Source organism: Solanum verrucosum, unplaced genomic scaffold, assembly GCF_900185275.1.
Source record: "Solanum verrucosum unplaced genomic scaffold, falcon-dt-bn FXZP01000060.1, whole genome shotgun sequence".
Classification (NCBI taxonomy): domain Eukaryota; kingdom Viridiplantae; phylum Streptophyta; class Magnoliopsida; order Solanales; family Solanaceae; genus Solanum; species Solanum verrucosum.
This window is the reverse complement of record NW_026020129.1, coordinates 2872362-3016540: the sequence shown is the minus strand read 5'-3', so window position 1 is coordinate 3016540 and position 144179 is coordinate 2872362. Positions and strand designations below refer to the sequence as shown.

Here is a 144179-nt window from a genome sequence, read left to right as displayed (position 1 = left end):
TGATTGCTTAGGTATGAAATTGAAAATGTTGCAAGAAGTGGTTGAGAAGATGAAAGGAATGCAAAATAAATGGAGAAGAACATGGCAGAATGCGCTCTTTTTTGTTGTAGCTTGTTGTTGTGTTGTGGTTATAGCTATAAGCTATTTGTTCTGGGTGATATATATGAAGAAAGGTTCAATGAAGTTATCTTAAGCTCTTGATGTAGTGAGATCAATGTTGGTGTAGTGTAGCACTGTTTATGTTAGGTGCAAGACTCTTTTGTAATGAACTTTGTGTTCTTCTTAGTCTCTTAATGTAATTTGCTTGTTTGTGTTTTATTTACAACTGCATTCACTAAATTGCAATCACAACTGCATAATTGTACACGTAAAAGAAATGCAAAATTGGCTGCATAATTGTTTAAAAAAGAGACAACTAAAATATCAAACGAATGCAGTCATAGTTGTATAATTGTTAGAAAAACAAACATAGATCAAATTAATGCAGTCACAGCTGCATAATTGTTTCAAAAACAAACATAGATCAAACTAATGCAGTCACAACGGCAACATAATTGTTTAAAAAATAAACAGATCAAACTAATGCAGTCACAACTGCATAATTGTTCCAAAAACAGCTAAAATATCAAACTAAAGCAGTCAAACTGCATAATTGTTCCAAAAACAGATAAAATATCAAACTAAAGCAGTCTCCATATCAATTCAGCAACATTGGACCTTGTTCTCATTCTTTTGTTTTCTCTCATCTCTTGAAGACCTTGTTGAGTTACAACAACCTTTTCTGTCCATTTTAAGCCTGATCTTGGTTTATGATTCCCAAGATTTCTAGTCACTATTGAAGAGTTCACACTATAAGAAAATGGTGAATTACATGGGGATTTTCCTGGGGATTAGTATGAAAATTTGCAGGAAAATAAGTTTCCTACGGATTTTCATACTAATCCCTAGGAAAATCCCTATGTAATTCACACTTTTGATGTAGTGTCATAGGCATTCCAAGCTAGATTCACAAAAACATGTTGTCTTAGATGCTTGATAAGTTAAATTTGAAAAATGTGTAAATAATTAAGAGAACTTACATTGTGGATTATAAAACCACTCTGTGTATGTAGTATCTTTATTCCAACCATTCTTGGCCTCTTCGCTCCTCCAGTAGCACCAGGAACATTAGTAGCAGTAGCAACTAAACCAGTTCCTTTTCCCCTTCCAGCTAAACCAGTTCCAGTTCCTCTTCCGCTTCTAGTGGCACCAAAACCAATAGCAGCAACACCAATCCCTGTTCCATTACCAGTTGCAGTTTCTCTTCCCCTTCCAGTAGCACTAGCCTATAACATAAGTTGATTAACAAAAATATTAGACTGATTAAGATGTAAAATAGCAACTAAATGAATTACTATAAACATTACCTGTTTTGTAGAACCTTTTGGTCGACCTCTTCTTCTCTTTGTGCTTGATTATGATTCAGTTGGTGTTGTAGAAGAACCAACACTTGACCTTGTTGAACTAGTTTCTCTTCCTCTCCCCCTTCCTCTTCCTCTGCCTGCATTAGCTTGATTATTCAAATGACAGCCCCTCTTATTATGACCCTTTGCATGACAAAAACTGTAGGTCATCTCAACACCTCTCTTGGACAATTTTTCTGTTTTGTTTTCATTCTGCTTCTTTCTCCTACACTTTCTGGGCCTTCCTAGTAGTGTTCTTATAACAGGTGGCATAACAAAAGGGTTGGTTGCCCGTGGCCACATTTCCATGTTAGTAACTAGTTGAATGTAGTGACTATAGATCTTGAGATAAGTCTCCTTGCTATACCAATGTGCAACATATATAGTTAATGGGCTCCAATTTTCTAAAATGAAGTGCAACTATAGCATGGCAACAAGGTATACCTTTTAGCATCGAAGATTTATAAGTACATGTTTGATTGCTTAGATTTACAACAAATGTGTTACCTCAACTGTCTTTAACTTCAAAACCATATTCACCATTCCATTCAAGGTTACACTTCATTGACTTTGTTGTGTTTTCTGTCAATACCTTTAGAACCATTGGAGATATGTTTGTTATCCAAGTATCACAGAACTCCCTCAATTGTCGTATTCTTCTCATCACTTTGATTTTTATTTCTTAAAGCATTGTGATGATAGTTTTGTGTCTTGGCCTCAAAATCCATGAATTAAAGCTTTCAGCCATGTTGTTATCAACATTATCAGAACAACTAAAAAACTTTAAGTATAATTTAGACCACCTCTCTATATTGTACCACAGTAAGTCATCACATATTTTATCACCTAACTTCTTCATATGATTCAAATTTCTTCTCAATTCTTGTTCATATGTAGATTTGGCACATCTCCAAAAATAATTTCTTTTTTCAATGCCTTTTCAATTCTTAGACCAGTTGGCTAGAACATGTCTTGCACACATTCTTTGTTCTCCATTTGGAAGAAGTGTAGCTATAGCTTTGTCAAGACCCTTTAACAAAATTTAGAATAACATGAGATATAACTTAATGAATAAATGAAAAAGAAAATAAATGAATTAATGAAAAAGAAAATAAAAATACCTTCTGCATATCAGTAATGGTTGTCAATTCTGTTCCATCTCCTAGCTCAAGATCATCTCTTACAAGCTTGACAAATCATTTCCAAGTGAATGTGTTTTCAACATCAACAACTGCCCATGCTAGTGGTAGCATTTGGTTGTTCTCATCCTTACAAACAGCCAAAAGTAATTGACCTCTAGAAACACCTTTCAAGAAGCAACCATCAAATCTTATACATCATCTAGCTCTAACTTTGAATGTCTTCTTTAAAGCATCAAAGCATATGTAAAATGATTGAAACATTTTTCTCCCACCTTCAAAAGTTTCTTCACTAAGTCTCACCACACATGTGCTGCCTGAAATAGTCCTTAAGAGCTCATCTTTATAATCTAAAATTCTTTTAAACTCCTCCACATGATCACCCATAATTTGTTGCAACACAATGTTTCTAGCTTTCCCTGCTACAGTCCTCCCACATACACCCCCAACTCTTTCTTTACTAAAATTTGAAACTGAAATACTCTAATACCAAGCTCAGAAATAATTATATCCTTGTACCTTACTGATAAGTACTTTGAATTCACCAATTTATTTTTGGTTGTGCCATTACATTTATGTACTGAATTATAATTCTTCACCACAAAATCTCATGTTCTTGAATCAATACTTCCAAACAACAACCATGGACAACCAGTTGTACACCTTATCCTCACCCTAGTTGCTTCATTAACATATTTATCTAATTCAACATGTTCTTGAATTGCATATCTAGTAATAGCTTCTCTAAACTGCTTAACACTTTCAAAAGCAAGATCAGTCTCCCAAACTATTAACTGACTGGTAGGATCAAAGACAACTTTCTTGGCATTTCTTTTTGCTCTTCTTGCTTTTCTTTGTCTCTTATAGGTTGTTCAACCTCATCTTCCTTATTAATATATTCATCAATATCTATTTCAAAACTAACAGCTTTATCTGAATCAAAATATGGCTCATCTCCAGCTATCTTACCCTCTAAAGTAGTTTGTTTCTTGAATAAATATTCATCATATCCCAAATCAACTCCTTTTTTCCTAAATCAACTCCTTCAGATCTAGGCCCCCTTTTTTTTAGCAACCCTTTTCTCTTTCCTAAGATTTATAACCTCCTCATGAACATCACTACCATACTCATCTTCTCCTTCATCAGACAAATCTGCATTGTCTGAATCATCACTTGCTTCTGTTTCACTTTTACAATCAGACTCAATTTCTGGAATATCAGATGCAACAACAGCAGAAGAAGTACCACCCAAGTCTTCTCCAACACTAACAGAAGCCCTACCTAAGTCCTCACTTCACCCAAATCTTCACCCACAATAGGTTCTTGAGGTTGTGCAGCCTCTTCACAAACCCTAAACCTTCACTACCCTCGAAAGTAGCATTAGATTTCTCACCCACATCATTTAGATATCCAATTTTGGGAGGGGGGGGGGGGGGGGACAATAGCTTCTTCAACTAAATGAGTCACATAAAGTTCAACAATATCTTCATTTTTTAACTAAGGTACAATACCCATAATATCCCTATCACTTTTAACTTCAACAACATGTCGACATTTAAGTGGTTTAATATAAACAACACAAGCAGAACAGTTATAGCCGATTTCTTTAACTATATCAACAAATTCAAAGTATGAGAATTTATCAACATCTACATCAAAACAATCAGTGACAATACCTCCTTCATACTTAGGTTTTTGTTTTAGTTTTCCACCATGGTAAAACCTTAAGGTGACATACACATCCATCGACAAATTGAAAAGATAAAAAAAAATTAAGCTTTACGAAAGCCCTAAACTAAGTCAAATGCTACAATCATCTAAACGAAGATTACTAACCTGGTAACTTTCTTTCTTCACGCAAATCCTTTATTTCTTCACGAAAATCCTAAACTTAGCAAATCCTTCATGCTAACGAAAGAAAAACCTTCAGATTAGGTCTTGTAGATTTGAGAGAATGAAAATAGGGCTTAGAGATTTAGGGATATTTGTTTAGAAATGGGTCGGGTTCTATTTTGGGAATGGGTGGGGTTATATAAAACGGGTAAGATATTTTTTAAACACTTAGTTACGTAGACGGATGAAAATGTGTGTGTGTAACAATGCCCAACCTTCAACTGGGCTGGTGTTCGGAGGGTTGAAAATAATTCACATCAAATATGTTAAGGGGGGTATATAAACACCCGTATAGTTGAAGTACTAAAGTAAGTTCTCGTGTCAAGTTCAGATTTTTTTTTTATGTATTATCCCTTTAAACTAAGGGAAAATGGTCAAAAATATCCTTAAACTATGTGAAAGGAACAAAAATGCCCTCAGTTTGTAGTTTGGTTCAAAAATTCCCTTACCGTCAAAATTTGGTCCAAAAATACCCTTATTGTTATTTAATGGGTCAAAAATACTCATTTTTCAAATAAATATATTGTTTATTTTCTTTTTAACACATTTTTTTCTAATAATATTTTTTTAAAATTAGCAAATGTTTATCTTAATTCAATTCAGAAAATAAAATCAAATATAAAAATATTTCTTATTTTATTATAATTATTTTTTTTATCGTTAGATAAATATAAATCAATGATGGATATACTATGATCTTATATATGACATATTATCTATCAAAAGGGTACATGAAGTTATTATATTTTAATTTATAAAATGAGATTAAGAAGAAAAAAAATTCTTACATTTTTATTTGTTAAAGTGATTTTAAAAGAAAGAAAACAAGAACATGGTTCTTTAATATTATTTTGATTAGGAAGAAGATGTGTTTAAAAAGAAAATTAATAATATATGTATTCGAAAAATGACATTTATGACCCATTTAGTAACTATAGGGACATTTCTAGACGAAGATATTGACTGCAGAGGCATTTTTGAACCGAAGTATTGACTGCAAGGGCATTTTTGAACCAAAGTATTGATGGCAAGGCCAATTTTGAGCCAAACTATAAATTGAGGACCTTTTTGTTCCTTTCACGCCGTTTAAAGACATTTTTTTTACCCTTTTCCCTTAAATTAATGTTGTTTCACTATTTTGGATCATTATTTTGAATGAGATTTCATCATAAAATTACTATTATTTCACTCAAAAATATTTAGTGACTATTTTCATATATAAATTTTGATTCAATCGCTAAGAAAAAGAAAAATAATAACAAATGTTTTCATACGAAAATGTTTGGAAGTTCTCCATTATTTCAGTGAGAATTTAATTCCCTCATGTATTTTCCTAGTGAACTGATTTTGTGACACCTCAATTTAAAATAAGAAATTTTATACCTGCAAAATACAGGAGAGATGTTGGGTCTATAAGTAAGCAGGCCTTATCAATTAGTGACAAATTTTAAAGTTGACTAGTAGACTGAATCTGTTTCAGATTCAATAGAAAATGAATGAAAAATCATGTTTTACAACATAATTTTTTACCGATTCACGCGGTGGAAAAAAACCTTCTATTTCTATTAGTGAATCTCAATTAGATCTAACAAGATAATTCTTATTAACATTATATAACTACTACTTTCATCATAGATTAGTAGGTTACTAGAAATTGGGTGAAATATATAATGTCGGTTAGCAAAATTTAAAGTTTGCATAGCTTGTTTTTATTATCACACAATTAAAGCTAAAGTTAAAGGGTAGGGCAACTATTATATTGGCTGTTTGATGAACAAGTGTTAGGTCTCCATGTGGTTGAAAGTGCCAATTCTATAGGAGAAAAAAAAACTCAACTATATATCCTCAATTATAAGTGGTACACTAATTCATATATAGTCTATTTTACCTAATTTATAATGTCTACAATTTAGAGACTCTGTGTGAAAAGAGGTAATCTAGAAGTGTTTATAAAATATAGGATGAGTTCGTTATGAAGAATATTTCTAATTTTTTTTTTAGAAAAATACGTTCTTTAAAAAGGAATATTCCTTCTACTGATATTTGTGTTTAATAAATACAAGAATTTATCTTTTATACAATAACAATGTCACATTTTTAATAAGATAAAAAGACTTTTTATACTATCAAGTCAATTTTTTTTCTTTTTCTAAAGTGGTTTTATTTCAAATAGTTCAAAGGCAAAATTGATCTATTTCCCCTTATTTTTGAACAATTGTTTGTAAGAAGGATATTTTTGAGCTATTTTGATAATATTGGAGGGCATTTCTGAGTCAAAACATATTGATAAAACGTATTTTTTTAGCAAAAATATAGCGGAAAGTAAAACCGACCCTTTTTGAATAATTTGAAGATATATTTTGCTCCTTTCTCTAAGTTAAATCAATAATGCACACAAAATATATCTTTTAGGTCCATAAAAAAAAGGCATAATACATGTATTGAACCCTAAACTTGGCTTCAAATTTTAACTTTGACCTTCAACTTTCATAGTGAACAAATAGGCACTTTAACTATCCAACTTTTAAATAAATAACACGCGAGTCCTAGATGGCAAAACGTGTGATGTGCACTTATTTTGCGCACGTTAGGAGTAATTTTCGAGGCCCACAACAGTAAAAAAAATGTTGAAATGACAACTCTACCCTTAATGAATCCCTTTTATATATATCTTTATATTTCCATATCAAAATCTCATTTTTTTTTTCCTCCTCTTTCAAACCTAGATTTTTTCCTCTCTTTAGAACTATTTTTGCTCATATTTAGTGCAAATGGCTTCTATTTTTTTTTTTTGTCATTGTGGAAAAAGAGCTATAATAAAGATTTCTTGGTCTGCAAACAATTCAAATCGTTGGTTTCTTAAGACATCTTTTTTTTGTTTAAATTTTAGTTCTCAAGATTCAATTTTGATAGTGAATTTGTTCTTCTTAAACAGATTGGATGCAAATTTTTAGGTGGTGTGAACTTGATTATACTGAACACGGTAGAATTGCTATTTCGAGATTACAAAAGAGGATAAAAAAACATGATGAAGAGAAGGAAAAGATTAGGAGGAATTAATTTTGATTCTTGTATATAAATTAAAATTAATTTTGATTTTTTTAAGTTCTAAAATCGACGTGTAAAATATTTAATTAGTTGACAACCATTGAGTGGCTCACTAATATACGTTGGATCGTTTGCATTTCACGTTCTTTGGCTGCAAAAATCGTGTGTTTATTTATTTAAAAGTTGGATAGTTAAAGTGTCTATTTGTGCACTATGAAAATTGAAAATTGGAGATCAAAGTTAAAATTTGAAGCCAAGTTTAGGGTCTAATATATGTATTATGCCAAAAAAAAAAAAGAGTAAAAAAGTAAGAGTACCTAATATCTCTGTCTCCTCAATGCATGGACCTCGGACTTGTCCCTTTCTTTGATGTTGAAGGGATAGATTGTGGACACACATAATAATAATAACAATATATAGAAGCACTAGTCCCTATGTAGGGACTATAAGATAAAAAATGCAGTGACGCAAAATCAAAATTTTCTCTAAAAACAAATAAATGAAAAGTCAAAGATTGTTCAGTATCTACTATATGTATCTATCATGTATAAACAGTATAATTTTTTGTTAAAAAATGTTTGATAAACCCCTTGACCTAACTAGCTCCCATGTCGTCATATATTCATTTCTAGAAATTAATGATATATATTTACTAAAAGAAAATCCATTTTGTCCAATGGGTGAACTTAAAATCAAGCCTAGTTTAGTAAACTAGCATGCTAGGTAGTAGGTAGTTAGGTAAAGATTGTATCAAATGCAAAAAGAAATCAAATCTCTCAAAATTAGATTTGTCAAATATTATTGATTGTGATATATAGCGATTTTCAAGAAACGTGTAATCCTTTCAATGCGTGCCCCTCCTTTCTTCTTTGTTTTGGCATTTCGGACTGTGATTTCACATGATCATACATCATAAAATTGCTTTAGACAAAGTTAACTTTGCATTTTTCTTTTTCGTCGTTAGAAAATTCAACTACTATACACTATATATATAATAACTTTTAACGGAAAAAAATATCACATTAGCAGTAAAGTCTTTATTGACATTATTTTATCACCATTAGATTCAATGTCACACATTTACAAAGAGTGTTAATTACCTCTAGAAAACATATTTAGCAGTAATTAAACTATTGCCGTTAAAGATCATTTTTGGTGTAGCGTGTGTTTTTGCAAGGGAACTTTATACAAGAAATTAAATCACTTTAGAGAGAGTGTCTTGGTTATTTTTATCTTATAAGGCAAATCAAGCAATTAAGGGGTCGTTTATTAGAAGCTAAATTATGCTAGTATTAAATTATGTATAAGTAGTATGATGTTTGGTAGTTTTTTTTTGTTATGTATAAAATTTAGCACACCTAATAGGCTATTACGATATTTGGTTTGTAATTTAAAAATTCACATAACTAATAGTTATGAAAACATTTGTATGCACAATCTATATAGTAATATAAAGCTGAATGATATGGCTGCTGTAATAATATAAAACTGTCACGATCCCGACTGTCGTGATTGGTATCCACACTAACTCTCCGGTGGGACAATCACTACTACAACCCAAACCAAGCAACTAACTCAAAACTAAGGCATTTAAGTTACGGAAGCAAGTTAAATACTAAGGAAATAAATAGGGAGTTTCCATAAAATCCAACAAAAGTCTAACAACGAACTAAACAATGCGGAAGAAATAACCTAGAACCTGAAAGTCAATGTACCAAAACATCTAACAATGAACAAAGTCTAAACAAGAAGGGATACAACCCCAACAAATGTATTAATAACTAATAGAACAGTCTAAGTCCGAAATATGGACACACTACTAAAAAACTGTCAAAAAGAGACGGAAAAAAGCGACGGACTGCGTCGCTTTTGTTTTTTTTTTAGTTTTTTTTTTTTGAAGAATGCGACACCGTCCATCGCTTTAATTAATTTTTAATTTTTTTAGAATCTTGAAAAGTGACGGACAATGAGACGCCGTCCGTCGCTTTTTAGGAAATAAAAATTTGAAAAATCCAGAAAAGCGACGAACTAAAGGACCCTGTCCGTCGCTTTTCTGGGTTTTTAAAAAAATAAAATCCAGAAAAGCGACGGACAAAACCACCCTGTCCGTCGCTTTTTCTGCAATTTTTTTGACCAGTTTCTGCTGCCCACCTGCAAAAGCAATTCAATTAAATTCAATTCAGTTCAGCCCCAATCAAACACAAAACATTATAAAGAAGCTACACAAAATATAAAACAACAAACTTAAATTAACATTCAAAAATTGTGATTTAAAGACTTATAAAGTCTTTCAAAATTCGTTTCAAAATTACAAATAGTTCATAAAGACTATATTTTATCAAGATTTCTAAAGTTCAACCTAATAATTAGTTCATAAATTCTATAAATCTAGATTTCTAAAGTTCACAACGTAAAGTTTAAAATCCTACAATAATTCAAGGTTTCTAAAGTTCACAACTTAAGGTTCAAAAATCCCACAATAATTCAAGATTTCTAAAGTTCACAACCTAAAGTTCTAAAATCTTAAAATAATTCAAGATTTCTAAAGTTCACAACCTAAAGTTTGAAATCCCACAATAATTCAAGTTCTCTAAAGTTGACAACTTAAAGTTCTAAAATGCCACACAAATTCAAGTTTTCTGAAATTCATAACTTAAAGTTCTAAAATCCTACAATAATTCAAGATTTCTAACATTTCACAACCTAAAGTTCTAAAATCCTACAAAAATTCAAGTTCTCTAAAGTTCACAATTTAAAGTTCTAAAATCCTACAATAATTCAAGATTTCTAGCGTTCACAATCTTATAAAGTTCTAAAATCCTACAATAATTGAAGATTTCTAACGTTCACAATCTTATAAAGTTCTAAAATCCTACAAAAATTCAAGTTCTCTAAAGTTCGCAACTTTAAGTTCTAAAATCCTACAATAATTCAAGACTTCTAAAGTTCACAACCTAAAGTTCTAAAATCCTACAATAATTCAAGGTTGTTATCGTTTACAATCTTATAAAGTTCTAAATACAATAATTCAAGATTTCTTAAAGTTCACAACCTAAAATATAAAATCCTACAATAATTCAAGATTTCTAAAGTTCACAACTTAAAGTTCTAAAATCCCAAAATAATTCAAGATTTCTAAAGTTCACAAACTAAATTTCTAAAATTCTACAATAATTCAAGATTTCTAAAGTTCACAACCTAAAGTTTAAAATCCTACAATAATTCAAGACTTCTAAAGTTCACAACTTAAAGTTTAGAATCCCACAATAATTCAAAATTTCTAAAGTTCACAACCTAAAGTTCTAAAATGCTACAATAATTCAAGATTTCTAAAGTTCACAACGTAATTAAAGTTCAAAAATCCTACAAAAATTCAAGTTCAAGAATTTGCAAGTTCAAAAATTTCTAAGTTCAAGAATATAATTCAAGTAATCCAATTTTCAACAACAATATAATACATATAATCACAAATACAATGACAAATTGAAAAATTCAACTAATCTCTAACTTCTAGGTAGCTTCTAATTATTTGTTAGTTCTAACTTCTAATACTTATTTTACAATCATATTTAAAAATCCTCAATTTTTCCAACTTCAACTTTCAAACTTACTAAATTCAAGAACTTCTAAGCTGGAAAATTCAACTAATCTAATTTCAACTTTAATAGACTATCCAATATTTTTCTAACTTCAAAGTAATCTAACTTTCATATACAATTGAATGTTTTTCTAACTTCAACCGTCAAACATACTAAATTCAAGAATTTCAAAGTTGAAAAATGCAACTAATCTAGCTTCTAACTTCTAATTATTTGTTAGTTCTATCTTCTAATACTCAATTTCACAATCATATTAAAATAAACCCCAATTTAGAAGAAAACCCTAAAATAAAAAATTCCTAATTCTCTACCTAACTAACAATAATCAAATATAAAAATTAACAATTGAATAACACAATTCATCAAACTAAAACAATATACTAATTTATAACAAATCAAATATTACTAGAATTGAAAAAAACTAAAATTAAACCCTAACCTTAACAAGCTAAAGAAAAGAGGCAGTGGAGACAACGGGTGGCGGCGCCGACGAGGCAAGGTAGCGACGGGACTAATGCTCAACGAGAGAAGGGAGAGAAGAGAGAAAAGAGAGAAAGAGAGATGGAAAAATGGGGGGAAAACCCGCTTTTTGGTTCAATATAATTTTAAAAAAGCGACGGACAACGTCTCTTTGTCCGTCGCTTTATTAAAATATTTGACCAAAATTTTGACTAAAAAGCGATGGGCTAAGAGACACTATCCGTCGCTTTTTAAAAATGTTTGACTAGATATTTTGACCAAAAAACAACGGACTAAGAGATGTCATCCGTCACTTTTTAAAAAAACCTAATTAATAAAATAAAATAAATTAAAAACGATGGACAACGTGGTTAGTTTTTAATTTATAAATAATTATTTTTATTAAAAAGCGACGGATGGTCTCTCTCTCTCTCTCTCTCTCTCTCTCTCTCTCTCTCTATATATATATATATATATATATATATACTAAATAAATAAATATTAATTATATATATTTAGCGTAAAAATTCGCAAAAAAAAACGATGGACAAAGAGATGTCGTCCGTCGCTTTTTGTAAACTAATTATTTATATTAAAAAGCGACGAACAATGTGGCAAATGGCGTCGCTTTTTGGAGCGACGCAATCCGTCGCTTTTCTGTCTGTCGTTTTTGGCATTTTTTTAGTAGTGACATAGACGAAAGGACAACTCCTGGCAGCCCGGAAGAATTGGCTCACCCTTGAATTCGAACGATGATCACTGATCTCCTAAACGAGGTCTGTCAGTAGCCGCTTGAAGAAGCCCTGCACTCAACAAAATAAGAGTAAGTGCAGTATCAGTACACAACCACAATGTACTAGTAGGATCACGTGGCTATCCCACGAAGTGCAACATACATAAGTCATCACAACAATATAATCACATGCATATATCGAACATATACAATATTATCAACATTTACTAACAACGAACAACTTCACATTTCTCAAGATACACAATTATATCAAATCATTGGTCATATCATGGAACCCAAACACAAACAGTTAGCATACCGGAACGTGGTACATGATCCAATAATTCTGTCGAAACGTGGCAACCGATCATATAGTTATGCCGGAACGTGGAAACAGATCCAAGTTAGTTATGTCAGAACGTGGCAACCGATCTACTCAACACACCACAATCACAATCACAAGTATATCCTCAGGATCATACAATTAAGTCATGATTTCATGGTAACCATCATTCATCAATCTCATTTACAACAAATGTGATCAATAATGCAATATTCATATACATACATGTATCATAATTAAGCAAGAACAAACATACATCACACAATCATAAAATCACAACCATCACCTACCTCGAAACAAGCTTGAAACCCTAAGAAACTTTATCATTCACTTTCCGGATTCGTTCCGCTTGTTCTTGGTCTACAAACAATCAATATAATACGGAAATCAATAAACAATCATTAATTACCCGAATTACTAACAATTCTATAAACCATAGATCAAACGCATGATACCAATTATCCAAATTAGGATTGTTTCCATCATAGAATCTATAAGAACCCCCCCCCCCCCAATCAATATTCACCCATTCTATTACGTTCTACGGATCGAAAAACGGATTCGGGGAGTGAAAAACTTACCTTTAGCCTCAAGAATGGTGAAAAATGAGTAGGAGTCACTTGGGGTTCTTTTTTAGCTCTAGAAATTGAAAAGTGCCAAAAAGGTCGTTTAGGGGTTTATTTACGACATTAAATCGCGTCTGACCCGCCACAGCGGCCACCACCCCGCTATAGCAGCCCCGCCAAAGTGACCAAAATCCCCGCCAAGGCGGATTGCATAAATTAACAAAGAGCTTTTTAAAGAATTCCAAAATCCCCATTTCACAACACACCTCTACCAACGATGCTTAGAAAAATACCATTTACACTAAGATCGATTCCAGGAGTTATATTCGCCCGAATTCAATTATGTAAAGTCGTACGGATTTCTTAACGAGTTATCTAACTACTCTTGTAATCAAAATATTAATTAACTCACCCGATTATTACCAGATTTCCCTGCACCTTAAAGACTCCGATTTCGTCCAAATCTGGACTAGGTCGGGAAAATTCAAATACTACAAAAAAGTTTTCCGGCCCAAATTTTCTCCCGTTGGTATTTCTATAATGACGAGAATGGGTCGTTACAATAGATACCAATTTACTCATCACTCGTCCCCGAGTGACAAAACTTAGGAAAATAGGCTAAGTAAGGAATGAAGTAGTATCTGAATCGACGAACAGTTGGGGATATTTGTCTTGCATGTCCCTCTCGGTTTCCCAAGTAGCTTCCTCAACTGGATGATGCTTCCATTGAATTTTCACAGACTTAATCTCCTTGGTCCTCAACTTACGCACATTACGATCAAGAATTGCAACCGGTTTCTCCTCATATTGGAGGCCTTTGTCTAACACAATTGAGTCTCACTTAATGATATAATCCATGTCACCATGATACCTCTTCAATATGGACACATGAAATTCCAGATGAACACCCGATAGATAAGGAGGTAACACTAATCTATACGCTACCGGCCCTACACATTCAAGAACCTCAAATGGACTAATGTATCGCAAACTTAGCTTGCACTTCATGTCGATTCTCTTCACCCCTTTCATGGGTGATTTCTTAAGAAGAACATTTTCGCCGGTTTGAAACGTTATGTCTCTTACCTTATGATCCGCATACTTCTTCTGTCTACTTTGAGCTGCTAAAAGTTTAGCTTGAATACTCCTCACCATATTTTGAGCATCCTTCACTAAATCAACCCCTAAAGGTTTCACATCTCCAACCTCAAACCATCCTATGGGTGATCTGCATCCCCTCCCATATAATGCCTAAAATGGTGCCATATTTATGCTGGAGTGATAACTATTATTATAGGAGAACTCACACAAAGGTATGGATTTATCCCAATGCCCTCCAAAATCAAGCACACATGCCCTCAACATGTCTTATAACACTTGAATAGTCCTCTCTGACTGCCCGTCTGTCTGTGGGTGGAAAGTTGTACTAAAAGTGAGTTATGTGCCCAATTCATGATATAATTTCCTCCAAAACTTGGATGTTAATTGGCTACCACGATCTGTGATGATAGAGAGAGGAACCCCATGCAACCTCACTATCTCTTTCATATACACCTTAGCCTATTGTTTAGCATTATAATCTATTCTTATAGGAATAAAATGGGCTAACTTGGTCAATCTATCAACCACTACCCAAATAGAATCAAACTTTCCCAAAGTCTTGGGAAAGAACAACCACAAAATTTATGGCTATCATTTCCCACTTCCATTGAGAATTGGTATTCTTTGACGGAAACATGCAGGCCTTTGATGTTCATATTTCACTTGTTGACAATTTGGACACTTCACTACAAACTTCGCTATATCATTCTTCATCCCCGACAACCAATAAATTCGCTTCAAATTTCGATACATCTTGGTCACACCCGGATGACTAGAATATCGCAAACCATGAGACTCTGCCAACAATTTCTCAATCAAGTCATCTACTCTAGGAACACAGATTCTCCCTTTAAAATTGAGCACACCATCCGCATCAAGAGTGGTCTATTATGCCTTACCATTCGCAGTCTTCTTCCTAAGCTCCTCCAAATTCTCATCCTCAAATTGTTTGGCCTTGATCTCCTCAATAAAGGTGGCCCTTACTTCAATACTAGCTAACACCTCACCTCTTTCTGAGATGCCCAATTGCATGAATTTAGACTCCAAGGTCTGAATTTCCTTAGCCAAAGGTCGTTTAGTCACACTTAAGCAAGTTAAACTACCCATATTTACCGCATTTCGACTCAAAGCGTCTGCCACTACATTAGCCTTACCCGGATGGTATTGAATGGTGACATCATAATCTTTAAGTAACTCCATCCACTTTCGTTGTCTCAAATTCAGATCTTTTTAAGTGAACACATGCTGCAAAGAATGATGATCAGTAAATACCTCACATTTAACACCACAGAGGTAATGTCGCCAGATTTTAAGAGCAAATACTACCGCTGCCAACTGTAAATCATACGTTTGATAATTTCTCCCATGCATTAACACCACGCCCAACCCAGAATGAGAAGCATCACAATAAACTATAAAACCCTTACCTTCCACCGGTAACACTAGAATATGTGTGGTGGTCAAGAGAGTCTTGAGCTTTTAGAAGCTCTCCTCACATTTTTCAGTCCATTCAAATGGTATCTCCTTTTTGGTCAAATTAGTCAAGTGAGTGGCAATAGAAGGAAAATCTTTCATAAATCGACGATAATTGCTAGTGAGCCCCACAAAACTCCTAACTTCCGTCACACAGCTAGGCCGAACCCAATTCTTAACCGCCTCAATCTTTTGAGGATCTACAATTACCCCTTATTTTGAAACTACATGTCCCAAAAATGCCACAGAAGTCAACAAACATTCACACTTAGAAAATTTCGCATATAACTTTTGCTTCCCAAGAACATCCAAAACAATACGAAGATAGTCGACATAATCTTCCTCACTTTTCAAATAGACCAAAATATCATCAATAAAGACTATGACTAAAGAATCAAGAAATGGCTTGAACACCCAATTCATTAAACTCATAAAAGTTGCAGGCGCATTAATCAAACCAAAGGACATAACTAGGAATTCATAGTGCCCATAGCGAGTCCTAAACGCTGTCTTGGGCACATCCTCAGGCCTAATTTTTAATTGATAGTAGCTAGACCTTAGATCAATCTTAGAGAAAATCGATGCACCTTGCAATTGGTCAAAAAGATAATCTATTCGAGGCAAATGGTACTTGTTTCGAATAGTGACCCTATTCAATTGCCGGTAATATATACACATTCTCATACTACCATTTTTTTTTAACAAACAAAACTGGGCACCCTATGGGGAAGCACTAGGTCGAATAAATTATTTATCAAGAAGTTCTTGGATTTGAGCCTTAAGCTCTCTTAATTCTGTTAGAGCCATATGATATGGAGGGATAAAAATGGGGTGTGTATCATGCTCTAAATCAATGCAGAAATCTATATCTCTATCAAGAGGCATACCAGGAAAGTCATTAGAAAACACTTCGCTAAATTATGATACCACATGAATAGACTCAATGGATGGAGCTTCAATCTCAACATCCCTAATATGAGCCAAATAAGCCAAACAACCCTGCCCTATCAATTTCTTAGCCCGAATGAAGGATATGATCTTAGTTCGCTTAGGCTTGTACACCCCTTTCCACACTAATTTTTCTCTTCCTGGAATTTCTACAATTACGAACTTAGTATTACAATTAAACACATCATAATAGGGGGACAACCAAGTAATGCCTAAGATTATGTCAAAGTCAGTCATATCTAAAATCACCAAATCAGCCTAAGTCTGAAAACCAATAAACAAAATAGGACAACCATGATAGACATGAGTAACTATGACTGACTTTCCAACTAGGAAGAAACATGGATATGGGCATCAAGTATATCACAAATTATATCAAAATCTGAGGCAAATAGCACAGATACATAAGAATAAGTAGAGCCCAGATCAAATAACACATTAGCCATCCGGTAATAGACAAGAATAGTACCTGTGATCACCGTGTTAGACGTCTCTGCCTCATTCTTGCCCGGAAAGGCATAACACTTAGCTTTATCATCTTGATGAACCACTTCCCTACTTGGTTGCACATTACCTCTACCTGCATTACTATTTCTTCTACCTTCACGGCCTCGTTGATTACCTCATCGCCCATCTTGTGGACGTCCTCTACCATTATTACCATTCCCCGCGGATACCACTGCTTTAGAATACTATTGCGTGGAATCTAACACATGTGGGTAGGGACAATCTCTCCTCATATGCCCAGGTTCACCACAGTTGTAACAAGTAGGATCAAAAGATGGTCTGCCGCTCGTCGAAGGCGCGAGTTCCTGACTATCCTGAAAATTTGAGATGGAGTTTCTGAATAACTACCTGCAGATGCGGGCATAGCGGACTGAATTGGCTTGGCTGCAAGCGTTGGCCTTCCGGACCCCTTGGATTAAGAACCTTCAAAGCTACCCGAATTCTTGGCCCTTTTTGCCCATGCCTTAGTTTGACCTTCTCGCCTCACCCCTTCCACTTTCTTAACATAGTATGTCACTTCATTAAAGCTCCTCCCTACATAAGTCATATGAACAGATAATACTTGTAACTCAGAATTTAATCCCCTAATAAATAACCGGATTCTCTCTTCCTCAGTAGTCACCAATTGAGTAGCATATCTGGACAAAGTATGGAACTTGGCCTCATAAGCAACCACAGTCATATCACCTTGCTCCAAAGCCATGAACTCATCCTTGTTTCAATCCCTCAAAGTCCTAGGTACATACTTTTCTAGAAATAAAGCATAAAATTGGGTCTAAGTAAGTGGAGGTAAAGTAGAAGATTTGCATTCCATATAAGCTCTCCACCACTGCTTAGTCTCACCTTGAAGTTGAAAGGACACAAACTCAACCCTATGCTGATGGAAAATTCCCAAGTTATGATGCCTCTCATAGCAATCTAAGATGAACTCATAATCATTCTTATTCTCAGAACCAAGAAACACAAGAGGCTTTACCTTCAAAAACTTAGTCAACATTTTATGTTCATTACCAGTCATAACAGAACCCAACAAAGGACGCAAGAAAGCATCGTTACCTCTCATTCCACCCATTTTGGGCGTAGTTTAAGCAACATGGGGATTAGCGGAAGCTTGAGTTGCTTGAACAAAAGGAAGCACTCCAGGACCAACCAACCTTTTCAAGAATGACATGATCTGTCGAGCTAACATTGGGTCTATGAGAGGAACATCAGTAGTCTTAGCCTGCACTTGTTCCACTTGTCCCACATCCTCAACATTCTCAAAATCTCTTCATGATGCGCAAGAGGGTTCACATTCATAGGAGCATTTTTAACATGAGCATCATTCCCAGCAGGCGCAACTCTTCGACGCCCCTGCCCTTAGCTTTTCCTATACCCCTGCATCAACTGTGACCTCTCGCTATAAATTCCTCAGCTGGAGAATTGACGGGAGCTACTGGCATGACACCGTTAAATTTAGTGTTAATTATCTGCGGATAGATGAGTGAAGGAGGTTAGATACAAATTTGAATTGATAGATACCAATTGGAATCAAGTTATAGCACGAAATGAGACAAGAGAAAAATAGTGAGATTTCCTAAATTCCTATAGCCTCTCGAAGAAAAGTAAAAGCGTTCCCGTACCGTTTCGCGAGACTCTACTAGACTCATTTTGGTACATCGAGATCAACGAACCTAGGCTCTGATACCAACTTTGTCACGACCATGACCGTTGTGATTGACACCCACACTAATTCTCCATGAGAGAACCACTACTACAACCCAAACCAAGCAACTAACCCAAAACTAAGATATTTAAGTTACAGAAGCAAGTTAAATACTAAGAAAATAAATAGGGAGTTCCCATAAACTCCAACAAAAGTCTAACAAAGAACTAAATAATGTAGAAAAAATAACCTAGAACCTTAAAGTCAATGTAACAAAATATCTAACAATGAACCAAGTCTAAATAAGAAGGGATACTACCCCAACTAATGTACTAATAACTAGTAGAATTGTCTAAGTCCGAAATGTGGACATAGACGAAAGGAGAACTTATTGCAGCCCGGAAGAATTGGCTCACCCTTGAATTCGAACAACGATCACTGATCTCCTAAGCAAGGTCTGTCAGTAGCCACTAGAAGATGCCCTGCACTCAACAAAATAAGAGCAAGTGCAGTATCAATACACAACCACAGTGTACTAGCAGGATCACGCGGCTATCCACTAAGTGCAACATACATAAGTCATCACAATAATATAATCACATGCATATATTGAACATACACAATATTATCAATATTTACTAACAACGAACAACTTCACATTTCTCAAGATACATAATTATATCAAATCATTAGTCCTCTCATGAAACCCAAACCCAAATAGTTAGTATACCAGAATGTGGTACCCGATCCAATTATTATGCCGGAACGTGGCAACCGATCAAAGTTAGTTATGCCGAAACGTGGCATACGATCCATTCAACACACCACAATCACAATCACAAGTATATCCTCAGGATCATACAATTAAGTTATGATTTCATGGTAACTGATCAGTCCACAAATTGGACTCATTTAGTGCTATAATTTGATGTAATTAGTATGCTCAAATGCTTGCTTTGTCTCAATTACTGATGAATAACCTTAAGTTTCAGGTATTTTGAGTTTAAAGCAAAGCATGGACACTATCGAGCAAAAGGAGAAAAAGAAGCCAAAAAAATGAGGAGATGAAGATCTGTGAATCGTCGAACGCATTCGGCGAATCACCAATAGATCACACATTCAACTGTTGTTCCAGTGTTCTGAGCTCTGAAAAAAAGGATCAAATCTACGGTGGAAAGGAGCAGTCGACGCATCACCGAGCAACTCCATCATGCAGTATTACATCGCCTAATGAACCAGGACGCAAAGATGCTGAAGGCTAAGGACGAAAGGCAATGAAGTAGACCAAAGGGTGGATCGCCGAGTGATTCGGCGATCCCGACTAGTGTTGCCGAACTATCCTTCGGAGCACATTGTCTGTAAACTATAAATACTAGTTCAATTTTTATTCTTAGTAGCGAATTTTACCTTATTTTATCTTGTGTTTAGATTATTAAGTGAGAGACGGAGTTTTGGAGATATTCTCTCTATCTTTTGGAGAGGGTTTTGAAGAACTTGGAGTTTTCAAGAGGGTTTCAAATTCAAGGAATTGGACTTGGGTCTTTTGGATTCTTCACTGTTGGCTTGATTTAAGACTTAACCTTGCATATACATTGATGGAAACTGATATTGGTATACGTTTTTATCTCTTTTACATGCATAGCTGAAACCCCAATTCTTGGGGTGTGATTTTGTGAATATGGGTTAGATTAGTTGTTGGGTTTTGCTTGCTGATAGTTTATTTGTAGTTTAAATGTGATTTCGTTTAGTGGTTGTGGATGAACTTAAAGTTTTTCGGCCCCAAATACTACGAAAAAGTTTTTCGGCCCCAAATTTTCCCCCGTTGGCATTTCTATAACGACGGGAATGGGTCGTTACAAAAGCTAAATGATATGGTTGTTGATGTGGCATGCTTCTAACGTCAAGATTCATATTTATTTATTTTTGACATTTTTATTTATTTATAACTTATTTTGTAAGTAAATAAAAAATAATATTTTACATTAAATATTTTACAATAAATATTGCTGAAAATTAATGTTATTCATATCTTTTAAAACCTTTCTCAATTCCTTCTTTTACGTTGGTTTTTTCTCCCATTAATCTCACAATTAATGTCATTCATATCTTTTCCTAAAATTGCTCCATTTCTTTCCTGTTTTACTTATTTAATTCATTCCAAGTAAGTTAAAAATCTTACTACATCTTTCCTTCCTGATTTGATTATACTCATCAAGTAAGTAAAAATCTTACTACATTATTTCTTATTTGTTTCATTATATTCATCAAGTAAGTTAAAAATCTTAGGAAAAATGGTCTGATATATATCCGAACTTTGACCGAAATTGCAGTAACGATACCAAACTTTGGAAAGGACTTTTTACCCCCTACACTATTTAATAGTGTATTTTAAAGGTATATATATGCACATGTGGACATCATAAATATTGCATAATTATAAATAATAATGTATCCACGTGGGCACATATATACTTTTTAAATACACTATTAAATAGTGCAGGGGGTAAAAGGTCTTCCATAAAGTTTGGTATCGTAACAACAATTTCAGCCAAAGTTGAAGTATTTTTCAAACCCTTTTCCCAAAATCTTACTACATTATTTCTTTCTTATTTGATTATATTTATTGTATATTTCTATTGAGTTTTAGGTTTCATACATCATCGATCTAAGGCTCATAGATATTTTATCTGACAAAGTGAATTAGGATGAAATTTCAAGTTTGAATTTGGCGAAAATGATCATTTCATTTTTGAGTAAGATAGTTTTTCATCAACCTCCATTTGTATTTATTCGTATTTGTAAATCATCATCTTCCTACATTTCTTTATTCCTCTTTCAGTATGAGATTTTATTTATGTATATTAATTATGGAAAAACAAATTACTATTATAGCGATCTTCATGAAGTACCTGATTTTCAAAGAAAACCGTATTTTCTAATTCATATATTTTTGTTGGTTTAACTTAGCATATATTGTTTCTTTTGCAGGGAAAAATTTTCATGAAACATAAAATCAAAGCACATAATCTATCATGATAAGACGATGATCATTGAAACACTATTTCTAGATTATTTTCTTTAAAAAATTTCATCAACATGCAAGGTTGGTATATTTGTGATTAAATAATTTTTTTTGGTTTTATATAATTTTTTTATTACTGTAAGTGTTTGAATGAGAGCTTTAGAAGATATAATGTGGTATAAGAAAATTCATATTTCTTTTCATTAAGATTGTATTGCTATAAAAATATATAATTTTGGGGATTGAAAAGTTGATATATCACTTATTTTTTCCAAGAAATGTCATTATCTTCTCTCCCCCTTATTTCTGTTGTCTTTTTTCTATTTTTTCTATTTATCTATATAATATATTTTTTTTAAATGTTGAACCAATGTTATTATATTGCAATAATTTATATGTATACATAATAATATAGTTAAGGAAATAGAAAGTTATTTAAGACCTCTCTGTGGCCAAGAAATACAATTGCAATATATTTTTTGGACTTTTTTCTATTTATTTTTATTTATGTGTTATATAAAAAATATTGATAATATCACTCATTTAACTCTTTTAATTGTACTAAATATGCAATATAAGAAGTCAGAAGAATCTTTTTTAAAAAATTCTCTAACATAATAATATAGGTAAGGAATATAGAAAGTTATTTAAGACCTCTCTTTGGCCAAGAAATACAATTGCAATATATTTTTTGGACTTTTTTCTATTTAATTTTATTTATGTGCTATATAAAAAATATTAATAAAAGCACTCATTTAACTCTTTTAATTGTACTAAATATGCAATATAAGAAGTTAGAAGAATCTTTTTTTAAAAATTCTCTAATATAAAAATCAATGCTCTTTATTTTTATTATTCCCACAATTTTGTATTATCATAGCTCCTTACATAATTATTCGAAAAAGGGCCAAAAATACTCCTGTACTATTCGAAAAGGTTTAAAAATACTTCTCATCCACTTATTGGGTTAAAAATACCCCTCAGTCAACCTTTTTGGTCCAATATTACCCTTTAAACTAACAATCTTATATTTTTTAATTATTATATTTAATAATTATTATGTGGCGTCTTTCTATTGAATAAAGTTAAATTTCAACCTGTCACGACCCAAAACTGGATGTGATGGCACTCGTCGTATCCCACCAAGACAAGTCAGCCTAAAACCCAATCATTTCTATAAAGTGCGGAAATAAAGCAAAGTTCAATAACAATTACTATTACGAAAACAAGTCAACTTAATTCAATACCCAAAACCTGGTTGTCACGTGCACAAACCTCTAATGTAAATACTAGAATTGAAATAAAATACGCAAGTCTCAAATGATGTTGTCTTTCAAGTAAAAACAAAATCATAAACAGGAGTAAGGAGGTTCGCTGAGATGACAAACAACTACCTCTCAGATCTCCACAGAAAGCCTCGAAAACGAAGAGAATGGAAGGTATCACGAAGATCCGGGTTCATAACCTACAAAAGATTGTAGAAGCAAAGGGGTGAGTACCAAACCACACGGTACTCAACAAGCAAACCTCTAAACACAAGCTAAGGGTACAGAATACGGGTACTCCTTACACCCCATCCTAACCTCCATAACTACAACCTGCATAAAACCAGCCCAACCTAACAATTCACAGTTTACAAAGCATACAGCTCAACAATAGCACTCTAACAGATCATATATTCTCAATAACAACTCAATATTCATCAATAGTTTCACAGAAAGGCACTCACAAGATCAGAAACACACAAGATCAAGTTCATCAATAATAAAAATGTGCAATACAATGAAATGCAATGTCAAGTATAGTGATGCATGTCTGACCTAATGATGCACACCCGCTGTCTCTCGGTCCGGGACCCATGGGGGACATATCTGTCCATGCATCCATCGCGGCGCGCGATACGTCCCTCGAAATATAATATCCGTCGCGGCGCGCGACACGTCCCTCGAAATATAGTATCCATCGCGGCGCGCGATACGTCCCTCGAAATGGTACATCCTCTTTAATTTCTTATTCTTTCTCAATGCACATAACACTTGTCACAACCATGTGTCAGAACAATGCAAATGACATGTTCACACAAATAATTAGGAGATGACCATTTTCATAACATTGCACAATTCACAACAACACAATCATGATACAACTTCAACAATGATTCAACAAGTCTTTCAAACAATTCTCAACACATCACACAAACAATTGATCACATTACTCCCAAACATATACCACAAGGAAATACACGAATTCCATACGCTTAACAAGGGTTTAGAAATCCACTTGCCTCAATCAATCAAGAATTCACTCCAAGACTTGAGTCTTCCCCTTCCGTTGAACTTCCAAATCAATGCAATCTATTCAAGTACATGACCACAATAAGATTTTGAAACTAACACCCAACTCTATAATCAAGTTCCTAAGCTTCGAGCCTAGAGCTAAGTCCCAATTCTTTCAAATATCATGAATTTAATAATTTTCATGTAATATAATACGCCTAATGTTCAATTACATACATTAGTATACCAAACTTGAATCTTAAAATGGTGACCAAATTTAGAGGGGTAATCAACATCCTTAACTATTGAAAACTTTACAAAAATCTAGACTCCATCATTAATTTATTTAATCTTATTACATTGTACTCATAATGGTAATCATTGGCCAGCATCACCTGGAGAGTAATCACTTAGCAACCTGCTCTTCTTTTCCAATTTACAAACACTACAATCTCTGACCAAAATCTTCAATTAAATCCACAACTCATACGACAACTATGCTACAAGGGTCGGCGTGCACTCCTAATTCCTCATCCAACATTATTTTAATATATAAAATGGGTAAAGATTGAAATTATTGACAATTAATGGCCACAACCCCACAACCAATTAGCAAAATACACTTCGGTCAACTATATAAAAAGAAAAACTCAAATCCCTTATCCAACTTATTCAATATGCATGTGAAATTGCTTTAAATCATGTATATGGCAAATACATATTTTCGTAGGTATGCACATGAATGAATTTTTTTTTGCTTACCGAAGGTTGCCGTCTTCGTTAGAGGCTGCACGACTCACGCTTTAGGGTAGTTTGTTTTTTTTTTTCTTTTTCCCAAATCCTAAATAAAATAATTAGGTATTCAAAGTGGCAAATTACACTAACTTAATCTAATTATATGGAACAAATGGTATAGGGTCTTAAATATATGATCACTTTAGCCCATTAACTATCGCTTAAGTTAATTATCCACAATCCCCCCTCAGCTAATTAACTAAAGTCAACAAATAGTTCAAAATTTCTAAAAAATGACTTCCGGGTCATTACACAACCCACCAAATTTTCTCCTACCCACCCGACCCATATTGATATTCCTTGATCCAAACCCAATTAAAAGATCCATCACAAATAAAAAAGATATCGTCTCTTCTCCATCACAGTTAGGAGCTGAAGGTTTTGGTTTAAACCAATCCATCACTATTGCCAGCTTGAATTTGTTTTTAAAAAATATTTTCAATTTCAAAATTTTATTTTTTTCACCCCTACCCTCGACCCCCCCCCCCCACCCACCCCCAAAAAAAAAATTTAAGTTTGTTTTTTAAAAAAAAATTCAACTTCAAAATTTCATTTTTTTCACCCCTACCCTTGACCCCCCTCCCCCCCACGCACCCCCACCCCACAAAAAAAAATTAAGTTTGTTTTTAAAAAATATTTTCAACTTCAAATTTTTATTTTTTCATCCCTACCCTCGACCCCCCCCCCCCCCCCTCAAAAAAAAATTATGTTTGTTTTTAAAAAATATTTTCAATTTCAAAAATTATTTTATATTCTAGTAAAAATAAAAGATATTTCTCAAAAACATTTTTCATTCATAAATCAAACACTAAAAATATTTTCTACTCACCAACCAAACATGAGAAAATAAGTCAAAAAGCTACTTGTTTTCCAGGAAAACATTTTCCTTCACACCCTTAATTTTGGTTGATGAGCTAGCTAGTCTTACCTAAAATGCTCACGCACAAATGGGCAAAGGAAGTGTTGATTAAAAGTATTTAAGTATTAGTAACTAGGAATGAAATAAGAAAAAAAGTTCATTAAAGTTGATGTGTTGCGTCATGCTGCAATTGTGGATTTGAATGAGGTGATCAATGGAAGTGTCATTAGCAATGTCCCAAATAAGCCCAAAATAAAGGATTACGTTCACTAATTCTTTTGGATAAACAAAGTGTTAAAGGATTAAGTGTGGATTAGCATTAGTTACTATTAAATAAAGAGTGGCTATCACAACCTAATACAGTATCATCTATGACCACTAACTGTTGATAAGGACTTGCAAATCTCACACATCCTTTCATAATTTTACACTTAACCAACTCCTTATGGATGCGCTAAACTTGGGGTTCATTTTGTGGGATATACTTGATTCAAAGCAGATAAAATCATATCATGTTAAGTGTATTTTTGGATTTTAATTGCCTAATAATAATTGATATCAGAGCTAATGATTTATGAAAATGGTGGGTTGATGACGTGAAGCCTAGCTTAGCGCCTTTGTCCATCTATTGACCGGTTTGCTATCTCTGCCTCTAGCTTTGGAGACGTATATACCAACAATAACAAAAATTGGTGGGTGTTAACGACTATAAACACTCAGTTGATGTGGGTGACACACGATTAACTTTTAGATAAGCCTGTGTGAGTGATGAATCACACCGAGCTTAATCCTAAGGAAATTTGTTGGGTGTTTGAACAAAATCGTACATTAAAATTGTTGAAAAGAAGGAGAAGCTACATGAATGTAGGTGTGTTAATACTCTTAATAGTATTTGATCAAATAGGAAGTTAAGCATTTTTTTACACTAAAATTAATTAGTTGGAGTGTTCGAGCTTGCGCATGGATCGAGAATATCTTATAAAGAGTCTTATCGAATTTAAAATAATTAAATTAATAAATTTCAAATATCGAATGCATAGCGAAGGAGAAAAAAAACCCACAAGAATTCCCACGTGGATGGAGTTGTCTCTATTAGGAGGATGTCACAAAGAATGTTCATCTTCAACAAGAAAATTATGAAATCATCACTATATATTAACTTTTTCTTTGCTTTTATCATATTTTAAATAATAATAATAATAATAATAATAATAACAAATTAGGTGTGGTACTAAAGAGATGATGGACGGTCACTATCAATTCAATAAAAAGGGGGGGTTTAGATTAGGGGCCAACAACTAATTAAGGTTGTTAAAGTGGCAATAATTAGGACAAATGAGTGAAAGAGATAATAATTAATAGTTATTATATAGTCACTCAATTTACAAGAGGGGTGTGTATTAAATGTAGAAGTCTATATAATAATTGAGAAGATAATGAATTGAGTACTACACTAGACACTTTAATTTGTGTAGGGACAGCCCACAATAATAATCCACCAAATAAAAACATGATTTCCTTCATCATCACCTTGAAAGTTTCACAAAGATTTAAAAGTGAAAAATACTATACTATATATTAAATTTTATATATTATATATGTAGCAGAAAAATCCATTACAATATTGACAAAATGATATCTCAAAAACCCCACCACAAGCTGAGAGTGTATAGTGTATGCCACGTTTCGCCTTCTAAACTCCTTTTATTCATATCACTAACCACAACAACCACCAACTAGCTTTTATATATTCGGATCGAAATAATAAGACATTATGTGAAAGTTAATTACAAATTTTAAATATAATAATTAGATGGAAAAAAATGAATCATTGTGAAAATCTCCACTTAGATAAGATTCTTTAAACGATTGCATAATGTGAATGTCATAGTGTTATGATATAAGAAGAATATAAATTCAAAACGCTTTTTTTTTCATTGAAAAAAGACAGAAAGGAGAGAATTATTTTCTGAAAAAAACCTTTCATCATTTAATTTTTTGAATTATATAAATAAAATTGGATAATTATTTTAAATATATTTATATATTAATGTGTTATACACCATCCATGTTTAGCCATACATAAGAAAAGATTGAATAAAAAGAGAACAGGAAGGTTGTGGCTTTGTGTTAATTAATTCTATAGTCATCAATTATCAACAAATTAAAAATTTCTACATATATAGCTAAGAAAAAAGAATTAGTCCATACAAATTAAATTAAGCATAGCGTAATATCGACGTAACATAATTAAAGAAGAAATGTTTCATCTTTAATAATTTAAATTTTAGATTATTCTTATTATAAACTTTCCAACTGTCTAAACCGACCAACTGTAATTAGTATCAGAATTTGGAATTCCTCTATATAGGAATATCAAAATTCTAGATGATGTGAGAATACATTTCTTTCCATAAAAAAAAATAATAATAATAAAAAAAAAATATATATATATATATATATATATTCTATTACCACAAATTTAATTTACAACTTTATAATGTGAAATCAAAATTATGTTAAAAAAATAGAAGATTAAAACAATAATAATAAGTATGCATATTTATAATCAGCCGTACTCTATAAAAATATTGGTAAAAGTTTTAGCGATTCTGAATATAAATAACATTAACTCAATTGTCACTAGATGTTTTCGTGATAATAAGAGAAAGATCTATTGTCACTAAATGCCTATTCTGTTGTAGTGATTCTCTTGTATACATAGTCGCAGTTGTTAAAAAGCGTTTTACTCCCTCCTAATTAATATAAAACTTTTCGACACGAATCTAAATTTAATCAGATTTCAATACAGATACACGAATACCGAGTAGGGTGGGGTGGGTGGGTGGGGGGGAGTCTTATTGAGGCAAGCAGACATTCATTGAACTATAACTCCAGACATTACTTGATCCAAATTAAATTCTATTCCGCTACATCTTTCATAAAATTGGTGAGAATATCACCTATTGACATGTTCATATCAATTAAAAACGAATTTCAAGTTATATATGTACTTGTACAGAAAAAAAAAAACTATATTATTAATTAATGTAATTTATGACGTTACGTTACCAACAATTAACGCACAATCTAAAAAGTTGCCTATCATTTTCTTTAAATTATATGGTTGTATAAATATTATTTTACAACGTTAATGTAAATTCTATTAAATAATAACTTACAATTATTAGATGAAAACTTCCATTAACAAACCAAAAATTTACTTTTTATAATGTTTGGATCAGCTTTCGCACATCACGGCTAATTTCATGAGATATTAGACACCAAAACTAGCAAATGAAAAGAAATCACTTTGTATTTTTATCTCATATAAAAAAATATTAAAATTATGATGAGGCATCTAAAACACTTTTAATTTGCTTCATGTCACTCATCATAGTTGACTCTTTAATTAAATAAAAAATATATGATTGAACACAACTTTTTCTCTAAGATATATTCCAATTAAAGTTACGGTAATATGCTTACCCTTCCCAAAAGAAATTATGTGAATATAGTAATGTTCTTATCTTCTACCTTTTCTCATTCTAAAAAAAAAAAAGTAGTCAATTAAAACGAGTAAAAAGTATAATTTTCATCTTTATTCCAATTTAATCCGCGCCGAAAACAAACATTTTGTACACTAATTCTACTCGTTTATCATAAAGGAATATACTAAATTTAATTAGAAAAATATAAAAGTAGTACTCATCATGTTGAAGATGATTTAAACAAATTAAAGGAATTATACTTATGAATTGAATATAGAATAGTTTAGAATCAAAGTGATAACGATTCTCCAATAACTTGTTAATTATATTCGAGAATTTAAGCTTTGAATTACCTGTCAATCCCTAATAATATGATATATAAGATTCATTTATTAATTGAGTTAATTAATTAAAGCAAAAGTCAAAGACAACATACAGAAATAAGAACAGAATTTTTTTTGTTGATGTTACTAAGAATATATATTGGAAGAGTGAAGGATTTGTTTGTGGAACTTTCTTTGAAATCTTGAAAAAAAAAATTATATAAATAGTCGTCCATCAAAATAAAAAAAATAAAAAATATATTTTTATATTAATGTATGATAATAGTATATATTCTTTTTATATATATTTGGCTAGCGAATATAATTATATTTAATCGATCGGCCAAATGTGTAATTTGCCCCACCCGTAACAAAAAAAAAGGCTCTGAAACCCTTTTATTCTTTCATTTTAATTTGTTTGTCCTGTTTTGCCTTGATACGGAGTTTAAAAAGTAAAGAAAACTTTTGAATCTTCTTGTCTTAAACTAAAAAAATGTCAAATGTATCAAAACATATTTTAATCTTGTGATCTTAAACATGTCACGTGGAAGGTAGATACTAAAAGTTGTTAAAAAAGAAAAGATATATTTTTAAAAAAAACGAACTATAAAAAAAGGTAGGACAAGATAATTAAAAACAAAGGGACTTATTCTTTTGGTCCCTTCATTATTGGGAAATTCCGATTTTGATCTTTACTTTTATGACAAAATGCATTTATGATTTAACAGTTCATTAATAATATGTTCTTTTGGCCCTTTCACAAGGAAGTGTGATATATTTGGACTATTTTTAGTAGTATATTATACTCCTAAGTAACAATATAAATTTAACAAAACTCATGAGTATTTAACTATAAAAAAGGTAAATAGAACTATTTTTAGTAGTATATTATACTCCAAAACAATATGATTAATTTTCTCATGAGTATTTAACTATAAAAAGGTAAATAGTTCAAAAAAATTGTAAATATTCATAAGCAAAGAAATTAAAAATGTATATTTCAAGTAGTTAAAAATTAAATGTACATTCAAATATAGCAAGGACTAATTAAAAGGGCTATAATCCTTATTTTCACGGGTTCTCATCGCTAATTCATTGCGCTATTAATTGGTTTCTCACTTAATTTGCATTTTCCCACTATAATGGATCATTTTAAGTGTAAGTTGTTAGAGAAAATACACTTAATTATATTTTTAATGTTGTTTTCTCCTGTGCGAATCTAGAAAAAAGATTATGCATGCGCCAAGAATATTGAATTTTTAATGGTAATAAGTGGTAGTGGGATTCGAACCTAGTACCTCTAATTGCTTCGATATCATATTCTTGAAGCATCATAATCATCTCACCTAAAAGGTTAATTTATTAAAGTGAGGACACACACTGTTCTTTACTTCATTACATTACGTCTTCAACACGTCATTTCATATGATGCATGCCTAATATTTTTCTATGACCAATCACATTAAAATTCTTTTTGACATGACATTAAAACTCGAACTCGGAATCTCTGTTGGTACAATTTGATAGGCTGTTTTATGTTTACAATCTATGAATGATAAGAACTTCCTATTATGTGAGTGTTGGTTCCTTGTGTTTGTACATTAGAGTGTTAGCATATAATGAACTTTACACATCAATGGTCCAAAATGTATGTTTGTGTGAGAGAGAAAATGTTTAGTGGAGGAAATTCAAGGACAATTTGGATGAGGGGACAAAGGGATGCTATTAATTAAGGTATTGAAGATTTGATTGAAGATGTCAAAAATTTCGTTAAGGTAATATGACAATTGTATGATTTCGAATTTTAATAGAAGCTTTATATATAGACACTGTATATAATGAAGTTCATGTGTATTCACTTGTCATTTCAGTCATATGGTTCAATTAGGCCGGATGGCCCTTACATGTATATATAAAAAAAAATAAAAAAATTACTAGTTTGTTAGTTGTGTCACATGCTTATTTGTTTATAAAGTGTGACACGTGTCATGATTCATGTGTATAGTTGTATCATATGCATTCATATGGTACTTGTCGGTCTCACCCACAGTTGGGACGTGACCCATCCATATGGCCCATCATTAAGTTTTTATGGATTCATTTAGAGATTAATCGTCTATCACCTATAACAATAAAATATTTACGGCCATCAAAATCTAGAAACGTATTTTATGTGTACGAATCTCCAAGCTATAGGTAAAGCTAGTAAACCAGGGTGCAAGTTGCAAAGGTAGTAAGACGGACCCCCATGATGTCATCACTCTGGCATTTTCATACCCTTGTCATCAATCCATTGATTTCAATACTAATTATTGGGGTAAAATAACTAAACTATACTCCTAACATGGTATTATATTAACCATTTGATCAAATTAAACTTGTATGATTTTTTCTCAAACGATCTCACATTTTTCCTCACTTGGCCAACTTTCAATATTTGGACTTTATTCACACATCCAATATAATGCACTATTCAGAGGTGAATTTTATTCTTTATTTCATATATTCCCTAGCTCTTTATAGCCTTATTACGAGGGATGGTCCAAATTTTTGAATAAAGTCCTATCCAACAAATGCTTTTCCTATATATGAATCAGTAAACAAGACAAGGACAATTCTAAAAGTTTAATAAGAAAAATCAGAAGGTAGAACTGCAGGGGTGTACATGGTCGGGTTGGTTCGGACTTTTCAAATATCAAACCAAATCATTTGTGTCGGATTTTTAAATCTATAAACCAAACCAAATCAATAAAACTCGGGTTTTTCAACCTCGGGTTTTTTCGGATTTTTTCGGGTTTTTCTACTAAAGTATTCATACAAACATATAATTTACTTGTACTTCAAATATTTCTCCAGTCCTACCAAAATACAACTATTTAAGGTCTTTCTTAAGAATACAACACAAACAATGATATGATTAATGCACTAAAATATCCAAAAAAATTAATAATAATGAAATCGCGTAAAACAAATATTGCAAATTAACAAGTCATAATGAAAATGATCATAATTTAAAAGTACTAAATCATGCTAAAATAAGTTTAATAAATATTAGTTACATGACTAAATATTAAAGGAAATTAAATTTAGATTTTGTACTTTAATTGTCTAAACCAATGTAAAACCAAAGAACAAATATTCAATATTATTGTCATTCTTAGTGTTAAATTGATTTTTTTTTGCATTAGTATTAATTTGGTTTTGATTTAAGTTTTATTATAATTACCAACATCTATGGACTATAATCTTTCTGGAACTATTCAAAATTCTAAGTTTCAAACTTGAAATAATATATTAAAAGATAAAAACTATAAAAAAGTATAACAAATATTTAAAAATTATATAAAAGTAAATAATTTTATGTATAAAATAAAATTTTAAAATTATATATATAATGTCGGGTTGGTTTTTTTTAGTTAAAACCAAACCAACCCAAATATAATCGGGTTTTTTTTTTCAACACCAAACCAAGTCAAACCAACCACTAGTCGGGGGTTTTTTTCGGTTTAACTCGATTTGCGATTTGGTTCGATTTTCAGTTCGGTTTTGTACAGGTAGAAGAAACTACTTTGCATGAGACAAATAGACTATAGGAAGAATAATTCAGATAATCAGTATATAGACTTTACTTTTAAAAAAAGAGATCGATAAGACCATAAATTGTTTTATATTTGTACTAATTAATCAAAAGAATTAAAGAAGGCCTAACAAATCTTAGATGCTCTCAAATGAACTAGAGAGCTATAGCTAGTCTATAAAAAAAACATCCAAACGTGATCACTATACAAAAGTTTAATGTTAATGAACATGAAATGTTGGACAAGAAGAATGACATTTTTCTTTCTTTCTTTTTTTTATCCGATGTTTGATATCTGTATTGATGTCTTGATCAATTCGAATTCACATAGTGTAAGGATCATTTAATTAAGGGGAAGTTCTCCTTATCTGGATTTTCTTTTATGTCACGCCTCAAATTCAAGGAGCGCAACTGATACTTAATGCCAAAACTTAGGTCTAAGCTGACCTTGCTGAACTATTTGCTAATAGCGCACACAATTAAGAAAATAAAAATTATATCTCAGCTTAAAAATAAGACTTCGACCAGCAAAGCCTCTGTCAACAGCTCTACAAAGAAAATAACTACTCCCAAAAGTACGAGTTAATTTCATCATTCAAACGGACGGTATATTATATTTCATGGTTAGAACTCGAATCTTAGAGGTCTGATTAAAATCGAAGGAAGACTTATAAAAATATTCAAACGTGAGTATACAAAACTATAATCTTAGTAAAAATGAAATGTTCGATCGACATGAATGACATAACAAGACATAGAAAAGTTTAGAATATATGAATTTGAAGGGTTACAATCGGTCAAAGATGATTTAAGTATGGATGCTATATTAGGAAGAATAGGGAGAGAATATCTTCTCCCATGCAACATGGGGCTCGAGATAAATTATAAAAGGTGTGAAAGCAAGAAAGAATATTTCAAAAAAAATATATATGTCAAAAAAGCAATGAGCTAGCTAGTGGAAGAAAATCTCTTTCATTTGTATAAGAAATACTTAACAAATTGAAATGGTAAGGATTAATAAAAAAGAAGAAAAAAGGAGGTAATTTCATGGGTGCTCACCTAATTAAATTAGTATCACAAAAAGTTACTAAATTCTACTTTTTTAAAAATTAGAATAGAAATGCATATTCAACTTTATTTTAGTATCATAGAAGATCACTTCTCCTTTTGTTTTGTGAGTTTCTATTATACGTAGCAAATTAATTAGTTTAACGAGTTTCATGACATTTAATTAGACAAAGTGAAGTGACTTTTTCATTATTGACCGGAGAAAGGGTTACAGTAACAAACTCCTTCTCCAAAAGAAGGTGATCGCGACCAATCATCCATTTTCGATATTCATATTAATTTTTAAATCTTCGTGTCATGTCAGCTCGCTATGTAGATACTCTGATTTTATTATAATATATAGACTAAAACATATAATTATTTATCTAATTAACCTCATAAATGAAAATTGTGTAAATAAATTGAACAGCAAGAATAGTGCACTAACACTTCGAAAAAGACCATTAACTATACCGTCTTATTTTTTATTTAAGGGAAAAATGATCTGACTTAGCGTATTTACTTTCTTATTACTTTTATAGTGCTATTTTTAAATAATCACAAACTATAGCATATAATACTTATACATATACTTGTATTTAAAATTTTCAGTTGATCACTCGTATACATCTAACTTCTGCTTTGTAAACATATATAAGTGTCCACACACACATTCAGTTTGTGCTTTGAAAACATGTACATGTATATACAATTGATCGATCACACACACATATATATATACTAGATATGCATGGGCCCAATAATATAAATGGTATGTTTTGGAGCTAATAACCGAGTTTTTGAAGCGATTGTTTGCGTGGATAAAGGAATAAGTTTTTTTATCACAACCCTGTACTTTCTTTGACGTTATTTAAGGCATAATAAGACTACCCACATACAACATTTTTGAAATATTTTATGTTGTCAATTATCATGATTTATAGTATTTTTACGATAGATTCACTTCAACAATCAATGGAATTTTTGTATTTTTTTCAAAAGATATTTTATATTGTCAATTATCATGATTTATAGTATTTTTACGCAATTTTTAAATATAAAAAAAATAAAAAATAAGACAAATAAATTAAAATGGACCCAATATATGTTATTTTTGTTGTCTCAATTTATGTGACACAAATGAAATTTGGAGAGTCATCCAAATTTTCATATTTTTAAAAAAAATGTTTTAAGTTATTAATTATTGTGATTTATAATATTTTTATGTAACTTTCAAATAACGTACATTACTGGTCACTTTGTCCTAATTTATGTGATATGGATAAAATTACAAAATTAACCCTTTTAAAATGTCTTTCAGATATTTGAAGTTGTTAATTATTATTATTTATAATACTTTTTTGGTAATTTTAAAATGATATGTGTTATTTTTTCTGTCCCAATATATGTGAGCCTGATAGAATTCTGAGAGTCAACGTATTGTATTATATAGCTTTTAAATATTTTAAATTGGTAATTATTGTAATTTTTAATGCTTTTTAAGTCATTTATAAATGATATATGTTGCTTCCTTGATTGGGACTTTTCCATTTGTGACACATATATATAGATATTTGGTGTCGTGCCAGCACGGGCCCAATAAATATTAATTTTTTTTGTTTTAACTTATGTGATATAAATGGAATTTGAAGATCAGTCGATTTTTTATATGTTTTCTTAAAAATATATTTGAAGTTATTAAATTGTTGTGATTTATAGTGTTTTTGCGTTAGTTTTGAATAATATAGGTTACTCATGTTTCAATTCACGTGAATAATCATAAATATTTTCAGTTGTTAATTTATTGTGAATTGTAGAAATTTTGACGTTATTTTCAAATAGTACATGTTACTTATTCTATTTCAATTAGTCAACCAAATTTCTTATATGATTTAAAAATATTTTTAATTGCTAATTATTGTGATTTATAGCATCTTTTATGTAACTTTTAATAATATATAATTTGTTCAAATTCATATGACACTGATAAGATTTCAAGAGTCAACGCAATAAAAATTTAAATTTTTTAAAAAGTTTTACCTCTAATATATTTTGTAGCTAAAATATACTCTCTCCGTCCACTTGTATTTGTCATGTTGTGCTTTTTGAAAGTCCATTTGACTAATTTTCAAAGTTAAATCAAATTGTATTAATTAGATATTTTAAAATAAAAATTTAAATATGCAAAATCTATACAAAAAGTACTATAAATTGTAATTTTTTGCCTATGAATATGATGAAAAAACACATTGTAAAATATTAGTTAAAATTCTTATAGTTTGACTCTAAAAAGGAAATCATAACAATTAAAAGTGCATAGAGAGAGTAATAAATAGGTAATTAAATTTCAAGAAGTTTAAAATAAAAGGTTGAAAAAAAGAATTAGATAGACAATATATATTGAAAATTGAAAACATATAAATAATAAATGGGCCCAAATGAGGTCAAACTTTTTGGCTAATAAAGTAGTAGGTAATTAATGGTGTTAAATTGTCCAATAATATAAATTTTAAAAGTACAACCATAAAAGAAGAATGTACAACACTATCAAGCACATACATCCAACACTTGTCATGTGCTAAGTAGTAGATATTCTCACTTATTATATACTAGTTACAGTAGCCCGTGCTAGCACGGGCCCAACATATATTTTTATTTTTTATTTTAATTTATGTGACATAAATAAAATTTTAACAGTCAAACAATTTTTTTGCATGTTCTTTAAATTTTAAGTTGTTGATTATTGTGATTAATAATACTTTATATGTAATTTTCAATATTCTCTTTGTCCCAATTTATGTGTCATTGATAGAATTTCGAAAGTCAAGCAAATTTTGCATATGTCTTTTAGATTTTGAAGTTATTTAATTATTATGAGTTATAGTACATTTTACGTATATGTTACTTTTTCTATCCCAAACTATGTGGCATTAGTAGAATTTTGAGAGTTGATCAAATTTTTTGTATGTCCTTTAAATTTTGAAATTGCTAATTATTGTGTGATTTGTAGTAAGTTTCATGTTATTTCAAATAATATATGTTATTTCCTCTATCCAATTTATATGGCACTAATAGATTTTGAGCTTCAACCAAATTTTATAGATGTCTTTATAATATTTTAGGGTTTAATTACCTCTTTTTTATTTTTAATCCATTAATATGCTTTCTTCACAATTATCAGTAGAGCTACCTTAAACGGTGATGTGACGCTCTCTATGACCTTCATTGTCATTTTTCTTTTTTCTCCTTTTTTGAATTTTTCTCAATTATATTATTTTTAAAAGTTATTTTCATAACTCACACTTTTTCATCTTCATAAATTATACTTTTAATTAGTATTAATAATATTCATAACTTTCAAACCTTTTATATTCATAACCCCAAAAAATTAAATTTTACATTAAATTAAAATATTCAATGTCTTTCTTTCTTTGGAGAGAAATGACATTAAATTAAAATGTTTGCCTCAATATGCTTAAGATGCTAGAATTCTTAAAGTTCATTTTAACTTTATGTATTCTTTTGTTGGAATAGCTTTCTTTTTATTTGTATGTAGTTTGTTGATGATTTTTAAGAATTTTGTTTTTTTTTTTCCTTTTTGTTAATCTTATTAGAACTTTGTTATATATGTTGTATGTTGTTTAATATATTGATAGATTTTTAGGATTTTTTTATTTTTCTTTATGTTAATCTTATTTGAACTTTTATTTTATTAAGTAAAAAGTATTCTAATTAATTCTACTAAAGATTCACTAATTGAATCCTGAGAGAAATTAATTAATGTGAGAAAAGTACTGAAAGAAAGACTTAATCCTACTCCATCCGTCCAATAATTATTGTCTATTATACTATTTTGGAATGTCCTACAATACTTGTACACTTTATGAAATCATGGATAGTTTACCCCTTATCATTATCTAAATTGCTAATTATTGTTGTATGATTTGTAATATCTTTTACGCAATTTTCAAATAATAAAGGTTATTTCTTCTTTCTCAATTTATGTGGTACTAATAAAATTTAGAGATTCGATCAATTTTTTTTGTCTTTAAAATATTCTATTGTTAATTACTGTAAATTATTGTACTTTCTAAGTAATTTTCAAATAATATATATTATTTCATTTGTCCAATTTATGTGTAACCGATAAAATTTGAAGAGTTAATCAGATCTTTTACATATTTTTATATCTTTTGAATATTTAAGTAAATAATTATTGTGATTTATAATATTTTATACAATTATTTTTAAAAAAAAATAAACAACAAACAAAACGAATTCATCATAGGAAAATTACCAAAGCATCCTTCAATACATCAATAATGGGTCCCACTTTTTGTTTAAAAAAATATGCATATTGGGAGGATATTTTTGTCCAAAGTGGAAATAGAATAAGTATAAAGCATTAAAGTCTTTTAAAATTTTAAATTGTTAATTCTTATTGTATGATTAGTAATACTTTTACGCCATTTTCAAATAATAGAGGTCATTTCTTCTTTGTCAATTTATGTAGTACTAAAAAAAATTTGAGATTCAATCATTTTTTTTGTCTTTGAAATATTTCTAGCTGTTAATTACTGTAATTTATAGTACTTTCTAAGAAATTTTCAAATAATATATATTATTTCATTTGTCCCAATTTATGTGTCACCGGTAAAATTTGAAGAGTCAATCAGATCTTTTATATATTTTTATATCTTTTAAATATTTAAGTAATTAATTGTCGTGATTCATAATATTTTATACAATTATTTAGTATAGTAAAATAAATTTAAAAGAAACAAACAAAACGAATTCATCATAGGAAATTACCAAAGCATCCTTCAATAAATCAATAATGGGTCCGACTTTTTATTTTTAAGAAATTGCACATTCGAAGGATATTTTTGTCCAAAGTGGAAATATTGTGTAAAAAATGTGTATTTATTGTGATTTTGAATGTTTTGTGGGGTAATAGGACGCACACAAAGTTAAGGTGTCTTTTTAAAAATCTGGGACAACTTCAAGTATCACTTAATGTTTTTTCTCAAAATCTAATTTACTTTCGTAAACTATGTGTCAGATCAAAATCAGAGTAACAAATTCAAAAGGAATGAGTAATAAATAGCTCATACAATGACATATTTATTATTTAAAAGAAGTACTGCTTTTGGTTAAAAGCTAACAAGATAGTTATAATGTAACTAAATACTATAAAAATCTTTGCATTGTGGCTTATTTTATTTATTTATATATATATATATATATATATAAAAAAAAAATGGGCCCAAATGAGGTAGGTAATTAATGGTGTTAAATTGTCCAATAATATAAATTTTAAAGGTACAACTATAAAAGAAGAATGTACAACATTATCTAAGCACATATCATCCAACACTTGTCATGCGCTAAGTAGTAGATATTCCCACTTATTATATATATACTAGATATTAGGTTCCCGCGCCAGCGCGGGCCCAATATATATATTACTTCCTCCGTCTCATTTTATGTGAGGTAGTTTGATTCGCCACGGAGTTTAAGAAATAAATGAAAACTTTTAAAACTTGTGGTCCAAAATGAATTATATAAATTTGTATGACTGTAAATTATTTCATTAAGGGTAAAACAAATATTTTATAGTGAAATTGTTACTTAATATAGAAATGTGACATTATTTTGGGATTGACTAAAAAGGAAAGTAAGTCACATAAATTGGGAGTAGTTCTTTGTTTCAATTTATGTGACACCGATGAAATTTGGAGAGTTATATAATTTTTTGTATGTGATTTTGTTAAATATATTTTGAAGTTGCTAATTTATTGTGATTTATAACACTTCTTATATCATTTTCAAATAATATATATTACTCTTTCTGTTCCATTTTATGCGATGTAGGTACTTTTACGAAAGTCAACTAAATTTCTTATATGATTCTTAAATATTTTTAGTTGTTATTTTACTTGAATTTACAGTACTTTTAATGTTATTTTGAAACAAACTTCTTTTGCTTCAATATGGAATTAAAGAGTCAATAAAATTTGTTTTATGATTTTTAATTATGTTGTTTTTAATATCTCATATTATTACATTGTGATTTTAAATACTTTTTATGTAATTTTTAAATATAAAACAAATTAAAAGAAAAACAAGGAATGTGACATTCTTTTGGGACTGACTAAAAAGGAAATAGAACGACCCATTTGTGTGGGTTTCTTAAAGTGATCCCACATCCAAAGTGGGACCATGGACAAAGTCCAATGTACATATCTTAGGTTAATTTATATACAATTAATGAGTATTTATTAATTAGCAAAATTGTAGTTGTAGGGGACTACAAATGCCCAATGTATTCAATTATTCCATCTCTTTCTCCGTTTTGACTTAATTGTGTGAATGTTTTTAATTTATTATCATCAAATTTTATAAATAATATTCTTTTAAAATTTTATATCAAGTTAAAATCAGATAAATATATTAATACGGATATTGTAGTAAAGTAATAAAAGAGGACAAAGAGAAATGAGTGAATGGGGACATTATAATATGATGTTTTTGTTGCATTTTGTAGGGTTAGAATAATATGTGGGACCCATTGGGTGTATTTGAGTTTGTAATAATGAAAAGGAAAGCAACGTGGACGGTTATGATTAGGTAATTAGGATGGATCTATTAATGAGAACTTTCCTCTTGTGTGTGAATGTTTGTTTGGTCAATTTGAGGGAAGCACACGTGTCGATGCAGAGGTGTGTACTATTCGCTCTTCTTATATAGTAATATACGTGTACAATTACAATCAGATAATGTATATCCACATTTTCAATTAGGATTAAATTTTGTATTCGCACAAATTCACTTTATTTCGCTACGTTTTGAAAGGAAAATACAGCTACATTTTGAAAGAAAAAAAAAACTACTAAATAATCTCACTATATTTTCCATAAACATAAGTTAATACTGCTTCTTTTCCCTTTCATAAATGGATACAAATTATAATTTGGTTAAAGGTGGTAAAATTACCATGAACAATGTCATGTTTAATTTTTTATTTAATTTATATACACGGACAATAAAAATCTTTTTTCCAGATATTTGTACCTAAGTTATTCAAAAGTTGAATCATATAGGTCTTCAAGCTAACGTTCTCTATTATTTAACATTTTTCATTATTAATCGAAAAGGTGGAATTCATTATCATGAGAGAATCAAGAAATTAGTAACCTAATCAACTTTAGTTATTATGAAATTATTTAATGAATATTACAGAAATCAACGACCTAATTATAGAATATGGTGATAGATTGGATTTGCTTGATACGAATATTGAAAATTATAGTTCAATTTTCTATCAAAGGGAATGTAGAATATAAGAATCAAATGGCTTTACTAGGAAAAAGAAACCATTGATTTTCACTTTTTATTTGCTTAATATGTGGTTACCAATTTGCAACTTATATACACTCATTATGTTCCATTTTGTTTGAGACTGTCCTTATTAATCTCTTGTTACATTAATAAAAGTCTTAATTAAGTGGAAGGTTAAGCTAAATTCGGATCGATCAAAATGAGTTGTGTTTATAAATGAACAAGTTATGCTAATAAAAATAGTGTAAAAATCAATTAAAGAAAATCGACGGACTGAGTGGGTCCAGAGCAGATGTAGTAAATTAAATTTGGTCAAATACTTTATTTATTTTTTATAATTTTTCAACACCTTCTCATTTTATTTTTAATAAAAAGTTTTTATAACCAAATAAATATCACAACAGATTTAACCCACAAATTTCAGAAGTTTAATTTTACAAAAACCTATCTCCATAACAACCTCTCCTTCCATTTAAACATTACCATCGGGATCGTTAAGGCTCCGCGAAGATAACTCTATTTAACTAGAGAGATGTAGTACTCAAATCTTTATAGTCACACAAATTAAACATTATGAAATATTAAAGACCACATTTTTAAATCTTTATTTTTTTTTCTTTTAATTTCGTGTCGAATCAAACTATACCAGACATGCATATCAAATCGAGTGAGTATCAGAATTGATCCTTGTCCACTTTATTTTCCTGTTACTAAAATAGTGAAATTGTATTATACTGCTTACTGGAGATAAGCATAAATGCTCCCCACGAGTGGTATGTATATCCTATGATTTTTTTAACTGGAAAGTGACAAATGCACCACAATTTTGGATTAGGGATTCTCTCAATTTTCCAAATTTATCTTAAGAAATAAAGCATAAAATTTCAAATTACTGTAGGCTTGATCTACACATGTTAACATCTACAAAACCAGTGACAATGCACCACAATTTTGGATTAGGGATTCTCTCAATTTTCCAAATTTATCTTAAGAAATAAAGCATAAAATTTCAAATTACTGTAGGCTTGATCTACACATGTTAACATCTACAAAACCAGTGACAAATGCACCACAATTTTGGATTAGGGATTCTCTCAATTTTCCAAATTTATCTTAAGAAATAAAGCATAAAATTTCAAATTACTGTAGGCTTGATCTACACATGTTAACATCTACAAAAGAAGAAATAGAATAATATCTAGATCAACAATGCTAGCTATGATGATATAAATTATATGTTTATTTTAACTAAATAAATGCAGCAAACAGAAATTTAAGGAGGAAATAGTTTAAATAATGGAAAAGTTGAAAAATGTGTGCATGTTACTAGTAGTTCAAATACTCGGTGTAATTTTACTAGTAGAGTTTAGAGAGGTTGATATCAGATGTTTAAGCAGATTTTATCTCTATCTTATAGAGGTAGAAAATAGGTTTCCAGCAAGAGATTAATTAAATAGTGATCCTAATGAACTAATTGTTTTATACTCCTTACTTGTCGTAGCCTGTTACATGGGTCGTGAGTGGGAGCTTAGTTCTCGTCTGGATATGCGATCTTGGATAGTTGTTGCATATTCAGCTATTGTTGCAACTTGATCTCGTAATATCACCTACATAACTATGACTAAAGAGTCAAATAGGTCGGAAAAAAAGAGTTTGAATTTAGTTGTTGCTCGAAAAAAGAAGTTTATTACATCGGCGTAGGGAAAGGGAAAATGGAGATGGGGAACTGAACCCACACCAACAAAATGAAAGTTTAAATAGTCAACCAACTGAAACTTCAAAAAAGAAGTTTATTACATCGGGGTAAGGGAAGGGAAAATGGAGGAGGGGAACTGAACTCATAGTAACAAAATGAAAGTTCCAGTAGTCAACCAACTGAACTATTAAGATTCCCGCACTCGAAATTTATATTATGTTCATCACATATAATAATGTACGGCCGTGTGCATAAATAGGGCACCACTCAACTCCCAGCTTAGTCATGTTACTCTATATATTTTCAGAATATTTCCTGCAAATGCAGCTTTGCATCAATCCCCACTGACAAAATCACCAAATAAGGTTTTCTTTTCCTTCTATTATAGAAAAAGAAATTAGTTTTCTTTTAATTATTTTGTGAGAATTTTATGAACATATGAAAACAGTAAAGTTAGCATCTTTTTGCTTTTCTTACTAATCTGTGACCTTACGTTGTATATTCCATCACTTGAAGAGCACCAAATCACTAATCAAATGTCAATGAGTATTAATCAAACTTAGTATACGCAAATTCTATCACTATCCCATGTAGGCGTGTAGGTAGAAAGGTTGTTTCCAAAGAATAGAACCTAAGACGCATAATATTTTTGGTTTCCCACTCAATAGACCCGACAAATTTGAATTTGTGTTGTGTAAGGCCTATCTTATTTTTTTGATGACCGTGGTGTCTAGACCAAATTTTGCGCATCCCAACTAATTCCACGGAATACTTGGCACCTCCCACCAACAACAGGTATCAGGTAACTCTATCCATCGAGGCTAGATCAGATAGGAAGAAATGTTTTTTTGTCTCCACTAAGTTTTGAACCTGAGACGTCAGGGTTCTCAACCATTTCATTGACCACAAACTCGAACCTAAGATCACTGATTAAGAATGAAGAGACCGTATCCGTCTCATTATAATCCTTGGTGGTTAAGACGCATGACATAAAGAGAAAAAGAAAGCAGTGCATAAGATAGAAAAACAAATATATAGTATAGTTATTAAAAGCCAAGAAAAAAAAAGGTGCAGCATGCACAAGAGTTGACATGCAGATAATGTAAGAACCCATTTGCAGAAAACTTTAAAAAAAAGTCCAAAAATAATAGAGCTTTATTGAATTAAAGGTGGGAAGCACTATCAGTCTTATAAAGAAGTACATAAAAATAAAAATTCTAAGTTAAAGGAATTCAAATGAATAGGAAAAGAGTTCTACTTCTATACGCTGTTAACACATATATTTTTTACATTATCAAATAATTATACGTGACCGTTCATAAAAAGTGAAAATAGTAACATAAAAAATAAGACACCTCACCTATGATCGTCCAAGCAAGCTAAAATATAACAAACACCAAAAAATTATCGCTAATCCGATTTGACGATGAAATATCAAAAAAATATGTTAGCTATGAACTATTTACCGACTAGTATCCTATCTAATTCCTGTTTTTTATTGAATGATGAAAATAATTATAATATTAGTGTGTATAAATCATCCGTACATGACTATGCTTAAATAACAAAAAAGGAGAGAAAAAAAGAGGGAGGGGGGAAAAGCACAAATCCGACAAAATTAGCCTACAAAACCCATAATTCATAGGGTATTGCCACATTAGATTTTCATTTTCTTTTATTGCAACTTGCTTTAAAAAAATTCATTTCAAAGATAATTAAATGTCTAAATCTAAGTTTCTTTTCAATCAGAGTTGCAAGGCAAGTGAAAAAATGATCTGTTCAGTGGCATGCTTCTCATTACCCACTTCTTATTGTTGGATGATCTATGAAGTACCCTTAATTTGGCTATTTTCTAAATAGATCTACTGGTGTGGCATAGACAAAGGCCACGTCTTAGAAAAAAATGTTTTTTTTGGTAACACGTCTGAGACATATAAAATTAGTAATCTAAAGCCAAATATTGCCGGTTCTGAAAAAGAGAGAAGAGAGGATCAAAATGAAAGAATGGTTTAAATAATTTGATTAAGTGAAAGTGTTACATTACTTTAAGAGAAAAAAGGTGGGAACCACAAAGGAAAAAATAAAGGGCGAGATAGACCTACATCATGGAGACTTTAACACACAATAGATACTGGTCTTTTTTCTTCTGTGTCTTTCTCAGTTTATATATTTATATGGTTGTTCACTTCTCTTGAGAAAACTCAAGTTAAAAGCAACTCTTTAACTTCTCTTCATATTCAGTATTCATCAGTAAAACACACTGCTAAAACAAAACACCAATGCCTCTTCATTGTGTAGCACCAAAACCAGAAAACTTTGGCACAGAATTGATGGCACCTCCACCTAATTCGTCGAAGCCAGAGATGAAGAACTCAGAGTCCTTTATACAAAGGGCCTTGTTTCCCATAACTTTGAAGGTCTCTTTTCTAACTTAATTTCTCTCTAGACTTGTTAGTTACATGCATAATAGTACTCAATTTGTTTCTTTATCAATATGTTGATATCTTGATTAATATGTTATGCAGTTTGAAGAAGTTGTTTACAAGATTAAGCAAGAAACAAAAGGAATGTGTTGTGGAGGACCATCAAGCACAAAAGAAAAGCCTATACTAAATGGAGTGACAGGTATTGTGTGCCCAGGGGAGATGCTAGCAATGTTAGGTCCATCAGGTAGTGGAAAAACTACCCTCCTAACGGCTTTAGGAGGCCGTCTATCGGGTAAGCTATCAGGGAAAATTACATACAACAGCCAGCCATTCTCAGGAGCTATCAAACGCCGTACTGGATTCGTGGCACAGGATGATGTCCTATATCCTCATCTAACTGTAACAGAAACTCTCCTCTTCACAGCTCTGTTAAGGCTTCCCCAAAGCCTAAGCAGGGAGGAAAAAGAAAGGCATGTGGAGCATGTTATAGCAGAGCTCGGGTTAAACAAGTGTCGAAACAGCATGATAGGAGGACCATTATTTAGAGGGATATCAGGTGGGGAGAAAAAGAGGGTCAGTATTGGTCAAGAAATGCTAATTAACCCGAGTTTACTACTGCTAGATGAGCCTACTTCTGGTTTGGATTCTACTACAGCTCTGAGGATTCTAACTACTGTTAAGCGCCTAGCTGACGGTGGTAGAACTGTGATCACTACAATCCACCAACCATCCAGCAGGCTCTACCATATGTTTGATAAGGTAGTCTTGCTTTCTGAAGGCTGCCCTATCTACTATGGTCCTGCATCAACCGCCCTCGAGTACTTCTCCTCTGTTGGTTTTTCCACATCCATCACTATCAATCCTGCTGATCTCTTGCTTGATCTTGCCAATGGTAATTCAAACACTCTTAACATAAATATCATTCCTAGCAAATCAACTTACTTTAGAGGTCCATAGTTTTCATTATTGGTTTTGCTAAAGTCAGATGAGTCACTAATCTTGATGATAAGCAATGGTAATTATTCAATACCTTTAAGTAGAGTAAAAAAGAGAATCCACTCATAAGTTGTCCTACTATTTAATCAGTAAATCTCAATCTAATTTCTTTAATTTTCCTTTTTGACCAATTACTGTATATAGAGGGGCAAAAGATATGCAAACATTGAGACATTTAAAAATCATGTATATGGTGTCAAACATCTCTTTAAAAAGGATCTTCGAAATTTCAGGAATTGGACCTGATTCCAAGCATGCAATTGAGCAAGGTGACAGTAGTGAACAGGAGAAGAAATCTGTTAGAGAAGCTCTCATCTCTGCTTATGACAAGAACATTTCTACAAGGCTGAAAACTGAGCTATGCAGTTCAGATACCAATAACTACAGCTACGCAAAGGATGTTTCAACAAGTAAGTTTTCAAGTAACTGTGAAGAAAGGGATGGTTTTAATTGACTATCAAATTGTTCTCTACCTCGAATTAGTGACTGATTCCAGCTCTATCGTGCTCTACTCATGCAGGAAACGGTGTGAAGTCAGAGCACTGGTGCACCAGTTGGGGCTATCAATTTAAGGTGCTGCTACTAAGGGGGCTGAAGGAACGAAGATACGAGACCTTCAACAAGCTTAGAATCTTCCAAGTTGTTAGTGTAGCATTTCTTGCTGGATTGTTATGGTGGCACACTCCAACATCCCACATTGAAGACAGAGTAAGAACTATTATATGTTAGGAAGAAAACTAGTTTCAATATTTACACTAGGTAGCTCCAATAACAGCAGAGCAGGCTCGTATTTACAGCAACATGACAATCTCTTCTAATGTAAAACCATTTCCAAGTTTTGCTACGTTAATATTGACAATCTGATCTTATCACATTTCGCATCAACATAGAATAGGAAAATTCAATTGCTATTATGATATTTATAATTTGACTTCCTCGTGCAGATTGCAATGGTATTCTTCTTCGCGGTATTCTGGGGCTTCTATCCACTTTACAATGCAGTTTTCACTTTTCCCCAAGAAAGAAGGATGCTCATCAAAGAGCGATCATCAGGAATGTACCGACTCTCATCATATTTTCTAGCTAAAACTGTTGGGGATCTTCCCTTGGAACTAGCACTACCAACAGCATTTACCTTCATCCTATATTGGATGGGTGGGCTCAAAGCCAACCCTGCCACATTCATCCTATCTCTTCTAGTAGTCCTTTACAGCGTACTCGTTTCTCAGAGCCTCGGTCTAGCATATGGTGCCATGCTCATGGATGTGAAACAGGCCACTACCTTAGCATCAGTCACAACTTTAGTCTTCCTAATTGCTGGAGGATATTACATTCAACAAATTCCCCCTTTCATAATCTGGTTAAAATATTTGAGCTACAGCTACTACTGCTACAAGTTGCTTCTAGGGGTACAATACAATGATAACGACTACTATGAGTGTTCAAAAGGCGTCTATTGTCAGGTTGCAGAATTTCCAGCCATAAAATCAATAGGCCTGAACAATATGTGGATGGATGTATTCATCATGGCTCTAATGTTAGTGGGATACCGGCTAATCGCTTATCTAGCACTCAATCGTGTGCGATGAAAATGTGCAGAGGGAACCATTTCAAGAGCAAAATCGAAGGGTTTTTTCCGCCAACAACAACATATAGTAATAATGTTAGATTTAGATTATGATCACATTGCCAGATTTTGATCATATACACCAAAAATTCCAATGTAGTAGTACCACTCTGGCAATGTTTTACCTAACTGACTTAGGAAACTTCAGATGCTTGGGAAGAATAAAATCTGTAACATTCTGAACTGAATAAATATGCTTAGTGCACAATGAAGCAAACATCAGAAACATTTTTTTATCACATCTAAAAGAAAAAGAGAAAGCAATAACTGATGCACACAGCAAGATTTAGGAATATCTCTGTGGGGTCTCTAAAACAAGAAGATTGCAATAATTTAATGAGTTCTACAAGTGCATTGACCACATAAAGACAGCACCTGTTTAGATCACTAAATGAGCTTGTTCTTTTTCTCCTCTCAGTGCCTTTCCTTTTCTTTGTATTATGAATTCATGGTGATATACTTTTATAATAGCAATATCAAAAGTTTGATTCAGAATCAATTTCTACCTTCCATTTTAATGCTTGGGATCTATTTAGCGCCTCTAGAACATCTTAAACCAACTTCTTTGTGGGAGCATCAAGAACAAAACATGGATTCTTGTGATCTTACACATGCAAAGTGCGTGGTTGGTGAGATTCTTGAAGAATCAAGATAACATTATATTTTGTTGAATGGTAGGTCAAGTTTGAACCAGCACTTGCAAATGAAACAAAATATCTTGAGCTATAGTGGAACAAAATTTTCCCCAATAACAAAGCATTTAGAGTTTCTTCTTGCCAAAGACCTTTTAAGTTATAACATCCAAGAACAAGGAAAAGAGGAAGAAGTAACAGAAATTGCATATGGTAAGATAATTAATGTGTTGTGTCTGTTTGGTACAATGAAAGCTATAGTTCATGAAAACTGTTTTTCATAAGAAAATATTCTCCAAGAAGTAAATATGAATAATAATATTAGCAAATCCAATATTGATGAGAAATGAACATTGGCTATAACTCAATTCCAAAAGGCAGCTCAAGAGATGAGGATTGTCCAGTATAGGGAGACAAATTGTCATCCCACACATCAATGTGGGACTACTAACACCCCGCACGCCAAGGACTGGCAACTAGAGCTTGGACAAGATAATATGGAGATCAATATCTGGTGAAACAAGAATTGAGTAGAAATGGAAATTGAGTCCAACTCAACCCCAAAAGCTAAATCAAGTGGTGAAGATCGTCCAAACCGAATTGGGATTACTAATAGTTATTGCCTTAATGATATTTTGAGTATTAAAGATGGATAATAATATCTAAAATGTTAGATGGAGCAAATGATATGATTTAAAAAGTTAAGATAGTTCTAAGTAAAATTAATTTTGCCCACACACCCCACTGGTTGTGACCTAGTGACCAATGAAGTGGGTTGACAACCCTGAAGTTTTAGGTTCAAATCTAAGCAGAGCCAAAAAGCCACCACGTAATTTCCATCTATCTCATGAAATTAGTGTAGATGTGCGCAAGCTGGTTCGGACACCACAGTTATCCAATAAAAAACATTTCCCCACCAGGGAAGAAAGTCATTTTCCCCATTTGCAATTAGTCGAGATGCGCACAAGCTAGTCCATACACCACATAATAAAAAAAAAAAACTTTTGCTCACGAGTGAAGGAAGTCATTTTCTCCCATTTGGAAAATCATCCATTAAACTAAATTCCACTATATCAAACACCACATAAAACAGTTGTTCTTCCAGGTAAAAATGACACAACAAGATCAGTCTCCAGTACATAACATAAGAAGAAGAAGAGATACATAATAGTGAAATCAAATAATGCCATACAACAGCAGCAGACAGATGAAGATTTTCTTAAAACTGCTGCGTAACAGGGCAGAGCCCAATTTGGTGCTGAAAACACTAAAATGGGTGGAGGAACAACCAAATAACAAGACATCACATCCAAAAAAATCCCTCTAACATTGAGAATTATTCAATTTTACTTGCCCCATCCACATTTTTTTCTCTATTAAGGACACTTGTTTATAATTAACACTGTCCTTTTCGATTATGAGATGCACAATTACCCACTAGCTAGGGTTAAATAAAAAGGAAGTGGGAAATTCAATTACCTGTGGGCCTTGGCATGGTAGGATCCGAACAAAAACTACTAGGTGCTGAAAGAGACAACATATCATGCCATAGTAGCTATCCAATTCTCAGTGGATTGAAGATTATCATATTATCCATCAAAGCTGCTTCTTTTTTTCAGCACAATGTTTGATATCCATGTCGACGAAATTGACATTTGGGTCTAAAAGTGTTACGTTAGCTAAAAGTTTCATAACAAAGGTGACATACTCAGAAAGGGTTTGAATTTGAGATAGAATATTTGTTACTCTACCACAATTTTTATTGATCAATCAAGCTTAGTTATGTCTCAATTTTTAACGGAATATACTGGTGCAACACGATAATTAAATTTGAGATAGAATATTTGTTACTCTACCATAATTTTTATTGATCAATCAAGCTTAGTTATGTCTCAATTTTTAACGGAATATACTGATGCAACACGATAATTATAAATTGAATAGAAAAAAATAGCCAAATTATAAATGACCTTCTAAATCATTACCCTAAATATGATATTTCACAATAGGGGATTCTTTTTCTGTCAGATTTGCAAGAGTAAAGAAGTTTAAGACAATAATTCTAATTATTTTGGCTTATGTGAAATAAAAGAGACAATTAGTAGGTGATTCTTTTTCTTGGAATTTTGTAAATAATTTAATCTAGATCATTAATAAATAATAGGATAAAGTGTCACTTATTCAATTATAATATTATATATACTTAGAAAATGAAGAGAAGATATAATGGAGATGAGCACTGTCGGCTCAATTGTAAACTCGGAACTAACAGCTCTAATACATCGACTATGTTTAGTTCAAAATCATAATATAACTCATCATCATTTCCATAGACTTCACAAAGGTAATAAAACTCTTAAATAAATTGACTCTGACTCGAATATTCTATTTTAATGCAGAGAATTGCTCCAATAGACGGGGGACCAACAATTCAACATGAATTTAGAGAGCAAAACAGAATAACCAACCCACTAGCACAAAAAGGAAAGGAACTAAAGCTACTACATCTACTATAGAACCTCTAATGTTGTATAATGCTAATAGTGTTTCAGTCATTTTTGATATATTTGATGCATATGATATATATATATATATATATATATACATATATATACATATATATTTCATGATTTTACAAAAAAAGAAATGGAGATTAGTCAAATTCGATAAGTCTTGGCACAACACTCTCAATATAAAATTCTTACATACAAGATGATATCAAGGCAAAGAAATGTTATGTGTGGTAACCAAAAAATTAAGGCTAGAAATTACTACCAAGTTGTAGATATCTAGAGTCTCATGTGGCCAGCATTATTGTGACACAAAGATTGTGATTGCGAAAGAGGAGCTTCAGGACAACATCACAAATGAAAAAGTCAAAACGCAAACATTTAAATCACTATTACATAAAGTATCTACTGGACTTGAAATGATTTCGTGTTGGATGCTTCATTTGCACACCAATATAGTTATGTGTATTAACAATGATTGAGAACTTCGACTACAACAATGATTTTACAATTAACAATAACATTCAATTTTTATGATAGACATTAACAACTATGCTAAATAGTGATTACGGTTAGTTTACATTAACAATATCATTCAAATCTAACATACAATTTTTTTTGTTAATATTTGACAACACAAATATACTTAACCAAAAGTTTGAGGGTTTTATTGCACTTTTACTCATCTACGAAGGACCATATACATCCCAACGCCAGCTCCCGTCCACCCAAACCGGAACTCAGCCGCCATGGAGGAGGAGGGAGGTGGACCCCGGCTAAGCAAGAGATTTTCCGATAAAGGAGGAGAAGTTGATTATAGAACCAAAGCTGGTACAGCGTGGTCTCACTCTTTCCTTAACCAGAAGCCTTGGCATCCTCTCTCTTACCCAAATCAACGGAGAAAATGGATTGCCGAGCAGACTCATGCTCAGAGAGAACTACGAGCTGAGGAAATATCCCGCGAGGTTTTTACTCTATTTTCAACCGACCCATATACCAATTTCCCTTTTCATTGGCCATTTTCTCGATTTGGGGTTTTGGTAGTTTGCTTGTTAAAACTGATTTCAATTTGGGTTCTGTTTTTTTGTGATTTGGGTTTGTTTCAGTTTGATTGATTTATCAAATTTCTTATGTTAGTTTACTTTTTTTTGTGGGTGGATGTGTTTTTTTCAGTATGCTCAAGAACAGGAGTTTTTTCGTCAGACTGCTCTCGTCTCCAAGAAAGAGAAAGAAAAGGTAACCCAGTAAGTAGTAGCCACTGTTGTTTATTTACTTGTTTAAAGATTTAGAATCAGTATCATAATCCTTAACAAACAGACATAAGATTTTGGGTGCCTTAAGATGGGTATATTCAATTCAGGCTTGTAATTGATATGAAACCATTAGTATTTGGAAATGTGGATGGAATATGTGGTATTCCAGGTTGTTTTTTGGGGTTTTGACTTGGTTGTGTGACATTTTGTTAGATGGAGATGATGAAAGCTGTTAGCTTTATGTATGTTCGACCACCTGGCTACAATCCAGAAAGTGCAAAAGCTGCCGAGATTGCTGACAAAGCAAGAGATCAGGGGCAGGGGCATGGCAGTACTTCTCAAGACACATCTGCAGCAGGGGCCTCCACTTCTGGGTAATGCTGCTAAGCTGCTGTAATTTAGATGACTCTAAATATCAATTTTGTTAAAAAAAAACTGAAGCGCAATGTATCATGATTATAAAATCTGGACTCACTTTGATTGCTTTAACTCTTTCATAGGAGACCTGAAGTGCCACCTGATCAGGAGAAAAAAAAACCAAGGGCAAAGGATATATATGGCCGTCCATTGCCAACAGAAGAAGAATTTGAAGTGCTTAAAAACGCTCCAAGGTATGTTTTGTTTTCCTTCAGGGCCGATAACCAAATTATGAAGCTATTTGTGATATGAATTTTTCAGTTTTAAGCTATTTGATTGTGAGTTGAGATTTGAGAAGGTATAATAGTTTACCAGTTTGGTTTGCTAAAGCTTTTTAGAACCACTTGTTGTTGTGGCAGTTTTATGAGCTATATATATACTTCATACTTGTTCTTCTTTCTTTCTCCCTTTCAAGAAGCTGTATGGAATCAAAACTAGGAAAAATGTTTGTCTTGTGAACCGTAGAAGAGAACAGTTCTCCCTTAAATCTCAATCAGCTTGCAGTATTGATTATTGAATTTCAAACATTAATTGGATTGTTGGATAGAACTTGGAGGAAAGTACATACTGATAAGTAGGGCTGTTCATGGTTATGGTTAAAAAACCAAACCGAACCGCAATCCGAACCAAACCGATTAAAACAACCGCTTATTTGGTTGGGTTTGGTTTTAAATTTTGAAAACCGATATTATTTGGTTTGGTTTTGGTTTTACTAGAAAAAAAACCACAAAAATAACCAAACCAAACCGATAAATTAGATATATAAATTTTATAATTATTTATATATTATTCATAAATAAAATATAAATATTTTTTTAAATTTTAAACAACTTAAGTCTTTAACTTTACAATTTTTTCAAGTCCAACACTTTAGCCCAACTATAATAATCCCAAGTCCAAGTTCATTAAAATCCATTTTAGTCTTTACCTACCCTACTTCACATAAAATAGTCACACTTTCTCTTAATTGAAACACTTTGTTCGTGTAATGATAACTCTAGTATTGCTTAATTGCTTAATTGCTTAATTGAACCGACAATAGCTTTTCTGTGGATTGTTCATGTGCTAGATGTTTGTATCTATCTACGTAAGTCCTCAAAAAAATTACTATTACTTTCAAACCGGATAAACCAGAAAAACTAAACCCAACCGACGGTTATTTATTTCGTTTGGTTTGGTTTTAGAAATTTAAAAAACCGACTAGATTGGTTTGGTTTTGGTTTTAATCAATAACCGATCCAAATTGAACCACGAACACCCCTACTGGTAAGACATGGATGGAGTAATTTGTCTAGCTATAACTTCTCAAAAGTTGATTCTGTAGGTACTTTTTTTGTGGTCGTTGTAACAAGTCAAAGCTACTCATCACTTCTTCACCAAGATGGTGTTATTATCCTTTCGCACAGTTATTTAAATAGACTAAATCTGCTTGCTGTCGGCGTGCCTTTTGTCATTGTTATTGCGTAAGCAGTTTTCACCTCCTTTTTATCAATGATGCTACTACTTTTCTACTGTCCTGGTTTTGGAACTAGGATCCGAGCTATACAGGATGATGAGAATCTGCGACATTCCACCTTTTTTGGTTAACTAACTTTATTCATTAACCACCAACCAGTATTTACAAAACCATAACAAACCTAATCACAGTTTGTTACCAAACAGTATAAAAACTCAAAGACATCAACCTCTTCTAAGGGAGGAAACTAAACAGAAAATGTTGAAGTCTATTTCTAATGGCCATAGGATCCCTCATATTACACATGTATGCTACCTCTCTGGCTACACTATCAAGGACCTTCTCTTATCTTCAAAAGTTCTCTGATTCGTCTGAAAGTGAGTGTGGTGCATCTAAGGTCCAATGTATCCATAAGGTGAGTGTTGCAGAGTAAGTGTTAAGATGGATGTGTTGTCATACAAGATTTGATAAGCTTAGAAATGAGCATGTTCGGTATAATTACAACCAGCACACTTAGAGGATAAAATAAACAGAGTTGTTGTCCTAACCTTTTTCTGGTCCTTGATTGGCTTCTTTGGTGGTAGTTACTCAAATAATTTCTTTCCAATGCATAACCAATTTTTTCTTAGAGTTAAAACATACTGTGAATGATGTAATTGCGTGATTTAAGATCTTTTTGGTAACAACTATTCATCTTTCTTCTGTCCTTTTTTTTTTTTTCTAATATTGTGTAACTAAACTTATGGCATTTTTTGCCTCGCGATACCAAGATATATTTACACAAATGATTGTTCTTCACCTCTAGGCTGGAAACAGGCGTAGTTGGAAGGGCCAAACCCTTTGGAATTGAGATACGTAATGTCAAGTGTGTCAGATGTGGAACCTTTGGCCATCAGAGTGGTGATCGTGAATGTCCATTGAAAGATGCTATAATGCCAAATGAAGAGAGTCGAATAAAAAGAGATGACCCTTTAACTGCTATCCTGGCTCAGACAGATGCTTCTGAGGTAAAGTGGTCTATGTATGTGTGTGCGCATGTACTCTTTCTTTTTCATATACCCCCACCCCCACCCCCAACCCCCTCTATCTGTTGAAATTTGTTCAAATTCTTAGGGTCTAATTCAACAGAGGTAATGGACCGATGTCTAACATAGACTTATGACTTCACCAGCTGACCTCCCAGAAAGAAGAAAAGTTTGGGGGAGAGTGTTTAAAAGTTAAAACAGTGAACTTAGTGGAGGTAGCTTCACTTTTTCAAACAAAGTTAACTTGTTGAACTTGTCACTAGAAGGAAGTGGGAATCAGAGAATTGGAAGTCCTTTTGGAGAAACAAACGCCCTAGCATAGCTCCTTGTCTATTATTTAACTATGCAATTTCACTTAAAGCACCTGTAGGTTGATCCATAAGGATGCCAGGCCTCCTCTTTGAACTTGGAGCTCTAATCTTGGAAGGTTATTTTGTTTCTTGTAGTTTGTAGAAATCAAGGTGTAGATCTGTCTCATCTTTCCAATTGCACAATTCATTATGTTTTTAAGTCTTTAGGCTCAGTTTCATTTTTCTATCTAAACCTCTAGGTTACAACCTCTAAAAGTGTGAGGTTGGATACTCATGTCCGCTCATGCGTTCCCAAAACCAAGTCGAGACACTCTTTCTAGCATGCATATGTCTACTATCAATATGTACACATGTTTTCAAAGCCAATTTGAGAAGCTCATTCTAGGATGTGTATGTTTACAATCAAGTCTGCATGTGAATCTCAAGATTTAGTTCCATGTGCTGGAGGATGTTGAAGTATATGATAACCCACATTGGGTATATTAGGGCACTCAACGACTTGAAGGGTTTATAAAGGTCTTGATCTTCCCTGCTCATTTACTTAAGGTTTTTGGTTGGGTACCTACATTTTTTCCACAAGCTCATCAAAACAAATTAAAGGAAATGAAAGGAGTAGAAGTAATGTATGAGTTGTGTAGTTGTCCTGGAAAACCAAAGTCTTAAACCTCATTAATTTTAAAGATTCTTAATTAAGGGGTGAACCTGGCCTGTGAGAATTGGAAAGGAACAACATGGAATTCTATGGAAAAACCAATCCCCCAATATCTTATTATGGTTGCATGAAATTTGTCTAGCACAAGAACACTTGAGGATAGGGGACTGAATTTGTGCTGCAGATAGATGCATTAACCTATTTTGCATAGTTTGGAGTTGCAGTTGAGCTTTAGTATTCACGGAGTTAAGATAGTAATTTGACTTATATTACTCCCTCTGTCCAATTTATGTGACTTACTTTCCTTTTTAGTCAGTCCAAGTGTTGTCAAAAGCGAAAAGCGCAAAAAAGCGCTAAAGCCCTGATAGAGCTTAAAGCGCAAAGCGCACTATGAAGATTTTTAAAAATATATATACACTATAGAACATAATAGACACAAAAATAGTAAATATATAGTGCTTATAATGAAGATTGGTTTATCAAAACATATGTTGCTTATATATTCTACTTCTTTCTAATCACTAGAATAATATTCTTCCATATCATCTTCCTCAATAGGGTGATTCTCACTGGTATCAGTATCACTAGATTTGTAGCCTTCAATCTCTTCTTCCCCTGACTCATCTGAATCAACCTCATCTTCTATGTCAACACGTGGAGCTCGGGAACTTGAGGCATTAGTTGTAATAACTTCCGACTGTCTCTTTTGTCGCCTTGTGTATGCCAACACATCCTCACTGCCCGACGCTCTTGAAACATCACCCCAAGTTAAGTTGTCATCACCAAACACCAATTCATCTTCTACTTCCATATTAATACCCATCTTCCCAACCAACCATTCATTACTATGATCAATGTTATCCAACGAGATTGGATCAATGACACTCCGCAAGTCATAACGAGCTTTTAAAGCACAGTTATACTTAACAAACACTAGATCATTCAATCTTTGATGCTCCAATCTGTTTCTTTTTTTGGTATGGATCTGTTGCATTGGTTAGTGTTAGTAAATTAGTCTAATTGATTAACTATGCAAAGAAAAATTAATAAATATGATGTATACCACTACGAGCACTTAGTACTTATGTGAGAAATATATACGAAAAATATTATTGAATTGTGTATCTAAATAGTTACATTGAGACCCTATTTATAGACACTACATTGGAATCCTTTTCCAACTAGGATTTCTATTCTTATTCCTATTCCTATTCCTATTCTTATTTCTATTCTAAGTAGGAAATACTTATTTCTATTCTAACACTCCCCCTCAAGCTGGTGCATACAAATCATATGTACCTAGCTTGTTACAGATGTAATTAATACGAGGACATGTGAGGGACTTGGTGAAGATATCTGCAAGCTGATCATTTGACTTCACAAATTTCGTAACAATATCTCCCGAGAGTATCTTTTCTCTGACAAAGTGACAGTCAATCTCAATGTGCTTAGTCCTTTCATGAAACACTGGATTTGATGCGATATGAAGAGCCGCTTGATTATCACACACAAGTTCCATCTTATCAACTTTGCCAAATTTTAGTTCTCCCAGCAACTGTTTGATCCAAACTAGCTCACAAGTTGCTGTCGCCATTGCTCGATATTCTGATTCTGCACTAGATCGAGCAACCACATTCTGTTTCTTGCTCTTCCACGACACCAAATTACCTCCTACTAAAACACAATATCCGGATGTCGAACGTCTGTCAGAGGGTGATCCTGCCCAATCAGCGTCTGTATATCCAATGATATGCTCATGGCCTTGATCCTCAAAGAGTAGTCCTTTACCGGGAGCTGACTTTATATATCGCAGAATACGAACAACTGCTTCCCAATGACTATCACAAGGGGAAGTCATAAACTGACTTACAACACTCACAGGAAAAGAGATGTCAGGTCTAGTCACTGTGAGATAATTCAACTTTCCAACAAGTCGTCTATACCTTTCAGGATTACTAAGTGGCTCCCCCTGTCCTGGAAGAAGTTTAACATTCGGATCCATAGGAGTGTCAACAGGTCTACATCCCATCATCCCTGTCTCCTCAAGAATGTCTAAGGCATACTTGCGCTGAGAAATAACAATACCTGATCTAGACTGAGCAACCTCAATACCTAGAAAATACTTCAATCTGCCAAGGTCTTTAGTTTGGAAGTGCTTAAAGAGATGTTGCTTCAAATCGGTGATACCATCTTGATCATTACCGGTGATAACAATATCATCAACGTAAACAACCAAATAGATACATCGACTTGGTGCAGAATGCCGATAAAACACAGAGTGATCAGCTCCACTACGAGTCATGCCAAACTCCTGAATTACTGTGCTGAACTTCCCGAACCAAGCTCGAGAGACTGTTTTAGACCATAGAGTGACCTGCGCAATCGACATACAAGGCTACTAGACTCCCCCTGAGCAACAAAACCAGGTGGTTGCTCCATATAGACTTCTTCCTCAAGATCACCATGCAGAAAAGCATTCTTAATGTCCAACTGATGAAGAGGCCAATGACGAACGGCAGCCATAGATAGAAAAAGACGAACAGATGCAATTTTAGCCACAGGAGCGAAAGTGTCACTATAATCTAGCCCAAATATCTGAGTATACCCTTTGGCAACAAGGCGAGCCTTAAGTCGATCAACCTGACCGTCTGGACCAATTTTGACTGCATAAACCCAACGACAACCAACAGTAGATTTACCTGCAGGAAGGGAGACAAGCTCCCAAGTACCACTCTTATGTAAAGCAGACATCTCATCAACCATAGCCTGCCTCCATCCAGAATGAGAAAGTGCTTCACCTGTAGTCTTAGGAATGGAAATAGAGGACAAAGACGACACAAATGCATAATGGGGTGATGATAGACGATGATAACTTAAGAAGGTATAATGTGGGTTAGTATTTCGAGTGGATCGTATACCTTTTTGAAGTGCAAGCGGTTGGCTAGGAGGAGGCAAGTCCGCAGTAGGAGCAGGGTCTGGCGCATGACATGAATCATCTGGGACTAGGGTTGGACGTGGACGGCGATGATAAGTTAGTAGTGGTGGCACTACAACTGGAGATGTAGAAGTAACCGTAGATTCCACAAAGGTTGGCACAGGTAAAACCTGAGGTATGGGTAAGACCATAGAGACATCAGGATGATTAGAAGATGTATAGTAAGGCTGAGACTCAAAAAATGTAACATCAGCAGACATAAGGTATCGATGAAGATCATGTGAATAACAACGATACCCTTTTTGGACTCGAGAGTAACCAAGAAAGACACATTTGAGGGCACGAGGAGCTAATTTATCTTTTCCTGGGGCTAAGTTATGAACGAAGCATGTGCTCCCAAAGACACGAGGAGGGATAGGATAGAGATGTGACTGAGGAAACAGTATGGAATGGGGAACCTGATTCTGAATAGAAGAAGAGGGCATTCTATTTATCAAATAACAAGACGTAAGAACTGCATCTCCCCAAAAACGCAATGGAACATTGGATTCAAGGAGAAGAGTACGAGCGGTCTCAATAAGATGCCGATTTTTTCTTTCAGCTACACCATTTTGTTGAGGGGTGTATGGACAAGTAGTCTGGTGAATAATGCCTTGGTGAGTCATAAACTCCCGAAATTGGGAGGATAAGTATTCTAAGGCATTATCACTACGAAAAGTACGAATAGAAACACCAAACTGATTTTGTATTTCAGCAAAGAAACTTTTGAAAATAGAAAATAACTCAGAACGATCTTTCATTAAGAAAACCCAAGTACATTTTGAATAATCATCAATGAAACTAACAAAATAACGAAATCCTAAGGTGGAACTGACTCTACTAGGACCCCAAATATCATAATGAACTAATGAAAAAATAGACTCTGAACGACCCTCAGTACTACGAGAAAACGTAGCACGAGTGTGTTTCCCAAGTTGACACGACTCACAATCTAATGTGGATAAACTAGACAAACTAGGCACCATCTTTTGCAGTTTGGATAGACTCGGATGTCCCAAACGTTTGTGAATTAAATCTGGGGAATCTGTAATGGAGCATGCTGCTAAGGAATTTGAAGAGGTAAGATAGTAAAGGCCTTGTGATTCATGTCCTGTTCCAATCATCTGTCCCGTACTGCGGTCCTGCATGAGAAAAAAATCATCGAAAAAAGTTATGCTACAATGTAGGGCTTTCGTCAAACGACTAACAGGGACATAAAGAACAGAGTCTAGGGTGACAGAAGATAGGGGTTTGGCTTTTCCAACCCCTTTTGGTTTGGTTTGGATCCCATTGGCTAAAGTAATAGCTGGAAGAGATTGTGAATAAACAATATCGGATAAAAGTGATTTATTACCAGAGATATGATCAGAAGCCCCAGAGTCCATGACCCATGTTCCAAGAGTACTAGATTGCGACACACAAGCAAAAGAATTACCCGCAACAGAGACATCAGGTTGTGCAACCGAAACTACTTGTGGAGACGTTTGCTTATTTGCACGATACTGAAGGAACTCATCATATTCTGTCTGAGCAATATGAGCATTATTGGATGGTTGATTAGGTTGAGCACCATATGCAACTGGTGGAGATGTCTGTTTACTTGCGCGATTTCGAAGGAACTCATTATATTCCTTTAGAACAATAGGATCATAACTGGGTGGTGGACCATGCAAAATATAACATATATCACGAGTGTGTCCAGGCTTATGACAATGACTACACTTGGATCGAGGTTTCCCAAAACGCCCTCCTCCTCGCCGATTCTCCATAGATTGATATGTACGCTTTTCAAAGGTTTGAGATGCAAGAATAGATGAGTCAACAGTGGGTGATGAAACTACCTTGTGACTGGGAGGTGCCGCAAGACGAAGGAGACGAGAGAATAATTCATCGATTGTAGGAACTGTAGGGCTAGCTAAAATCTGATCACGTACAGAATCATGATCAGGAGGAAGTCCAGCAAGAGTAAGAACTAGAAACAATGTTTGTCTGTGTTCTTGTTGTTTTTCCACATTCGTAGTAACTGGCATTAATGTGTCAAATTCCTCCATGACTGCCTGTACCTGTCCTAAGTAAGTAGACATATCGGATTCTTGTTTCTTTAAGTTGGTCAATCGAGATATCACATCATAGAATCGAGATATGTCATTAGTGTATAAAGCACGAGCCTTTTCCCAAACTGTATAACACGTCTGGAATGGGCGAAACAAGGGCATCAACTTGAAATCAATAGAACGCCATAGGAGACTACATAATTGAGCATCTACTTTCTCCCATTGTGCTTTGGCTTTTGCATCTTCCTCACTAGTCTTTGCCTTTACATCTACCTCATAAGCCTTGTTCGTTAAGTGATCTTGGACACCTTGACCCTTGCACCACAACTCAACCGAGGAAGCCCAAGATAAATAGTTTGAACTTCCCAATAAAAGTTCTGAAGTGATTATAGGGCTAGAACTTCCAATCCCCATATTTTTGGAACCAAAAACATCACACCCAAAAGACATTATGCTAAATTTGTCTCGGAAAATTCAAATCTCGAAGAAAAGTCGCCGGAAACTGCCTGGAAATAGCTGGAACTCTAATTCCGGCGATCGGATCTGGTCAAAAACAGTATGGGCCTGGTCGGATTGGCTGGACGACCCCAACTGTCAAAAAAATCTCAAAAAAATATGATTAGAAAAGCCCTTACGCGCCGGCGCGTGAGACAGATCTCGCCGGAAACTGCCACCTCCGATAGGCGCGTGAGAGCGCGTGGGGTGGTGTTTTCCGGTGGTTTTGGCTGGGGTTTGGTCGCGGGGGCTTTCCGAGCCTCGTGGTGGTGTTGGTTTTCGCACAACACCCACAGAAAGAAAAAAGTATAACAAAATCAGACCCAACAGTCACCGGAAATTGACATAGACATACGGTGACTTGTTTGTTCTCACCAATGCTCTGATACCATGTGAGAAATATATACGAAAAATATTATTGAATTGTGTATCTAAATAGTTACATTGAGACCCTATTTATAGACACTACATTGGAATCCTTTTCCAACTAGGATTCCTATTCTTATTCCTATTCCTATTCCTATTCTTATTTCTATTCTAAGTAGGAAATACTTATTTCTATTCTAACAACTTACATGCTCAAACACACTCCAGTTATGCTCACATCCAGCAGAACTAGCTGTTAAACCCAAAATTCTAATGGCTAATTTTTGGAGATTGGGAGCTGAATTACCATATAAATTCCCTAAAAAGTGTTATGTAGACATCATTATGTATAAGTTATTACCTAAGTAAGAAGTATTAAGTAAACTTTTAAACATAAACTAAATAATTAATAATTTTAATGTTATTGTATTCACTTACCAGGAGATCTTTTCGTTCTAGCTCTTTTTGCAATAGGAAGGCCAAATTGTTGTTCAGCTCTTGTGTACAATGGCATCTCTGATATGATCTTGTCTTGTACTTCAGTGCTTGGAACCAATTTTTCAATACAAGCATACAACCCATCTGTTACTTCTTGACAATTCTCAATACCTGGATTTTGAAAGAAGAACTCTGGATTTAAATAATGTCCAGCAGCATGTAATAGATGATGCAATTGGCATTGCCATCTTTCATCAATAATCTTAAAGATATCTTTATATTTTGCAGCATTCCCTTCAAATGCCTTTGCAATAGCCTCCTTAGCTCTATCCACGGCTTCATAAATGTACCCCATGGCAGGTTTTTTCTCATTATCAGCTAATCGCAACACTTTAACAAGAGGCCCATTATCTTCAAAATATTAGAAACCTGACTCCAGAATGTTGCCGTCAAGACAATATGTGTTGCACTTTTCCCCCTTGGTAACTTAGCCCACCTACTAATCACCCATTTGTCAGATGTAAACATTGCTCGCAGATTTGTTTTTTGACAATGCAACCGTTGCAAAGTCAGAAAACTCGTTGCAAATCGAGTAATTCCACATTTCACCAACTCTTTATATTTTTAGTGAAATCTCTCATCATATTTAAGACTCCTGAGTGTCCATAAATGAAACCGACAAGGGCAATTGCTTTTTGGAGGGTCTTCTTGATGATAGGAATCTTCCCTATGTCTTCTAACATAAGATCTATACAATGAGCTGCACATGGCGTCCAAAATATGTGTGGTCTTTTTCTCTGTAACAGTTGACCTATAGAAAAAAAGGGTAAATAGATATGTTAAAATTTAGAAATCAAAACTTTGATCGATATTAGAAAGTGAAACATAAAACTTAGATTTTTAAAGCAATAAATTCTTACCAGCCAACACAAAGTTGCTACCATTATCACTTACAATTTGAACCACATTCTGTTCTCCAACGCGTTCCACATATCTATCTAGCAATTCACATAACTTCTCTCCGGTCTTAACAAGTGAGGAAGCATCTATCGACTCAATGAACACTGTTCCATGTGGAGAATTGACCAAAAAGTTTATCAAAGTTCTCTGTTTTTTATCTGTCCAACCATCTGCCATAATGGAAGTTCCATACTTCACCCATTCTTCTCTATGTCTGTTTATAATCTCATTGGTCAACTCAACTTCCTTCCTAAGTAATGGAACTCTTAATTCATGGTAGCTTGGAGGCTTCGAGTTTGGACCATACCTTCCTACAGCCTCAATTGCTTCCTTAAAACTTTTTGAGCGAGCTACATTGAATAGGATCCCATTATCATAAAAGAAGCGAGCTACTTTTTGAATCGTCATTGCTCTTGCTTCTTTATCACACGAGTATTTGATATTTGTTTGCCTAAGTGTTCCACGCTTTTGTAGAAACATATCCATAGGTCCCTTTCCTTTGGCCAGTTTCTTATTAGAGCCACTAGGAAAGCTTCCTCCGCCTCTTTTCTTATGATTGATCTCTTGGACTTCATCTTCTCCACCAACATTGTCTTGATATTCAAACTCATCAAATTCGGGAAACTCGTTAGTATAGACTTCCTTTCTTATTTTTTTCTCCTCCATGTAATTTTTCAGTTCCTCTCTAACCTCCTCTGGGCATTTTTTACACTTCGCTGCATTCCTAAAATTTCCAATCAAATGTTGTTTTACCCGATTAATTCCACCCGTGGTTGTTTTCCACAAAAATTGCACGTGACTCTTGTAGTGTCATCGGGGCCTTCAAGTAGTTATATTTCCAACCAGGATCCCTTCTATTGCCTTTAGACAAGTCCTCTGCCATTTCTACTTCTGAAAAAAAAGAAGTTATAATATAGCAGTTATAATGAGAAATGTTGAAAGAAAGCCGATACGTAGTATAACCTATAGTTGGAAACTAGGAATGAATACTGTGCGGAAAGTAAGGAAAACGGGAAATATTACCCTTCGGGGTGGCCCAGTGGTTTGGACTTGGGACTTCCATGTTGGAGGTCTCAAGTTTGAAACCCCTTGCCAGCGAAAGCAAGGAGTTTGCCTTTTGGGTCGCGCTCGTCGTACCGGACTTGCTTAGTGCGGGTTACCTCTCCTATGTGGTTTGCGAGTTTATTGCATAGGAGCGGGGGTTTTACCCTGTGCACACCCAAAGGGTGGCGGCTGTGGGTTTCCCTTGTCATCAAAAAAAAAAAGGGGGAAATATTTGACTTTCTCATGAATTTACTTTTTGGGGCGCTCAGAGAAAAAAAAAGATTTTTTATCATTAATACTTTGTCCTCCTCTTCTACTGAAACAATCAAGGGAAGGGGCTTTCTCTTCTTATGTGTTCCACAAAAAAAGTGTAAATTTCTTTTACCAAACTAAAAGATCCTAATGTCTCGTTTGTCTGTTGTGCGGCCTTCCCTGCAGCCTTTGAAGTGGGAGCTCAAACAAAAACCTGGAATCAGTCCTCCACGTGGTGGGTTCGAACTTGACGACCCCAACCAACAGATAGTTGCTGAGGACATATTTGATGAGTATGGAGGTAAATTCTTCTTTTTATGCCGTAGTTGTTGGGCTTAAATTCTTTAGTAGTGTTTTATGTACATTGAATCCTAATGCCCTGTTTGTTGTGCAGGATTTCTTACTGGGGATAATGTACCTGATTTGCTGGCCAGCTTATCAAGCAAGCCAAAGAAGAAAAAGAAGTCCAGCAAAAGCAAGAACAGAAAGCGGTCTTCACCAGCCATAGCAGATTTACGTGATGATAAAGAGATTAGTTCATCTTCGGATGATGATGGAGGAAGATCACTGAAGAAGAAAAAGCATAAGAAGTCTCTAAAGCAATCCAAGTCTTCTGATGATTCTGATGGGCATCAGAGACGAAGTAACAGACAGAGACATCCACGGTCAAGTTGGGGAAAGCATTCTGAGTCAAGTTCAGAGGACAATAATAATGACAGGTACCAGAGGAGTAACAGACACAAACGTTCACGGTCAAGTTCACCCGAGCCTGAAGATAAGGAACACAGGAAGAAGAAGAATCACCACCATTATCATGACTCAAAGGACGATGATAATGACATGCATCAGAAAAGGAATAATAGACAGAAACGGTCACGGTCAAGTTCACCCGAGCCCGAAGAGAAGGATCACAGGAAGAAGAATGATCACCACCATTATCATGACTCAGAGGACGATGATAGTGGGAGGCGTCAGAAAAGGAGTAACAGACAGAGAGGTTCACCCGAGCCTGAAGAAAAGGATCACAGGAAGAAGAATCATCACCACTATTATCACGACTCAAAGGATGATGATAATGACAGGCATCAGAAAAGGAGTAACAGACACGGACATTCACGGTCAAGCTCACCCGAGCCTGAAAATAAGGATCACAGCAAGAAAAATCATTACCACCATTATCTCGACTCAAAAGACGATAAAGACAGGCATCAGAAAAAGAGTAACAGACATGGATGTTCAGCCGAGCCTGAAGATAAGGAACGCAGTAAGAAGAAGAATCATCACCATCATTATCATGACAGAGAAGACGATGATAAGGACAGGCATCAGAAAGGGAGTAATAGACGCAGACGTTCACCCGAGCCTGAAGACAAGGAACACAGTAGGAAGAAGAAGAATCTCCACCATTATCATGACAGAGACGACGATGATAATGACAGGCATCAGAAAAGGAGTAGCAGACACAGACGTTCACGTTCAAGGTCACCTGAGCCTGAGGATAAGGAACACGGGAAGAAGAATCACCATCACCGTCATCATCATCATCAGCGGCATAATCATTCTGATTATTCATGACCATGAAGCTTTAGTATCTAGATGTTTTCCTCCTATAAAAAGAGCTCTAGGGTCCACTTGTAATGCAAAACAGGTAAAGGAAGAAATGGTCGTGTAAAACCATTGAAAACAAAGTGATCAGTTCAATCATGGAGTTAGCTCTATGCACCTCTGTCTATGCAAATTGTTCATTTCGTATGGCTATCATTTTGGGATTATTTGACTGAGTTTTCTTTTGTTACCAGCCTTTCTGTTCCTCCTATGGGCTTAGTGAATGCGAATTTTAATATAGTTTGTCTCTGACTCTGAATACTGAGGTAATGTGATTGTTTCAACAGAACTACTAATGTTAGAGGTTGCTACTTACTGGACTCTTGTCATTCTATTTAACAAAGCTGCGTATATCCTCCCAATAATCTAACAAACGTAAATTACCTCCACTATTTGATGGTCAAATTCATATTGCCAAACTTTTTTGGGTGATTGTTAGGTAGATATGTAACATTTATACAGTGTGGTTAAATTGTACAAGAAGATAAAGGAATTTGGAGAGTCTGCAATTAAATTTGCAGGGAAGCAGAAACGTACCATTTGTGTATGAGCTTAAATACTGGCCAAGTATGAAAATTTGAATATGTCCACCATGCATTCTTAATAGCCACAGTGATTTCTGATTTTCCAGTTGTTGTGTTTTGGTCATTTAACTCATAAGATGAAAATGCAGTAAACTTATCCTTTAAGCACAAAAACTTGCATTTGAATTAGGAGCATGTTTTCAAATGGAAAAATAGAAAAGAGGCAAAACGAGAAATGTAGATAGTTCATCCAATATGGTGGACATTTTTATGTGCACAAAACTAGTAATGCGTGTTTACGTTTTAAGACCCAAAACATATAAGTACGTTTCAAAAGTCACCTCCACATTGACTACGGTGGACACTGGTGATTTTATACCAACACTAGGAAAAGACAATCAAGATTTAGAGCTATACTTCTTTCCCCATATGCAGTTAGTAGAAAACATACCACTACCTTCCCTAACCAACCAGTAAAGACAATCTTGAACCTTTTTCCACACATCCAATTTTTGCAGTTGTGGAGAAACTGATTCGGTAACTTGCTTGCAATGAACGAGCTACATATTCTAGTAGACGATACAACATGTTGTATGTGTGATGATAATAACATCATCTATTCTTTGAATATAGATGGACAATGAGAATGCAAGAAGAGCTGGAAAGATAGTCAGAATACAAAGTGCACAAGGACCAAGTGCGTACATATTTAAGTTAGATAAAAGAGCGATATTAGAGACAATTCATAAAAGAGCTGACAAGGAATTAGAAACAATTTAAGGGAGTAAATGTAAATATGGAGGTAGCTATTGCACATATAAAGAAGGAGATAATTAAAAGGATAGACCAAGTAAAAGGCTCTAGGAAAATTAGGAAGTGCAATAGTTTAGTTTAGAAAATATGTAACTAGTTGTTGTTTTTCTTGTTGGTTCTGAGGTTTGGGATGACCAACACTTAGGTTATGATTCCTTGGAGTGCTCTTTCTGTGTAAACATTAGTTGTATATGGTAATTTCTTCACGGTTTACCAAAAAAAAATAACCTTTGTCATTTTAAATTTTTTTTCTCAAACATGCTTTGGGTCCAATTAATTTAAATTCATTCACATAAAACACTCACTTTACTTAAAATGACTCTATATTCATAATTCAAACTCCAAATTAAATTTGAATAAAGATAAATAAAATACAAACTATTCCACAATAACTTTGACACTAGTAATGGACTTTTGTTTGATTATGCACAATATCCCCTAAGTTGAAAATAGGATATTCCATATTAAATTTAGTTATACTAACTTCACTCTTTATTATTAATTTGAAAATTAAATTTTCACTTCTTTTGGGGAATTTGTTTATCACTTTATTTGAAAAATAAAATGAAAAATTCCAATATAACTTGAAAGTTATATCTAGAATTTGTAAAATACCTAAACTTTGTTTTCACTTTCACCGTTTTTATTTTCAATATATATATTTTTTCAAATTTGGATGTGACTATTATGTTATTTGGATGAGTCTTTTTAATTAATTCGATAGGTTTTTTTTTAATTATGAATAAGAATTAACTACATATCAAAAAGATTGAGACACGTGTCTCATCATTAGTATAAATGGCATATACATTCCAAAACTTGGACGACAAGAACATTAATGTCTTAAAAATATAACAAATACTAATAATTAAATACTATTTACGATAGTTTATAGGCATATTTGTTCTTTTTTTCGTTTTACAGATATTCTCTTCACGTAAAGATCATGCATTTTCTGATCAAATAACTGAAAATGATAGAAAAAAATTAGTTGAAATCATAAAAAATATAAAGAATTGGAATAATGTTAAATTTTTTAAAAAAAATTCATAGTTATATTTTGTCCCAAAAAATAATTTTTTAGCTCCTAAGAAAAGCTCACTATTGTTAAACCCTACCCCTGCAAAGAACACGCAAACGAATTGCAGAAAAAAGAAAGAAAAAAATGGCTCTTTGCAGAGCTCGAATGGCTTCATCTTTCCTTCTTCGCAATGTCATCAATCGCTCTTTCTCTACAAGTACTCTCTATTTCTCTATATTTATTTCTATCTTTCTCAATCTCTACAATTTAACCCAATTTTTGTTGTTTTTTTAAAACAATGTAACAGGTCCATTTGAAGCAATGATATCGAAAATGAAACCATCGAAGGAGCTGGAATCAATGATGGATCAGTTCTCATTAGATATCAGTTCCCAAATCGGAAGTTGTATGCCAATAGGTATGATGCGAATCGGAACCCTAATTCATAATATCGAGATGCGACCTGGGCAAGGTGGGAAATTGGTTCGTTCAGCTGGGACGTGTGCTAAAATCCTTACGGAACCCAATGCTTCTACGAAGTATTGTGAAGTGAAGTTACCTTCTGGTGTGAAGAAATTGATTGATGTTAAATGTAGGGCGACGATTGGGCAAGTTTCGAACCCGGAACATGGGACGAAGAAGTTGAGGAAGGCTGGACAATCCAGGTGGCTTGGACGGAGACCGACAGTTCGTGGTGTGGCGATGAATCCAGTGGATCATCCACATGGTGGTGGTGAAGGGAGGAGTAAGAGTAGTGGAAGTCATGGAAGGGGTTCGTTGACACCTTGGGGAAAACCTACTAAGGGTGGGTATAAAACTGGGCCGCTTAAGAGGAAAAAGTAGTTCTTTTTTGCTTTTGGGTGGGCATTTTGATGGATACTTATTTGTCCATGTTACATTTTCTTGATGAAGCTTATGAGGAGACAATAATTATCAGCAAATCAAGTTTGAATCTTGTTTAGGAATGATGGAGTTTTTTTCTGCATTTTGATTTGATAGAAATTGTGTTACTTCAGGTTTGTTTTGAACTAATGGTTACGCGAAAGATCATTAGAAAAATACCTTGTAAGCTATTGTTTTTGTAAGTTCTGAGGATTTCTTATGCCTTGATATTACTCCCTTGTTATTTTTACCTGGGAATAGGTAAAGATGATTACATTTCATTTGCTTAATATAAGTTTCTTTCTCCATGCTGCTATATTATATGTTCTGTACAGTTCTTATTTTCCTACATGTGGAGGATAACTTGGATTGTGTTGATTCTTGCTCTGAATTTGCAGAATTAAAGGTATGGTGATCTTTTTTCCCTCTTATAGTCCATTGTGTTTGTATGCATCCACGGAGGAATATATATGTATTTCTGTTGCTTTTGCCTGTCCATAGCATCTGATGAGGAAGTTTCCATCTATATATTTATATAAAAGAGGACCTCAGCCTGATGACATTTGCAGATTGTCTCTTGCTCCAAGGTATTAGTAGACATAATCCACTTCTTTTCAGTTGGTGGGTTATCAGCCGTTCCACAGGCTAAAGCTGCATCACATGCCAGGTGCTGATTCAGAATTTGTTTCTGTGACTTGTGTTACTTTCTTCTTTCTCAGTCACCTTGTGAGCGAACAGTTGGAATAGTATGTATGACTGGTGAAGGATCAGAACAGAATTTCCCAGGGAGGGAAAGCTCTGTAATACCCCAGCCTTGATTCACTGTACTCAAACTTGCGGTAATGGTGAATCCATTTGGCTGTGATCACAGTTTATCACTAACAACATCTTTACATAGCGGAAAATCCTGCAGACGAATGAGAAACTTGTCTGTTGATTGGATCATTGTGTCAAGACGACTCTGTCAAGCTTGTCACATACTTTGGTGGGTTCTGTCCTCATGTTTTGCCACATCTTTTCTTGGCTATCTTCAAAAGCAACTCCCTGTTAAAGCCTCAAAGTATATCATCCGCGAACTGAGCACTATTTCTCAGAAACCTTTATACACTTTGTTCCTTGATCATCTTTGAGTGGAGATATTCCATGCCTCTTGCAATCTGGAAGCAGTAGATCAACTGCAGTAGGAACCAGTTCATGAATTACTGGAAGAACAGTTGGAAAAACAACTTATTCATGCATGCCATGTTAGCTGCCTGTCTTCTCCTCTCTCGTTATTAAATTTGATAAGTTGTTGATATATCGCTTAGGCTTAAATGTTGGGAAGTTTACATCATTGGCAACATTTGAAGTGTTGGCCCCTCATGTAGTTATTGCTATTTCCAATGTGGTAGCTTCTGTAACTGAAAAATAGTCAATGTCCTAGAATTTCAAATTGTTATGGAGTTCTGGAATTTGCAACTGCCTGAGAGTGACTATTTCTCGAAGATAGAGACGAAAAGTGGGCAGGTTAGACATTGTTCGTCAGGTATTCCGGGAGTTTAGCAGTGAGATCTATTGCAGCTTGTGGAAGTCAATGATTTCTGCATATGGCTTCCACATCATGCTCAGAAAGCAATTGACATCTTTCATGAGATGATTGATTCGGGACTTACTCCATCAAAAGTCACATTTATCAACTTATTAACAGCTTGCAGCCACACAGGGCTTCTGGTATTACAGTCATATGCTTGATGAGTTTGGAGTTCAACGTTCCACAGAGCATCATGTCTGCGTGGTTGATAAATTAGGCTGATCAGGGAGGCTATGAAGGAGAACATTTGTTTCATAAGCATTTGAACACATAAATAACGTGTTCATATAGATATGTGTTTCAAAACGATGATAAGTTAACTATTTAAAATATATCACATTTTTAATCATACACATTAGACATAATAAGGTGTAAAACTAAAACTTCATGCATGTTTTAATTGAGATTTGAGATTGATGTGTATGATCAAATGAGATGACATATTTTATATAATTGGCTTATTTGCGTAATGATCGCTTGAGAAAGTGGAAAAGCTTTCTAAATTTTGAGTAAAAAATGTCTAGTATAAACACTTTATCATGCGCTCAATCAGAATAAATCGTAATTCGATTATTTAAATAAGATAAACTTACAAGTTTTAGGTATTAACATTGTATTACACTTAAAAATACTACTCCTAGTCTAAAATAAAATTTAGATATTTGTATGAGTATAAATTATTTCATTAAGTACAACGACAACAACAACATATTCAATGTAGGCTCACTCAGTGGGGTTTGGGGAGAGTAAAGTGTATGCGGACTTTACCTCTACCTCAGAGGTAAGGGAGAGAAATTATTTTCAATAGACTCTCAGTTCAAGGCAAAAACACTCTAGGAAAAGACATAATGAACGTACAATATACAATAGAAGGTAACAAAACAACAAATAGGAACATAATACTACTACAAACAAACAACATGAAGTAATAGATAGTCACAAGAATCGATGAACAAGAAACTACAAGCAACAAGACAAAGCACTCGTACTTACTAGTATGGACACACTCCTACCTACTAACCTTGTATCCTAATTTGAGTCTTCCATACTTTCCAATATAAGGTCATATCCTCAATAAGCTGTAATTGTGTCATAACTTATCTAATCACCTCTCACATTAATTCTTAGGTCTACCTCTACTTCTTCTAAATTCATGCATAATCATTTAATTAAGTAAGAAAAAAAAAGATATTTTGAAGGTAAATTCTTTCAAATTACATAAAGGTAATGTTATTTTTGAAACATATATTTATTACTCCCTCCGTCCACTTTTAATTGTCATGTTACGTTTTTCGAAAGTCAATCAGACTAATTTTCAAAGCCAAATTAAATTACATTAATTCAATATTTCAAAATATATATATATATTCAAAAACTATACGAAAAGTACTATAAAATGCAATTTCTTGCATATCAATATTATGAAAAATTACCGCTAATTTTTACCATTACAATTAAAAGTTGGCGGAGGAAGTATATTAAAAAGAAGAGGTAAGGTTTCAAATTATCATTTGACTCTCCCAAACGTATTACCACTTTGACCTTCTTTCCAAAACCCTCCATTTTCCTCGTTGATCAACCCTAGGGTTTTACGAAAAATCCAAAGTAATCAATGGCGTCATCGACTCGGATTTTCGGCAACTGCTGTCGAGCTCTAATGGCTGCTGCTAAAACTTCCGCAGCAACAGAAACCACAGCGACAGCAACAGCCACTGTGACCAAAGCCAGAGGTCGTCCCACTGGAATACTGAAGCCACAACCAGTTTCCCCTGCACTGGGAAGCTTCTTAGGTACTAAAGAATCCTCTCGCGCTGATGCGGTCAAGAAAGTTTGGGAATACATTAAAACCCATAATCTCCAGGTCTGAATATTGTTCATTTATTTTGAGTTCATTAGTGAATGTGGTGAGCGTTGATGCACTATTCATTTCCGTTTTTACTTCATGATGATTGTTTTCAACTCATAATGTTTCTGGCCTAACTCAACCCCAAAAGTTAGCTCACAGTTCATTCCCCGACCAGTGTGCAACTTTGACCGACGGGAGCAAGGACCCGCCTCTGATACCATGTAAATGATATGGCATCGTGACCTAACTCAATTCCATAAACGATCTCATATAAGCAGACTACCGGTCCATTCCTCAACCAATGTGGAACTTTGACCCACTCTAACATTGTATCCCTTTGGTGGTTATGTTAATTACTTGGAGAATTTTATGGTCTTCTGTAAAGACATTACAGTTCTATTTTTTATACAGAAACATTTTAATTTGGTACTTGCATTATAGTCTAGCTAAATAAGCTGAAAACTTGCAGTACTTGTGGATAGTAGAATGCTGGTTTAGTTGTTCAGTAGGCATGACATTGATTTTGGCTAGTAAATCGATATGTGATGGCGTTTTTTTTATCAATAAATTATTTTTACAGTACCATTTTCAAAATATAAATGAAAAATGTGATGGCGTCTTTTGATTTTGTGGAGGTGAAGTTGATAGTTCCTGCTTCTTGAGATGAATCTGTTTCTTTGCTTTTCTTTTTATCTTTATTTCCTTCCTTTTTTTTCTTTGAATGGTTTGAAGGTCTTTAAGTATCGAATGAAGTGGTTGACCTTTTAAAAAAAAGAAGGGGAAGTTGATAATTCATAAGCTGGAGTGCAAGAGTGCGAGTGCGAGGGTGGTTGATAAGATTTAGGGCTTTAAGGTTATTTTTGGAGGCTATTGGATTAGGTTCTCTAGATACGATATGAACTGGTCTGCTCTGTATTCATCTCTTCTTTTTGGGGGAGTTGCTTGGGCTAGTGTGACTTTGCCATGCCTGACTCTTCTGTTCTTATCAACTATACTGAGAATTGGGCTTGTTTTGGCTGGTCAATTTAGGATTTCATGAGTGGCTGGTCCAAATTAGAGATTTAGCACTCTGCAAATTAATGAATAAACTAGTTGTATCAAAGGTTTTCTTCTGCTGGTTCAAAATATTTCTCAAGAGTGAAACATACTATCCTTTTATAATTGTTTTCTATTTATAAGCATACTTCTATAGCGGTATCTGATGAAGAGCTAGAATGCTCATGGCTTAGCTCCAATGATACTAATACTATGATATCCTACTTTTTGTTATCACTTATCACCAAGTTTTCAAACTATTTTAACACTTTGTACGGCCTAGAAAGGAATAAAGCTGTTAGTGCAGAACATTGCACTTAGACCCTGAAGAGGGGTTTTTCTTTTTTTCCTGGTACTTGCTTCAGTAAATATGTCCAGATGACTCCCATGGTTCATCAAAATATCGATATTTAACTGCCCTTTCCCCCTGAAGAGAATTACGTACAGAAAGTTACCTTAGGCATTCGCATCCAATTCTATGACCTAGTGGTCGATAAAGTAGGTGAAAAACATGGCAAATCAAGATTCAAATCTTAGCAGCGACCAAAGTGTTGGGTGATTTCTTGGCATCTGTCTAAACCTTGGCTGATAGGGTTACCCGGTGGCCGGTACCCATGTTGGTGGGAGGTAGTAGGTACCTGGTGGAGTAGTCGAATTGTGTGCAAGTTAGCCCAAATACCACTGTTATAAAAAATGGCATTTGGCCTTTCTGATCTATGGACTCAACTCAATCCAAGAGATATCTGATGTGTGCGAGAAGAAATTGAATTTGTCAATTTGATCACTGCTAACTGATTGTGATTTTCCCTTTTTTTTTGTTCAATGGTACCTCTCTTTCATGGTTACACTGACATGGTGATTGTAACTTCGCGGCTTGCAGAATCCCACAAACAAGAGAGAGATACATTGTGACGACAAGTTGAAAACTATATTTGATGGCAAGGACAAGGTTGGTTTTCTAGAGATTGCGAGGCTATTAACCCAGCATTTTCATAAGGCTGCTTAAGTTCTAGGCAGGCGGGAACTTCTGTAAACTTTAGGCACCTTCTGGATACTGGACATTGTTCTTTACCTAGCTTGCTAGCTTCTTTCTGTTTCTAGTAGCTCTTCTATTTGCCTTCACCCTGGTTTGAATTATCAAACGGGGTCGATACAGATGCTCTTTATATCAAGTGGTTTGAAGATGAAACAAAAAGCAACAGGGTAATGGTAAACTGCTACCATTAGTGTTCCTCCACCCCAAAGTTCCCTCCTTATCCTTTTCACAATTTGAAGTTAAGCTAGGTATGCAGGATAAGATACTTTGAAACACAAATTGTACCAGTTGAAATGTAAAATTCTTGTTGCAGTTAGTTCTTTGCTGATAAAATGTTAGTCTATTTACTAGTGTTTTCTTTTTCCTTTATCGGCTTAAATATTTGATAGAGATTGCTCCTTACCAAAATATTCTTTATTTCTTCGAAGGTTAACTCGAGACTTTTGTTACACAAGTCTTATCATCTGATACCTACATTGAGGGCCGACTTAGTTCGAATTCACGTTGAGAAGTTCCACATTGAGAGGGGTAAAATGTTCATTAACAAAGACTGATTTTGAGCCTAGAAAGACTTGAACATGAGACATTTAGTTAACAATGAAGGAATGTTTTTCACTTCACCACAACTCTTGTCCCCGTCCAATTAAATTGGAATTAATTATTCATATGCCAATGTATAAATTAGAGTGATTTTTTTATTGAAATAAAATTACAATAAATAAAATTATTAAATAATCTTTTTAGTTAAATTGATCATATATGAGTAATTAGCTCCAATTTAATTAGGTGGATATGCTTATGAAAATCACATGTTTTGCATTGACTTGCTTCCCAACAGAATATGCAATGCTGAGGATAGGCAAGAAATTTACTCTGTTTTATATTAGCCATTCACCTTCATTATAAATAAAAATAATAATTTCATTAATTTATTCCTTCAGTTTTTTTAAAAAAAATTACAAAATATATTTAAGGGTAATATGAGAAAAAAATTAAAGTTTTATTTACATCATAAATAATTTGAGAAAATTATTTTTAATAATGGTCAATTAATATTAGACTGAGGTAGAAATAATAAGGGAAAACTACATAAATGAGCCATAAAATTCAAAATAATTACAAGTTCATACCCAAATTCAAAGTAATTTCTGAAATATCCATTCTCTCATAAATAATTACAGTCCATGCCCTTCATTCATTAAGGGTTGTAATTTTCGCTTAACTGATATTAAATCGGTATCATATATTGTATTAATATCATTAAGGTTGATAATTTCGCATAACTGATATATATATATATATATTGTATTGATATCATTAAGGTTTCTTGTTCATAAATTATTTATTAGTCAATGATACTATAAGAGTATATATGTATATTGTTGTGGTATCATTAATGTTTTTTCTTTAGAAATTACTCATTAGTCAATGATACTATAAGAGTATCTATATTTTTTATGGTAAAATTAAGGTGTCTTGTTCAAAAATTACTCATTAGTAATGATACTATATATATATATATATTGATTTAGTATCAATTCAGCGAAATTATTAGCCTTAATGATACAAATATAGTATATGATACTGATTTAGTATCAATTAAGTGAAATTATCAGCCTTAATGATACTAATACAGTATATGATACTGATTTAGTATCAGTTAAGCGAAACTAGTAAAGGGGTATTGTTTGAAACAAATTTTAAAGTGACAGAAAATAAATTACAATCACAAAAAAAATATGAAGAAACATAACTTTATTCATCAAGATAGCGGGTATTATTCTGTTCCTCCCTTGATTCTTCTCTCATAAGATTTATCCATGATTTGAGGTCTGTTAGTGGCGTATTTCTCAAACTAGGATGATTTAGATTTGACCTTTATATGAATATTCCATCAATTTACGGAATTTTCGAGATCTTTTTTATCTTTATATAGGCATAAACTAGGGTTTAGGTTGAGTAGCCTCCAAGAATTCTAGTTGAAACTGAACACATCTTCTAGAGTTTCAATTTGAATTGAACACGTCTTGTAGAGTCCGTAAAATTTCAATGTCTACAAATGCCCCTGGTTCATGGCTTGTCGGAGTGTAGACTCGATGAAACTCAAAGACGAGGCTTGAAGTACTCATTCTTCCACCTTTGCAGCTTCAGATTTTCAGATTTGATTTAAGAGAGAAGAGATGAAGAGCAAATTTGGTCCTACTGGGCGTGCCAATTTGTTTGCAACAAATTTTAAACATATGAAAAATAAATCAACCACACAAATAAAATCTGAAAAAACATAATATTTTAGTCATCAAAGATTGCGAGTACAACTCTGTTCCTCCTTTGATTCTACTCTCATAAGATTTATTCATGATTCGAGGGTCGTTAGTGGCGTATTTCTCGAACTAGGATGATTTAAATTTGACCTCTATGAATATTCCATGACTTTTATGGAATATATCTCGGTCTTGATCTCTTTATGAAATTTTCAAGATGCTTTTTAAGAGAATTCAGTACCTTTTATATAGGCATAAACTAGGGTTTAGGATTGAGTAGCTTCTAAGAATTCTAATTGAAACTAAACACACCTTCTAGAGTCTCAATTCAAATTGAATACGTCTTGTAGAGTCCCACAAAAATTCAATGTCTACAGGTATATAGTGTAATTATTTAGTGGGGTATGAATGTAAAGAGATTTGGCTCTTCTCCATTTCTCTTCTGTCCATTTTCCCCAAGTTTTTATTTAGATGAGTGACACCTATATTGCTTAAATATGAAAGGTCAGATTAATTAGTATTCTTAATCATAGAAGTATACAAATTAACTATGATTAAAATAAGAAATATTAATATTTAAAATTTCCAATTTTGGTAAGAATATATCAGTTTCCCAAATTTTTGAGAACGAATGGACTTCTATAATTTACAATTTGAGTTACGATCAATATCAATAGACATTTTAAAAAAAATGTCTTTCTATTTTTTGAAAAAGTTTGTCTAGCAAAAAAATATGTTATTCTTAATGATTAACAATGTTTTTTTTCTTCGTAAAAATAACTTATTTAAATATTAATTTTGAACTGCCAGAATTTAGTTTATGAAGAAACATTTTTTTTATGAATAAAGAAACTATAGATAACGAAAATAATTTAAGCTGTGGTGTTAAAAATAGTGACATGATTTTTTTTATAGCTAAATTAGATAGATTTAAATGGTGAATATATGTATCCTTTTAACCATGATTAAGACACTTGATTACTTAAAAATCTATACCATTGATATTTAAATAAGACAAATGTCATACACGTAAGTAGGAATTTGGGAAAAATTGGGAAAAAAAGAAATATTTTGCTTTTATAGGTATTTGCTTATTTTCCCCCGAATAATAATTACAGAATCTATCTTCACTTTTCTATTGAACAAAAAACCCCATTTACAAGCATTTCTTCAAGAAACAAAATCGTGGGTTTGTTTGGAAGTTAAAAAATAGTATCAATGGCTGCCGAATTTGATCAAACGACAGTGAAGGAAGAAGAGTATTTTGACGTCCTTACAAAAACTGGAGAAAAAACCGGCTACTCTAAACCCAGGTGAAAAACCCCACATCAAAAAGAAATAAAATTTCATATGGGTTATGAAGAATATTGATCAATTTTAATTTTTTCTGCAGTATTTTTTCTTGGTGTAAGTTTGTGTACAATAACTATGATTGAATCCAAACTAGTTGGGCTACAGAATTGTGAGATTCAGTGTAAATTTACTAGTTTTACTCATCCATCGACCTACTTACTGCTATTCTCATCTTTTGTGCTTTGAATTAGCAATATGAGCAAGTTCACAAACACCTGTTTTTCAGAGTTCTTGCCAATGGGATAAAACAAATAGTTAATTCTTTTATGCTTGAATAGGGGTAGCCCGGTGGGGTCGGGGAATGGCTGATCTTTTATGCTTGAATGTATTGTAATATTTTTGGGCAAAGTAGTCTTTTTTTTAACCTTCCTTAGGTACCAACCTTAGGGTTGGGGGTGGAGGGTGCTTACCATTCAAGCAACCCCCTCTTGTCTTGGGCAAAGTAGTCCAGTTGAAGGTTATGACTTTTGATCTTTTTTCTTTTCTTGTTCTTTTTTACTCCACTTGATTGGGAAGAGCAATATCTTTTGGTAGTGTCTATTGGTTTGTCAGATTAATGGAATGCAAAGGTTTAGCTGAGTAAGATGTTGGCATAGGTAATGGAGTACTTGAATTGTGTATGCTTTTATTTTATTTGGGTAGTAGGGATCAAATTTTGGTGTATATAAGACAGAGAAGTAGCTTATTGCATGCTATTCATGTAAAGGGGACGATACTATGGATTTTATTTTGAGTGAAATGCGAACCTCATATACTGATTAATGAATCTCCTTTTTTATTTTATTTTAAGAACGAGTAATGATTAATGAATCTTTGAAGTGCTTTTCTATTCCAACCTGTTTTAATCAGGAGAATACCTTCTCTCTACTTAATGCTTGAAGACAATTTTGAAATACCAAGATGCCCTTTTATGTCTCATAATGAAATCGGTTAAAGGCAGGTCTGTGACTGGAGTAGCAGAAAGCAGATTTCCCTCTATTATAGTTTCTTCCAAATAAATGAACAGTAGAAAAGTGAATTGGATCTTGGCTAGACAGTTAATTTATTAAATTGACTGGCAGAATTTAACAAATCTAAGCTCATAGTTGCCCAAATATATCACGTGTCATAAAAATTACAGTTTGTAATACTGTTCTCCAAGCTTTATTAATAATGAACTTATGGGGCTAATGATGTCTATTATTGTGCTACTTGTTCAGAGGGGATGTTCACAGAGATGGAGACTACCATCGAGCTGTTCATGTGTGGATATTTGCTGAAAGTACACAAGAACTACTTCTCCAGCGACGTGCTGATTGCAAGGATTCCTGGGCTGGTCAATGGGATATCTCGAGTGCCGGTCATATATCTGCTGGAGATTCATCTCTTATTTCAGCAATGTAGGTTTCCAGCATGGAGCTGAGCTTTCTAGATATAATTTCAAATGAACTGGACTTATTTTTCTGATTTTGCTTTTATCTGTCCTCGTGCAAATTCTTAGTATAACGTTTCCTGTATGTTCTTGAATCATTATTTGGTAACTTTTATCCCATGATCATAGATTGTCTAGTAGTTGGTATATGACTTGTATCCAATGTTTCCATAATTGTTAATAAATTATTTACCTTGTCAGAAAAAAAAATTGTCTCGTGGCGCTACTTGAAATTTCAGAGTTCCATATTCTTCTGTCTCTTTATGTTGCTGCACTTTTCATCTACCAATGGATTTCCTTTTTCTTCCTTCTCTTTCTCAAATAAAAAGAAGAAGCCACTATCGTGAACCAACCTTCTATGTATCTGACACAATCAGCAATATGCTTCATTTTCAATAAGACTGTGTTCTAGCTTCTTTTCTCTAGGGATTATTACTGAGATAAAGTCATAAAAATCAGAAAAAAATATATGTAGAATGCGGATCGGTTTATTAGCATTTAACACTATGATGATTGACATGACAACTGTTTGCTCTCTATCTTGTACTCCTTTTACCATCATGAAACGCTCTCTCTCTAAATTTAACGCTATAATGATTGAAATGACAACTGTTTTCTCTCTATCTTGTACTCCTTTGACCATCATAAAACACACTCTCTCTAAATTTTCAAAAGAGAAAAGTGCAGTATCTGACACGATTCATAATGAAATGGATCACACACCAATAACTCCTCTGGTTTGCTGTCATGCAAATTTATGTAAACACTTTATGTGCTGCGTAAAGTGGAATAGCTTTGCTGATGAATTGTTTTGTTTTTTTTAAAAAACAGTTTCAAAAATAGCTTTGCTGATGAATTTTCACACTTCACAAATGCTCAGCTCCTACAACTTGCTTATTTGTTTTCTTAAGTAATGATCAGTTGTTACAATTTTGGAGTGCATATGATCATTCAAGTATCATCAATTTCATTTGGTTTCAACTGTCCAAGTAAAAACACTAACTGCAACTTCTAAACCCTGTAATTATGTAGATATATTTAAATATGTTTATTTTCTGTAATATACATTTCTTATGTAAAGAGAGTTTTCGCTACCAGTGACTAACCCATGAATAATTGTCTGTATGTGAAAGGTTACACTCCCTTGCAATGCTACATGTTCTCTCCCATGTGAATGCATACATCACACTTCTAAATGCTTTTCTGATGGGGCTTGTACTGTTGTTGACTTATACATTCTTGCAGGCGAGAGCTTCAAGAAGAACTTGGTGTAACTCTTCCAAAAGATGCATTTGAATTAATATTTGTTTTTCTTCAAGAGTGGTTGGTATACTAAAGCTCTAGTTCTTCATGTCTTCTTATTATACAGTATTAAGCAGTAGCAATTGTCTGTTGACTCAGAGCTATGAATTCGTGCTTCCCCTCCTTGTTGAATTATCTTTTTTGTTTCTTCTGGACAAATGTCTATTCCTTTATCAGTCAACTTATAAATAAGATCTCATTATATATGCCAATATTTTTCTTTGCAATTGAATAATACAGCTGAATTACCTAATTATAAGTTTTGAAGTAGATGTTTGTTATTTTATATGCACCTTGAGCTGTCAGGGAGCTTGATGGCATAGAGAAGTGGGACAACAAAGAAAAGAAACTATTGATAGCTACAGTATAGGAAATGTTAATCTCATTAGTTTCTTATTGAAAAAGTCTATTACTAATTAGCTCCTAAAAGATTAGAGCATGCGGTACTATTGGCTGTGTGTTTGAAGCCTAGAATTACCAAAACCTCAGCCATTAAATTTGGGGTCCATCTGTCTCTTATGAGTTATTGGTTCTGATTGTTTTATTTGATCCCATGGACTAGACTGTAGTATAGTATAGTTCTATTTTGCAGATATAACTCAAGCATATATGTGACATGTGGTTATTAGTTATTACTAATATTTGAAGTATTTCTCCCAAATGTTTCTCAAATGTCTGTCCATTTTGTCCGAATTTTCAGGGCTTTTACGCTATACACAATTTAGTGGACTTTTAACAATTGGAGCACTTTCTTGATAGTTCTTGTTTTTTTTTTTTGGTTGATAATCAAGTACTTTCATGATAGTTATATAATAACTAACCAGGAAGAAAGGAAAACAATACAGATACTCTGGAATATGTCTAATCATCACTTCAATAACATTTTCACAAGCTATTGTGCTTCAAAGCATGAGTTTCTGTCAGTCGTTGGAGTATGCTGAATGTCACAATAAATTGCAGCACTATCAATGATGGCAAGTTCATCAACAATGAATACAATGATGTATATCTGGTGACAACAATAGATCCAATTCCTTTGGAGGCCTTTACTCTTCAGGTCAGTATTTTTGTTTGTAGTTAAATGTTCTTGTAGTTGCTCTGGTACTTGCCTGAGAACACTATGTGTTCGTCACTTGGTAACTTTTCAGTCCTCTTCTCCATTACTTAGAAAAAGTGAGCCACCGGTTCAGGTACAATCATTACCGCCTGGACAATTAGACATCCTACCCGTAATCGCAATGACCCAATTGCAAGAGCGAAGCTCTTCCAACTGAGCTATATCTCCCGAGCCAAGTGGAGCATGCATGAAGTAGTCAGATGCTTCTTCTATTCTTTTCCCTGGCGAAGCTGGGCCATCCTGGACTTGAACCAGAGAACTCACCTGTGAAGTAAATCATCGCACCTATGGTCCAACCAATTGGGAGAGAACCAATAGGTTCCTTTTCGGGAGCAATTCATCCTTCCCGAACGCAGCATACAACTCTCCGTTGTACTGTACTCTCCAAGTATGCTTGTTCCCCCCTTCTTCCTTACCTTGGCAAGTCTTTGTGAAATAACTCCAATGAGAAGAAAAAAAAAGGCATTAAGAAACAGAGACCCTCCTGGCCTAACCCTAGACACTCTAAGATCTTTGTTCAAATCTGCTCCCATTTCGATTTCAAGTGAAGAAAAAAACGGCTCAAATGGTACAATCCCTCCGTCACCCCAGAATGAAAGGGATGATCTCATAGTCTTGGTCTGTGAAGATGCATTGTTAGGTGCTGCATTTTATTTTCCCATTGAGGGCTCTATATAAAAAAATTTGATTTGTTCATAATGATCAAATTTTATTCTGGTCATGTTTCGACCTTTCCAGTCATTCTCGATGCTATTTTCATTTTCCTTAGGTTTATTGTTCATTTATTGGAAATAAAATTCCTGCAATAAGAATGAATGTAAAGGACCATTTCGAAATTAATGTAAATGGACTAGGATATCTTTAAGTGTAACATTTTTTTAGTTTCTATTTTATCTTAAGTGGTGTCGGAGATGAATTCTTAAAATTGTATAGTCATTTGTATTTAATTTGATAAGGCAACTAATTTTATATGATGGGAAAAGTCTCCCATATACAAGCTGTTTACCAAAAGGTGTAGAACCTGTAGAAGAAAATGGCTCTCTACCAAAACACTAGTGAAACCTCATGGATGCACAAGGAAAACAAAACCAAAAATGAGGTTATTCTTCAAATGTACAGTCATTTTCTAACCTTTCAAAAGTTCTCTTATTTCTTTCCTTTAGAAAGACCTACTGGGGAGTGCTAGTGGGCAACATCCCACATTCTTCTTCTTTTTCTCTTCCTTCTCTAATGGCCTAATTGACTGTGCCTGACATTGTCCATTATAGCCTGAACCATCTCAAGATCTGCCATGGTGAAAAAGTTGTCACCTGATAACGCAAAAGGAGATAATCCACGTCTTTGCTTGGATTTTTGCACATAAAAGTAGTAATTGAAGACTGCCTCCTTCGGAGTGCTTGACATCTTCCATTGCATCCTGAACCATCTCAAAATCTTCCACGATAAATGAGTTGTCACCTTATAATGTAGGAGATTATCCACGGCTTTGCCTGGATTCTTTTTGGACAGAAATACCGTTCACATCTATTCCCCTCCCTTTTTATTTAAATCCTGAGATGTTTAGATTGCTCCTCTCCCTGCCAATCAAGTAAAAGAACATACATCTTTTTGCTCCTTGGGAATCCAAACTGATCAGTGCAAGAAACTTGACTAGGGAGGAGGTCACAAGAAACTCCGAGCGACAGTTCTTGTAACATTCTTTTCTTCCGTGACTGTTCATGCTAATGCATCTCTCCTCTCTAGCAACCATTCAGGCGTTGCTCCTCAGTCTGCTCTCTAGAATCATTCAAGCACCCACTTGAATTATTCAACCATTCAGGAGCCCTCAATAGTTTTTTTTATTTTACTTGAACTTGAGGAGCCACTCAATAATTATATTGATAAATGTTATGTGTTTGCTTTCTCAAAGTCTGCCGGTGCCTAATTGTGTTAAGCTAGTCATAGGTTCTCTCACCTGGTCTGCCACGACTCTCACTCTAGGTTACCACTCACTCATATTTTACTTCCATATGAAGAATCTTGAAGTCAGGTGCTTTACCATGTATTTAACCTCCCTGTAGAAGTAACAATTTTCATGAGTTTTACATGTTTCCTGCACCCCGTGTCCAAAGAATGAATCTTAAAATGCTGTAAATGTGAAGTACAATGCCGTATAATTTTATTAGTTTCACTATCCCTTGAAACTCCGATACCATAAGCTTCTGAAAGCTTGTTTGTTGACTGCGAGTACAAGTGCTCTGATTTTTTTTTTATTTTTATAAACAGTAACTTCGTATTACATCCGGAACAGTACTTAGGTATTACTGAAACCATATAGTGCTCTGAAATAATAAGTAGCTACTTTTTTCTCTTCTTCCCTTTTTAGCTAATTTTTTTCTCTTTTGCACCAAGTGAAAATTTTCACTATTGATGTATCTTTTCTTGGTAGGAATCAGAAGTTTCAGCTGTAAAATATCTCTCTCTTGAGGAGTACAGAAGAGTGCTTGCTCAAGAACATCCTGAGTATGTTCCTTATGATGTGAATGGGGAATATGGTCAGCTCTTTACGATAATTGAGAAGAGGTATGCCTTATATAGCCAAAGAAAAAGTTTTAGTTATGTAACTGACTAATCGAATCTTCTCATAGAATGGTTACTTGGGCTTTAAATATAAGCGCATTATCCTTCCTTTAAGGAGCCTTTGAAATATATTTTTATTTTTTCCTACTTCAACAATGTTTCTGCAATTAGTTCAAAACTTTTCCTGTTAAATGTTTTTTAGTTGTATATAGCTATCCATAAATTAAGCATGAGATTGTGTTTGCGTCCTATGTTCCAAACTTGGTTCTTTTTTTTTATTTTTTTTAAAATTTTTGATAAGATAAGTGGTATTAATCACAGCATCAGGATGATGCAAAATTTACAAGATATGGCATTTGAGCTTACAAAAAAATCTCTGGCTAACTATACAAACTATCTAAGCCAGAGCTAATGAGTTAGTAAAATCCTGAAGTTGTTCTGCATTAACAGCAGGATACAAGTTGGTCCAACTAAACAAATTTTCAGTGCACCTAGTCTTCAAAATGCCTAAAGCAGTCGACTCTCCATCAAAACATCTCTTGTTCCTCTTTAACCATATACACCAAAAAATACAAGCAGGTATCATAATCCAGATCTTCTTGATGGCTTTGTCAACTTTCCATAGACTCCAACTCTCATATGCATCCTTAACAGTGAGGGGTGTGGTCCAATTGATGCCAGAGAGACAAAAAAACATGCTCCATAATTCTGAGGCCACCTCACAATGAAGAAGAAGGTGTCTGGGGTTTCAACCTCTTTTTTGCACATATAGCATATGTTTGGGAATTGGATTTTTCTTTTCTTTATGTTGTCTTGGGTGAGACATGCCTCATATAGAGCTATCCAAGTAAAAAAAACTACCTTAGGTGGTAGCTTGGTCCTCCAAATGAGTTTCCAGGGCCAGTTAGCTATCACGGAGTTTCTAGAGCACAACTGTTGATACCCTTCCTTGACTGTATAAACTCCTTTTTGGTGTCCCCATTTGAGCTTATCAGCTGCCTGGAGATTAATGTGACAATATTGTAGTCTAGCAAAAAGGTCTACCGGATCATTCACTTCCCAATCGTGCATATTCCTTCTAAATCTCAGATCCCAATTGATCCCTTCTCTATTAGCAGCAATAACAGAATTGGGATCTTGAGCAATTCTAAATAGATCTGGGAAATCCTCTTGAAGAGTGGTATTTCCAAGCCATTTGTCTGTCCAAAATTTTAGGAGTAAACCATTGCCCAATTCAAAGTAAGCGTTCTGATCAAATGTATCCCACAACATCCTAATACTCTTCCACAGTCCCACTCCGTAAGGAAGTGTAGTAATATTTGAGCACCATTGATTCAGCGTTCCATGCTTAGCTATGATGACCTCTTTCCAGAGCCCTGCATCTTCCAAGTTGTATCTCCAAAGCCACTTCATCATCATACTTTTGTTGTGGGCTGCAAGGTTCTTAATGCCAAGATCTCCTTGGCATTTTGGTTGTGTGACCTTCTCCCATTTGATGAGATGAAATTTGTGTTTCTCCCTGTTGCCTTTCCAGAGGAAGTCCCTTCTTATCTTGTCAATCTGTTCTATAACCTCACTTGGCATTGGGAGCAAGGCCATGTAATAAGTAGGTAAACTGTCTAGAACACTATTGATAAGTGTTACTCTACCACCAAAGGAGAGATATTGCATTTGCCATGTTGCCCCAACCTCTTCTCAAACTTTTCAATAACCCCTGTCCAAATTTCAGTGGGTTTATGCTGAGCACCCAAAGGAAGACCCAAATAAGTGGAAGGAAATGAGCCAATGTTGCAGCCCAAGATATCAGCCAGCTCCTCTAGATTTAAAACTTCATTAACTGGGTAGATAGTGCTCTTTTGCATATTTATGTGTAAACCTGAAATAGCTTCAAAAATAAACAAAGTTAGATTAAGCTGCATCACTTGTGATCTTTCAGCACCACAGAGAATCAATGTATCATCTACATAGAGCAGATGCGATACATTAGCTTGGGATGTCGGATCTCTTCCTATCTTGAATGGCTCAATCCAATTCAAAGAACTTGCTTTTTGAATCATTTTGCTGAGGCCTTCCATTGCCAAGATGAATAAGAATGGTGAAATAGGATCACCCTGTCTAATCAGTAATCCCTCTTTGGGGAGGGAAGAAACCCACAGGTGATCTATTCACCAAGATAGAATACTTGACTGTTGTGATACTGAATTTCATCCATCTTATCCATCTTTCACCAAACCCCATTTGCCTCAGGATAGTAAGTAAGTATGACCAGCTTACTTTGTCAAAGCTTTCTCAATGACCAGCTTCACTAGCAACCCTGGTTCTCCACTCTTTATTTTCCAATCTAGAGCTTCATTAGCAATGAGGGCTGCATCTGATATTTGCCTTCCTCGAACAAATGCATTTTGGCTTCCAGAAACCAATTTTCCAATCACTGTTTTGAGCCTGTTTGCCAGAAGCTTTGATGCTATCTTGTAAATGCTGCTAATAAGTCTGATTGGTCTATAATCTCTGAGCTCAATTGCCCCTTTCTTTTTAGGAATCAAGGATATGAAAGTGGCATTTACAGATTTGACCATGTGAGTGTCTTTTACAGATGACCATGTGGCAGTGTTGCTGTAACAATATCTACTTGAAACTTTCAGTTTTCTTCTTAATCAATAGCATATTAATCCTGTCTTTGTTGACTTTATTACTTTGTGCACCTGAGCTAGCTGGTATGGGATATCTACAGGTACAAGGAAAATGCTGAAGCTAGAAGTTTGGCTCTTGAGAAGCAGCTAAACCGCTATGCTAGTACTTCCCTCTCTGCAGAGGTTTCAATTCTAAATCATGTTGATCATTCTTACAGTAAATCTTGATCACAAAATCTGATGCAAGAATGCTCTACCCTCCAGATTTACCTCTTGCTATCTCGTGTGTGTGTGTTTTCTTAGATTTTTCAATAAAAGTAAAACTGAACACTGGTGTCTAGGGTGCCAATGTCAAAACTAAAAAGTTCAATGCGTAATGTTAACCTGTGGGTCAGATCGCCAATCAATAAAAGCATGTGAATTCTCACTAAAACTACTTAAGGTAACCTTCTCAAAAGAAAAAAACTACTTAAGGTATCACCTCCTCACTGAAGCGATAGTCCTACTTCTCTTTATATTAACTTAGAAGTGCTTTTAAGGATTACTAAAATATATAGTGCTTATAGATAAACACAACTAATTCACTAATTATGATAGATGCTCTATACTCCAGTATCTTAATTTCCTCTGCCTATAGTTCTGAAGTGTCAGATGTCAGCTGTTGCATATTCTTCAAGAGTATGTGACAGATATCTCATCTTGTTTGGTATTTCACAACAGAGAAATGATCTTTATAAACAATTAAAAATAAGAAAAGAAACGATCATTTTATATATGTCATTTCTTTTATTCTTTCTTTTTTTTGGTTCTGCTGGTTAACGAAATACTGCTGCTTTGGTCTTATGCAGGATTATCATCTATCTTCTATGTGTGTTTCTGTGTGTCAGAATTACACAATTTAGACACAGACAAAATTAAGTTAGGGAAACAGTTATGACTTCTCTTAAATGGGGGTTTCTGATGCCAGGTTTTTTTGTACAGTTGACTGGGCTGACTGCAGCAGACAAAGAAGCTCTAAAACTACTTGTTAAAGCTGCAACAATCATGGACAAAATCTTTTATGTGCAGGTATAATCACAGTGTCTTTTAGTGAGAGTTCAAATTCTGATGTATTTTTGACTGAGTGCATATTAGTTTAGATAAGCAAGTAGTCAGCTATGTTTCTGCAATTAAGTTTGTCTTTAGTTACTGCCATAGGTCTTATTTTTTGATGGAGCAAGAAGTCCAATTCTTTTTTTTTTACCCATTTTGGTGCGGGGTTGTCAGCGGTGATGTCAAATCTTGAGGACATAGCTATAGTAGATGGCATTATCATCACTGACGTCACTTATAATGCATGTTGTCATAGTCAATATGGAAAGAATGTGCTTAAACATTCCCAAGTTTGTATGATGCACATCAAAATGAATTTGAAGGATGGGATTTGGTTGTGTAAGTCAGAGATAGGCTCGTGTTTTTTTGTTGGAAGTGTTCAGTCAATTCTCAAGTTAGGGTCAAAATATATATGTTTAGCCATATATTGAAGATCCTGTAAATCTTAGAAACATTAAAATTGAACAAAGTTTTTTAATCTGGTGCATTAGACTAGTTCAAAACCATGTGTTACCAAGTGTTATTGCTGATGCATTTCTATGGAAGTAGTCTACATTTGACTTTTCTTTGACATGAGCCACGGGAGTTTCATGTGTTACCACGTTGTTATTGTTGATTCATTTCAAAGAAATTAGTAACATTTGACTTTGATTCATTTCAAAGAAATTGATGTAGGTTCTCTATTTTCTTTGGGATATTGCTTGTATACAGGAGTTCTCTTTCAACGTCAATAATTTTATATACCTTATCTAAAAATGGGTGCAGGAGGAGGGGGTACAACTAGCAATGTATTGTAAAAAGGACCATAATATTGTGAAAAGAATTGTACTTCTTGAGTAGACAAGAAGTTAGTTACGTCTTTATGAAGATTGTAGCGGCTATAAAAGGAGAAAACTTGTTGAGTTGATGATTAACATTGTACAAGTGGAGCTTCTTATATAAGAGTCCTAGGCTATGTAAATGTGGCATGTAATTAAATGATGCCTTACATTTTTAAGGTGCCTTCATAACTTGTAATATTATATCCAAGAGAATATGAAATTTCCTTTCTTCTAATTTTAGGTTTGGAGGAGAGAAATGCAAATCACTTATTTTGGTTTTCTTAACTCCCAGCCCCGTGTTATGTTCTTTCAACCTAGATGAAATGATCCTTTATAAATTCCATGCTGACAAATATGACTAACTAGTTTTATTTATGTGATGTTATCAGTGCTTGCAGTGGCTCATAGAGAACCTCTTTTGAATTTCTCCTATTGATATGCTCTTCTTTTTTTTATTCCATAACATAGGTTTGGTATAGCAATCCATCTTTGAGAGACTGGCTAAAGGAGAATGCGGACAAATCACAGTTGGACAAGTTGAAATGGATGTACTATGTAATTAACAAAAGTCCATGGTATGTTCCCCTTATGAAAAGCTATGCTCCTTCTTCAATCTTTCTTCCTCTTTGTGTTTTTGTGTCTATATTTGCCCATACTCTCTATCCCTATCTCAGCATCCTAAGAATTAGGTGATGACGAATCCGATCCGCACCTGTGTTGGGCGCTCACACCCGCATCCGAGCAACATAGGTCTGTCTTTGTCACTAGTTTATACTTTCACAGGGGAAGTTGTCCTAGAAGCTTGCTTCCTTATATCCAACATCTCCCTGGTTTTGCTGATGTGAGATTTGCCTAGGGTATTACATACCTCCCCCCCCCTCCCCCAGAAAAAAAAAAAAACTCTTTAGGGACTCAGTGTCCTTACTGAGGTTTATCATCTCAAAAATTTGGGATTCGCCTACGGTTTCCCCCACCATTGCGCTTGTTTCTGTATCTTAATCCCCTGCTTTGAATGCAAATGGAAAGTTCTTTTATATTTTTTTTTTGAAACTGGTAACTTTGTATATTCCTCAAAAGACAGTACTATAACTGTACTGCTCAATATTTACAAATGTACTTGAATCCTACTATCATTTCCTAAATTGAGTCTAGTACATCAATTATGGAGATGGTATCATTTGAGTGTAACTGAATACACCAAAAACATAGTAGCTTAAGACAATTTAGTTTCTTTATTGTTTTTAGTTTCCCAAAAACTATTGATTGGAATTTTCTGAGCTCACTCTTACAATGTTAGGTCTTGCCTGGATGAAAATGAGGCTTTTTTGACAACTGCAGATTCAGCTATCAAGCTTCTTCCGAAGGCAACAAAGCCTGTACCAGGCTGGAAGGGTTTTGAATATAGAACAGCATTTCCTGCTGTGAAACCTCCTGGTGCAAGTTTTTATCCACCAGATATGGACAAAATGGTATTACCATGGTAATCACTTTGTGATTTGCTGTAAATAGTCTTTACACATTATCTAAGCCTTTTTCTTTTTTTAGGAATTCAACTTATGGAAAGATAGTCTTCAACAAGATAAACAGGAAGAAGCAATGGGCTTTTTTAATGTTATTAGAAGGCATAGTGAATCATTGTCTGAAGATTCAATATCCCACAAAATGGGAAATGTCACTAGCTCTCCTCAAGATCTGTATGTGGTTCCTTATTCTCAAGAGTACAACTCTCTTCTTGCTGAAGCAGCCACCTTGCTCCGTAAAGCAGGAGATATGACCAGCTCATCTAGGTATCCAATTTGTTTTAGGTATTTAATTATGTTGAATACAGGTTGACTTAGTAAGTTGCTCTGCTTTTCAGTTTAAAGAGACTTCTTTATAGCAAAGCTGATGCTTTTCTTTCAAATGACTATTATGATTCAGATATCGCCTGGATGGAGTTGGTTAGTATGCTACCACTGCCTATCTGTCTGTAGTGCATATGTTGGAACTATTTAATTTTATGAAGATCTGTCATGAGTGGCTTTTTTTGAGCTGATGGGTAGGCATTTTGTACGCAATGGCTAAGAAAGCTTATCAGATGAATATTAATCGTACACAAGACTATGCTTTAACTTTAACAATTTGAGCAATTTTTGCAATTGATTTGTCAAACTGTTGAGTAAGATAGTGCTGGCAGAACGAGCATCATCAAAATTAGTCTAATTCATTACCAATAAATTGCCAACTTTGGTATCTAAACTTTGGGAATTGACATCAGCACTGTCCTATATATAATGAAATCATTTTCTTCCTTGTATATTGTTGATCTTTTGCTTATGTTTTTGGGTTCTCGTTTTTTTAATTTTTCTTTTTCAAATGCTTCATGATCTAGGCTGTAATAGCAAAGTTAGGATTATCAAATTCAGTTGTTTGACTTGACTTTATTTATTAGCTTAGCCAAGTTAGGATTATCAAATGAAATTCATTAAATTGATGCTGGTGTCTGTACTGTCCTTACACATTTGGTTAATCTGTGGAACCAATTTCCTCCGTAATTCTTTAATGTGTTGGTTTTTCCAACTCTTCCCAAGTTAAATACCTTGATGTCCCGGGGGGGGGGGGATGCCTTGATGAGTTTCGGCTTGTTATGTAAGCCGTATGTGGCCCTTTCATGTGCTTTCTAGATTTGACAGTCATTCTTAGAGCTGACATGTTCTTTTGCTTTCTAACTTATGAAGGACTCCAAGTTGGATGTCACTATTGGCCCGTATGAAACTTATGAAGATGCACTTTTTGGATACAAGGTATCACCAAATTTTGAAACTCAACCCTTGCTTACAATTTCTACTGTGATTCTAATTTTCTGCCTTGATCCAGAATGCTCAAGCTAACTATTTGGTGTAGTACCACATTGGCTTACCTGTTTGATAATGAGGGTCAAACATCATGCAGTATCATTCACAGATTTCTATGTCTGATTATTAAAATTACAGTTCTCAAATAGCACCTCAACTTGATCAGAATGTACGTTTTAAACACCTTCACTCCATGTGTTTCTCACTTGTCCTGACATGAATAACATAAACACGTCAGATAAATCACTTCATATCATCACCATGTTTATTATTCTCTAGCTCTTTTTTTCTGAGATAAAATCTACCAAGAACCCTCCATTAAGAATAAAAGAAAGGAAAAAGATTGAAGTAATTAAGGGTGTGTTTGGTATGATAGAAAAATACATTGCTCCAATTTTTTTGAAAAATAAGTAGTAGTTCAGCTGGTTTTCGAATGCTGGCCAAGATTGAGATATTAAAATCATTATCAAAAAACTGATCTCATATTCTTGATTTGTTCGGTTGATTAGTGAACTGGAAACATATATAAATGAAAGGTGCATTATTCCACTTAATATCGTCTCTAGTCGCAGATACAGTACTTAATATATATAAATTTGATGATCACTGCTTGCTACATGCATTTTCCTCTGTGGGAGTCGCATATACTATACTTTGCCTTTGACTTAGTTTTCTTTCGGGAAGCTCACTCTATTTATAATCTTGTGGAACTTGACATTGTGTAGCCATTCTACAGTTGATGTATCCTAGACAGTATCCATGTAGCAGCTCATATGCCAGAGTTTTCGAAATGACCGAGTTAGCAAAATTTGGCATGGCCCAACCTTCTGGATCTGTTTGATTGATTAGCTCATTACATAAAGTAGCTTGTAACTGATGGATCCTTTTTGTAATGTCCAGCACGATCCTAGTGCTTGGCTCCTTTTGATATTAATGAAAATCTTTTGCTTGCTGACAATAAATTGTTATTGGAAATGTGGACCTTGTACATTTTTCTTGTGATACATGTATCTAATGTTATCTTATCTGCTAGGCAACATTTGAGGCATTTATAGGAGTCCGTGATGACGAAGCAACAGCTCAACTCAAATTGTTTGGTGATCAGCTGCAGGTGCCTATAGACCTCCCATGCTAGATCAGCTTTGGCTCCATAATTTCTTTATTTCTTCTGTTCCTTGCTGAAAATAACCTATTCTAGGTTTTGGAGAAGAATCTTCCTCTGGACGATATTTACAAGTCAGAAAATGTTACAGCTGCCCCCATCCGGGTTATTCAGCTTCTTTACAATGCAGGGGTGAGTCTCTATTATTACATTTTCTTTTAAATCTTTTTTTCTCCTTATGCAACTCATCTAAAAGCACATGTTTTCTTATCTTTATCTCACAAGAACTGCATTTTTGGGAAGAAAATATCAGATAAAAGTCTTACATATGTACTGTGAGTTTGTGTGTGATTGTGTACTCCAAGGCTTCACAAAGTAAGATATTTTTCCAAGATTATGGGATTACCTTCTTCTGAGTAAATCTTGTGACCTCTGCTCTTTTGCTGGATGAGGTGGAGCAATATTGCACACTGTTAGGACTGAAGAAAGGGAGAAAAACACTGAAGACTTAGGGATGCAAAGGAGGGAGGGATAAATTTTATCTTATTTTGTTTTATTTTTGTTGTATCTAATATCAAGCTTTTCCCATATAAAAGTGGGTAGAAATGGAGGGGAAGGATACCTTTACTGATTGTTAGAGTGGGCTAAAGTCCCACAATTGTTTGGGGAATGGACTGGTGGTCTGCTTATATGGACTTGGGCAATCCTCCCGTCATGAGCTAGCTTTTGAGGTTGAGTTTGGTTCAGTTGTCATATCTTTACATGGTATCAGTGCCAGGTTTATCCTCGTTTGGGCTTCCGGTCCATGCTCTAATTGGGTTTGGGCGTGAAGAGGGGGGGGGGGGGGGGGTGTTAGGAGTCAGAAAAAATCACGAGATGATGCCTTCCAAAAGAATGTCTGGACTTTCCAAAGGCGAATGGGACTGATCTATTTAACTCCACTTAAATGTAACATATACTTGGATCAGGAACTTCCAAGCTAACCCAATGTATAACATATATTTTGTTTGACAAGTTGCAAATTGTTGTTTTGACTGCACATGAAGTGAGTGTTAGCCTTATACGAACTGATGCTCATTTTTTTTTTTAAAAGCATTGTTCTCGGTTCTTAGTTCTTACCAACAATTCAGCACAGCCAGTTCCTGCTTGGCACCTTATTCCTTCCTTTGTGAAAATCACACTATACCAAAGTAGGAACAAAGACCAATATATAGGCCACTTCAGGTTACAACAACAGCAACATACCCAGTGTAGTCCCACAAAGTGGGGTCTCTGGAGAGGGTAGAGTGTACACAAATTTTATCCCTTCTTTAGAGGTAGAGAGGCTTTATCCAATAGACCCTTGGCTCAAGGAAAAACAGTCCAGAAAAAAGAAGTATTGGGAGTACAAAAAAGATCAGATAATTACAAAAACTACAGATAGTAACAGAACAGAAACTACAATATGATAATCGAGGTACTAGGAAAATAGATCATTTCAGGTTACAACAATAACATACCCAGTATAGTCTCACAAAGTGGGTCTGGGAGGGTAGAGTGTACGCAGACCTTACCTCTACCTCATATGTTGAGAGGTTTTTTATGATAGACCCTCGGCTCAAGAAAAAATAGTCCAAAGCAATCCAAAAAAGAATAAATGAGGTGAAAGCATCACAAAGCATACTGAACAGTAACTACAACCAAATATTACAATAATCCAAGTACTCCTTTCTTTGGCAGGATGTGAAGGGCCCTCAAACAGTCGCATTTAATCTTCCTAATGATGAAAGAATAGTAAAAGATCGAGGAACGTCCATGGTCATGCTTAAGAATGTTTCAGAAGCAAAGTACGAACTCATTTTCCTCCCCTTCCTGTGATTTGCTAAGTCACTTATCAAACAATTAGGTACCTGTGACATGCTTATATAATGTACTTCCTCTGGTTCTTTGATCAGGTTCAAGCTTATCCTTAAGCCTATAGCTAATGTGTGTATTATGAAAGAACAACGAGAGCTTGTGGACTTTGACTCTTTCTTTACTCACACAATTTGTCATGAATGCTGCCATGGAATCGGGCCTCACACAATCACACTTCCGAATGGGCAGAAGTCGACAGTCAGATTAGTCAGTTTTAACTGTGCTTTATTTCTCCAAATTTATGTCCTTATTCATCTAATTGTTGTTTAAAGAATCAGATTCCATCTCATTGCTTCTAGACAGATTTTTTTTTCCTTCAAATATTGTCTTTTCATCTGTTCTCATATCATTTTGACATAAGATTCTCCTGTACCTTATTATATAGGAGCTGCAAGAACTTCATTCATCACTAGAAGAAGCAAAGGCAGATATTGTTGGGCTTTGGGCGCTTAGGTTTCTAATGGATAAGGTAAGAAACTAAATGACGGCTGATTAAGAACAGTTTACTCTTGCATATGGAGTTACAATTTTGCTTCGGGACTAGCTGATTTACATTGCTTTTCTTAGTTTTTATATCTGTTTTTGTGGTTCAATGAGGAAAATTTACTTTAGGCTTTGTTTCTTGGGGAGAGAAATAGAATATCGTGGTTTACCTCTTTAAAAATGTAACCTTAACCAGTTGGGCTTTTTGTTCAAATTATGTTTTCTTGGAGTCCTAAATAGAAGATGGATCTGATCGGCATACCGGATTTTGTGTGGCAACAAAAGTTTTACAACAGGTTGAAGCTAATCTGCATATAAGATATCAGTAATATACTTAATGGTTGTTTTAAAATCTGTCAGGGAAATCAAGTTGTATGATTATCTAGTTACTTAAAGAAATATGTGTAGCTTATGTTTTAGAAGGTCTCCATATGGATTGCATCTTTATGAGAGAGACTTTTGCCTCTGTTTACGCAGCACATGGACCCTCCAACAAAGCCTAGTTTGTCCAATCCTTATTGAAACCAAGTAATTGATCTTTTTTTTTTTAAGCTGGTAAGTTTGTATAAATCAGCATTTAAGGAAATGCTGGCTACCTCAAAAGAACTCCGTATCAGATCTATAATCTGCTCAGAATCCTCTATACATTACTATTTACACCAAAAAAGTAAAGATACAATACAATTTCAGTCTCCACCATCTCTTCTGGCTCTTACTCCCCCCCTTATTATCCAGCAGCTAAGAAGGTCTGATGTATGCTCAGGCATGGTCCAGCTATTGCCTGTGATGTTGAGAAACTAATTCCACAGCTGAGCAGCATACTTGCAGTGCAAAAAAAGGTGCTTGTTTGTCTCCTCAGTCACCATACACAAAAAACACCTAGAAACGAGTTGTCTCTTCTCTTCCTCTGTAGCACTTCTTGCGTTAGGCAAGCACTTTTTATAACCAACCAAGTGAAGCACTTTACTTTGGTAGGAATGTTTCTTTTCCGAAAGTAGTTCCACTTGAACTGATCATTCTCATTAGTCACCTGAAGGCCTCTTTACAGACAATATCCCATTTCTATTGTGTTTCCAAAGAGCTCTATTAGCCTCTGTATTAGTGATAAAAACTTGCCCTACTTTCCCCAGTATAAGGGCTACACTCTCTATCTCTCAATCATTTAGAAGCCCCCTAAAGGGATATCCTACCCCTGTGTGGACCAGCACTCCTAGACTGTCACCTCAGAATTTAGACAAATAAGAAATAGGTCAGGGAATGCCTCCTTTAGAGGAGTTTGTTCATTCCACCTATCTCTCCAAAATTTATCCTTGCACCATTGCCAACCTTGAGGCAGATTTGTTTTTTTGATAAAGGTAACTTTATATTCACGTCAAAACTCATCAGCAGAGCATGATGAGGTCGGATTTACAGCCCCACAGGGGGTAGTTTCAAAAGCCGAAACTGGGCAAAAACTTTACAATTGAGCTCTAAAATCCGCTAAGCTATCTACCTCCCCCACCAAATCCTGTTTACACCAAAAATACAGCAAGCTCAAGCTATTCATCTTGATTTTTTGAGTGTTGTTAAGTTTCCCATCATGTGATCTTTCATTCCTTTCCTTCCACAATGTCCACCAAATGCAGGCTGGGATGCACTTCCACCAGTCTTCTTTGGATCTTCTTCTTCTGCCCACTCCTTCCCACTGTCTCAGCAAGTCTAAAGTAGTCTTGGTCATTACCCAGTTAACTCCAAGTATACATAAGAACATGTCCCACAGATTTATAGCTGTTCTGCAGTGTAAGAAAAGATGACTGTTAACTTCTGCCTCTTCCCCACACATGTAACACCTTGAGCAAATCTGTATACCTCTTCTTTGTATCACTTCATGGGTTAGACATGCTTTCCTGATTGCCAACCAAGTGAAACCTGAAACCTTGTGGGGGATCTTGATTTTCCAAATTAGTTTCCAAGGCCATTCCATTTCCATAGTCTGATTAGAATTTAAACTCCAGTAACAAGACTTCACAGTGAAAATCCCTTTCTTTTGCATTTTCCAGTTTGGAGTGTCAGGACCTTCAGTGACACCTGGAAATGCATTAAGTGTTTGTAGTAATTCTGCTACTCTGTCAATCTCCCAGTCATTTAAAGCCCTCCTAAAGATCAAATCCCAACCTTGAGGGCTCCACATCTGTGCCACAGTGTCCATCTGTTGTAGACTCAATATATAAAGATCTGGGAACATGATCTTTAGATTCTCTTCTCCTAACCAGAGTTCATTCCAAAAACTGGTTTTCACCCCATTCCCAACCTTAAAGGATAGATTGGGGATAAAAGATGCCCACAGTCTTCTGATTGTCTTCCAAACAGAGCATCCAAAAGTACCATTTGCTTCTTCAGTGATCCAATTGTTTTGGAGACCATATTTATGTGATATGAATCTCCTCCACAAAGCCAGATCTTCACTACAGAACCTCCATAGCCATTTCTTCAACAAGCTGACATTCTGCGTACTCAGCTTTTTTATACCCAAACCACCCTGAATTTTGTTTAGTGTCACTACATCCCATTTAACAAGATTATACCCAAGCTTCTCTTTATTTCCCTGCCACAGGAAGATTCTTCTTGCTTTGTTGATTTTCTTCTCTATACTTCTTGGTATTGGGAATAAGCTCATCATATAAGTAGGGAGTGCATCCATCACCGATTTGATAAGAGTTATTCTGCCTCCCAAGGATAGATACTGACTTTTCCATCTTGACAACTTCCTCCACATCTTTCTAGTACTTCATTCCAGACTTCCACCTCTTTGTTCTTTGCACCAAGGGGCATTCCAAGGTATTTTGTTGGGAGGGAGGCTACCTGACAGCCTAAATTCTCAGCAAGCACCTGCATATTTGCCACCTGGTTAACTGGGTATAAACAACTTTTATGCCAATTGACATGCAAACCTGATATTCCTTCAAAGATGGTTAAGATGGCCCTCAAGTGTCTTATTTGATTAACTTCAGCTCCACAGAAAACCAAAGAGTCATCTGCATATAACAGGTGTGAGATCTCCATAACCTCTCCCCTATTTGCATTTGCCCAAAACCCTTGCAGCCACCCATTCTCACTTGCTTTCCTGATCATGGAGTTGAGGCCCTCCATAGCTAAGATATATAGGAATGGTGACATAGGATCACCTTGTCTCAAACCTCTTTGTGACTGAAAAAACCCTTCGGGATTGCCATTAATGATAAGGGAGAACTTCACAGTAGATATACAAATCTCAATCCAGTTGATCCATTTATTTCCGAAAGTTGAGGCAGATTTGTCTTCCATTGATTACCATAAGTTCCTAATAATTCTCCACACTCCCGCTCCATAGGTATCAATTACCATTTCTGTGCACCAGGGCTTAGCTTTACCATACTGTCACAATGACTTCCTTCCACAGTGCCCTGTCCTCAGTGGTGTACTGTGTGCTTGAGAATTTATTAATGAAGTCTTCAATTCTACCTGCTAGATTCTCCCAACCTTCATTAAATTTAGTCTCTGGTTCTATGATGACTGTTCTGCTGAGCCCTTCAACTGTAATAATGAGATAACCATATTTATTGAACTTTTGGGTGCAATAAGTATAGGTGGTGATGTCCTTGCATCTCCATGACTTGAAACTCTTTCCCCTATTTGCTGAAGCTTCATGGAGCCTCTTACATAGCCATAACAGAGCACCTCTGCTGAGGATCAGTCTTTCTCATAGAGAGTTTCGAACTCTCCACCCAATCAAACCATACCCCCGTCGCTGTATTAGAGGCAGTTATGTCATAAGACTTTCCCCCATTCTGAAGAAAATGCTATTTTCCGTCTCAGACCAGAAAGAAAGAAACAAGGTAGAAAGGAAGAAAAATGATGGATCTCCAATGGTGTAAGACCCCTGTAGTAGATTCAGAATCCCGAAAGGAACTTCTAACTTTCAACCTTGGGACTCGTGCCTGAGAGCATCCTTTTTCATTATGGCAGATTTATTAACATTGTGACAGTCCCTAACAAGTAAGAGATCTGTTATGCATGTACATACTAAGAAAATCACGTTTTTCTCTCGGATGAGCTTCTAATGGTTCGTAAAAGTTTTTAGCCTCGTCACTTTTTTTGGGCTCCTTTCCTGCCCTAACTTATTCTTTTGGTAAATTTACAATGGTGAGTTTTGAAAGTATCTTGTTGCCTTTTCTAGTCTTCGCAAGGAGATGGGGATCATCAGAAACTGGAAGATTGTATTCAACCGAACAATAGTTAGTGTATGAACCTGTTAGAATATCACTTCTTAGAGGATTTTTTAATGTTCTATTTAGCTATCTTATTGCCTTTCCATGTACAAACTTGTGGCAAATATATGTGATTTGGCTGGCTGAAGATTACTAGTAGAAGTTCACAAGATCTTTCAATTTGAGAATGAATACCACTATACCAGTGTTACATTCCTTCTCTCCCTTGTGATAATCAAAATCAAAATACAATGATCTTTGTTCTTATATGGCTCAGGATTTGCTTCCAAAGAGCCTGGCCAAGTCAATGTATGTCTCTTTTCTTGCTGGATGTTTCCGCTCAGTACGCTTTGGATTAGAGGAAGCTCATGGGTAGGCATTGTTGTCAATTTGTTATCCTCATTAGTCTTTAACCTTCCACATTGTCTGCTCTCAGTAGCCTTTAATTTTTCAAACACAATCAGGAAAGGACAGGCATTGCAGTTTAATTATCTTTTCGAGAAAGGCGCATTTATTTTGCATCCCGATGAAACATTTGGTGTTGATTTTGAAAAGGTACGAGATCATGAGAATCGCTATTTCATAGTTCACTTGATTCTTTCAATGAAGTCACTGTTTGCTTCTATTCAAAGGTTGAAGATAGTGTTGCGAGCTTAAGCAGAGAAATTCTGACAATACAAGCAAGAGGCGACAAAGAAGCTGCTAAAACACTTCTTCAGAAATATGGTGTGATGACACCACCACTGAAACGCGCACTGGAAAAGCTGGAGACTGTTCAGGTATAATCCCTCTTTGTTATCACCAATAGCTGTTCTAGTAATTGAATGCCGAGGCCCGAGTGCAATTGGCCTAAAATTACTTTTGTCTAATTTCTGACATTTAAGTTTCGGGTGCCTTTATACTATCTATTTCAATATTTTAATAATGTGGTGTTTTTTTTATAATGGTAACATAAGTAGTGTGGTGTTAAAGAATGGAGATTTGACCTAGATGGGCATTTGCCAATGAAAAATCATGATCTGTGTATTAAGCATATAATCGTACCCATTGAAAGGTAAATAGCCCGACCTTATCATTGAGTGTCTTCCGTGTTCTCAAGCAGCTAAACTCCAAGGATTAGTTTTAGATGGAGTATTGCTACTATTTGCAACGTAACATATCATCATAAGAGGCCGTAAACTGAGGCGGCACAATGCAATTTGTGATCTTAAATCAACCTTTATAAGAGACCTAGAACGAACTTAATAAAATTCATGTATTAATGAGAGGAAGGACTTACTTTGTGATCTACAGATCAATCAAATGGGACAACGAGAAATAGCTGAGGAAACTGAGTTGCATTTAGGTTGTGTTCGATATGGAGGAAAACATTTTCTGGAAAATGCTTTTTGATTTTTCCATGTTCGGTTGGTCAAAATATTTGGAAAATATTTTCTCTAGGAAAATAAGTTTCTTAAAAATGAGGAAAATGACTTCCTAAATGAAAGTAGGGAAAACAAGTTCTACAAGTGATAATCCACATTAATTGTGTCCTCCCGACCCTCCAACACACCTCATCTTCACCCCCACCCTCACCCCCATAATCCCCATCCCCACCATGTAGTATGTCTTGATTATATACAAATGCCCTCAGAGCTCCCCCAGATAAATTTCCTGCTCTTCCTGTCTACTTCTTTAAGCACACTTTGAGGCAGAATATACACAGCCTGCCAAAAGTTGTGAATAGAGAAGAGCGCAGCACTAATAATTTGTAATCTTCCAATATAAGAAAGATGTCTAGAGTTACCATTGTTAATCCTGCCTGTAATTTTGTCTACCAGCATATGACACTCCACCTTATTCTACTAGTTGGAGGATACAGGAAGTCCTGGATATCTATTAGGCAAAGAGCCTAAAGAGATACCTGTACTGCTCAGTATCCTTGGGCTACCTCATTAATACCTGCTAGGAAGAAACTTGACTTGTCCAGATTAGCCACAAGTCCAGAAACATCACTTAAGTGATTAGTTACCTCCATGATTCTGTAACTGTTGATAGAAGATAGATTTTCTTTACAAAATAGCATCAAATCATCAGCAATAATTAGGTGTGTATGCCTAGTAGTTTTGCACATTGGATGGAACTGGAAATCTGGCAGATCACCTCATTTTCCTGAGGGCTCTAATCAAGCACTCCATTTACTAGCACAAAGAGCAGAGGAGACATAGGTGCCTCTCTTCCCCTCAAAATAGTCTAGCCCCTCTCCATTCACTTTAACAGTGAACTAGTAGAAGTAATTAGAAACCTTTTGTTAACATTTATGCAAATTGTGTTTGTGTTTTTTGTGTGTGTGTCATAGTAATTTGAGGCTTAAAGCAAGGGCTCCAATGCCCTTGCCTTATAGACGGCCCTGGATAGAGTAAATATTGTGATAGAATATATAAAGAGCAGCTGTTTTCTACTTGCGTCAACAAATTTCCTGTTCTCTGATTTGGTGCCTCAATGCAATGCCAAAATCTTGGTTCAAGCCTTTAACAGTATAGTTTGCATGATAATAGGGAATCAACTGAACAGTCTTAAGATCTTTTTTTTACCTTGTCAAAAAGAAATATTGTTCCTAGGCTGACTATTGATTGTGATTCAATTTTGTATGATCTGATTATTCTATTTGAACTTATGTACTTCTCGTTGGAAATTTTTGAAGGTTGTGTTTCATTAGTTCCTCTTAATTTTCAGGTTCCGGTGGATATAGTTCCTGATTTTTCCATTGCTAACCAAATTTTATGCGATATCAATTGAAGACACTCTTGTTCCACCACACCTTCCTTTTATCATGGAAGAGTCGCTAAAGGACACACCCCTTCCTTCCTGTTGACCCTCACAGCAAATGTAATTTTCAAGGGAAAGATCAGTTCTGTGATAGATGGTGACTCCTTAGCCTGCTTCTGTTTATGTTGTTTCCATGTCTAATGCACCCTCCAAAACTAGTACTGTGTGAATTCGTTTGCAATGTTTTATTTCCAAAATATGGGATGTCATATTCTTCTCTCATCGTACTGTGTAGACAACGACACACCCCTCTTTCCTGTTGGTCCTAACATCAAAATAATCTTCGATGACTTCTTACTTGTATCGTATTCATGAGTAAAGATGAATAGTGACTCCTGAATGAACTTGAATGAATGTTGTTGTTTCCAAGTCTGATGGAATCTTGAAATTCCAGTGAATGCAGAATTGATTTATCATCAGTTTGTTTACAATTTATATGGCCTTGGGCCAATCTATGATATATCAGTTTTCTTGTTTTGAGTAATGCATGAGATTTTATTATTATCAATAATCAAAATCAAAATACTTATAATGAATGTTTATTCTTTTGTTTAACCTATTCAAATTTCTGAAGCTATTGCTTTTTTAACAAATAGCAAGTTCAAGACAATTATTAAATCCTTTTTTTTTCTTTACATATTTTCGCTCCGAAATAAATAATTACAGTCGTAAGCTAATATACAAAAATTATATATTTATTTAGTATAATTTACTTATTATTTTAGTGTACGACTATATAATATGAATTTTTTTAATAGTAAATTACGGGGCAGAGCCATATCATGTCTTTTATCTATTGGAAAATTCATGAAAATTAAAAAAAAAATTAATTAATTAATTGAAAAAAATTAAATTCCTGCCTAATGGCTGCAATTTACGCACTAAACGAATCGTTCTTTACCGATCCAACATATTCGGATCCTACCCGACCCGATATCTTCTCTCGCTAAGCAAATTTCCAAAATCTTTTTTTTTTCCAATCCATGAGACCTCGATTCAATCTACGGCGTATATTGGCCGACGTTATACGGTCACCGGCGTTCATTCTCCGGTCATATCAGCATATTGATATCTGTGTATGGACTAGGTTGAGTTAAAGCTTAAATCATGGCAATCTTCGACGATGAAGATGAACCACTTGTTCAATTTCTTGAATCGGAGATCTTCACTCTCTCCGACCAGGTAAATTATCGGAATCTCTACATTCTGATTCTACCATTAGTTATAAGAATTGTGTTTTGGATAATTAATTGTAGAAATAGAATTTTCCGGATCGGTATGAGCTTCCTTATGTTGTTTCTCTATGATAGGGTTCTTGAGCTAAGAAGAAGAATAGAAATTAATTGGTTACTTGAGAGAAATTAGTGGATCTGGTTCATTTCCTTATTTTAATTACCAAGAGAAAAGGGAAGAAAGGAAGACTTGATTGTTCAGCTGAAATTAAGTTTCTTAAGAGGAAAATATGATGGAATAGAAGATATAGGGCTAAGCCTGGATTATTTCCCGCTTGTTGTTTTCATCTATAATTACAAAAGAGAGATAAAGAGGAGTATGAAATTGATACATATTAAACGTGAGGAAGATCCTATTCATTTGTTAAATTTCCAGCTGCTAGTAAAACACATGAGGAAAATTATGATCTTTTTACGGTTTTTGTGTTTTACTGAATTGGTTTCAAGATATTCTCTTTCTCTTTGTTGTTTTGACAGCCATGAATTGAGGAAAATGGTTATTTTCTGTGGGGAAAATTTGGTAAAAGGGTGACCGATCATGTGCTACGAGAGTACTAGGTGCATCTGCACCGTGCATGGGCAGATGTGTTTTTTTTGGGGAAATATCTGTCACTTCTTGTGTTCTTCTCGTGGGGGGAGTTGAAGGATATTTCATTTCATTCATTTCGTATATATGTGTGCATCTGATCTTTTGGTACAAGCTATATGCACTTAATTAGAACTTGATAATCGATTCTTCTGTTTCAGGATGAAGAGATCGTAGAGGATATCATGGACGAAGGTGATATAAAGAGGAAAGGTAAGCGCCTTAAAGTTGAAGATGGTAACGATGGATTTGAAGGAGAGGAGGAGCGAGTAACAAAGAAAATGAGAGTTCTGGAGGATGAGGATGAGTCTGAGTATGAGGATGAGATTGAGGGAAAGGAGAAGAGGGAACAAGATGAGGAGGAGGAGGAAGAGAAGAGGGAAGCAAAGGTAATGAAAATTGAGGAGGAGGAGGAAGACGAGGAGGAAAAGGTGAAGGCATTACTATCATCTCCATCTTTGTCAGCACCAGCTGAAGTTGAATGTGCATCCTCACCTCCAAGGATGAGTCAGAGTGTCATGGATAATAATAACCGTGTTGCTTTTATAAGCGACAACATGAGGCAGGTCCCAAGTAGAATAGAGACGGGGATTCTCAGCAAAGTCCCTCCAGAATTGCTCCGTCACATCCTCAAGTTCCTCTCACCAGAGGTATTCATGTTATTTTTTCTGTTAATTATTTTTTAGCTTTTCTATACTGCTTGTCAAAATATTTGCATTTGCAAACAAGGAGAACAGATAGGGAGTGGAGGGCTAGATCCATTTGTGGTTTTGATGTGCATTTCTTTTCTGATTTTCTGTTGTCTAAAACTTTTGTCTGTTCTATGGTAAATCTGTCAGGATCTTGTGGCATGTACAATGGTCTGCAAGTTTTTAAATTTTGCTGCTTCTGATGAATCCTTGTGGCGCTGGCTGTAAGTATTCTGCACCTTGTGTCTGTTCCCATTGTCTCCTCCTTTCCCATCTCCCTCTAAATGGATGCGTGCTTTTGTTTTTGATAAGGTAAATAGTTTATTAATGATGGGAAAATACTATATAAAAGCTGTATACCAAAAACGAGAGAACCTACAACAAAAGTATGGTTCTCTACGAAAGAACACTAATCCTCCATACACATGGGTACCACATAGGTGCACCAAAAAGAAATTAGAAACAAGAGACTATTTCGCAACTTAACAAAATCACTGACACTCCTTCAAATGCTCTCGTGTTTCTCTCTAACAGAACCCACATAGTGGCTAGTGGAGCAACATTCCAGACCCCCTGTTTTCTCTTCCTCCTCCTTAGAGCCCAACTAGGCAACACCTCCTTCACTGTACCTGACATCACCCATAGTATCCCAAACCATTTCAGGACAACAGACCACAACCGTGTAGCCACTTGGCAATGCAACAAAAGGTTATCTACATCTTCTCCCAAACATCTACACAACTAGCACATGTTATTCTCCTCTTCCTCAAATTCTCTGTTGTCAGGATCACTTCCTTGGCTGTCAACCACACGAGAAGACATACCTTCCTTGGTGCCCTGGGAAGTGGGAGTTCATTTCCCAATGACTGGTGTGGAATTCCAATTCCTCTCTCACTGCGTGTTTTTAACATTTGAATCATTTGACATCCCCTGACAAATAAATATTGCTTTCATGGACCATGACTCCTTTATGTTAAAAGACCACCAACTCTAACTAGAAGTCAGTTTTCCCACTTCCGTAGACTTTCTTTCTACAACCGTGACTTTCACTAATAGAATAGTGAAGTTAGAATAGGTTGAGAAAAGGACTCCTTTTCCTTCATTTACTTATTCATTCTCGCCTATAAACATATTTCTGGAGCTCAAATTTTCATTCTGATGAACGGTAAATGTATTTCATTTAGGTATCGGATGCGATGGGGTCTGTTGCTCCCAACTAGAAAGCCACGCGACTGTGCTTGGAAGAAGCTTTACATCCAGGTATCCTTCTGTTCAAATGTATGTTCCATTTGTCATTGGCTAAGCATTAAAACTGCACGAGTTAATTTCATGTTTAGTCACTAAAGTTTACTAATTATTAACATTAAGTTACAAATTGTTTTTTGTTGCATTGAGTTAACTAAACTTTATCCACTATAACAGTAAAGTAACAAAACTATCTTTTTTTGTCTCAAAGTAACTATATTTTACCTACTATAACAGTTAAGTCACTAAACTTTTACCCACTATAACGACAAACTATGCTGCTCGGACTCTTCAAAAATGTTGTCGGGACTTGGGTGTGTGTCAGAACTCAGATCCTCCAAAAATAGTGCATTATTGGAGGATTCGACATGTGTGCAACAACATTTTTGGAGAGTCCAAGCAACATAGACGACAAAACTTCCCTACCAAGGTTAGTGACTCGATTATTATAGTGAGTAAAGCTTAGTTATTGTAATGTGACAAAAAGTAGTTTGTTACTATACTACTATAGTAGATAAAGTTGAAGGATCATTCGAGAAATCACCACCTACATAAATTCTGGTTTACTTTTTTTGTTTTTTTTTTTATCTTAGCTATAGTAAGCATATACTCATCCATTTAATCTATCAATTTGTGAATAGTTCTAAGTTTGAGAGTAGAGCTGAAAATTGAAAACAAACTTTCTTGGAGGGGGTTAATCAGTGACACATAATATAATAAGTTGTTAAAATTGTGCTCTCTCAAACAATTTAAGTTCTTAGTTGAGATGGTCACACACTTCAACATGGTATTAGAGCTGGATCCATCCCTATTCTTGGTTTACGGAATATTGAGTTCCTAAGTTATAATTTTCATGCTCCAAATGTCTATTCCTGGAAGTACGATGGATGTTAAAATGTTCCACATTGATTGAGGGAATGTGCTATTGTCTCTTTATATAAACGTGGACAATCTTCACTTCATGAGCTAGTGCTGGGGTTAAATTAGATCCAAAATCCATTTTATTTACATGATAACAGAGCAAGCAAGAGGTCCTATGTTCAAATATCTGTGCCATTCCAAAAAGCTAAAATAGATTCCACGTGTTTGACCCATGAAATAGCCGTGTTTTGGGAAGCGAGAAGCGGAAAAAAGCGACGAGGGCTCGCTTCACAGAAGCGAGAAGCGAAGCGCGCGCTTTTTTTAAGTAAAGCGATATTTAGTATAAAAATAAAAAAATATTAAATAACTGAATAGAGGTAATATATTCTTAGATTAAAAGTAAATAGATAGTCAATAATACTCATAAGTCATAACATATAAAGCAAAAAATCAAAAACATAATTAAATCACAAAAGAATCAAACTCCTATTCTTCAACAAGATCCTCAAACTCTTCAAGTGCCATAACCAAGGGTTCTACTTGGTCATCATCTTCTTCATCATCAGAAGGCTCATCAACAAGGTTTCGACTTGAACTGGAACCTCTAGCTCCTCTTTCATTGCCCCTTAAAGTACTCCCCCTAAAACTATAAATATTCTCCTCAACACCACTTGCCATAGAAACATCACCATAATTGAGACTTTCTCCTTCATACACTTCTTCATCTTGGTGATCTTGGGGTGCTCCGGTTAACCATTCATTTGCCTCATCAATACTATCCAACAAAATTGGATCAATGGTATTACGAGCATTGTAACGACGCGCCAATGTTCTATTATATTTGATGAACACTAGATCATTGAGGCGTGTCAACTCAAGCCTATTTCTCTTTTTACTATGAATCTGCACATAGTAGAAAGGAATTAATAGGAGGACTTAGGATGATTAAGATACCTATTAATTTAGTAATAATGTAATGTAGTTTCTCACATGTTCATACACGCTCCAATTTCTCTCACAACCGGATGTGCTACAAGTTAAACTTTGCACTCTAATAGCAAACTGTTGCAAGTTTGGGACATTATGACCATATTGCATCCACCATTCAACTGTAGAAGAGTTATTTTAAAAGATGTGTAATAACTTAAAAGTTGAAGCTTTAAACACAATTAAAAGATGAAATTCTCACCTGGTGACCTTAAGGTTCTAGCTCTAATGGCTGATTCAATTCCAAGTAGGCCATCCGCTTTCATGTACACACCAAGCTCCTCCCCTATTTTGTCTTGCAAATTTTTATCTGGGATCATCCTCTCAACACATTTATGATATCCCTGCCACACATCTTCAGTTAAAGTCTTCATGTCATTATTTTTATAATAGAGCCCTGGGTTCAAAATGTGTCCCGTTGCATGCAAAGGTTGATGAAGTTGATCTGTCCACCTTGCATCAATGATTTCAAAAACACTCTTATATTTCCTTGTATCATAATTGAATGCCTTTTCAATACTTTCTTTGGCCCTGTCCATGGCTTCATAAATGTAACCCATTGGTGGTTTTTTCTCCCCATCCACCATACGAAGTACATGAATTAAAGGACCACCAACTCTAAGTGCTTGAACAACGTCATTCCAAAAAAATGGACTAATGATGTGTCTTGCAACTTCTTTACCAAGAGTTTCCTTTGAATAGATACTCTCATTCCATTCAGTTGACATAAACAAAGTTCTCAGATTTTTCTTTTGCTTATAAAAACTATACAAAGTCAAAAAGCTGTTGCGAATCTTGTCTTGGCGGGTTTTACCAAATTTCTTTGCTTTGTGTATCTCCTCATCATATTCAACAACAATGCCCTTTGATTGATATAAGCATGTACCTTAACTGCCTTACCAAAAACTGTTAAAAAAAATGGTAGTTAAAATGTAAAGAAACTAACATAAAGTTTAAAAAAGAAAATTAAATATCAAGACTCAAGTTCACCTGTAGAATACGGGGCTTCTTTGAAAATGTCACCAAACATCAAGTTTATACAGTGAGCAGCACAAGGAGTCCAGAAAATATGTGGGAACACTCCCTTCAACATGTTACCCGCTTTTTTGTTCTCACTTGCATTATCAGTCACAACTTGTACCACATTTTCCTTGCCTATCTTCATGATAGTCTTCTCAAACAAGTTAAACATCTTATTAGAATCGGTAGAAGAGTCACTAGCATCATAAGATTAAAGAAACACACTCCCTCTTGGAGAATTCACCAAAACATTAATGACCATTTTTCCATTCCTTGCTGTCCATTTATCCATCATAATGGAACAACCATATGTTTTCCATTGAACCTTATGTTCTTATACTATCTTGTTTGTCTTTTCCACCTCCTTTTTTAGAAAAGGAACTCTTACCTCATGATAGGTGGGGGGCTTCATTCCAGGGCCATATTGGCCAACTGCCTCAATGAATTCACCAAAACTCTCCGTGTAATTAACACAATTGAAAGGAAGCCCTACATCATACATCCACCTAGCAAAAGCAGATATAGCACGATCCCTCAAAATCTTTCTAGAAGATTCTAAGTCAATAGGTCCACCTTTTCTCTTTTCGTTTGGTTTTTGCGAGAAATAGAGATTCATAGGACCCTTGATAGTGCTATTGATGGAAGACCCACTCCCACTACTTGAAGGCATCCTTTGATGCTTTGAGGGAGGCCCCATTGGCATATTCACTTCAGCTTCATCATCATCCATTTCATCATTATCAACAAGATTAACCATGGATGCTTCATGGTTCATTTGAATTTTAAACTCATTTTTCTTCAACAAATATTCTTTGATCTCTTCCTTCACTTTATCCGGGACGTTCGGACATACTTTTACATCTCTATAGCCACCGATAAGATGCTTTTTGTGACGAAATATTCCGCCATTGTATGTCACATCACAAAAGCTACATTTAACTTTTGTGTTACTACCCATAGGAGTTCCATACGCCCAAGCCGGATCCCTTTTTTGTGACATTTTGAATAAGAAAATACAACTTCACTAGTTACTACAAGCAAAAAAGAAGTGTCACTTAGTAACAAAACAACAAATTTTCTAAGTAAGAAAAATAAAGACTATTAAGATTTAAGAGCAGCAACCAGAGCAGTCACACTGTATTGAAATAAAAAAAAAAACAGAGCAGCAAGCATACACACATCACTGATCACAGTCACTGTATAGAAATAAAAAAAAACAGAGCAGCAAAAGAATTGGAAAAAACAGAGCAGTAATATTAATTGAAAAAAAAAGCAGGTCAGTAATAGAGATTGAAAAACAGAGCAGCAAACAAAAATTGGAAAAAAAAAATGCAGCAATAAAAATATAGATAACACCCAGCAGCAACCAAAAAAAAACAAACAGTAGCAGCAGCCTCGCAGAGAAGAAGAGAAGAAGAAGAAGAAGAAGAAGAAGAGAACTTACAGCAGTGGCAACCTGGCAGCAACCAAAAATAGAAAAAAAGTCGCAGAGCAGTCGCAAAGAAGAAGAGAAGAAGAGAAGACGAGAAGAAGAAGAAACTTACAGCAGCAGAGAAGAAGAAGAGAACTTACGCAGCAGAGAAGAAGAAGGAGAAGAGCAGTCGCAGCTTCTTAGTCCAAAAAAGAATTTTAAGTCACGAAAGAGTATATTAAGTCGCATAAGGATTTCAGCAATTAAAAAAAAAAAAAACTTACAATTTTAAAAAAAGAAACCCTAATTAGCGCTTTTTCAAATTAAGCGCGTTTTTTTTAACGCTTTTGCTTTTCTGCGCTTCTCGCTTCTGCAGTAGAAGCGAGCGCCTTTTCAATGTCGCTTCGCTTCACGAAATAAAAGCGCAGGGGCCTCGCCTCGCCTCGCCTCGCTTCTCGCTTTAAGCGCGCTTTTTACAACACTGTGAAATAGTAATCAAGCCAAAATGTGAGGGGATATGTTGAGACGTAATATAACTAAGTTGATAAAACTGTGCTACTCGCTAAAGGTTTAAGCTTTTAGATCAAATGATCACACGTTTCAAAACATTCCTAAATTGAGTTGATCATTTTGTATACTTGAACGGGACAAGGTTAAAAGTTGGTCAATATTAGGCTTACTACTCTTTGACCAGCCATTTCTAGCTTAAGGAATGCAAAATTTGAAGCATAATGGATACAGTATGGAAAATATTTCAAACTTTTGACCTGGAGAACACTTAAAGTTTTGAAGGGACATGGTAAAAATATATAGGGGAAGTGCAAGGTGAACTGTCTTCTCATTTCTGTCAACGAGATACTTAAGTGATGCATTTGGAATGTTAATTTTGATTTCATTTTCTGTAGTGTGTATGTATTTCTGTATAACGGTACCTAACACAGCAACATTAAATGTGCTTTATGATTTACTAGTTTTATGTATCCTCAGATTTAATTTAATTTTGGTCGAATTGAATACTTCTACTGCAGCGTGATGCAGATGATATGATGGAGTTTGTCAGGAATACTCCTATGGAATTTAAGGAGTATTACATCCAAATGCAGGCAGCAAAAAGAAGCCAAGCTCCTCCTCCGTCTGAGGTAACTGAAGGTCTTCTCAAAGAACTTCATAGTACTGCATATGAATATAGACAATTCCAAATAAATTCATAATTTCACTTCTCTGATTTTTGGCTGTAAATTGTCCGGGAACCTTTCCTTTTTATTTCCTGAACAATGTTATTCCTTTTAGTTTTCTTTTTTCCCAGGTGAAAACAAGAAATAAACAGCGAGAAAAATGATACTAACTAAAATAAACTGTTAAGACCCTTCATGTTTATTTCCCTTAGTTATGTGTCAAGATTTCTTATGAGTACTTACCTTTCTATGGCTTAAATGTACAGGTAAATGATGACCGAATAATTCTTGATAAGACAGTTGCTGATCAAGTCTCTACTTGGAAGAAAAGCAAAGGTCTGGGTGATAAAGTGGTGATTGATCATGTGTGCTCTGGGGAGACGTGCACTTACTATCAAATAGGAGATGTATATGTTTGTGAGAAAACTGGATATGTCCATGGTAAGAATGGTTTGCTTCATTGCAACCTATTCATTAGATACGTACAATGAGAGTGATCTCAACCTACTGTTGCTTATGGGTTCTCTTTTGTGTGGTTGTGCAGTTTGTGATGACACATGTAGGGAAGTTGTATCTGATCCTATAAATGGTCTTCTGGTGTGTACCATTTCAGGCCACTGTTTTGATAGGATGTTGTCACCTTCCGAAATGGAACTAGATGGGGTAAGAAACAAGTCACTTGAGGATGCTATTTTTGAAAGAAACTAAATTTATGAGAGAAGGAAAATTCATGTTCCATAGCTGAAAGAGTTTGTTGGTTTTTCTAATGCAACTTGGAACTACAGCAAAAGTAAAAGATAAACTTCAAAGGCTATGGTTTTCTGTTGTTTTGACACCTTTTGCATTGGTAAAATGTTCTCTGAATTTCCTGTCAAATCAGTGGTTGAAACTTGAAAGCACTGAAGCTTACTTGTTTGGTAATTGTGCTGGGTAAGCACACTTTTCAAATACGGAAATTTGCTTATCTATTTACTGAAAATTTAAGAGCTGTTGCACTGATATGTTAACACTACTAGAATACAGCAGTTGTGAAAGATGGAACGAAAAGCAAGTCAACTGTCTCCTTGACTGTCTAAATTGCTCTCGTTCTTCTTTTGTGATGTTTTAGGCTATTTGTGAAGCTTGTTCATGCTTGATTTTGATTTGTGAGAATGTATGATGCATCTTGCAGCAGATTTTGGTTACTGTATCTTCTATTTGCACCTAGTGCCTGTATAATGCATCCGTTGTAAGTATATCCTTGAATTGATAGTAGCATCTCCTATCTGTGATAATGAGCTTGCTACCAAGTGATAATACAGCTATAGATGTTAAAACTTGAATGTTTTGCATATTTAATGTATAATGTAGCGTAGTTTTAGCTAATTTTAAGTTTATAACAGGAGCAGCAACAAGTTGGCACTACAGATGAAGCAGAGCCATTCATGGGATCGGGTCGTTTTGGTATATACCTTTTTATCAGTTTTGCCTTCTAGCTTCTTGATTGCTCCTCTCCTAATATCTTTTCTTTTTTTGTCTCAGCTCGAGCTTATTTACTGGGATATAACTGTGACGATGAGAAAGAACTAGAAGATGCTTTACGCTTTTGCTGATCCCCCACCGCTGATGAGTATAGTTAAAAACCTTTGGTTTCCAATAATGACATTCTAGCAGTCTTGTTTCAATCTTGTACTGTAATTGTAGATCTCTAAATCAAAGTATTACAAAGTTTGGTTTTTCACTTAATATTTTTTCTCTTGCATGTGTTGTTATCTTTCTTTGGGTGCACATGATGGCGATATTCTCAAAACTATACTGGGTAGGAAAAACCATGGGTTTGGGAAACTTGGATTGATCCTGGAGGGGAATTGAAACAAATAGGACTTAATGCATGGTAGGTACATATGTACTAGTTATATGGTACATTTGTTTTTGCTTTCACTTGTGCATATACAACTCTCTGAAAATGCCCGTGTTGTGTATTAAAACGGACGGTAGAGATCATTTTCATGAGAAAGGAACGAGCAAGTGAATGTTAGAGAAAATATAGGTAGAGGTTTTGACAAGTTATTGTTAGCGATCCATTATTTTTTCCTTAGTTGTTAAAGTCCAATCAAAGCAAGCAAGAGGTAGAAATGACACCAAATAACCACTTTTAGTACCCTTATTTAGAACATAAAAATAATATTTAAAATTTGAGTAATGTTGAGATATAGGAAACGAAGCAAAAAAAAAAATCCAAATGTTGAGATAAGCAAAAATAGTTATTTGAGTAATGACTAATGACCCACCTTATCCATTGTTTATATCGAAGTCTGACTCCCTCAAGGCACGTGCATCTCACAATCAAGTGTACTAATTTCTCTCATAATTGATTGATGACATTGACATTTTTTTAAAAAATAAATGATTTTTTATTCATTATAAAAGAAAATCAAGTTTTATGTCGTTTTTATAAGAGATATTCAATTTTACATTTAAGAGATATGAAAAGATCGTTTTTTTTTCTATTTAAATTATAAAAGAGCAAGAAATCTCATTTCTTTTGTTTTTCACGCGGTCATTATAATTCAATGTCTCCAATATTGATGAGAACTAAAAACAATTAAGTTATATATATGTTAGTAATTGTACGCAAACACTTTCTTAAATTATACTCCTCCATATTTGCTCATTAATTAGTATATGGTTTTGACTTTTGATGTTTCTGAACCAAGTCACCAACCAATAAATTACCTCAATATTCAATGATCACCCACCAAAGTCATTGGTTAATATGTTACTGGGCAACCACTCAATATATTAACCAAGAAAAAAACATATAAATACTTATCCACTACTTATATTGTGTTATTTTTGTTCTACCTTATCTTTCATTCTTCATTCCAAAATATTGCACTTCAACAATATAAGAGAACCTGTAAGAAATATATAAGAATAACCCATGTTTTCTGTACGTATATTGTTTTGCATAATGTTCCATTACTTTTTGAAATCAATATGTCCTAATTTCTATACTCTTGTCAAAATTAGGTATTCGTGAAGAATGGAACGCGGTAAAAATAAACAATTTGGTTATCCTCCAGGACAATATCCTCCTCAGCAAGGAGCTTACCCTCCACAAGGATATCCTCCTCAGCCAGGTGCTTACCCTCCACAAGGATATCCTCCTCAAGGGTATCCACCCGCTCAAGAATATCCACCTGCACAAGGATACCCTCCGCAGCCAGTAGCTTACCCTCCACAAGGGTATCCTCCTGCACAAGGATATCCACCGGCTGGAGCCTATCCTCCAGCACAAGGATATCCCCCAGCTGGAGCCTATCCTCCAGCACAAGGATATCCCCCTGCTGGTGGATACCCCCCACAAGGTTATCCCCCGACTAGTGCATATCCTCCACAAGGTGGTGCATATTCCCCACAAGGATATCCTCCAGCAGGTTACACTTCAAACAAATCAGGTATCAATCTTCATTAATTAATTAAACTAATAATTAAGGATATAAAAAAAACATGTTAATTACTCGTCACATCTCACGTGGCATGTTTAGAGTTGTTATGCTTTATATATACACACATGTTATATCTCTAACTTTTTGTGAGACCATATATATACTTTATTCAATATTAGATATGTACTTAGTTAAGTTATAGTAACAAATGAGCGATATTTGTATTATTATACACATACTATAGTAATTTTTATATCGTACTAATTAAATAAGTCGTATACGTACATGACACATTTTTAGGGCACGGAAACATGGGATTGATGGCCGGAGGCATGGCTGCGGCCGTGGCTGCCTATGGTGCTGCAAGTTATGGACGCAGCGGAGGTCATTATGGTCATGGAAAATACAAACAGGGCAAGTATAAGGGTGGCAAGAAGTACGGCAAGAAATTTGGGAAGAAATTCAAGAAGTGGAAATAAGCATTTTGTGTATATTATCCTGGTTTTTCACGTGCGGGATTATATTAGATACGATATTATTATTATTGTATATGCTATCCTGATTTTGCAATTTATAATAGATATATTCTTGTACTCTCTTTTTGAATAATGAGTAGTAGACGTTTTATATGGTATTGATCTATATAATAGCGTTGGAGTTTGTGTGTTATGGTCCATATATAACTTATAGATAAGATTTTGAGATTTTGACCATATTTCTTTTGAAATATTACAATTAGTAAAATACATTCAAAATGAGTTTGAATTATATGATTTCACTCCGTTTTTCATTATTTAAAAAGAATAAAATGTAATAATTATAAAATAAATTAATTGAGCTTATTTATTATTTTCTAGGAGTTGGAATAAAGGGTGTCAGCCAAAAAAAATAAAAATGCAACTAATTAAATAGAAGAATTCATTCGTCGTGCATGTTTTTATTCTTTCTTCTTTTTGTTTTCATATGGTATTTCAGGTAATGTTGGGCTAATTAATTCGAATTCATATTAGGTAAGATTCATTCGAAGCTAGTGTTTTTTTATTAAGAATATTTTTAGATTTAGGATTTAAAATTAAAACCTTTAATTACGGAAAAAGTTATTTTATCAATTGCTCCACATTTTTTGATAGTCATTTTATTCTTCTTTTATTATATGAGCAAAAAAAGTTTTTTTTTTTTAAAAAAAAATATTCTACAATCTTCTTAAAATTAAATAAAAAAAAATATGATTCATATCACACCCCGTTTGAATGGTTGTTAATTGTTGTAATATTGTATTTTAAGTTTAGATACCATGTTTGTTACTTAAATTTTATCATATTTATATCATTTAAATCTATCGTCAAGTATGAAAGAAAAGTCTCATTTTATGTAACAATCAATTTAGTGAGACCGAGTAATTACTTTAATATTTTTAATTTATCTTTATTTAGTATTTAAAAATCTTGTTTTATTATTTACCTACCTTTTTATAATAGCTTTACATCGTATTCTACTTTTCTTATAGATTGACGTGCAATATTTTGTAATGTAACCATTAAAATCGATATAATAATGTAGATTTTACACAAATCCCATAGTGTTAAGAGTTAATTACATCATATCCCTACTCTTTTCAAATTACAAAAATTCCTTAAATTTGATGGAATTCGAATGCATTCCAAAATGTTCCGGTACATCGCGTTCTGGTTTTGGATACATCCGTCAACGTCCTGATACATCGCTCTCATTTTCGGATACATCACTCGATATTTCGATACATCACGTAACCGATACATCGTGTAAAGTAACGTCTCGATATATCGCGTAAAGTAATATATCTGATTGATACATCACATAAAATATGATTTTTTTGTAATTTTTTCAAATAATAGAAAAATTCAGAGAATATAATAAAATAAGTTGTATATTTAGGTAATTTTTTCAACATACATATATAGTATCCAAATATTATATTTATTAAAAGTAATAATATAACACTAGGAGTAGTTGCTAAGATTTGTATATTTTGGCTTTTTCCTTATTGAAAGTAGCACACGTCATGTACGCGTCTAAGTAACGCGTGGAATCATTGAAATATCTCATTCACAAATAGCCCTTCAAATACTCCATTCATAGACCATATCGTTTTGTTAAACAAACGTTCGTTCAACTTCTCAAGGAGATAAATCTGTAAGAACCCCTTCTCCTTTTACCCCATTGATGATGCTTTTCTCTTGTTTGATGATTTGTTAAGCCATGCATGAATTATCTGAATTGCCCAGATGATGATCATCAGTCTGAAAATTCAAGATCTGATCTTTTGTAATTAAAAGTTTGATCTTTTTGTACCCTTTTCATGTTTTCTAGATTTGGGTTTTTGTTAATGGGAAAATTAAAGGATTTTGAGTCTACCCTTTTGATTTTTGTTTCTATGACCACCGACTACAAATTAGATCAGCTTTTTTTTTAAAAAAAAACAAGCTGATTTTGGAAATTCAAGTTTGATTGTTTCTTCCCTTGTGACCAGAAGATTTGGTTTTTACCATTTTTTTTTTGTATGATCAACCATTATAGAGTTGGACCAATTTTTTCTGAGCTGATTTTGTGTTTTCTCTGTATTTTCTGTTTAGCTGATGAGCTGATGAGTCATTGGGTTTTAAATTTTGGTTTTGTTGAATTGGAAAGAGAGACTATTAGTTCCCTTTTTTCTGTTTTTGGGTTGAGAATTGTCCTATTCTGGAACTGAATTTGGATGCTTTAGAAAATGAGGATTTTGTCCTCTTGCATGATTTTGCTGTAGAAGGGAATAGAGATCTGTTTTAATTGAGTTTTGTCTTTTTTCAAGGTGTATTATAAACAAATAGTCATGCAACTTAGATTCCAAAAAAAAGAAAAAAATCATGAAAAAAGAATGGATATTTGGTTTTAGCTCCTTTTGTTTCATTAGATTTAGTCACTTTTCCTTCTTTATGATCCACCCCTCTAAAAAAGGCCTCTCCTTTTTCCTCAAAATGCAAGTTGTTTCCAACTTATTCGAAACAAAAAAAGAACTTTTGATGCTTCTAATCTTTGAGAGGTGAAGGTTTTTTTTTCTTAGGGTGATCTGAAAACTTATTCAGGAATGGAGGCTAGGGTACTGCATAGAAATTTATAAAAATGTTTATGTCTACCCTCCTGTTTTTTTGCATTTCACTTGCTCAGAACATATTAGCTGGCTTCCTGCAATTCTGTCTGTAGCTTGTTGTGTTAAAATTTAACACTTCTCCTACTTGACAATCAGCTTTATGTTGATGTCCACCTTTCTTGTTTCTTGATGTGCACAATCTATATATGATGTACTACAAGTTCAATCAGTGGTTGCTTGATCATTAGTTGTGCACATAATTCTTCTTTGACTGATTGGATGTTTCAGAAAGCATTATGTAGGTTTTGAAGTTAAGAGTAGTAATTGATATCTTGTGGCTCATAATCTTTTATCATCTACGAATTTCATTTGATTTCATTCCTAGTTAGTCATTGTTGTAATATGTCTGACAAGTATTTATCTGTTTTAGGTACTAGTGAAATATGGGAGGTGGTAAGGATGATTCTGATAAGGGACTCTTTAACAATATAATGGGAGGTATGGGTGGTGGTCATCACGGACATCCAGGACAGTATCCTCCACAGCACGGTGGTTACCCTCCGCAGCAAGGGTATCCTCCTCAAGGGTACCCACCACAACAAGGGTACCCTCCACAGCAAGGGTATCCACAACAGGGTTATCCTCCGCAAGGAGGATATCCACCTGCTGGATATCCTCCACAACAAGGATATCCTCCACAGGGATATCCTCCTGCAGGTCATCATGGTGCTCCACACCAGTCAGGTATTATTTCTTCCCAAGTTTCTTGGAAGTGACTTGTAAAGACTTCATTTAGTAATTTATAAGCTGTCAACAACCCCCGGACATCCCAATAAGATACTGTCTAATTGGTTGCACCCTTTTTGGATTTGTCTAGTTAAGTTTCTTTGATAGCAATGGTATCACTTGAACAACTAGATGCAGGAAAATAATGAACATTTATAATATGTTGCGACTTTTGTGACCAAGTACATCTTGACAATTTCCTCATTATTAATTTTTCGTGTTTGTTTGCTTGTTACTTTTCAGGAGGACATGGTGGCATGGGGGTAATGTTAGCTGGAGGTGCTGCAGCTGCAGCTGCTGCATATGGCGCTCATAAGCTGTCACACGGTGGATCTCACATGGGAGGACATGGTGTGCCATTTGTTGGAGGCGGCAGTCATTATGGAGGTGGTCATCATGGAGGAGGCAAGTTTAAGCATGGCAAGGGAGGGAAATTCAAACATGGAAAGCACGGCAAGTTTAAGCATGGCAAGGGAGGGATGTTCGGAGGTAAATTCAAGAAGTGGAAGTAATCTAGTTATAGTATCGAAGACTTCAGCTGGCTTTACAGTGTGCTAATGTTCGTCTCTTTAAATAAGACATACTACATGTTATTATGGCCTATAGGCCTGTAAGATGTTGTCTTGTTATATTGCATTTTCAAATACTAATTTGAGTGAGACTCTGCAATTGAATTGCTCCATAGGGGCATAAGCTTTCCTTATTTCTTCCTCTATCTTCTTCTGTACTCGCGCTCAATTGCTTCATTTCCTAGCTTTTTTGTACAGTATTGCAGTACTAACTCCATGATTGAAAAAGCTCCAGACCTTTTTTCAAGTCTTGTTATCAGTTGTTTGTTTCTGTGTGAAGTTAATAAATTGTGAAGCCGAGTCGTTTGGGCTTGGGATTTTCATATCGGATGTCTCAAGTTGCAAGGAATTTGCCTTCTAGGTCGAGTTCGTCACTCTGGACTAGTGGGAGTTACCTCTACAAAAGCATAAATAATTTTAGTGAGGAAGAGCTTTTTGGCCCATAATGGAGAACTTTTAGTGAGGAAGAATTTCTTGTAGTTCTAATTCCCACTACAAAAGCATAAATAATTTAGGGGAATCTATGAAAAGACATATATTCTCTTTCTTTTTTTAAAAACCCTTATTCTGTTTTTATTTTTTAGGAAATAGTCTTCAAAAGCACAAACTATCTTATCTATTTGCATAATATTTGACAAGCTCCACAAAAATGTGTATAGACCTATATATCCATTTAATCTTTTTATGAATTTTTATAATTTATAAGAAAATTGTTACGTATCCATCTTTCAAGTGATTATATCGAAAAATCTCGAGATTTTCATATTGGTCTAAATCACTTAAAAACAATTGCGGATTATTTATGATGAAGATAATGAGTTTCAAAAAAAGTGTAAATTTCATATATGACATATATTATATTAATATTTTTGAGTTATAGCAGTAGATTTAGACTTTCAAGTTATAACATTAAAAATTTCAGGTTCTAACAAATTATAAAAAAAAAATGATTTTAATAATTGAAAAAGGTTGTTTAAAAAAAATAAAAAAATAAAAAAATAAAAGAAGAATTTAAAAAAAAAGGGGAATTGATGGTAAAAAGGTAAAAAAATAGAAATTGTGGTGTTAATTTAATTTGAATTTAATGTAGATAATTAATAATTGGCACGAAACAAGGGATCCAACATGATTAAGATTATTTAGTATCCTTAATTCACTCAAATTAGTTAAAATCAAATAAAAATCAGATTTTATCTCTTTTTTTTTCAACGTTTCTCTCTCTTCATTGTTTCTTCATTGTTCTGCCAGAAAAAAATCCCAGTATCGAATAATTGATTTTTTTTTTTATATTTGAAAAAATTTGATTTTGTTGTGATGGACAACGTATCAATATAAATTAAACATGGTGGAATATGGGATCCTTCAGGTTAGTATTTATTATTGTTTATTGTTTGTTTTTAAATTACAGTAAAATGAAGAAAAATGACAAAACTGTAAATCGTCAATATATTTAAGGTGATATCACTTTTTGTTAACTGTTGTGAAATATATAGTATTAGTGATTTTTTGTTTTTGTGGTTGTTTTGAACACTGTTTTTTTTCTTAAAGTATAAATTAAATGTATATTTTTGAATGAATTTGATAGAATAAATGGAAAAAATTTGTATGAAAGTGTGTTCAATAATCTATTAAAAAAGTTATTTAGAATTTTGACGTATTGTATGAAAAGTGATTTAAGTTGATAATGAATTTGATAGAATAATGAATTGAAATTTATATGAAAGTGTGTTCAGTAATCTGTAAAAAAAGTTATTTGAAAGTTTGACGAATTATATGACAAGTGTTTTAAGTTGGTATTAAATTTGTAATTTTAGTGTTTATATTAGTTTTGTCATTTCTGTATAAAGTTGTTTGATAGTAATGAAGTATTTGGTACGAGCGAAATGTATATATTTAGAATGAATGATGATTGTTGTATGAAATGTGTATTAAGTGAGTATGAAATGTGTATTAAATGAGTTTGAAATGTGTATTTAGTGAGTATGAAAAGTGTTTTGTAATGTACTGTCTGAATGATATTTGTATGAAAAAATAAAGACAGGTGGGTATAATTTTGTTGTTATTATAATGTTTTTTATATATGAATCTATCCCTTGCGAGAGTCCAAAGAGAACGGTAGGAAGACTGCAACTTGAACGCTGGAAGGGGTTTGCTGAGTGAAATTCAAAAGGTCTAAAGTTACCTGCAGTAAATGTCGTCAAGTTGGCTACAACAGGAAGACATGTTCAAATTATCTTGTGCAAAACTAATGACTGTTTATTTTGTTAGTTATATTAATGTTTTGTTTTGATATGAAACATAATTGGTTTGAAGTGCATTATTGCTTAGTGTTTAATATACTGTTCATTCTTTATACATTGTTCATTCAGTAATCATACATAATGCATACTGTTACAAATTAAATTTATTCTAGTTTAAAGATATTGTATATATTAGTGATAATTATAAGAAGGTAATTATGGAGTTCATTTGGTATCCCGAGTATTTAATGTAAGTTATCATGAATATTAATTTGGTTTTCAACTAGTGTCATATTATAAATAAAATTATAACAAACTACATGCCAATTGTATTCATGTTTCATTCCAACTCTAGCTTAAGTTATGGTCATACACATATTAATCAAATTTAATTCAGTTTTCATTCAAACAACATGTGTAGCATAGAAAATAATCAAATGTGAAAACACAATTCATAACATTTGTATATAAAAATCATATCACGATTCATACAATATCCAAGATTTAATATTAAAGTCATAGTCATATTCATATAAATTAGATTTCATACACGTTTCATCCAATGAGTGTACAACTTAGAAACACACTGATACTTTAAAATAATGTATCCGAAATGTACTAAGTCTGTATAATACTGATTACACCACGTATATAAAAGATTGCAAGTTTCGAAAATCTCACCTGAAAGAGCAGTCACTTGCTCTAGGTCGATCCCGTTGAAAAAATATCTCACCTCCTTTTCTTTCTTCTTTCTTTTGCAGATTATTTATTACTCTAACTATTTACAGACTAATTATAAAAGTGTAAAAGTGACCCACTATTAATTTTAATACTATCTTCTATAACCACCAACTAAGTATATTATTAAAACTACCCCACTAATTTCATAATTGTAGTTATGAATAGTCCAAAATATCCATTTAGAATCTATCGGAAAGTATTTTTTGAAATAAAAAGCTCTAGTACTCAAAACGACCAAATGGGTCATTACAATGTGACATTTTTAGAAAAAATCACTAGTTTGACAATTGATATCATTTTCATACCAATTTAATCATTCATACCATATGAAGATTCAAAAGAAAATCAGACAAATGTGAAAACACAATTCATAATATTTGTATATAAAAATCATATCACGATTCATACAATATCCAACCCCTTATATTAAAATCATAGTCATATACGTATATATCAATTTTCATACACGTTTCATCCAATGAGTTTACTACTTAGAAACACAATGATACTTTAAAATAGCGAATCCAATTTGTATGAAGCCTGTATAATACCAGTGTTCTGAAATTATAATAGCCAAATATTAATTCATGTGTAGATGGTATTTGAATAGAAGATAACATATGGTATTATATATAATCAAATACTTAAACAGAAAAAAATTATCCAAAAGTTAAAAAAAATAATATGTAATTCTTAAAAAGTAGAAGCTGCAATGAACTATTTCAAATTTCTTGTTGGTGGTCTTGGTGTATGATAATTGGTGGTATCCGGAACATGTTTGTTTACTATGCGAGGTCCACCAAATTTGCTAGCAACCGTACCAGTAGTGATCGCGCCATCCTCATTCTTTGTTTTTCCATAATGCCACATGATTGTGGCATACCTTTCACGATGGTACTTTGCATCGATTTCAACAGCTCCCATGTCAAAAACACCATTGCTGATAATTCATATGTTTATACACAATTAAGATACAATAACATTAATGTTAATACATAATTCATACCATTTTATAGTCAAATCCATAAACATTTTTTTCATAATTCATACAAAATACATCACCCAAATTTTATAGTCAAATCCATAAATATTTTTTTTCAGATTTGGAACAAATTTCACACAAACAACTGTTTTGAAAACAATAATAAGAATTATGTGATATAAAAAAATAACTATTTTGAGTAGTGTGAAAATAAATTAAATAAAGTACTTATCCTTACAACTTTTTTGGGGTTTTTGTATTTTGGTAATTTCGATTCCTTCTTCTTTGTTTTTCTTCTTGTAGATGGTTTTGATGTTTGGGCAACTTCAACATTTGTTGGCTTTTTTTTTTTTTTTTTTCTTTTTTGTTTGACTAACAAAATCCAAATCGGAATCGGAATCAGAATCAGGAGGGGTTTCAACAAGTGTTTTCCCCTTCCTCTTTTTCCCCTTTTGATTTGCCGGAATCACACTTTCCTTTGCTTCATTATTTTTATCTTTTTTATTCTTCGATCGAGAGGAACCACCGATCGCCGAAATTTCAACAGTTTTAGGCGGGGTTGTTTGGGATAATATATTGAATGATGGAACATGAACATCATCAATTGAAGCTCCATCAAATCTGGGACTCTTTCGAGGAGTTTCAATGAGTTTCTTAAACATGATGATGAATAATCGTGGAGGAGGGGGGTAGACTATTTTGAAGTTAGACTTGATGAGAAACAATGGTGAAAGTGGGATAGTGGGTTGTGGCGTCTAGGAGTGAATAAGCGTGGGGGAGGGGGGTGGGATTGACTAATGGGGATGATAACGGTAAACAAGGAAAGAAAACGTGTATGGAGGAAACCCCTAAAATTGGGTAACTGAAAATTTTAGTTCTAAAAAAAGGAAGTGAAATCAAATTAATTACCTATTATTAATTAATAATAAAAACCTTTAAATAGATTAATAATTTATTAAATAACTATAATTTGATTTTTAAATAAATTTAATTTAATTGATATGTCATAACCCGTAAATAATCTGTTATAAGCAAGAATTTTTAAAAGTAGATTTAAAACCCGTAATATTTACTCTTAAATGTGTATATGAGGTGATTTTTCCTCAAAAAAATTATTCGCAGCTCTTGCATATGGAATCATGTAGTATCAAACACGAGATAGATCTTCCAAACGATAAATAACTATGTGATATACAGTTTCATCTAATATGTATTTCTTCTAGAATATTAAATTCATGTATCAAAATATGAACTATTTCATGTAAATATGGTTATTTGGTCTCAAATGTTTTGGCCCCAAGTATACTTGTTGGACAAGAAATATTATTGAATTTTTTCTTTAATTTATCAATAGGGACATTTTACTTGAAACTTGCAAACTCACATTAAAACAAATACTCCGATAAATTAATGATTTGTTGAATGTGGAATATATTTTTTTGTTTTTCAAATTTGAAAAGATGGATTGAACTTGGTGTTTATTTAGCATGAATTTCTTATAAATAAATTTATAATTTATTGAAACATTTTAAATTATGGTCATGTCATTGTTACGCCAATATTATATATGTAAGATCTCTAAGATATTTTTTGTCATGTAACTCAATCTCTTTAATATTCTTTATTATATCCATTACATAACCTATATAAAAAAATTGACATTTATTTTACAAGATTTCTCATGAATCAATTTAGGATACATATTAGTCTAATTTTTGATAGACGGAATAAATTGAGTTGAATTAATAAATGAACATGTTAATAATTAGTCCAAACTTGAACGAACTAGACGAGCTATGCTTTTATGAGCTAATTTTATCACCTCTAAATTAAATTGAGAAATTTTCATAAATAATTATAGTTTGAACCATAATTATAAAGAGTAACTATACTTTGCATACTAAGGAAGTTCACACACCCTGAACAAAATCATTGTGTATCCCTAATTTGCCAGCTTGATTGCTTGACACGATCCTTAATAACGGTTTGAAAAAGAGATAATAGATGCTAGATATGTATATCGGCTGCAGAGAGATATTAAATATGTATACAGATTGTACAAATACAATTTGGCAGTCTAATACATATTGGTTGTTCAAACATGTTGTTTTCAATGAATTGTATGTGAGAGATGTATGAGATCATATGATCAAATACTGTATTATATACAATCTCAATAAATCCTAATTTTGTATCAAATTATATCAAATCAAATCATAATAAAGATATATATCATATATAATTCTAATAAATCATAATTTGTATCCGATTGTATCAATGATTCTATTCAAACTTTTATTTTTGTGTATCAATATTATAAAAACTATATAGTAGTATGTATTATTAGCTATATACTAATTGTCAATTAAATAAGTTGGTTTGATCCTAATTAAGGTTAAGTTTTATATTTTCTAGTTCTCCTTGAAAACATTCCCAACTTTTTTTTTTTTTTTTTTTTTTTTTACCGTGGTTTTCGGGCGTCGCTTTGCGAACCCGACTAGCTGTACCCACCGGGTCCCGCTGTTTCAAGGCGGGTCCACCACGGTTAGTTCCACGGGGCCCTGGAGACGCGGCCGGTTTGTAATGCCTCCAGTGGCCCTGCTGGGGCTCGAACCGGCGACCTGAAGGACTTTGTCCCAGGCCTTTACCAGCTGAGCTACCCTTCCCAACTAGGAATTGTGAAAACAGAACTCTAAAATCTCTCCTTGTTTCCCCCTTTCTCTCTAAGAATTCAGCAATTTCTCCATTCTATTTCAATTTTTTCTGTATTTGGTTTGATTTTTTGATTTTTTTTTGTGAAAGAGAGATATGTCGGATCAGAGATTGAGCCGTATAGCCGTCCTTAACAGCGACAGGTGCAAGCCGAAGAAGTGCGGGCTACTATGTAGAAAGTGCTGCCCAGTTGTTAAAACTGGTAAACCTATTTGATTTTTATGTGTTATTGCTTAATTTATTGATGATTTATTTGGTTATTTTTGTGCTAAAAAGTTGTGTTTTTTGTTATGAATTTATAGGTTAAAGTTGTAATCATGTATGAGTATTGGGATTTTCGTGGGTAAATCAAAGTTTATGTATTTTTGCTGTGTAGCCTTTCGAAGTGATTGTGGAGTTTATGGTTGATATGAGCTTTAAAAAAAGGTTTTGTCTTGGAAGTTGATGACGCTTTAACCTGTAGTTTTGATTGTTATAAGTATAAAAAACTATAGATTTTTGTTTTATGTTTTATAATGAATTCAGCCTAGTGGTGCTGACCGTTCTGTAGTTGGGATTAGACATTTATTCTTGAATTTCGCTTATATATCTATAAATAAATGAATACAAAGTAGATACCTTTTGGGGTGGCCCAGTGGTTAAATTTGGGACTTCCATGTTGGAGGTCTCAAGTTCGAAACCCAGGGTTTGCTTTCTGGGTCGAGCTCATCGCACTGGGTTTCTCTAGTGCAGGTCACCTCTCCGGTGTGATTTGCGAGCAATTGCATAAGAGCGAGGGTTTCCTTATCATAAAAAAAATGAATAGAAAGTAGATGTCCTACCATGTAGTTTTCTGTGGATAGGCATGCACTATAATTGTTCCTGAATACATACACCAAACAAGAAAAAAAGGAAAAACGAAACAAGGGTTGAAAACCTTCCTCTGTCACTTTGAGGTTGTGTTGGAGTCATTGTTGGGGAAATTAGATGAGTCTGCAAAGACTTTAGTGGAATTCTCTCATTAGGAATGGATATTTGAGAAGTATATGTAGGTTTTTTCTGTCTAGGCAAGGTAAGCTTTGGATGGAATCACCCTGTTGATTGTGAGGAAGAGGATAAAAGGCATTTTAACCAAGGGTTGTATGCTCTGAAATGCAGTAAAAGAAATATTAAAAAATCTCGGGAAAGAACATAAAGAGTTCTGGAATATGAGGTCTATATAGGTATGCGTAAGAACAACCATGGCTATATGGGCAAAATTCCAAAGGAATCTACTCTGCAGCATTTGTTCTTTATACTGCTGTAACACAGAGAAATATTAGACTATTAGGTTGGTGGTAAATCGTTCTTTCTTCTGTTAATTCATTCTATCTTGATAATTGAGGTATTAAAAGGAAGTGAGGTTCTCTGAATCGATGTGGACTGTTAAGAATACAACAGAGGAAGCATGAAACTGTATAGACCAAACCAGCTTATAATTAAGGTTTGGTTCTTGTCCTTTCATTTATACTAAGCCTTTTTTAGTTGGGTTTGATACTTGTACATCAGTTTATGGATGAGTGTAAGATAAGAGAACTTCTAGTTTAGAGAGCCCATAATTTGCCGTAAAAAGAAAATTATCCAAGATTTGAATGAAATGGATCTAAGTGGAGTGGACTGACTGACTGGTTCTGAAGGACTCGTGTAGTTGACCCCTATTTAGGACTGTGGTGTAGTGGTTTTTTTAATCGTTGGAATCGAGATGTAGTTGATTGATTGACTAATCAAATACCCCCTCGGTCCCAGGTCATGTGTAGTAGTTTGGCTGGTTGGGAAGACTTTGCAATGTACAAACTACCCTTAAAATAAATGAATTTTTTGATAGAAGAGTACACCTTTATGAAATATGGGAGTACTTTTGCAATCTTCCAAAACTACCCTTAATAAATGAATTTTTTAATGGAAGAGTATACCTTGATAGATTTTTTGTCAAATAAGTGGGATCCAACATGGGTAAAATGTTGATAGTATCATTAAATATTTGACAAATAAGAAATGTGTCATTCTTTTTGAGACCGATTAAAAAGGAAAATGTCATATAAATTGGGGCAAAGGGTCGAAAGGGTCGATTTTGGAATATGTACAATTGAGTGTAGTATTACTTTGTATAGCAGGGAAATATGGTTGCTGATTTGTATAATATGCAGTGTTTACATATATGTTCTTCAGTCAATTAAGCTTTGTTTTGCAGGTAAGTTATGTATAGAGGTCACTGCAACCTCAAAGATTGCTTTCATCTCGGAAGAGTTGTGTATTGGATGTGGTATTTGTGTGAAGGTTTGTATATATTACAATGTGGGGATACATTTTGCTGCAGATAGTCATTGTGCCGGCTAACTGATATTGTATTTGATGATACAGAAATGTCCATTTGAAGCAATTATGATCATCAATCTGCCAAAGGATTTAGACAAGGATACAACCCATCGTTATGGTCCCAACACTTTTAAATTGCACAGGTTTGTTTAAGCTGCAGTTCTTCTGGAGAAGTCTTTTGGTAATCAAATATCTGTTTATAAAGTTAATTCTTGAAAAAATTGTTGCAGGTTACCAGTCCCTAGGCCAGGACAGGTTCTTGGTCTGGTTGGCACAAACGGTATTGGGAAGTCAACTGCCCTAAAAATTTTGGCTGGAAAATTGAAACCAAACTTGGGACGCTTCAGTGTACTACTCTTCTGCATCCTGCATGACTAGTCAATTCATGGCCATACAGTTTGCTTATGCGTTCTTTAATCCTTCTGTGGCAGAACCCTCCTGATTGGCAAGAGATCTTGACTCACTTCCGAGGATCCGAACTGCAGAACTATTTCACTCGCATTCTGGAAGATAACTTAAAGGTTACTTCTGATTCAGTGTTACAGCTATCCTAAATGCTCCTTGCTTTTTTTTGTGAGTATCACTCACCTTTGGATTTAGTTGTCTGACCAGGAGAGCATTGTAGCTCTCCAGAATAGGTGGTCTTCTGCTGTACCATTGTGATTGGTCAAATCATTACTAGTTGTCCACCTAACTCTGGTCCTGACCTAGTTCTGTTATGTTTTTCATTGTTCCAATAGTAGTGCGGCGGTGTCCGTAACTTGTATAAAAATTCTGGCATATTCTTTTTACTACTAGGGAGAAGCAAGACCACCTGCTACATCCGAATAAAATATTCAGTATGCCATTTCTGTTACAAGTAATAAAGGATGCTGAGCTAGTGTAAGAAAATGATGGAATGCATGATTCAAAGAATTGTTGAACAACTTAAATTTTAAAATTCATCACATCGTTGTACATCAAGATGTCTTTTTTCTTTAGCTCGTTATTTGTTGTGTCCAATCACCCATATAGTATTTTATTCATTTGTAATTTGAAGTTTTTTTCAAACAGGCAATTATCAAGCCTCAGTATGTCGACCATATTCCAAGGGCAGTTCAGGGAAATGTCGGACAAGTGCTTGACCAAAAAGATGAGAGAGGCGTGAAGGAAAAACTCTGTGTTGATCTAGAGCTGAATCAGGTTTTGGATCGTAATGTAGGTGATCTATCTGGTGGAGAGCTTCAGAGGTTTGCTATTGCTGTTGTTGCTATACAAAATGCAGAGATATACATGTTTGATGAGCCCTCGAGTTACCTTGATGTGAGGCAGAGGCTTAAAGCTGCCCAAGTAGTCAGATCCTTGCTTCGACCAGATAGGTTCTAATTCATTCTCGTATGACTTTTCAACAATCAAGATTTCTAATTATTAGTCACATATTGAAATATTCTCTATGTTTCAGCTATGTCATCGTTGTGGAGCATGATCTTAGTGTGCTTGATTATTTGTCGGATTTCATTTGCTGCTTATATGGGAAGCCTGGTGCATATGGGGTTGTGACTCTACCCTTCTCGGTCAGGGAAGGAATTAATATATTTTTGGCTGGATTTGTTCCTACAGAAAATCTACGTTTCCGTGATGAATCTCTTACTTTTAAGGTAAAACTCAGATTCTTGTGTAACCCCACACATGGCAAAACTATTATCTGAACGTTAACATTTTTCCATAGGTTGCTGAGATCCCACAAGAGGCCGCTGAGGAAATTGAATCATATGCACGTTACAGATATCCAACCATGACTAAGACTCAGGGTAATTTCAAGCTTAAGGTTGCCGAGGGTGAATTTACTGATTCACAGATTGTTGTGATGCTTGGTGAGAATGGGACTGGGAAGACAACCTTCATTCGCATGCTGGTATGCTTTGCTTTACAATTATGTTGTCTGAAATGACTGCTGTTTCCAGTCTTCTGTGTTATAAAGACTCTCCCACTTGTGTTTGTGTATACTGCAGGCTGGGCTATTAAAGCCTGATGTGGTGGAAGGTTCTAATATTGAGATACCAGAGTTTAATGTTTCATACAAGCCCCAGAAAATTAGTCCAAAATTTCAATCCACCGTGAGGCATTTGCTACATCAGAAAATACGCGATTCTTATATGCACCCCCAGTTTTGTTCAGATGTGATGAAGCCTCTCCAAATTGAGCAATTGATGGACCAAGAAGTTGTGAATCTTTCTGGTGGTGAGTTGCAAAGAGTTGCCTTAACCCTGTGCCTTGGAAAGGTAATTTTTCTCCCACTTCGTAGAACTGCTGTTTTGGTTGTTTTGTACATTGATCTGGTAGATGTCTTGGTCCAATCAAACAGAATCTGCATTCTTTTTTCTTTTTTGGCTCTCAATGACAGATACTGCATTTCTTTCTTTCTATCCCTCTCTTAATTTTACTGTATTGTATCCTACTTTTGCTGAATGGCCTTGCAAGTGTTGGCTATCAGACCCTAATTTAGAATATTTGGATGTATTAGAGATGAAACTGTAACAGCTTTGTTGATGTTCTTTTCTGTATTTTGCAGTACCTTCTTGGTACTCTATATTAATGAAATTTCCTCTTAACTTAGAGGGAAGGTATGTTTTGTTGCAATGTGAAGGCATCTGATCCAACAATGCAACAAGTCCTCTCCATCTGTTTGTTGATGTTGTAGCATTTTTTTTAGGTTTGTTGTTTTTATTTTCTTCACTGGTCTGGGGTGTCAAATTGAGGGTTTTGCAAATTTAATCGACAAAACAAGCAAGAAATTTCCATTTGCTTCTTGGATTGCATTTGGGTAGTTAACATCCGTATTGCATCTTGCTGCTCTTCTGCCTCCATTTTGTTTATTATAAGTCCAACCATGTGCTGTTATTATTATTGAGAATATGTGTTTCTTACTGCACAATAATAAACATGAGAGGGTACTCTTAGGGGTCGTTTGGTAGTGTATAAGAATTGTGCTGAATAGGATGTTTAAGTAATGCTGACTTTAGTAGTAATGCTTATGCTAAGATTATTTCTTATGCAGTGTTTGGTTTGATATATTAAAAATAATATGCATTGCATATTTCTAAAAAAGATTGTTTGTTTACAAAAATAAACTTCCCGAATACAAAGGAAAGGATGTGGAAAAGGTTTGAGGAGCAATCGTGTCTTTACCCATGCTAATGCATGCATTAAAATCTTGCATTAGTAATACCATGGTTTCTCATGTATTAGTTATGCATAGCATAATACCAAATAGAGTGTGTACATTAGTTATACCTAGGTTAAAAAAATGTGTCAAACAAGGTACAAGTAATACATGGAGCTAATGCATCCTACCAAACGACCCCTTAGTAGTGAAGTGTAGATGAAGAGCAAAGTTTGTCTGCAGGGGCTGAATATGAAGACTGTTGCACTGATGTATTTATAAATTGTAACCTCACTTGTTTACTTAACTCCGCAGCCTGCTGATATATATCTGATCGATGAGCCGAGTGCTTATCTTGATTCTGAGCAACGTATTGTAGCTTCCAAAGTCATCAAGAGATTCATTCTTCACGCGAAGAAGACTGCATTTATTGTAGAGCACGACTTTATAATGGCAACTTACCTGGCAGATAGAGTCATTGTATACGAGGGGACGCCTTCCATAGATTGTGTTGCAAATGCACCTCAATCATTGTTGACCGGAATGAACTTATTTTTATCAGTAAGCCTTCTGCATACTCTTGCTTGTTACCTTTTATTCGCCCTGCCTCATTACTTAAAAAGGTTCTCTTACTAACGTTTTTAGTATTTCAAGATTCATCGACATAATTTCTCATGTTTTAATAATTGCTAACTTTATATTCTGCTCTGATTTGTTGATGGGATTTTCTTGTTATTGATGTGGTATCCAAATTGTGCAGCATCTGAACATCACATTTAGAAGGGACCCGACTAATTTTCGTCCAAGAATTAACAAACTTGAATCAACTAAAGATAGAGAGCAGAAGTCAGCTGGATCCTATTATTATTTGGATGATTAACCAGACCAAGTTGCATCCATGATCCTTGCTTACCTCTTCCATTAGGTGCTAATCGATGATCATGAGCAGCCTCTGGTTATTTATATCATAACGTGATTATTATAGGTTGATTTCTCAGTGAACAGATATTGGATATCAGCAGAATACGTTCCGTTTAATCGTTGGTTTTTATATGATTTAGTCATTGTTACTGGTATCATGTACTCAATACCGTAGTTTTGTCCACCAATTTTGACTGTAGAGAGAGTACTCTCTCCTCAGATTTTCATTTTGTACATGAATTTTTGGCACATAATTGAGGCATTTGATTTAGTTGATAAAAATTGGAGTATTACTCGATGAAATTTCTTTTGAATAATTGCATGAGGCCTAGCCACAGTTGGTTATGTTATGACTAGATGAGCAATGCCCGTGCAATAATTTGAATAGATTATTTGATTTTTTGTCACAATCACAAAAATACTTTTAAGCTTTGATAATATCAACTACTAAAGAAACGTATATTGTACAGATTCAAAAAAAAAAATAAGTTACTCTCTCCATTTTAAATTAATTGAATTGTTGAGGTGTTTCATACCCTTTAAGAAAAGAAGATTAAGACATAAATTAGGCATAACGTTCCATTTTTACCCTTATTAATTACTGTCAAATTTATGATTAAAATAACTAAACATTAATTAATAACTAATTCCAATAAGAGTAAAGTTGGAAGAACATTCTAAAAATAGTTTTGAAAATTGAACAATTAAGTTAATTTGAATAATAAAAAATGTCTCATTAATTTGAAATGGAGGGAGTACAACAATTTAAGGATGAGACATATGATAGGCCAAAGGAGAATTTTGCCACAAGTTTTTCCCTTTCACTCTTGAGTACATCACTGCTACAACGGAACATAAGGGCAAAGAGATAAATGTTAGTGAACATACCTCAAGGTAGGGATAAGGTTTGCGTACGCTCTACCCTCTTAGAGCCCATTTATGAGGCAACAGTACTGATTTTGTTGTTTTGCAGCAAAAACATACATGAATGCAGTAAAGTTATCCAGAAAAACAACATGTAAATAGGCAGTGTGAAATCACAAACTTGGAAATACATGCATTAACCAAAGAGCAAAGGGAGGCAAGAGTTTAATGGTATCACAAACACACACCAGAGATAAATAAGGATTTCTCTGATTATAATTTATATGAATGTCAACATTGCTCATAATAAAATGTCAAAAGCCCAAGTCTCTTTTTTTTTTTGTCTCGTGTACAATTTTGAGAGAGGCAGTCCGGATGTGAGTTGAGCTGTTGCAAGGAGTAGAAATAGCAAGGATAAAAAAAATTTCAGTACAAACTTGTGCTTAAATGTCAAGACTTCACCATTGTCCTTCGCCAAAGTCATGCATTCAAAGAGTTGAAGTTGGAAAGTGACGACACTCTTTGTTTGTCTTATGGCAGTTATAAGAATGACAAAATACCAGAGGTGGGAAGAGACTTTTAGATGATGATTATATATATTTTTTTATTTTTTATTTTTTAATTAATATTGGTGGAGCTGTTAGCTCCTTTATTTATTTCAATAAACCCAAAAATTTACAAATATAGACCCGTAAAATAGGCCCAAAGGAATGAAACAAAAAACATGAAAAAATGTGGGCCAATCCAAAGGGAAATGGCATACTATAAAAGATAGTAAGATTTCCATTTGCATCCTCTTTGTCTCCTCCGCCTCTTACACAGTAGCTTTGAGGAACAAAAGTGTCCTCAAGTTGTGAATTATTTATGTGTATCTCCTGACCTCCTTTACTCTGATAATTCGAAGCTCGCAGCAGTAAGTCTTCCCTCCTCTCCATTTATGTGTTGTAATGCCAATCACTCTTCCTTCCTGACCTCGGCTTCCTTTGTAGTGGTAAACTTCGGTGGTGCAGTGGATCTGATGCCAAGTCCTGAGCTTGCTTGGAAAATGTAAGCACATCTCCATACTTTTCCATTTTTGCCTTACTCCACACTGATTTGAGACGGACATATATATTCCAAGACAACCTCTCCGTATCTGATTTGATCGACTTCGTTTTTGCTGGTGGAGCTTTTTGTAAGCTGACATAGCTAGGACTATTGTTTTCTTCGCAGTTATGTATGCCTGTATGGTGGAAAAATTTGATGTACATAGCATAACTGTGTTCCTTGTTAATCTCTTTGCTCCCTCCCCTGATGTGTTGCTTGTACTGTTATCTTCCTTGTTTTAATCCGTAGTGATGGAATTTCTGCTTTATCCATGTTCACAATTCCTCTACATTCCACTGATAACTGTTGGAAAACATGTATTTGTATTGCATTCGTTTGCTCAAATGCTTCATTTGCCAATTTATCTGCTAGTTTATTAGCTTCCCGAAACACATGTTGAATCTTTGCCTGTGTAGAGCTAATTAACTCTATTATTTCCAGTATTTCCTCTGCCTGCTGCCATGGTACCTTCCAATTACCTCGAATAATATTTGTAATGCTTAGAGAATCTGTCTCTAGAATGTAATTGCTGAAATTATATCTCTTGCAATGTCTTAGTGCTTTAAAGACTGCTAATATTTCTGCCTCCATGTTCGTTCTATTTCCCAATTGCCCCGCCTCCGCATATACAATATCTCCTTTGTCGTTCCTTAAGCAAAATGCATAGGCACTTTCTCCAGGATTCCCTCTACTAGCTCCATCCGTGTTGCATTTTATTGTACCATTATGAGGTTTCCTCCAGCTCACCGCACAGTAATGCAATCTGGGTTTGTACTCCTTAAGTATTTTTACCATCTCTCCCCAATTTTTAGGAACTTTAATCCATGAATATTTCATGTTTATCAGTTGTATGATAGTGTTGACACACTGACTCTTCAACTTATAAAAATTTATATCCAATCCATGTCTTCTTGCATTTCTCCGTTTCCACAATTCCCATAGTATAATGCTTGGTATTGCTTGAAAAATGAATTTCAGTTTGATAGGAGTGTTAGCTTCCCACCATCCTGTTATCATCTGTTTCAAACACCCATGTTGTTGAATACTTGCACATGAAGCAAACTGCTTCCATAGCTTTTGGGCTATGGGAGCTGTTAGAAATAAATGTTCTATAGTTTCCTCCTCAAACTCTTCACAACAATAGCATCTCGATGCTATAGTAACCCCCATCCTTTTAAGATTTTCCTCTGTGGCAATCCTTCCCTTCCAAATTCTCCATAGTAAAAAACTAAGCTTAAAAGGAATCTGTTTTCCCCACATATTCGCCCTCCATTCCTCCTTCTCCCTTCTACATCGCAGCATATCAAAAGCTGATTTGATTGTGAATTCCCCACTTGTACTTCCCATCCACCAAGCTTTATCCCCCTCCTCCGTCAGACGGGGGGGTAATGCATTCCGTAATGTACAAGATCATCTCTTCCGACACTATTTGTCCCAGCTTTTGAATATCCCATTCTCCATTTGTAATGAATCTTTTCACCTCTATCTCTTCCTCCCCTCCACCATGGTCCTCTATAAAATATAAAGCTCCTTGTTTTGTCCAATTATCAAACCAAAAACTCATTTCTCCAGATTTGAGTTGCCACCAAATATTATGTTCTACTTCTTCCCTTACCTCCACCATTTTCTTCCATGCGTGAGAAGCTCCTCTACTCGTGGCTAATACCGGATGTTGTTTCTTACAATACTTAGTCCACATATAAGTACTCCATAGAGAAGTAGAGGTTCTGAAATTCCACCATAGTTTACTATACAGTGCCTTTGATACATCATATAATGATCTCACTCCTACTCCCCCTTCTTCCTTGGGATAACATAATTCTTCCCAAGATACCCAATGTTTTCCTCTAGTTCCTCCTGCTTTACTCCAGAAAAAGCTGGCAAACATCTGATGTAACTGATTCATGATTCTTTTTGTTGGATTCATTGCTGAAAGAAGGAACAGTGGCATAGACTGTAATATGCTCGTAATGAGAATGACTTTTCCCCCGTATGATAACCACTTATTCTGCCAGGATAGTATTCTCTTTTGTATCTTCATCAACAATTCCTCATAATACACATTTTTTTTTCTACCATAGAACACCGGGCACCCCAGATATATGAAGGGAAAGTTTCCTTGTCTGATCCCTGTAATTCTTCTTAATCGCATAGCGACTATCAGAGGTGTATTATCATGAAGGTAAAAAAAACTCTTATTGAGATTAATCATTTGGCCTGATATTTTCTCATAATCCTTTAGAATTCCCATCATCTTTTTAATAGACCTCTTTTCCCCCGAACAGAAGAGTATGGTATCATCAGCATAAGATAAATGGTTTATGGGAGGGCTCCATTTAGGCATACCATATCCTTTAAACTCCTTATCTTCATGGAGTTTATTTAAGCCCCTCGCTAAGACCTCCGCCGCAATGATAAACAAAGTTGGGGATAGAGGATCTCCTTGTTCAATCCCCTTGAGGAGTGAAAGAAACCATATGGTTGTCCGTTCACCAAAATTGAATACCAATTGTTAGAAACCAGCCTCCATACCATGTCAATAATCAGTTCTGAAAAACCAAATCTTCTTAACACTTTGGTCAAGTAAAACCATGACACTCTATCATATGCTTTAGCCATGTCAAGCTTCACCACCACATTCTGAAAATTCTTTCTTATATTTATGTCCCTTATTATCTCCTGAGCTAACAACACATTCTCTGTTATACTCCTACCCTTCACAAAACCAGACTGATTTCTAGATATGAGACTTGGTAACAGTTTTGTTATTCTTTGATGGAGCAGTCTCGAAATAACTTTGTTAACAAAGGTACTTAGACTTACTGGTCTCAAGTCAGAAAAATTCCTGGTCTTCTCTTTTTTTGGCAGCAGTACAACATTTGTGTGAGTGATAAATCTAGGCAGTTGATGCCCACAAAAGAAAGCTCGCACCATTTCTGTAATATCCTCTCCAACTATTTCCCAGCAGCTCTGAAAAAATTCCCCTGAAAAACCATCTGGACCACTTGTGCTATCCCCATTTAACGCAAAAACCACCTCTTTCACCTCATCCTTATTAGGCAATATTCCCATCTCTTCATTTTGCAACGGAGTGATAATTCTCGGGATCAAATCAAGCATGCTATCATCATCATTTGTATTTGTTTCCTTAAATTGATCTTCAAAAAATGACACTGCCTCCGCTCCTATGTTCTCATTACCAGTCACATTATCCCCTTGAGCCGTAGTAATTTCGGAGATGAATAATTTCTTCCTTCGTCCTTTCACATAATTGTGAAAAAACTTTGTATTTCTATCTCCATCCTTAAACCATCTCATCCCTGATTTTTGTCTCCAAAATTCCTCCTCCATGTATCTATATTTTTTCAAGTCTTCTTCTGTTCTGCTTAGTTCCTGTCTATTTCCAGGTGAAGGATTAATCTCCAACTGCATCTCCTTTATATCTTCCCATTTGATCGGCTTTTACATTTAATCATGCCCATGCGTAGTTTGGGACTAGGAAAATACAAAAGTATTTAATGACCACTTCATCTTAACATGGTATCTATGCTCATGATTGATGACTTACTTGGAACTAATAATAAAATACTATTTTCTCAAATTTTAAACTACACAATGCTGTAATGAAGCTCCTCTTGAACCCTAAAAATTAAACATCCTGATTATAGTTAAATTGCACTCCAACTGCCGATTGAAATACTACTTCGTAGAAGACACATATCTTTTAACAACACATACGCGGAGAATTGCTGAAGCTTGTTCCAGAAAAGTTGGGAATTTTGAACAGTTTCCGGCTTAGGGTGAGAGAGAGGCTCTCTTGGACAGCCTTGCGACTGCAACTGTGATTTTTTCAAAATATTCAGAGACGAAAAAAATGCAGAGAAAAGTATGAGGAAGAGAAGCCTCAAGAAATTTGTGGACTGTAAGTGAAAACCAGCTGTCTCCCACAAAGGTAAGTGAACTAAAATACTGATACACGTAAATAGCCTTCAACAATTTTTGCTACACCCTCAAGTGTCACTTCTAATAATACAGGCTAGTTCTATTTTCAAATCCATCCTCAAGACTGGGCATGGTATGGTGTATTATACTGAATTATCATACCAAATCGAAATCTTTGATATTAAGGTATTTAGTATGGTATACATTTAAATTCTTTTTCATATTCAGTATGGTATTTGATATTTATAAATGGCTCAAACATCATACCCAAGTATATAGTTACATAAATAAAATATATTATTAAATTATTAACAAATATGCAGCTAAATTAATTTTGACTATTCTATTTTGATTGAAATTTATTTTAGATGTAATTGAGTAACAAAAGGAGTTATTTGTATTTTCTTTTAAATATATATAATTTTACATGTGTAATATGTTAGTATGATACAATTGATGCTTTTTATTAGTTGTTGAAGTTTATATATAAGTATATGTTAGTCGAAGTTGAACAAATAATGGCTACTAATTTTTCATATTACAAAGTGTCGAACCATACCGAATTTAATTGGTAGCCCAATCCTACCTCCATCTGTGTATTACATTTTTATGTTATATAATATTTTATTTTAGACTAGGTATTCATAGATTTGTACATTATTAGTAGAAAGTTACTCCAAATAAAAATATAATAAGTAAAATAATTCTTCTATAAATTTGATGTGCATTGTATGTGTGTATATGATTGTTATTTTAATATTGCATATATTAAGTATGTATATAGCCTATAGGAATGTGTGTTTGCACGGGTATGTTTATATAATTAAGTTTTATTTATCTTTTATTCTATAATTTATATATATATGAGACAAAGTCCCAGCTTGTAAAGGCCTGGGACAAAGTCCTTCAGGTCGCCGGTTCGAGCCCCAGCAGGGCCACTGGAGGCATTACAAACCGGCCGCGTCTCCAGGGCCCCGTGGAACTAACCGTGGTGGACCCGCCTTGAAACAGCGGGACCCGGTGGGTACAGCTAGTCGGGTTCGCAAAGCGACGCCCGGAAACCACGGTAAAAAAAAAAAAAAAAAAAAAAAAAATATGAGAAATATAAAATTTATTTACAACTCTGTGTTATTTTAACTTGTGTAAATGGATGTTAGAGTTTTGATTATTATTATTATTATTTATAAAGGTATAAATTTATATTTTGCTCATTTATTTTATCCTAGAATGTCACTAGGGAGTATATATACCAATTAGTATTTCTCAATATTTTTTGTCTAAGAAATATATTTATTTTGTACAAAAATTATTGAATTTAAAAATAAAAAATGAAAAAGATTGATAATATAAGAATTAAATAAATTTTAGACAACATGAATTAGGATGGGGTGGGGGTGGGGGGGATGCATGAGGAGGGAGTTTTGCTTTTTGAAGCAAAGTAAACAGATATAAATATTTTTCACCCAATAAATAATAAAGAATATATTTATTTTTTTTAGTATAATTTTCTCACCACATTAAATTATATCACTACCTATCATTTATAAAAAAATAATCTATAGTGACTATTTTATAAAATTGGTGTTTTACATTTATGAACCTACATAGATATTTTTTTTGGATTATTTTCACTTCTCTATAAATACAAAATTGTTGTAAAGATGATTTACACAGACAAAAATTATTACATAATCATCAAACTATTATCCAAAAAGATGAATATGCTTACCTTCAAAGTGATCTTGATATTCAACTTCTTGTTCATTTGGCAAGGTAAGTTCAATATTGTACATCTCTTATTTATTTTTTGTTGTGTTTGATTTTACATAGGCTTTTTCAAGATCGTTCAGATGTTTTGAGCATATAAATAGATTTTTCATAATTTTTTATATTGTTAATTGTTATGACTTATAATATTTTTATCGATTTTTTTTCCGTTTTTTAATAGGTTATGCAGCTACACCATGCCAAACAGTAGGGGATTGCAATATTACGTGTGGCAGCACTGGAACTCCAATTTGTAAAAACAATACTTGCTACTGCCAACGTTGTGATTTATACCCTCCAGACTCCTCTATTGTTGACGATGAATTTAGTTTTATAAGTAAAACATGATTAATTATTGTTATTCGTCCTGATTACATATAAAAATTAGTTAGTATGAACATCGGTGATGATCCTCAAAATATAATACAATTATATTGGAAAAAGAGATTTCATTTTGTTTAGTATGGATTTCTTTTATGCAATCAAGATCGTTCTTCTATTATCTTGAAATTTAGTGAAAAAAGGGTAAATTTTACAATGACCACATAACTAAGTTTTTTTTTCACCAAAATTAATTTACTATATTTATTATTATTCTAATAATGTAAGATTCAACTAAAAATTATCGATCCAATTCAATTAGAATTCAAATTTCATGAGTAATAATATTTACTTTTTAACGAATAAATATAAATTTATTTATTTTGTCCAACTCATCGATCAAAATACATATGCAAAAGTTAAAATGTTAAAAGTGTGAATGAATTTGAAAAACTGATTATCAATTGAATTTTTTGATGCAAGTAGTAGTAACTATTACTCTGTAAAATTTTATTTCTTACTATACAACAAAATGTAACAATTTTTATATTAAAAATAAAAACATCTAAGTTAAAAATTAATTTATCAAATTACTTATTAAAAGATGAGTGACGATTTGTCCTTTAACAAAACACTACTTCAAAATATTTTTTAATTAATTTATTAATCGTTTTTACTCAATCTTTTGTGTATTTTTATTGTAAATCAAATCATATATGCATGAACTGATTTATATATATTGGTTCCTTACTAGATACTTACATTGAATTAAAGTAAATTATAATTTTAAAAAATGAGAATAGTTCGATGAGATGAAATTTTGAAATCTCTAATAAAAAAGGATAATAACATATCTTTATTGTTTTTATATGAAGGAATACAATTCTATATTTTACAGAAAAATATAATTGATAACAGATGAGAATTCAGTGTTTTCAAAAATATTTTTGGGGCGAGTCTCGGGCGGGTCGTACTAAAAACGATCTGGGGCGTAAGTTAAAGACGTAGATCCATAAGGTGTAAGTTCTAAAATTTTAGGTGTAAGCCTCGAGCATAAAAATGTAAGTCCTAGGCATAAAAACATAAGTCATGGGCGTAAAAACGTAGGCCCGGGCGTTTTAAATTTATTATTTTGAACCTTTTTTGCTTTAAATCATACTTTTTATTATTGGTGTAATGATATTTCTCAAATAGTAATTATAATACTTTTTTTCTTCATTATTGATTATTAATATTTATGTCAAATAAAAATCATAATATAATTTCTATATATTATAGGTTATTTATAAAAATTATTTGTAAAATAATTGAAAGGTTTACTTTTGCTTATTTTAATAGTAATAAAACTATAAATTTGAATATACATGAGACTACACCCCACATATCTATTAGACTTATGCCCCGTATCTCGAGGCTTACGCCTCGCCCCATACGGTATAAAACGCCTCGCATCACGCACCTGCCTTTTAAAACATAGGATGAGATGCTCCTTATATAAAAAAATTCTAAATAAGGATATGAGTTTTTTTTTTTTTTTTGCAAAATTTGATCGAATCGACGCTTATTAGCTGAATTTGTATTTTTTTCGATTAAAACGAAAGAGTAAACAATTAGTATTACCTATCAAATTTGGGTTTTAAATTGGGTCGGTCTTTTTAATTGAATTTGTATTAATTATTAGATAAAAAAGAAAGATAATAAAAAAAAGAATTATACACAAGAAGTTAGATTTTTTGGTATACGTGGTTTTTGTGTTAGTAAAAGCAAAAAACTATGACTTTTTTTGTTAAAAAATATAGTTAAGCGACTTTGGTGAAAACAAATCATAATTATGTGACCATTTATGAATATCTATCATGAATATTTTCAAGTGAATAAGGTAATTTATCGATCATCGATATTTTAAAACAGCGAAATCAACTTTACATGTAATAGTAACTGAGGGATAAAAAGAAATTTTCACCGTAAAATGAAGAAATTTTAAAATAATGTTTAACTTGTATATTTGCAATAAGTTGTATAGAACAAGAAAAGAAATCAACCAATATTCAATCACTCAAACATTCAGTATTGATAATTAAAAGAAATCAACCAATAAGAAATTTTAAAGTAATGCTTTTGTTTCAAATAGTTGTAATAAAATTTGATAATTAAGACGGAAAAACTAACTCAATAACTATTAAAGATAAATTAATCTAGTCAAACAAAAATATAACTACAAATTAAGCTACATTTTTAGCAAATTATCTAATTTGATGTTCTTTTTCAAGAGTTATTGATTTTGTTTTGCAACTTTATTCTAGACTAGAATCTATCTAGCAATTTAAATAAAATGTGAAAAATTAAATTAAATTAAATTTATTTATTTACCAATAAAATTAAAGACCTAATCGAATTAATCCAAAATTAATCGACTAGATTCATCCTTTCTATTAAGTCTTTAAGGTTAGTGATAGATATTTCATATATGAAATAGTGCCCCCCCAAATCCTTTAAATCCTAAATTTGTCTTAAAATTCATGGGAAAAAAATGTGAAGTGACACAAGTTTAATTTCCTTATTCTCTATTTTTCTCTACCTTTTTAAAATAT

The 144179-nt window shown here is 34.0% G+C and overlaps 9 protein-coding genes across 11 annotated transcripts; all 9 read left to right on the top strand.

Annotated features, from left to right (window-relative positions):
- Positions 1 to 45531: 45531 nt before the first annotated feature.
- Positions 45532 to 48589, top strand: LOC125826426 (ABC transporter G family member 14). The gene is made up of 5 exons (XM_049505752.1): positions 45532 to 45740; positions 45849 to 46641; positions 46979 to 47155; positions 47266 to 47453; positions 47690 to 48589. Exons 1-5 carry the CDS (start codon positions 45603 to 45605, stop codon positions 48332 to 48334), a joined length of 1941 nt encoding a protein of 646 aa, XP_049361709.1. The 5' UTR covers positions 45532 to 45602; the 3' UTR covers positions 48335 to 48589.
- A 3562-nt stretch (positions 48590 to 52151) lies between these two features.
- On the top strand, positions 52152 to 66970 carry LOC125826589 (uncharacterized zinc finger CCHC domain-containing protein At4g19190). 2 transcript variants are annotated; one of them, XM_049505940.1, is made up of 7 exons: positions 52152 to 52479; positions 52688 to 52750; positions 52981 to 53141; positions 53268 to 53378; positions 55446 to 55647; positions 65398 to 65512; positions 65606 to 66970. In XM_049505940.1, exons 1-7 carry the CDS (start codon positions 52264 to 52266, stop codon positions 66784 to 66786), a joined length of 2049 nt encoding a protein of 682 aa, XP_049361897.1. In that variant the 5' UTR covers positions 52152 to 52263; the 3' UTR covers positions 66787 to 66970. The 2 variants fall into 2 exon arrangements, with proteins under 2 accessions (XP_049361897.1, XP_049361898.1); XM_049505941.1 differs by having other exon boundaries at positions 52176 to 52479; positions 53271 to 53378.
- A 2248-nt stretch (positions 66971 to 69218) lies between these two features.
- On the top strand, positions 69219 to 70306 carry LOC125826970 (60S ribosomal protein L2, mitochondrial). The gene is made up of 2 exons (XM_049506322.1): positions 69219 to 69391; positions 69482 to 70306. Exons 1-2 carry the CDS (start codon positions 69319 to 69321, stop codon positions 70015 to 70017), a joined length of 609 nt encoding a protein of 202 aa, XP_049362279.1. The 5' UTR covers positions 69219 to 69318; the 3' UTR covers positions 70018 to 70306.
- A 2841-nt stretch (positions 70307 to 73147) lies between these two features.
- Positions 73148 to 75876, top strand: LOC125826535 (protein TRI1-like). The gene is made up of 2 exons (XM_049505888.1): positions 73148 to 73487; positions 75388 to 75876. Exons 1-2 carry the CDS (start codon positions 73239 to 73241, stop codon positions 75511 to 75513), a joined length of 375 nt encoding a protein of 124 aa, XP_049361845.1. The 5' UTR covers positions 73148 to 73238; the 3' UTR covers positions 75514 to 75876.
- Positions 75877 to 78926: 3050 nt separating this feature from the next.
- On the top strand, positions 78927 to 103857 carry LOC125826822 (nudix hydrolase 3). Its single transcript, XM_049506164.1, has 21 exons — positions 78927 to 79117; positions 80357 to 80536; positions 81814 to 81891; positions 82831 to 82927; positions 85416 to 85549; positions 88278 to 88359; positions 89158 to 89244; positions 90558 to 90664; positions 91387 to 91558; positions 91635 to 91876; positions 91948 to 92029; positions 92807 to 92872; positions 93957 to 94034; positions 94122 to 94217; positions 95745 to 95851; positions 95960 to 96128; positions 96307 to 96390; positions 100908 to 101002; positions 101095 to 101185; positions 101263 to 101409; positions 103346 to 103857. Exons 1-21 carry the CDS (start codon positions 79023 to 79025, stop codon positions 103406 to 103408), a joined length of 2352 nt encoding a protein of 783 aa, XP_049362121.1. The 5' UTR covers positions 78927 to 79022; the 3' UTR covers positions 103409 to 103857.
- A 511-nt stretch (positions 103858 to 104368) lies between these two features.
- Positions 104369 to 114362, top strand: LOC125826830 (F-box protein SKIP31-like). Its single transcript, XM_049506173.1, has 9 exons — positions 104369 to 104620; positions 105418 to 105906; positions 106096 to 106169; positions 107130 to 107205; positions 112498 to 112608; positions 112911 to 113085; positions 113189 to 113307; positions 114027 to 114087; positions 114166 to 114362. Exons 1-9 carry the CDS (start codon positions 104546 to 104548, stop codon positions 114234 to 114236), a joined length of 1251 nt encoding a protein of 416 aa, XP_049362130.1. The 5' UTR covers positions 104369 to 104545; the 3' UTR covers positions 114237 to 114362.
- Positions 114363 to 115669: 1307 nt separating this feature from the next.
- LOC125826350 (uncharacterized) lies at positions 115670 to 116554 on the top strand. The gene is made up of 2 exons (XM_049505656.1): positions 115670 to 116084; positions 116376 to 116554. Exons 1-2 carry the CDS (start codon positions 115670 to 115672, stop codon positions 116552 to 116554), a joined length of 594 nt encoding a protein of 197 aa, XP_049361613.1.
- Positions 116555 to 118163: 1609 nt separating this feature from the next.
- Positions 118164 to 120670, top strand: LOC125826836 (glycine-rich protein A3). 2 transcript variants are annotated; one of them, XM_049506179.1, is made up of 3 exons: positions 118164 to 118247; positions 119612 to 119925; positions 120214 to 120670. In XM_049506179.1, exons 2-3 carry the CDS (start codon positions 119625 to 119627, stop codon positions 120477 to 120479), a joined length of 567 nt encoding a protein of 188 aa, XP_049362136.1. In that variant the 5' UTR covers positions 118164 to 118247; positions 119612 to 119624; the 3' UTR covers positions 120480 to 120670. The 2 variants fall into 2 exon arrangements, with proteins under 2 accessions (XP_049362136.1, XP_049362135.1); XM_049506178.1 differs by having other exon boundaries at positions 118215 to 118247; positions 120211 to 120670.
- A 6616-nt stretch (positions 120671 to 127286) lies between these two features.
- LOC125826826 (ABC transporter E family member 2) lies at positions 127287 to 133569 on the top strand. The gene is made up of 11 exons (XM_049506168.1): positions 127287 to 127413; positions 129421 to 129506; positions 129591 to 129688; positions 129776 to 129893; positions 129977 to 130066; positions 130599 to 130903; positions 130987 to 131182; positions 131254 to 131439; positions 131537 to 131806; positions 133003 to 133248; positions 133448 to 133569. The coding sequence occupies exons 1-11, from the start codon at positions 127308 to 127310 to the stop codon at positions 133565 to 133567; spliced, it is 1821 nt and encodes a 606-aa protein (XP_049362125.1). The 5' UTR covers positions 127287 to 127307; the 3' UTR covers positions 133568 to 133569.
- The last annotated feature ends 10610 nt before the right edge of the window (positions 133570 to 144179 follow it).

What these genes read in the sequence shown, in the direction of transcription:
- LOC125826426 (XM_049505752.1), top strand. Translation starts at nt 45,603, where the DNA reads ATGCCTCTTCATTGTGTAGCACCAAAACCAGAAAACTTTGGCACAGAA. An exon ending in CGCAAAGGATGTTTCAACAA is followed by an intron (nt 47,156 to 47,265) that starts GTAAGTTTTCAA and finishes CTACTCATGCAG; the next exon opens with GAAACGGTGTGAAGTCAGAG. An exon ending in CATCCCACATTGAAGACAGA is followed by an intron (nt 47,454 to 47,689) that starts GTAAGAACTATT and finishes TTCCTCGTGCAG; the next exon opens with ATTGCAATGGTATTCTTCTT.
- LOC125826350 (XM_049505656.1), top strand. Translation starts at nt 115,670, where the DNA reads ATGGAACGCGGTAAAAATAAACAATTTGGTTATCCTCCAGGACAATAT. An exon ending in TTACACTTCAAACAAATCAG is followed by an intron (nt 116,085 to 116,375) that starts GTATCAATCTTC and finishes ACACATTTTTAG; the next exon opens with GGCACGGAAACATGGGATTG.
- LOC125826589 (XM_049505940.1), top strand. Translation starts at nt 52,264, where the DNA reads ATGGAGGAGGAGGGAGGTGGACCCCGGCTAAGCAAGAGATTTTCCGAT. An exon ending in CCAAGAAAGAGAAAGAAAAG is followed by an intron (nt 52,751 to 52,980) that starts GTAACCCAGTAA and finishes ACATTTTGTTAG; the next exon opens with ATGGAGATGATGAAAGCTGT. An exon ending in CTCAGACAGATGCTTCTGAG is followed by an intron (nt 55,648 to 65,397) that starts GTAAAGTGGTCT and finishes CCTTCCCTGCAG; the next exon opens with CCTTTGAAGTGGGAGCTCAA.
- LOC125826535 (XM_049505888.1), top strand. Translation starts at nt 73,239, where the DNA reads ATGGCGTCATCGACTCGGATTTTCGGCAACTGCTGTCGAGCTCTAATG. An exon ending in TTAAAACCCATAATCTCCAG is followed by an intron (nt 73,488 to 75,387) that starts GTCTGAATATTG and finishes CGCGGCTTGCAG; the next exon opens with AATCCCACAAACAAGAGAGA.
- LOC125826970 (XM_049506322.1), top strand. Translation starts at nt 69,319, where the DNA reads ATGGCTCTTTGCAGAGCTCGAATGGCTTCATCTTTCCTTCTTCGCAAT. An exon ending in CAATCGCTCTTTCTCTACAA is followed by an intron (nt 69,392 to 69,481) that starts GTACTCTCTATT and finishes ACAATGTAACAG; the next exon opens with GTCCATTTGAAGCAATGATA.
- LOC125826826 (XM_049506168.1), top strand. Translation starts at nt 127,308, where the DNA reads ATGTCGGATCAGAGATTGAGCCGTATAGCCGTCCTTAACAGCGACAGG. An exon ending in TTCTGGAAGATAACTTAAAG is followed by an intron (nt 130,067 to 130,598) that starts GTTACTTCTGAT and finishes TTTTTCAAACAG; the next exon opens with GCAATTATCAAGCCTCAGTA. An exon ending in TAACCCTGTGCCTTGGAAAG is followed by an intron (nt 131,807 to 133,002) that starts GTAATTTTTCTC and finishes TTAACTCCGCAG; the next exon opens with CCTGCTGATATATATCTGAT.
- LOC125826822 (XM_049506164.1), top strand. Translation starts at nt 79,023, where the DNA reads ATGGCTGCCGAATTTGATCAAACGACAGTGAAGGAAGAAGAGTATTTT. An exon ending in CACCAGATATGGACAAAATG is followed by an intron (nt 91,559 to 91,634) that starts GTATTACCATGG and finishes TTCTTTTTTTAG; the next exon opens with GAATTCAACTTATGGAAAGA. An exon ending in AAAAGCTGGAGACTGTTCAG is followed by an intron (nt 101,410 to 103,345) that starts GTATAATCCCTC and finishes CTTAATTTTCAG; the next exon opens with GTTCCGGTGGATATAGTTCC.
- LOC125826830 (XM_049506173.1), top strand. Translation starts at nt 104,546, where the DNA reads ATGGCAATCTTCGACGATGAAGATGAACCACTTGTTCAATTTCTTGAA. An exon ending in TCTTCACTCTCTCCGACCAG is followed by an intron (nt 104,621 to 105,417) that starts GTAAATTATCGG and finishes CTTCTGTTTCAG; the next exon opens with GATGAAGAGATCGTAGAGGA. An exon ending in GAAAACTGGATATGTCCATG is followed by an intron (nt 113,086 to 113,188) that starts GTAAGAATGGTT and finishes GTGGTTGTGCAG; the next exon opens with TTTGTGATGACACATGTAGG.
- LOC125826836 (XM_049506178.1), top strand. Translation starts at nt 119,625, where the DNA reads ATGGGAGGTGGTAAGGATGATTCTGATAAGGGACTCTTTAACAATATA. An exon ending in TGGTGCTCCACACCAGTCAG is followed by an intron (nt 119,926 to 120,210) that starts GTATTATTTCTT and finishes GTTACTTTTCAG; the next exon opens with GAGGACATGGTGGCATGGGG.